Source organism: Rhinolophus sinicus, linkage group LG16 (assembly GCF_036562045.2).
Source record: "Rhinolophus sinicus isolate RSC01 linkage group LG16, ASM3656204v1, whole genome shotgun sequence".
Taxonomy (NCBI): Eukaryota; Metazoa; Chordata; class Mammalia; order Chiroptera; family Rhinolophidae; genus Rhinolophus; species Rhinolophus sinicus.
In genome coordinates, this window is record NC_133765.1 from 17,116,037 (window position 1) to 17,236,335 (window position 120,299).

At 50.5% G+C, this 120,299-nt stretch overlaps 5 protein-coding genes and 2 long non-coding RNA genes across 22 annotated transcripts; 4 read left to right on the top strand and 3 right to left on the bottom strand.

Annotated features, from left to right (window-relative positions):
- The first annotated feature begins 1,363 nt into the window (after positions 1 to 1,363).
- Positions 1,364 to 11,826, top strand: MMP11 (matrix metallopeptidase 11). Of its 2 annotated transcripts, none has more exons than XM_074321422.1 (8): positions 1,364 to 1,509; positions 6,843 to 7,072; positions 8,010 to 8,153; positions 8,234 to 8,367; positions 8,513 to 8,754; positions 8,879 to 9,095; positions 9,744 to 10,001; positions 10,950 to 11,826. In XM_074321422.1, the coding sequence occupies exons 1-8, from the start codon at positions 1,399 to 1,401 to the stop codon at positions 11,081 to 11,083; spliced, it is 1,470 nt and encodes a 489-aa protein (XP_074177523.1). In that variant the 5' UTR covers positions 1,364 to 1,398; the 3' UTR covers positions 11,084 to 11,826. The 2 variants fall into 2 exon arrangements, with proteins under 2 accessions (XP_074177523.1, XP_074177524.1); XM_074321423.1 differs by having other exon boundaries at positions 6,843 to 7,024.
- A 1,103-nt stretch (positions 11,827 to 12,929) lies between these two features.
- Positions 12,930 to 42,758, top strand: SMARCB1 (SWI/SNF related BAF chromatin remodeling complex subunit B1). Of its 2 annotated transcripts, none has more exons than XM_019757721.2 (9): positions 12,930 to 13,231; positions 16,546 to 16,657; positions 18,358 to 18,487; positions 21,802 to 21,939; positions 23,550 to 23,677; positions 30,350 to 30,516; positions 34,390 to 34,580; positions 41,819 to 41,950; positions 42,426 to 42,758. In XM_019757721.2, the coding sequence occupies exons 1-9, from the start codon at positions 13,139 to 13,141 to the stop codon at positions 42,463 to 42,465; spliced, it is 1,131 nt and encodes a 376-aa protein (XP_019613280.1). In that variant the 5' UTR covers positions 12,930 to 13,138; the 3' UTR covers positions 42,466 to 42,758. The 2 variants fall into 2 exon arrangements, with proteins under 2 accessions (XP_019613280.1, XP_019613279.1); XM_019757720.2 differs by having other exon boundaries at positions 12,938 to 13,231; positions 16,546 to 16,684.
- Positions 24,036 to 30,141, bottom strand: LOC141569232 (uncharacterized). Its single transcript, XR_012492719.1, has 3 exons — positions 29,701 to 30,141; positions 29,402 to 29,572; positions 24,036 to 24,160 (listed from the first exon to the last, which is right to left on the bottom strand). It is a non-coding gene; the product is annotated as an uncharacterized LOC141569232 (long non-coding RNA).
- A 2,220-nt stretch (positions 42,759 to 44,978) lies between the features above and the next one.
- On the bottom strand, positions 44,979 to 47,355 carry DERL3 (derlin 3). 2 transcript variants are annotated; one of them, XM_019710129.2, is made up of 7 exons: positions 47,216 to 47,355; positions 47,042 to 47,107; positions 46,894 to 46,967; positions 46,686 to 46,779; positions 45,989 to 46,184; positions 45,333 to 45,423; positions 44,979 to 45,227 (listed from the first exon to the last, which is right to left on the bottom strand). In XM_019710129.2, the coding sequence occupies exons 1-7, from the start codon at positions 47,306 to 47,308 to the stop codon at positions 45,146 to 45,148; spliced, it is 696 nt and encodes a 231-aa protein (XP_019565688.1). In that variant the 5' UTR covers positions 47,309 to 47,355; the 3' UTR covers positions 44,979 to 45,145. The 2 variants fall into 2 exon arrangements, with proteins under 2 accessions (XP_019565688.1, XP_074177713.1); XM_074321612.1 differs by having other exon boundaries at positions 45,989 to 46,218.
- Positions 47,356 to 47,775: 420 nt separating this feature from the next.
- Positions 47,776 to 74,598, top strand: SLC2A11 (solute carrier family 2 member 11). Of its 13 annotated transcripts, none has more exons than XM_074321603.1 (14): positions 47,776 to 48,009; positions 57,075 to 57,152; positions 58,099 to 58,294; positions 61,706 to 61,804; positions 64,331 to 64,491; positions 66,313 to 66,449; positions 68,387 to 68,516; positions 69,087 to 69,235; positions 71,945 to 72,132; positions 72,253 to 72,363; positions 72,729 to 72,830; positions 72,908 to 72,983; positions 73,217 to 73,344; positions 73,562 to 73,897. In XM_074321603.1, exons 3-14 carry the CDS (start codon positions 58,274 to 58,276, stop codon positions 73,760 to 73,762), a joined length of 1,503 nt encoding a protein of 500 aa, XP_074177704.1. In that variant the 5' UTR covers positions 47,776 to 48,009; positions 57,075 to 57,152; positions 58,099 to 58,273; the 3' UTR covers positions 73,763 to 73,897. The 13 variants fall into 13 exon arrangements, with proteins under 13 accessions (XP_074177704.1, XP_074177708.1, XP_019613272.2 ...); XM_019757713.2 differs by having other exon boundaries at positions 47,778 to 48,009; positions 66,313 to 66,437; XM_074321607.1 differs by lacking the exon at positions 66,313 to 66,449.
- Positions 57,814 to 58,390, bottom strand: LOC141569231 (uncharacterized). The gene is made up of 2 exons (XR_012492718.1): positions 58,253 to 58,390; positions 57,814 to 58,111 (listed from the first exon to the last, which is right to left on the bottom strand). It is a non-coding gene; the product is annotated as an uncharacterized LOC141569231 (long non-coding RNA).
- A 12,657-nt stretch (positions 74,599 to 87,255) lies between the features above and the next one.
- MIF (macrophage migration inhibitory factor) lies at positions 87,256 to 88,061 on the top strand. Its single transcript, XM_019719905.2, has 3 exons — positions 87,256 to 87,481; positions 87,642 to 87,814; positions 87,897 to 88,061. Exons 1-3 carry the CDS (start codon positions 87,374 to 87,376, stop codon positions 87,961 to 87,963), a joined length of 348 nt encoding a protein of 115 aa, XP_019575464.1. The 5' UTR covers positions 87,256 to 87,373; the 3' UTR covers positions 87,964 to 88,061.
- The last annotated feature ends 32,238 nt before the right edge of the window (positions 88,062 to 120,299 follow it).

The window sequence follows — 120,299 nt, forward strand, 5'->3', positions numbered from 1 at the left end:
CCACATGGGATGGTGGGCTGTGCCCCCTGCAACTAAGACTGAAAATGAGGACTGGACTTGGAGCTGAGCTGCGCCCTCCACAACTACTAGATTGAAGGACAATGACTTGGAGCTGATGGGCCCTGAAAAACACAGTTCCCTAATATTCCCCAATAAAAAAGAAAAAAAGTGAGTCACTGTAAAGAAAAAGATTGCTAACAGTCTGATAATAATAAAAAAAAATCACTGCTTGTCTGCCCTCTATTGGCCCTCTAGGAGTCTCTGCGGAGCCTTCCAGAAGCAGCGAAGGCTCCCTGGGCTGGGATCTGGAGGGAGGGTTGAATCAGCCCGATTGTCCTCTCCTCCCTCCCTTCCTCCTTCCCCAGGTCCAGGCTGGGTGCCCACAGCCTCACCTTGCAGCAGCTCCGGACCCTACCAATCAGGACAGGAACCACTGCCTGCTGTTTGGCTCAGCAGCGTTGCCCAAGATGGAGCAGATTGCCTGGTGAGGTGGTGAGGCCTCTGGTCATTGCAGTTCATGAGACTGGAGGACCCTTTCCAGCATGGAAAGGGAGAACCACCCATTCCTTTGGTTCTCACCTTCTTTTCCTCAGGTCTCAGGAGGCTGGCCCTGAGGGGCCCTGAGGAGCCTGATGAAGGGATAGCCTGTGCCCCCAGTGTCCCATTCAAATACTGTCGCCCGCGGCCTCTAACAACACCCTCTCTCCAACTGACCAGCTAGAGGGCTTCCTGATCCCTCCATTACTTGCTGTTATGGAAAAGCCTGATCTGGTCTCTCCGTCTTGGGGCCTTAGTTTCTTCGTCTATAAATTATCTATGGTTCTGTTCCAAGCCGGGAGGCTGGCCAGCCTCCGCCATACACCTCAGTTTCCCCTGGGACAAATTTTAATATCCCTTTTCTCACAGGGGATATAATGCCATCTTCCAGATGGATCAGCGAGGCTCTGAGGAGTGTGGGAACTTGCCCATGGGTACCACCACCTGTCATAGGCTAACAGGAGGTCAGAGGTCAGGCCACCTGGGAGACCAGCTGGGGATGCGCCATCCAAAGGTAGGGGTAGGGACCAGAAGTGAAACCATACTCCTCTTATACTCCCCACAGCACATTGGGGAAACTGAGACCCAGAGCAGCACCAGCTGGCTAGGGTCACCCAGCATCAGACCTCAGACCACAGACTCGGCCCATCCCCAGGAGGACGAAGTCTCCTGGCCCCCGGTCCCTGCCCTGCCAGCCGCTCCTGGTCCACCTCCCCCACCTTGGCCTCCACCACCGCGGCCGCGGGGAAAGTTTAGAACAAAAGGCGCGGGGGGCGGAGCCTGGGCGGCCGGGGGGCGGGGCGGAGGCTATAAGGGGCGGCGGCCCGGCGCGGCCCAGCAGGCCCAGCAGCCCCGGGGCGGATGGCTCGGGCCGCCCGGCTCCGCGGCGCCGCCCCGCGCGCCTTCCTGCTGTCGCTGCTGCTGCTGCTGCTCCTGCCGCCGCCGCTGCTGGCCCGGGCCCCGCGGCCGCCGGTGAGTGCCCGCCGCCGGCCTGCCGCTCCTCGCCCAGGGAGCGCCGGGCACGCGGGCTGGGCCCAGTGGCGGAGCTGGACCCACGGGGACGCCCGGGGTGGCCTGGAGCAGCCCGTTACCCAAAACGATTTCTGGGTCCCTTTGGGCGTGATAGATAGGGAGCTTCCCGTCTCTGGAGGTGTGCAAGTGGAGCCTGCGCGGGGATCGCTCAGGCTGGTGAGGAGGGGCTCCGCGCTAGACGCACGCCCCCTCCCAGCATGGGGACCTGCCCCTCGGTGCCCCAGGTGCAGACTTGGGTGTGTGCTGGTGAAGGTAGCAGAGGGAGTGGTTACAGGGCTCTCTATTCTCGGCAGGGACAAAGCGAAGCTGGTGTCAGCCTCCAGGTGTGTGGCCTCAGTGAACACACCTCCAGGTGTGCAGTCGGCTGGAGGATTAAGGAGGAGCTGGGGAGGGCAGCAGCTGCACTGTAGGAGGTGCTACCACCTCGGCACCTACAAGTGGCAAGTTTGGGAGGCTTGGAACCAGTACAGCATGAACATGAGAGCTACAGTGTGTGTGTGTCTGTGTGTCTGTGTGTCTGTGTGTCTGTGACTGTGAGAAAATGAGAAAGAATTGGGACCAAGGGTGGGCAGTTGAAATTCTCAGAGAGCAAGGGGATGGGAGAGCAAGGAAAGGGAGAAGACTGTATGATCCCAAGAGAAGAAGCGAGTCCATGGGAGAGAGCCGCAGAATGAGGAGAGGAGGGATGGTGATGGGGTGTGACAGCCTGCTTGTGCCCTGAAGGCTACATGTTCCCTTTGAGCTGGTGGAGCTTTGAGGGACCAATCACAGGGGCGGCCAGGCAGGGGCTGGGGTGAGAGCCTGAGCAGCTGCAGGCCCACAGGCCCCTGGGAACTCAGCTAAGGCATCCAGACAGCTCAGGTAGGGAGGAGACCCATTAGGAGGTATGATAGGTAGGAGTCGTGGGACTGGTCCGTTGAGGAGGAAGATCTGACCAGACTGGGTCCCTAGGTCCAGCCACCCCAGGTCTGCTCTGGCCAGCCTTGCCCTGGGCTGGCTATAGGAGCAGGAGGGGATAGGATGGGGTAGGGTGGGTGAAGGGCACCTCAGTCTGGAGGCCCTGCCTCTTCCCCAGCCCCTCCTGGACCCCTAGAACTTGGGGCAGAGTTGAGAACCATTGTGGGTAGCCGTTGAACCCACGGGTTCTGGAATTGGAGAGATCTGGATTTGAACAAAGTGATCCTAGGGGAGTCCTCTTGTACCTCAGAACCTCACCCTCAGTCTTGTCAGTAGTGGTAGGAGATAGGCATTGAGGGTTAAATGAGGTAATTTGAGGAGAGGCACAGCCATGCACGCTGGAGACATTCCGTCACCTGTAGCTGCCACTATGACGTTTGTACAGGGTTAGTTGGGGCCGGGTCTGAGCTAGGCTGTTGTCTGTCACTGCAGATATACAGAGAGCATTTGGGGTCGCCTCAGATGTGTTTATCCCCGGGCTGCTGTTGGCAGGGCCAGGAAAGCTCTGTAAATATTTATCCATCCCAGTTTGTAGCTTTCAGGGTTGATGAAAGCCCCACAGCCCTTGGGACAGGACGAGCCTGGAGAGGAATGGGAAGGGAAAGATTAGGCCACAGCGTGGCAGAAAGATGGACTTGCCTGCCAAATGGCTGTGTGACTTAGCCAGGTTGCTTGGCCTCTCTGATCCTCAGAGGGGCTTGATGCTGCATAGAATGGTGTGGTGATGCTCCTCTTCCTCACAGCCTAACAAAGTGTCCTCCTGTTAGGGTCACCTCCTACCAACAGCAGAAGACAACTATGATTAATTATCTCCCTTAGACCAACAGCAAACTGAGGCTCAGAGAGGGGCACAGTTAGCCTGTCCTTACCCAGCAGTTCCCTAGTCTAGGGTCCTCCTTTAGCGCCCCTCTACCAGGTGCCTCCCATTTTCTTGATTGGCAGTTGTCCCAGGGGCTGACTTTGAGCCTCTAGCTCAGCCAGGAGATCTAGTCCGCCGAGAAATTCCTCGAGGATGTTTGAGGCTGTGGTTTGGTGCCGGCCAGAAGAGGGCGGAGTGAGTGAACTGGACAACCACCATACTGGCTGAGGAGGAGGAGGGATTGCACCAGAAGAAATGCTTCTCAGCAATGTGGGTTTTGGAGATAGGCCGAGAGCTGACGGAGTGTGGGGAGAGCTCTTGGTAGGGAGGCATGAGTCCCAGATCTAGACCCAGCTCTTGCCTGACTTGCTATGTTACCCTGAGCAAAGTTCTTGACCTCTCTGAGCTCTGGGAAATGCCTGCTTCCAGACCCACAACCCCCTACCATCAGGGCTGTGGATAAGGCCAGGTGTGTCTGTGCGCACCATCCTCTGTCACTGAATCCCAGCAGCCCTGGGAAGACCAGTGCACCCATCTTAGGAATCAGCAGGCGGCCTTATGCCAGGCTTTGCAGCTAGGGCATCTGGCCCCAGGCCAGAAAGGACTCAGAAAGATGAAATGTGGGAGGTCAGTGGGGCAGGGAGCCTGTGTCCCATCCTAGTAATGGGGAAACTGAGGTCAAGAGCCATTAAATGATGGGTTCACCCCATTTTTGGATCCTACTGGCTGAAGGCCTCCATTCTAGTGCCTTCTACTCAATCTTTCTCCAAAACCAATGAATGTGACACAGATAGGGAGTAAGAGGCCTCTGACTTGCAAGGAAACCCTTTGCACAAGTTGCTCTGTTTGCAAGCTTCCTTCTGACTGCGACTCCTGTTTTATAGTTTAGTTTGGAGTCTTTTGGGGAGCTGGATGTCAGGTGGGTGGTGGGAGCTGTAGGAAATTTGGTGAGAGCAGATGCCCAGGTATGGGACGGGAGAGCCCACAGGGGCAAGGAGCCAGGCCAGGGAAGAGGCTCTGTGCCAGATGCTGTAGCAGGCATTACAGAAGGAGGGCATTTAGCCCTTTGCCATGGCACCATCCCCATTTGACAGATGGGGAAGTTGAGACTAAGAGAGGGCAGTGATTTGTATAGGGTCACTTCGTCCAGGGTCGCTATGGCTTAGAATTGAAACTTCTGAATCTCAGACCATGGCTCTTTCTACTGCACTAAGAGTGTCATGATCCAGGGTTCTGGGCATGGACTTGGAGCCTTGTGGGGGCAGGAGAGGAAGGGATGATGTGTGTGTCCATTACCCACCCTCTCTCCAAGGCTGGCTGCTCCAGGTCTCACTGAGGGGCAGGGGAGAGGAGAGATTTCTGCCTGTGGGCAAAAGTAGAGGAGAGGACGGATGGTCATGGGTGTGTCCCTGACAGGCTGGGCTCTGGGCAGTTTGGGACTTCAGGGGACAACACAGCCCTGCCCTTCCCAAGGAGGGTCCTGGTATCCCTGCCAGAGTTAAGGAAAGAATCTGTTTATCCTGGAAGTCAAGGGGGGCCTTGTGGGAGGGGAAAGAGCAGGTCCTCATGGCTGGTCACACAGAGATGGGGTCCACATCCTCATTGTGAGACCTTGCATATGTATCGTCCCCACCTTATGGGAGGAGGGGGTAGGTTCAGTGAAACCGCCGGCAAAGTGCCTGGGAAGCAGCAGGTGCTTAATAATGTCCTGTTCTTCTGTCGTCAAGGTGAGGCCAGCCTGTGTCCCTCCTTCAGGGGAAGGGTGACTCCAGTCCAAAGAGCAGAGCAGAGGTACAAGATAGGGTGGGCTAGGAGCACAGACAGCCTGCCACCTGCCAGCTGTTACCTGGGCAAGTTGTTTAACTTCTCTGGGCTCTGTTTCCCCATCTGAGAAATGGGCATAATGAAGGTGGAGCTGGTGAGAGGTCCCATCAGGGGCTAAGAGCATATCCGTAGAGCTATTGGCAGGGTCTAGCAAACAGCGACAGTGATAAGTACTTATTAGCAGTAAGCCCAGTATCGGCTGGGCTCTGTGAGCTAACCAACCATTCAATAAGCAAGCTCTGAAACTGAGGGAAAACTGGTCCAGGGTCCCACACCCCAAGTAACTCCATCACCGCTATTTGGGTTCAGAAGCTCCAGGGGTTCAGAAGACCCCTTCTTAGTGGAGCTTGAGTCTTGGGGCTTGAGTCTAGGTGGCTCTGGGAAATGGTTCTTGGTGGCTCCATAATACAGAGCTTGGGGATATTGGGACGCTGCTTGGAGCCCTACGGCGCCTGGGACCTGGGAGAGCTGCCAGAGGCTGAGGCTGAGGGTGGAGCCTGGGTGGCATGGCTCCTGCCCCAAATATGGCTGTGGGGAGGCCACAGCTGTCCAGGCCAGACAGACTCAGACCAGACAGGCCCTGAGTCTCTTAACAAACAGCTCCACTCCATGCCTCTCCTCCAGCTTTGCATGGTGTCCACAGCCAGGCCTTTGCCTCCGGTCTGGGTCATCAGAACCCTCACCTGGCCCCACCATGCCCTTCCTGGGTGACCTCACAGGGTCTTCCAACCTCTTTGAGCTTCTACTTTTTTCATGCACAAGACTGTGACTTCCACCCTGGGACTTGTAGAGGGTGGGGACTCCAAGTCAGAATCACCCTCTGTGGTGCTGGGGCTCTGTCTGGGCAGGGCTGGGTGGGGCTAGGTGGGGCTAGGTGGTAGGTAACTGCTCCTCACCACACACACACGGGCATGGAGGGGGTAGGCAGAACACATCTAGCCCTGCCGTGTGCCCAGCCCTGGTGGGGTTGCGCAAAGCCCCCTGGAAGTCAGACCTTAGTTCCAGGTGCCCTTACCAGGTGTGTGGCCTCAGGCTAAGTGCTTTACACGCATCGCCTTGGCTCATCTTCAGATCAACACTATGGGGAGATATCCCCATTCATGAGGTGAGCAAATCGAGGCAGGGCTGCAGCTACTCCACACCGGGGAGTGTCATAGGTGGGTGTCCCGGGCAGGAGTAGTTCACATGACGTGGCAGTTGTGGGGCGGGCCCAGGAAGGAGACGTGGGAAGAAAGGGGCAGTGGAAAGTGTTTGCTGGGGTTGGCAGTAGGGGGAGCAGGAGGAACAGCCTGACCTTTCCTCAGAAGGCTTTGTGGGGGTCCATTCTTGAGTGTGTGTGGAGAGTACAGTCTCTGAGCATTCCCCCCAGACTTCACCAGCCCAAATGGCTGGAGTAGGTGACAGGCAGCCTGGGGTCCCTCTAGGAGGCCTTGGAACATGTCATCAGGAAGCCAGTCATCTCGTGCCAAAGAGCCTGCGGGGCGACAGTGGGCATGCCTCCTCTAGCCCTCTGCTTGCCAGGTGACACAGTATGCTGGGGCTGAGCATGGGTGTGCTGAGAGCCCACACCTCTAACCATGCAACACAAGGACCCCAGGCCTGACCAGGCGTCTGCATCCTCTCTCCTGCTCAGGATGCCCACCGCTACCACCCTGTGAGGAGGGGGCTGAAACCCTGGCATGAAGCTCCTCCAAGCAGCCTGGCGCCTGCCCCTGCAGCCCAGAAGGTCCCCCAGCCTGCCGGAGGCCCCAGACCTCGCCGCTGTGGTGTACCTGACCCGCCCGATGGGCTGAGTGCCCGCAACCGACAAAAGCGGTTCGTGCTATCAGGCGGGCGCTGGGAAAAGACAGACCTTACCTACAGGTAGGGCCCGTGGCCATGAGCAGACTCATGAGTGTGTCCGTGTATGCGCCTGTCACCCACATACCTGCTTCTTGAGACACATGCCAGGTCTAGATCTCCATGGTTAATGCACCTGTGTGTCCACTGACCTCTGAGCCATCCATGGACCAACAACCGTGAGCCCCAACTTAGATGCACACACACACACACCCGTGCCTTCCCATGGCAGAGGGGCAGTGCCTCTGTCAGCAATGCCTGGTGATCCCGAATACATGCCAGGGCACAGCCTTCATCCCTCAGGCAGCTTCTATGGGGATCTATAAGGGCCAGGCCCTGGGACTCCATGGTGAAGACAGCCATGACCCATCCTCTTGGGAAGCTGGGCGTTAACCATGTCATTGTTTAGATCTAGCATCATAATTTGGGATCTGTACAGGTGGGAAATAGTGGTGAATAGGACAGGAAATAGCTCAAGTAAACTGAGGCCCCTGGGAGCGATGCAGAAGCTGTGACTTACACATCCTGCAGGTGGAGACTCAGCTTGGGAGAGAAGGCCCATGAAGACTGGTGTGGGGTCATCTGGCATTGGAGCTGAAACTGCTGGGGGCCTCAGAAATGTCCTGGGTGGGGAACTGGGAACAGAGGGGGCAGGTCAAGGGGTTAAGGACTCCCGACACCCCACAGTGAATGATACAGTCAGGTCTAGAAGGTGGGTCTTGGGGATCCTGGTCCTGTGTTCTTCCTTCTATGCAGACACCTATGCATACCAAAGAACCCCATCCCACACAAAGTTGTGCCCATGTGGCAAAAGGACCAGTGCACTACACCTGAGGTTCACCTGGCCTGTGACCCACGTGCATATACCCCTACTGAGCATCCAAGGGCAACCCCTGGCCCAACAGCCATCAGGGGCTGGCCCTGCCTTGAGTGAGGTCCAGGCCCTTCCTCCTCCCCGCAGGATCCTTCGGTTCCCATGGCAGCTGGTGCGGGAGCAAGTGCGACAGACAGTGGCAGAGGCCCTACAGGTATGGAGTGAAGTGACACCACTCACCTTCACTGAGGTGCACGAGGGCCATGCTGACATCACGATTGACTTCACCAGGTGAACCAGCAGCCTGGGACCCCTCTGGGAACAAGCCCCAGCTGTCAACAACCACTGACTCTGCCCCCACCCACCTGCAGGTACTGGCATGGGGACAACTTGCCATTTGATGGACCTGGGGGCATCCTGGCCCATGCCTTCTTTCCTAAGACCCACCGAGAAGGGGACGTCCACTTCGACTATGACGAGACCTGGACTATTGGGGACGACCATGGTATGGGCAGGGGACCACTTTTCCAGACGGGGCAACTAAACATCATAGAGAAGGGGGACTTGCCAAGGTCCTTGAGCTGGGGTCTGGAGCTTGGGTATTTTGCTGCAGGAGGCTCAGGGATTGCTGGGCTATCTCCCTTTTCCAGGTACAGACCTCCTGCAGGTGGCAGCCCATGAATTTGGCCATGCACTCGGGCTACAGCACACCACGGCTGCTAAGGCCCTTATGTCCCCTTTCTATACCTTCCGCTACCCACCAAGCCTCAGCCCAGATGACCGAAGGGGCATTCAGCATCTATATGGCCGGCCCCGGCCAGCCCCCTCTTCTAAGCCCCCAGCCCTGGAACCCCAGGCTGGAGTGGACACCAACGAGATTGCACCACTGGAGGTGAGGCGCAGGAGGGTGGGAAGACAGGAGGTGAGGCCCTCCCCCAGCCACCCCCACCTCACTGGCTTCTGTGGCTCCAATGTGGGCTCTTTCCCGGCCCTCTCCCCCACCTCCCCTGCCCCAGCCGGAAGCCCCACCAGATGCCTGCGAGATCTCCTTTGACGCAGTCTCCACCATCCGTGGGGAGCTCTTCTTCTTCAAGGCGGGCTTTGTGTGGCGGCTACGCGGGGGCCGGCTGCAGCCTGGCTACCCTGCGCTGGCCTCTCGCCACTGGCAGGGACTCCCCAGCCCCGTTGATGCAGCCTTCGAGGATGCCCAGGGCCACATCTGGTTCTTCAAGGGTGAGTGGGGGCAGGGGGTCATGCTCAGATTTCTAGGAGCCAGGAATGTCATGGCCAGGGGTAGGGACAGACAGACAAATATAGGCAGGTAGAGGGTGCCCTGAAAGCTTGGGGCCAAGGGAGAACGAGGCTCATTCCTCTGGGCACAGCTGGGAGACTTCTGAAGGCAATGGCTCTCAAGGTGGGAGGAGAATAGAAAGTACTGCACAGTGGGTCACACATTGGCCTCCAGCTCAGGTGGTGAAGTGACTCACCTGAGGGTATAGCTTGGAAAAGGCAGAGCGACTGTAAAGCCTGTGCTGTTCACTTACAACTGGTAGAGAGGAGAACCTGGAGCATTCCAGGTGGTGGCAGGGACTTCATAAACAAGGGTCCACCTAAGACCTGTGGTAGGGCCCAGGGCTGAGCCCCAGGGGGTGGTGAGCAGTCAAATGCCCGGGGAAGGAGTGGGAGCCCAGGTGCCTCTCTGCTGCTTAGAATTACCTTTCTACGTGGTACCTCCCAGAGCCTGTGCTGCCACAGCTTATCCCTGTTGGCTCCAACTTCCCCTGGGGTGGGGGTGCCAAGCAGGATAAGGAAACTGAGGCTGGGAAAGTCCTGGTGGTGGTGGCAGCTGGGCAGGGCCATTGCAGCCTCCCCTTTCCACAGGCGCTCAGTACTGGGTGTACGATGGTGAGAAGCCAGTCCTGGGGCCCGCCTCCCTCTCTGAGCTGGGCCTGCCAGGGTCCCCGGTCCACGCAGCCTTGGTCTGGGGCCCTGAGAAGAACAAGATCTACTTCTTCCGAGGCGGAGACTACTGGCGCTTCCACCCCAGCACCCGCCGTGTGGACAGCCCCGTGCCCCGCCGGGCCACCGATTGGCGCGGGGTACCCCCTGAGATTGACGCCGCCTTCCAGGATGCTGACGGTGCGTTGGTCACAGGGCAGCAGGTGGAAGTGGTGTAGCAGTTGCATCTTCCACCCTGTGGTGGCTGGATATCAGCTCTTCATCACAGGTCCTTTGTCCAGCCCCCTCCCCATCCAGCCACCTCCTTGTTCCAGTGCAGCGTTATACCTCCTATGTTGTAGACGAGGAGCTTGAGGCCCAGAGAGGTGCGAGGACTTGCCCAGGTCCCAGCCATGGCTGGTAAAATAATACCCACTGCACACAGGACTGACACTGCTCCAGGCACCTAAGCTCCCTACCTGTCTCATGCAGTTCTCGGACGTAGCACCTGTTAGGAACCCAGTTTGCAGAAGAGCAAACAGATTCAGGTGATGAAGTCCCTAGCCAGGGCCACCCAAGTGGATAGTGGGTAGCCAGGAACCCCCACCCAGGCAGTCCCTGCTGAGCCACCCAGCCTCCTATAATCTCCAAGGACTAGACTGGGGACTCATAGTCCAGTGCTCTCGCCTGTGCCCCCTTCCCCCTTGGCTTCTGTGCTTTCCCACACTGGGACCTGCTGGGAAAGCTGTCCTGTGGTGGTCTCAGGCTCTGGGGCTCCAGGTTGCCTCTGTCACCCTCCACAACTCAAGATACCCATCGGTATCTGGCTGGTGGGTGTGGGAATAGTGATGTAGAGGGAGGGGTGAAGAGGGAAACAGGACTTGCCTTCCTGAGATGTAGGAATTGGACGTCTGAGGCTCCCGGCAGCTGTCAGGCTGGGTCGTAGCCTAGTCCAGACTCTGGGCAGGACTCCCCCAAGGGAACGGAGGTTCTGGAAGGGCCGTCCTAAGGCCTGCAGCTTTCAAGGAACTCAGTGGTAGCCAAGCCTGCCCACCCGGACCTCCCCGTGCCCATCCCTGGGCATAGCCTGATGGGCAGGTGTGAGGCTCAGTGTCCACTCACCCAGGCCTGACCCTCTTCTCTCCTCAGGTTACGCCTACTTCCTGCGTGGCCTCCTCTACTGGAAGTTTGACCCAGTGAAGGTGAAGGCCCTGGAGGGCTTTCCCCGCCTCGTGGGCCCCGACTTCTTTGGCTGTACAGAGCCTGCCAACACTTTCCACTAACCACTGCTTGGATGCCCTCAGGGCCCCTCACCCGTCAGGCCACTGACATTGCCTAGAGACCCATGGCCATCTTTGCGGCTGTGAGCACCAGGCATAGGACAGAGCCTGTGACTCCTCAGGGGGGGCGGGGAGGGGGGGCTCCCACCATGACAAGTGCAGGAAGGGCCACGCAGGTCGTGGTCACCTGCCAGCAACTGTCTCAGACTGAACAGGGAGGCTTTGCCATCAAGGGTGAGGGTGGTCTTGGACCGGTTCCACCCTACCTGTGCAGGTCACAGGCAAACCCGGCTGCCTTCGCTCTCCATCTTTGTCCCTCAGGAAAGGACCTCAGCAGGGCTGAGGGAGCTGGAGCCCTTGCTCTGTCCCTGATGTGAGGTCCCTGCAGGGTGCTGGCACATGGATCCCGGGGCCACATAGCCTTCTGCCCTTCCCTGAGAAGTCAGTTCTGGGTAGGTGCTTGGAACTGGCTGCCTTCGGTTGGCGATCCTGGAGATCTGCTCCCCAAGATCCAGGCCAGAAGGTCTAGAGTCATCTGGGGACAGGGGTACTTCCTGCTGGAGACCCAGGGCCCTGGAGGCCCCAACATACCTCAATCCTGTCATGGGCCGAATCCTCTCCAGCCCTCATCCCAGCACTGAGACCCTCCAAAGCCATGTAAATGTGTGTACAGTGTGTACAAAGCCTTTTCTTCTTCTTTTTTTTTTTTTACGAAGAACTGTCATTAAACAGTCATTTTCTACCTACCTGCCTGGGTCTCTCTGTGATTGTGAGGCTAGGATGGGGAGCTGTACCAGGGAAGTGGGAGACCTGGCTTGGGACCTGTTCTGTCCTCGGAACCAGGGGGGCAGTCCACCCCACCCCCAAGTCTCTGGTCTTTGGGGCTGGGTACAATGTCTAGGGCCCCTCCTGCCCCATTCCTCCATCTTGTCTATCTAGATGTGTGTAGTGGCTTCGTAATTGGTTCCCTGCTTCCCCGGCTTGCCCCTCAGTTCATCCTCCACTAAGCAGTGGTCACTTTACCTGATCTTCCAGGCCCAGCCCTTATCCCATTGTTGTCAGGATACAGAACAAAACTCATGTTTACCACAGCTGACACTTCCTAACAAGTGTCTCCTTGCCTGCTACCCAGCCCTATGTGTATCTCCTTCACAGCTGCAATTTTTATTTGAAATTTATATGAAATTGTCAGCAGTGGGCTGGTTTTGACCTACTGCATTGTTCAATGGGATACGTGGAGCTTTGATGCTTTCATGAATGTCATTCCCCACTCCAAGCTGTAAGCACCACAGGGCAGGGCTCTCTAGTTGCACTGCAGGGCTCGGCTTGTTGTCCCTACAAAGTGCAGAGTTAAGGATGGAATGGAGAAGGTTCCTCCCTTCCAACACTCATCTGATGCACCAGCCAAACCAAATACCACCTAGATTGGAATCCTGCCAAGCGGTGTAGTCTTGGCCCATGCTAACACCACCCTGTGTTGTCATTCTGCCCATTCCCACAGCCGCAGGAACAGCTGTGGGCCGAGAATTGGGATATCTAGGAGTCCTCTTATCTGCTCAGCTGCACCGTTTTTTTTCCGGGTGGGGAAACTGAGGTACACGTACTACTGGCCTCCTCACACCCTGCAGAGCTCACTTTGTTCCTCTTCCACTGCGTTGAGTTCTAGTCCCAGTTGTAGGACTGGGAACGCCACCGCCTGAGTCAGGGCCTCGATTGCTATTTCCACCTGAGAAGTTTTCCTTGGTACCGAGACTTGGGAGGAAGAGAAACGGGTTTAGGCTCCTTTAAGGGACCCGCGGGAGCGCGCCCTGGCCTTTTGTTTGGGTGGCGGCAGCGCGCGCGTCGGCGTCAACGCCTGCGCATGCGCACAGAGGGCGGCCTGGTCGTCGTCGCTGCGGCTGCTGAGGAGCCCCGCGGCGGCGGCGGCGGCGCGAGTACTTGGCCCGGACCGCCCTTTGCTTCCCGGCTTCGGCTCCCTCGACTTGGCGCGCTCCGGCCCCGCCTCAGCCCTCCCGATCCCTCGCAGCCCGGCTTTGGCTGCCTGCCTCCACCGCCGCAATGATGATGATGGCGCTGAGCAAGACCTTCGGGCAGAAGCCCGTCAAGTTCCAGCTAGAGGACGACGGCGAATTCTACATGATCGGCTCTGAGGTAGCCCGCGGCGCGTCCTCGCCCTCCCGGGCCCCGGCCCCGCGGGAGCCTCAGGGCAGGTCTGCGCGTCGGGAACGCGCGTCTCCATTCATCGCGGCGAGGGGGTGCGCGCGCACGCGCGACGGGATGTGGCTTAGCAGGGCGTGGCCGGCAGGCCCCGCCCCGCGCACCTCTGCGCTTCTGGGTTTACTTAGCCCTGTTGTGGTGGGAACGTACCCTGTCGCCAGAACTAGGGCTCCCCGAGGGGCTCCTGGTTTCGTGCTGAGTTGGTACAACTCCAGACAGACGCAGACAAACTGGGTGTTACGGTTAGCCCCTGCGAAACACCCCGCTGGGGGTGATATGTTGGAAATCTCACGTGCACCCCTCCCCTATTGCTACATCTGGGGTCCTGAAATCGCAGGTTGTAAACATGGGCCTTAGTGAGGGCTCATCCTCATTGTGTTTGTTGCCTTTGAGGTGGGCAGGAGGTGTTTTGATCTTTGTTTACCAGGGAGGAAATAAGTTGGGAGGAGGATGTTTGCTTTTGGGTGGATAAGGCCATCATCCTATTTCATTTGGGTGGATAAGGCCCCAGGTCCTGAGCTGGCTCTATCAACAATTCAGAAGCAATTGACACTTTGGGTATCTTGGGCTAACTGAATTATTACAGGAGAAAGAGCCTAAAGATTTTTAATCCTGAACTAGAACTGATAGCACTTTGTTGAATCAGCTGGACCACTCACAGTAAGAAAACCTTTCAATGGTAGTTTGTACTAAGTATATTAAGTTTTTCCAGATTGCCTCAGACTAGCCCGTTTTGGTCTAAAGGCCATATACAGGTAGTGTCTACGCCTTTTTTTTTAAAAAAAATTATGGATATATAACTCAGATGTGCATTATACCAAGCAGTAAAGTCTCTCATGTAATGAGGTAAGTGCTAATCTTGGAAAACTAAATAAGTCACAAAATGCCGAGGGCTGCCTTTCCTTGTAGTACTTTTCAGTATCAGACACCAACATTTCATTCCTGTTTTTACAATTTTTGTTGTTTTTCTTCACAGTTGATCATAGCGTGAATGAATTAAGCCTCATGATGGTCACACTGAGGCAATGACCCTGTGATTCCTGGCTAGTTATATCAAATTATGAGGCCAGTGTTGTCAACATCAGAACTTTAGTGTTAACCATTTTTCACCAATTTTTATTAAACAAAAAGGGCAGGATGCAATAATTTTTTCACATAATCATGTAAATGCTGCTCTTCAAAGATAGCCATGCTGGGGAAATGGAGCCAGTGCCTGTCTATCTGCCATGGCTCAAAATGGTCCTCATCAGCCTAAGTGCAGGGTATAGAAGACAGTTGAGTTTTAGTATGTGATAATGGGCAGATTGTTTAAAGAAATCTTTACCTGATCTAATGGGCAAGAAAAGCAATCAATTTGGTTTCGATTCTGAGTATGTGGTACCTCTGTAAAGCAAGCTTTCATTTATTAGGTGGAGCAAATTGAGAAGAAGCATGCACCCAGGTGGGAAGAATGTCAGGAGGCCTGGTTCCAGTTCTGTTCTGCCTCCTTGTCACTTTTCTCATGTGTATAATGAGATGCTTAGACTAGATAACCTCTGAGATTTTCTCTGTAACACATTTTAGCTTCTAGAAAGTTAACTGCAGTCTTCTCTTTCAGCTCTGTTGAGTGAGACCATTGTCCTGAGACCCAGCCAGTAGAGACCTAGATGGGAGAAGGGAGAGGAGGTTTCCTTCTGGAGCCTGGCTTAACAATTGTCAGACCTTTGGAGGTCTGGGAAAGGTTCAAGATCAGAATGCTGTCTATTGATGTCCAGTAGTTCCTGTGACAGCATTGGGTGGATGGCCCCCAGGCCCCTTCCCTTTGGGAAACAGGCTACTCAGAGAGGTGGGCCAGCCATAGCGTCACACCCAGTGCCATGGAGTGGCTTTGGGAAGACATCCACAGTTGCAGTAAGTGTGTGTCACTGTTCTCCCGCCATCTGCAGGTAGCTGTATTCACCAAGCCAGAGTCATAGACCTGAGAGGACCTAGGATATCCCCAAGTCCACACATTCATTTCAGGCAAAAACTGGTTCAGGGAAAACCCAGGAAGGCAAACCCTGGTCTCCTCTATTCTGAAGGGGCCTTGGGAAGGGTCTAGGAGTCCCGGAGCTCTGCAGGACCTTCAAGGTAGTAGTGGGGGATGCTATTGTTAATGTCTTTTCAAAACCTAGTGGAAACTATACGTTTACCCTTGGATGGTAATGACACTCAAGCCAAATAACCGACAGGGGTCTGTGCCTCCTGTGTGGAGCACGAGTGACTGGCTATGGTCACCTCTCACGCTGTTCAGCAGCTCTGGTTGTCAATCATGGAAATCTTTGATTCATGAAAAATGGAGAAATATTTTTATTAAATTATACTATGCTGCGTAGGTAAATGGGACAATAATAGAAGTGGTCCTTTGTGTGGTCAACTTCAAAGTTGCTGTGCATTTGACAGATGAGTAAGGAGACGCAGACTGGGGAAGTGATTCCTGGTCACAGGTGGAGCCATCATCTGGCACCCAGTCAACTGGCTGTCTCCTGCCCTGTGATTCACATGGTGATTTTGGAAAAGTCAGTGAGACAATGAGGTTTCTTTATAAAAACTTTAGGATGAGCTTTTTTTTTTCTTTCCATTAAGGAAGTCATACTTTGAGTATTTGGTTCAAGCAAACTGAAGCTATTGTTTGGAGAAGTAATGATTTATATAGCAATCTGGTGATTGCTGATAAGTGCTTTTTAAACTCTCCGGAAAATTCCTTTGGTATCCCTGGTTTGAGTTTTGTTACTAAACAAAGCAACAAGGTCACGGGGAGGGGAAATTATCCTGCATCTGTCTAAAATTAAAAGACCTTTTTGGTGTTTATTACATCGTAAAAATATCAAAGTCTAGTTTTTAAGATGAAAGAAAGTCAAAGAGGCCTTACATTTCTGGAAAGTGCCAGATATCCTTAGTCCAACATCAAAATCACCACAAGCTTCTCAGTGAACTCCGGGAGCTTCTTGGTGAGCTCTGAAGGCCTGCCTCACGAGCCTTGGTCCTGTCATCAGGATGCGGATATTACTGCCCCTGCCTCGAGGAGCAGATGCAGGCCACATGTGCACTGCTGTTGAACCCTTGATGTCAGCAGAATGTGTTTGGATCGCTGCTGAAAGCCTGGTGCCCAATGGCCAACTCAATGCCTGTTTATCCATCACCTGATCCAGCAGGGCCTGTGCGCCAGGATCCTTCCCTTTCACCTGGAGATACGACCCTCATAATGAGCCTTCTTGCTTTACCCATAGGTGGGAAACTACCTCCGTATGTTCCGAGGTTCTCTGTACAAGAGATATCCCTCACTCTGGAGGCGACTAGCCACTGTGGAAGAGAGGAAGAAAATAGTTGCATCGTCACATGGTAAAAAAACAAAACCTAACACTAAGGGTGCGTCTTCACGAGGGTTTGTAAACCTGTTTCAAAACCACTCGCTTATGTCATGAAGATAAAACGTTTTCACTCCAGAGTGTCTTCACTGCAGCCCTGACCTTCGTGTGGCAGGGAGCATCCTAGGGACGGGGTACACGTGCAGCTCAGGCATGCAAGTGGCTCCAGGTAGCCAGTGGTGGTCCTTTGGCAGGGATTTTCAGCAGGGCCAGGGGTGTGCGGTGGGGAGGGGCCGGGACAAGAGCAGGTGCTGTGAAGACATGTTGGTCTCAAAACGTTTTAGGAATGCTGTGATGCTCTGCCATCTGCCGTGGGCATATCGCCATAGTCACCCTCCATACAGCCCGAGTGGCGGGTGGTGGCCCCAGCGCCCACTCCCCTCTGGGGCTTTCACCGCTTTGCTTCCCAGAGCACATCCATCCCATAGCACTTCATTCTGGAGCTCATGTGCATGTCCCTGCTCGTTGTGCCTGAGTGTGCCTGGGGCTTGCGAGATGAGCCATCTGACACTAGTGACAGTAGAGCCACTAGCATGCTTCAGCGGTGGCAGCTCTGTGCAGGGCGAAGGGATGCTCTCGATACTCTCGGGGCTCCATCAGGAAAGGCTCAGGCTTCATTTGGGTTTGGACACAGCACCATGTTTGGCAGCTGGCGAAACTGCTTCCCACTTGGCAAGGGTGCCTCGTAGAGAGCTGCCTGGGGCCTGGGTGAAGACCCGCCCTGAAGCCCTGTGTGCTTGTGTGTGAGTGTGCGCTTTGCAGTCCTGTCCTGTCTGCTTGTGTCTATAAGTGCTGCTGTGGTCTTGTCTACTGTGGGCAAAGTAGTCGTTCTTTTAATGCAGGAGCCAGAGCTGCTTTTTTGTCTGCTGCTGTAACATTTCCACTCACTTACTTTAAAAAGTCTCCTTTTTGTCCTCCTTCCACCCCCCGCCCCCTCAGTGGAGTACCAGTCATTAACGCATTGAGTCCCCAGCTTTGCTTTCCCCTCTGCAAGCCTCAAATGAAGTCTTGGTGACTCTTTTGCCTTGTGCTTTGGAGACACCTCCCCCATAACTGATTTGTTTCTCCAGGAGAAGCCAGGCTGGACCTGCAGACAGGTAGCCAGCTCTTGACTAAGGTTCCCTAGAAGTTATGGATTGAGTTGTCTAGAATCTGTCCCGTTTCCCAGATAGCGCGTGTTGACTGGCTCAGGGCCAGGAGTTCGTGTTCAGTGTGAAGCAGCTCTTTCCAACTCGCTGGGCTCTTGTTTTAAAAGAATAGTTTTCATCTTTCATTCCATCTTTCCACTTTGCTTCGTGTCGTGGATTGCAGTGGTGTCAGACCTCTTCCCACTGGTGGTACTACTCTGGAGCCTTCCTTTTCTCCTGAGAGCCCCCGTTGGCTGTGCTGCGCTGTAGCTGTGGCCGCTGCACTTTGCACTTCCTCTGTGCCCGGAACCAGTGCCTGGGACACATTAGTCTACGGAAATCCTCAGGGAGTGTTGACCCAGTAGGCCCTTTAAATAAAACGCTCAGTCCAGATTGCCCTTTTGGAAGAGGCCAGCATCCAGCAGTAGTAAGGAGGACACCTGCTTTTCCCACCTCCTGCATGTGAGGACTGATGCGCTTCATCTACTGGCTGCTGCCGCTCACTGCTTCTCCAGCAGGCTGACCGCAGCGGCGTCTCTGCTTACAGATCATGGCTACACGACCCTGGCAACCAGCGTGACTCTGTTAAAAGCTTCAGAGGTGGAAGAGATTCTGGATGGCAACGATGAAAAGTACAAGGCCGTGTCCATCAGCACGGAGCCCCCCACCTACCTCAGGTATTGCACCCCGGGCCGGGATGAAGCTCTTGGGACAGCCATGGGTATTTTTCTCAGACTCCAGATTTGGTTGGGGTGAAGTCGAGCAGATATACTTTTCAACACCCTACCCACAGTGCTTCCAAATCATCTTAGCCAAGTTTTCTAAGTTTCTTCTGTATCATTGGAATTTCTAAGAAACATAAGCCAAGTCTTAGATTGTGGAGAATGGTTAGGAATGCTTTGAAAGTGTGACTAATCTGTCAGAAAAACTAGTGGCTCACATAAAGTTGCAAGAGAAACAAACAATAGATTTGAATGTATAAATTTAGAACCTTTAAGAGTGTTTACAGTAACAAACAGGCAAGTAATTGGAAAGTTATGTTGTAGAAAGAGTATGCATTCAGATTTATAAGAAAAGCTTAGGTACTCCAATAGATAACTAGGTAAAGGGTGGTCCACACCAGAAGTACCAGGAGTAAACAAACACAGGGAATGATGTTTGTCCTCGTGTGTAATTTAAAAAATTCAAAGTTAAATAAATAAAGAGCAACATAAAGAATTGAGGAAAGTGTGACAAAGGTGCGCTTACGAATGCTACAGTGGCCTGTATGTGGGCGTGATCTTTTTGTAAAGCATTTTGACATCAAACGTTTGTTTGTTCTCTGGTCCATTAATTTCACCCCTGGGGATTTGTCCCAGAGAAATAATTTAAAAGAACACTACCACCACCAAAACCCATTATATATGTTACAGAGATGCCCCTGGGAGCACTGAATAGTAATGAAAAGTATGGAGCCACTTGAGTGTCCAGCTTTAGGGAGAGGCTGAGTGAGTGAAGGTGTACCAACCGGAATGGACCAGGTTATAACCCTGTATGTCATAGGAGACTCTGCAGCAACTGAAAACAGGGTTCATGTGAGTGGGACATGCAGAGTACCTATCTGACGCTTTCAGTTCTCAAGAACACATGCATTTGTGTGCACAAAACCCCGGGAGCACTAAGGGGGTTGAGGAGGGTTATTTCTAGTGATGTGGTTATGAATAATCAGTTCTTTTCAGATTTTCTCTCAACTTTACTATTGGATTGTTTATATAATCTACCCTCCACCCCGACTGAAAAAGGTGGCACAGATCCAACCTGGCCAGTGTTACAGATGTGTGCTCTACAGATTTCTTTTTTCCGAGGGATGTGGTAAAAACATAAGGATGGCTAGACTTTCCCAGGGAAGTGGCAGAAGGAAATTAGGTACATATGGATAGGACTTTCAAGTCTGCACATGTCAGCTGGGAAACGTTTGTGGGGTGATAAACACTTTCTTAATGATGGTGTCATATGAGGAACAGCTGAGGGAGGAGTAGAGTCTTATTACCCAGGAGGCCAGAACTACAAGAGGGGGATGGGGGGATAAAAGTTTGAGGGAAGCCGTTTCCATGGGCTTTATGCTCAGGAAGTGCCTTCCCACTACCCAGTCAGCCTCACGGGAAGACTGGCACCTCCCCTCCCCCTCACTGGCCAGGTACAGCAGAGGCTGGCTGCCCCCTCCTTGGGCAGATGTCCTGGCAGTGGAAGAGGATTGAATTACGTGACTCAGATTTTCGGATTCTGTGTATGACCTGTACCTGTGACATAACTTGCATTGTCCACTTGAGACAGCTACCAGACAGGAGGAGGGGTTGGTAGGGCAGCCCAGACCTGGAATTAAACCGGATTGCTACTGAGTTAGGGCAGGATTTGTGGGGAGGGGGAGCCTCAGAGCTCTAGGAGGCTCAGAAAAGAGGTGGTGGGCTTGACCTGTGGTTCCCAAGTATAGGCCCAGCGCTCTGGCACCACCCATGGAAGTTGTAAAGAATCCATACTCCCAAGCGCTCCCCCAAGACAGCAGTCACTTGATCTGGGTGGGGCTCAGGAATGTACCACTTAAAATGTTGTGCTCTGAGTCTGTGTAGCCAGGATTAGAAACTGCTGGCCCAGGGACCCCGGTCTTGCTGCCCGAGCTCTAAGCCCTGCCCAGATTCGTTCCATGTTCTGTTTTCCCAGGTCTCTGATATAAGGTGAAGGCCAGTCATAAGATTCAAGCAAGACCTGGGTACAGGAGACTTGATGAAGTCCTGGCCAAATTTGGTGCTGTGAATCTTCCCTGACCAGCCCTCAATCAAGGGGTACTCCCGGACCTCAGCCTCTGAGGTGCGAGTGTCCCCAGCTTTAGCAAAGAAAAGAGGTAAAGGGCTCGGGCCTGGGCAGGTCATGGCCTCTGCCTCCGCCACCATGAGAAAGGAAGGGCTGCCAGCTGCACCTCCTGGCCCACTGGGCACTGTCGAAGCAGCAGGAAATGCAGCCGTTGTCACATTCTCTGAGCTATAGCAAACCGTTACTGAAGAAGACATGGTGTAGGTGTTTATTGGTGAATTACACACCGTCGATCCCCTCACTTTGCTCAGTCTCACTGAGAAGGCAGCCCCGAGGATAAAAGAACATGCAGACTGTAGTGGGAACCTGAGCCTTCTCGTCTGGCAAATCTAGCACTGGAACCTCAGTTTAAAATATAAAATAGCTTTTGGTATTTTCCTAGTAGGAAAAGCAAGCTGTAATTCGAAGAGAAGAGTGAACCTTTTATGAGATACGGAATACTGAAATTACTTTGAGCGTCACTTTCTTGAACGTATTTACCAACACCTCATCTGCTGGTCTGGAAGCCTGGAGGCCAGCAGCGTTGCTTAGGCCATCTCAGGCTGGCCTGCGTGCATGTCTAAAATAATAGTCTGGTCATGTCTCTCCCTACTTCAAACCCCTGGGGACTCCTGGCTGAATGCAGTCCATTTCTCACGGAGCACACCAGCCCCTAAATTGGGACCTCTCTCTGTGTCCCACATCTCTAGCCCCAACCAAACCCGCACCTGCTGTTGTCTGTGCTCCTCCTGAAATGCACTTCCCCTTCCAGTCCTCCACCCCAGTGAACCCGAACTCAGTGTTTAAGGCTTCACTCTTCTGGAAAGCTGCCTGCCTGTGCCCCTTCCCCACAGAAGCATGGTGTTTCCGTGAAGCCATGCCCAGCACACAGTGTGTTACATCGTGGCTCGTGCACTGGGCTGGGGGCTTCTCTGCCATGTCTGGGGCCCCTTTGCAGCCTTCCTCTAGCTTGGGCTCCTCCATGCAGGTGCTGGTGCGAGCCTAGGAAATAGACTCCTGCAGAGTCTGGGGTGCACAGAGGTCCCCACTGGGGCCTGGAGCCCAGCAAGGGCACAGAGGGCGTCCACTAACCACGACTTGATGCCTGATGGGCGGTATTGGGCTTGTAGAATGAGTGGTGGAGGGATTTCCCATGTCTTCCCAGGGAACAGAAAGCCAAGAGGAACAGCCAGTGGGTGCCTACCCTGCCCAACAGCTCCCACCATCTGGATGCTGTGCCGTGCTCCACGACCATCAACAGGAACCGCATGGGCCGGGACAAGAAGAGAACCTTCCCTCTCTGGTGAGTGCGCCTTGCCCTCTCCACTGGTTCCGCCTCAGTCCATATCCTCCCCAGAAAAAGGCTCCGCTTTGACCGTGTGTTCCCCAAAATCTAGCCTGCTCCTCCATGAAATTGTTTTCCCTTGGCTTCCCGGACACCAGTCTCTGGCTTTCTCCGGCTCTGCCTTCGTTTCGTTGCTCTCTCCTCATTTCCTTAGTACCTGGAGTAGAGTTCCTGGGGGTGCAATCCTTGGACCTTTTCTCATGGTTTCAGATGCCATCCACATGACTCCTGCTGTGTTAGTTTGGCTGCTGGAACAAATTGCAACAAACTGGATGGTTTAGCACAACACAAATTTATTCTCTCACAGTTTTGGAGGCCAGGAGTTTCACTGAGCCAAAATGAAGGTGTTGGCCGGGCCATCCTCCATCTGGATGCGCTGGGGGAGAATCTGTGCCTGCCTCTTCCGGCTCCTGGTGGCTGCTGGCATTCTTTGACTTGTGGCCACGTCATCAGTCTCTGTGGTCACACGGCCTTCTCTGTGTATTTGAAATCTCCCCTATCCCTCTCTTACAAGGGTACTCATGATGTAATGTAGGGCCCACGCAGATAATCTCTCGAGATCCTTAACTTAGTCACATCTGCAGAGTACCCTCATGTAAGGATACCTTTATTGCCATGCAAGCTAATGGTCACAAGTTCTGAGGATTAGGACATAGCTCTTTTGGGGGGGGGGCATTTTTCAAGCTCCCACCCCCACATTCATCTCTGCAGCCCAGCCTTGTTCACACTAGTATCTATATGGCTCCCTCCTCTATCTCCCTTTCCTTCCCTCTTCTTTCCTCCCTCCTTTTTTTCCTCCCCATCTCTGTCAGAATGTCACTTTCTCACGGCTGCCTTCCCCCTTTAGAATGGCCACTCCTGCCCCTTGCCTTGTTTGTGTTTCCCAGAGCATTCATGTCTGGCATGCAGTGTGCTTACATTTGCTTGTTTGTTATCCATGCCTCAAGCTATGAGAGCAATTCTCAGCCCTCTCTGTATTCCTCAGATGTCCTTAGGTTTGCCCTGCTTTCCAAAATCCCCCCGTCTCTTCCTTGTCTCCCTAAAATCCAGACATGACTATGTAAAGCCCTTGCTCAGAGTCCTCTTGGGGCTCCCTCAGAGCAGAGACTAGATTCCGCAGCCTGAGCTGGAGAATTGTTGGCACCTTGGCCCTGTAGCTTCTGAGCATCCCCCACACCATCCCCATCTGATCTGCATCCCACCTTCAGTGCTCTGACTGCTGCTGCCCCAGGAGCGCTTCCTTTCACCCTGCCCCTCAGCCTTTGCTTAAGTATTTCCTCTTCTGGAAATGCCTTCCCCACAGCTTTCTGTGGAAGTCCTGCCTGCTTTAGGACTTACATCTCCCTCCCTTCGGAGTGCCCACATCAGCGGCTTCCTCTCCTCTTCCGTGTGTCCATGAAGTGTGCAGCACTGCCCCTGTGGCTCGCGACTCCTGCTGACTCAGTCCTTAGTTGTCAAGTCCCCGTAAGAAGTGGGCTTTCCCCCCCGACCAGGTTTACAGTGACCAGTGGTACAGAGAGGGAGGTCCTGGGCACTCTTTGATGACTTTGCTGCCACTTCACTTCCAGCTTTGATGACCATGACCCAGCAGTGATCCATGAGAATGCCTCCCAGCCTGAGGTGCTGGTCCCCATCCGGCTGGACATGGAGATCGATGGGCAGAAGCTGAGGGATGCCTTTACCTGGAACATGAATGGTACGTGGGGCTCTGCACAGCCCAGACCGTCCGCTGTGTGAGTATTCCCCTTTCCTGCCTGCTGCCCATCAGGTGGGTTCTGGATTTTGAACACAACATTCAGAGCATTGTGACATAGCTTAGGAAGACGTGGACTCTGGGTTCAAATCCTGCTTCTGCCACTGTTGTGGGCTGGGCAGATGAGCTTTGGGTTCCTTCTCCACCATGAGCATGGGGAGTTCAAGGGCCTGGCATGCAGGCTACCAGTCCACAGGGCTCATGGTGACCTTGATGCTGCTGCAGGTCCTCCACGCGTCTCCTCTGCAGCCGTGTCCACCCTGCCTTTTCAGACGCTGCGCGTGCATGCTCATGCCTCTGTCATCCACCTGGCTGGGAGGCCTGCTCTCACCCTCTGTTCTTCTCTCCATCCTCACTCTTTAAGTCCTGGGTCAGAACCCTACTCTTCCTGTTCTTTGCTGGCTCCCAAAGTCCAAATGTAACTTTCTGTGCAAACGTAGAACAGAAGAGAGGTTAGGAGGAGATGTCCGTTAGAGCATTTAGAGTCCTTACCACATCTGGGAAGGAGGATTACACATCTGTTTTTTTTTCTTCTTTATTTTTTATTTTTTTGACTCTTTCAGACTTTTTACAACAGACATATTATTTATATTCAGACTGAAAAAGTGAATATTTAAATGAATAAAAGTTTAAAGTCACCAGGATCTCACCACCCTAATAGTTTGTTTTAGATTTTTCCTTCCAGTCACTTGCATATGCAAGCATACTTAAGACATAGTTGTAATATAGTGCCAAGAATAACTTTATTTTTCTTTACTTATCTGGTAAGTATCTTCCTGGTTTCTTAGGTCTTCCTAATTGGTGCAAAATTTTCTGTTGGGATGCCTTAGATTGCTAAAACTCCCCCTGCTATTAGATGTTTCCATGATAACATATTAGCTTACAACATTTTTCTCCCAGAGGGGATTTCCTCAGGGAGGAACATGTGTGGTTGTTGATACTCGATGGCCTTGAGATTTCTGGAAGGATTAGGCTACTTCCTTTGGTCATCCCCTGGCAATAGGCATGCCGGGCTGGAGTCCAAGGTGCCTCTGCCTAGCCCTGGGAACAAGGCCTGAGAGCTGAGATGCCTGTTTTCCAGGGCCCACAGGCTAGCTGGCGAGAGAGAGAATGTTGGCAAAGGGATGATGTGGCCAGGGGGAGATGTGGGTGAGGGGAGAAATCAGTGAGGAGTTCCAGGAGGTTGTAATGAGTGTAGATGGAGGCAGGTGCGGTGTACTGGTGCTGCCCCAGCACGGGGACGGGGTAGCTCACAGGTGACAGGCCACCACCAGTGCTGAGCTTCATCTGTCATACCATTCCCTGCTTATTCAGCTGGCCTGTGTTACACTTATTTGTTAATTCATCTCTCTCCCCCTCTATTTCAACCCATTGAGGTCAGGGACTTTGTTTTTTATTGGTGTTTTTCTTATAGCATTTAACATAGAACCTGGCCAAACGTAGGATCTTTGTTCATATTGAAACAATGCATGTATTGTCTTGTTACTTTTCTTTCAACAACACATAGAAAGCTCCTGCTATTTCTTTATACCTTCACCCTGTTTCAGAAGGGATGTAAGGCAGTGTATATAAGGATGCTTGGTGTAAAAGAACAAAACAAATGAAAAAGGAGTGGTTAGGGAAAACTGGATAAAGGGGGAAATGAAACTAGGAGGTATACAATGAAGCCAACGCTCTGGTTCATACTTAACATTCAGTAGGATCCATTGCTAGAAGATGGGCATGACTCTCGGCCTTTTAGAACCAGGCAGGGCAAGACATGGTGATTGGTTCTGCAGTTCTCAGTGTGGTCAAGATTAGCAGCAGCCAGTGGCTCAGAAGAAGCAGAACCACACATAATACTTAAATCCGAGAGAACCTCTTCCCACAGCCCTCATGAAGAGGACACAGGATAATGTAATGAAGACCAGCATCTGTCCGTGAACTCCATCATGGGTTTCTCCAGACTGTTCCTCATAGTTCTCATGTAACATACCATATCCCACTGAATGTAATTTAGTACAAACACTTGGAGGACTAAAATAGTGTTGTTCTGTGAACTCCTCTTTAGCCCAAAGTGGTATTTAGTGTGTCTACGGCTATGATTCTTAACTGTTAGGAGACCACACCCCTGGCATGGTAGTTGAAAGACCATGTTCAGAATTACTGTTGATTTTGCTGTTGTTTTTTTTAAGTCACATTCAACTTACTGATTTAAATTTCAAATAACCTTAAAGGTGGACATGAGGGTATTTGTCACAAAGGGATGAAAAATGTGAAGCATGAGGGAAACATATCATTCAGGCCATCCTTTCTAACCAGGATTTGTCTCTGACAAGCCCTTGGTAGACGTCAGTTAGCAATGAGCTTGAGGTTATCCTCTCTGAGAAGGACTTGAAAGGGAGCTTATCTGAGTTACTGGTGAAATATGGCATCATCTACCTCAACATTCAGCCTTCTAGGGGAGTGTTAAAGTCCTCCAGAAAGGATGAGCAGCTGAAAGAGCACATGCCTGCATAGATGCCACCTTTGCCCCAAAGGGGGATGAGGGAATCCTAGGGCAGGGCCATGAGCTGCCTCAGGGAAAGGTATAGAACCTGTTCTTGCACACAGGCCAAGGGTCATCAGGGTTCTGAGGGTCTGCACCACAGGGTATGGCTATAGAAAGCAGTTTGTAGAGATTTGTTTCCATGTGATCACCTTGGATGCTTAAAAAAAAATCCCAAATGACAGATTCAAGAAGCTGAGCGAACCTCAACAGGATAAACCCAAAATACATGCCAAGGTACATCATAATTAAACTTCTGAAGACTAAACACAAAGGAAAAAGTCTTGAGAACAGACAGAGAAAAATGACATCTTATCTACAGGGAAAGATTTAGAATAGCAGCAGATTTCTCATCATAAACCATTGAGGCAAGAGGAAATGGCACAGTGTTTTTCAAGCAGTGGAAGAAAACAACTGCCAATTCAGAATCCTACACCCAGTGAAAATATCCTGTAGGAATGAAGGGGGAATCCTCAGATGAAGGAAAGCTATCGCCTACAGATCTAACCTAAAAGAATGGCTGAAAGAAGGGAAATGACAAAAGAAGAAACTTTGGAATATCAGGAAGAACATGATAAGCAAAAATACGGTATATCCAATAGGCTTCCCTTCTCTTTAGTTTTCTAAATTATGTTTGACAGTTGAAGCAAAAAGTATAACACTGTCTGATGTGGTTCTATATGTGTGTAAAGGAAATAATTTAAAGCAATTACATTATAAATGGGGGAGGGTAAAGGGACATAAAGAGAAGTAAGGTTACTTCACTTGAATTTGTAAAATGAAGAAACCAGTAGACTAAGTTATATACGTGGTAATGTAATAAATACATAGAGGACCACTTAGAAATGCTATACAAAGAGATATACTCAAAACAGTATAGATAAATCAAAATGTAATCCTAAAAAATGTTCAAGTAACCCACAGGAAGGCACGAAAAAGAAAACAGAAAACAAAAATAAAATGGCAGACTTAAGCCCTAGTAATATGTCAGTAATTACTGATTAACGAACAGATTGGCAGAGTGGTTTTAAAAAATGACCCAACGATGTGAGCTACAAGAAACTCATTCAAATATAATGATACAGGTAGGTAGGTTGAAAGTAAAAAGGTAGAAAAAGATGCATCTTGCAAACAAAGGGAAGCAGGAGTTGCTATATTAGTATCAGATAAAGCAGACTTAAGAGCAAAACAACTACGAGAGTTAGAGAAACGCATTAAATAATGATAAAAGGGTCAATCCACCAAGAAGACATAGCATTTCTAAATGTGTATGCACTAAACAAGAGCTGGAAACTGATGTGAAGCAAAAATTGATAGAATTAAAAAGAGAAATAGATAAATCCACAATTACATTGGAGACTTCAGCTTTTCTCTTTCAATAACTGGTAGAATAAATAGACAGATAATCAGCAAGATGATAGAAGGACCCAACAGCACTATCAACCACCAAAGTCTAATTGGCATTTGTAGAACACTCCACCCAACACAGCAGAATAAACATTAATTTTAAGTCTCTGGAACATATACCACGTAAACCATACCATGGGTCATAAACCTTAATTCAGTTAAAAAATATACATGGACCTGAATAAAAATACAGCATCTAAATTTGTAAGATACAGCTAATATAGTGCGGACATGGTAATTTATAGCACCATTGCACATGTTAGAAAAGAAGAAAAGTCTTAATAATATAAGCTCCCACTTGAAGAACCAAGAAAATGAAGAGCAAAATGAAATCAAAGCAAGCAGAAGGCAAGATATAATAAAGAGAAGAACAGAAATCAGTGAAATTAAAAACAGAAAACAATAGAGAAAATTACTGAAACACAGCTGGTACTTTGAAAAGATGAGTAAAACTGACAAACCTCTAGCAAGACTGACCACAGAAGAGAGAAATACAAATTACCAAATTTAGGAATGAAATGGGCTATCACTACAGACCCTGCAGCTATCAAAAGGAAAGGAGTGCTGCAAATAATACTACACATAAAACTGTAAGTAAGGAGCACCTACACTAAATCCTGTAGCTGACATTATGATTAATAGTGAAAGGTTGATCACTTTCTCCCTAAGATCAGGGACAAGGCAAAGATGTCTACTTTTACCACTTTGGTAAACATAGTGCTCAAAGTACTAGCCAGTTCAATAAAGCAAAATGAAATAAAAGACATGTGGATCAGAAAGGAAGAAATAAAACTGTCCTTATTTATAGAAGACATGATTGTCTACATAGAAAATCCCAAGCAATCTACCAAAAAAAAAAAAAAGCTAGAAGAACTGAATTGCAAGGTCGTAAGATACAAGATAAACATGGAAAAATCAGTTGTATTTCTGTATATTGTCAGTGAACATGTGGACACTCAAAAATACATTACCATTTATAATCACCCAACATACAAAGGAATACTTAGGTGTGTCTAACAAACATGTGTGGGACTTGAATGCCGAAAACTACAGAACACTGAGGAAGATAAAGACCTAAATAAGTGGACACACAGCCATGTTCATGGACTAGAAGATTCAAGATGTCAATTCTCCCGAAATTGATATACAAGTTTAATGAAATTCCTATGCAAATCCTAGCAAGAATTTTTGTAGATACAGATAAAACTATTCTAAAACTTACATGGAAACACACGGGACTTAAAGTAGCTAAAGCAATTTTGAAAAAAGAAGAAGAAAGTGGGAGGAATCAGTCTCCCTAGTCTCAAGCCTTACTATATAGCTGCAGTAATCAAGACTGCATAGGCATCTACAATGACCACAAACTAAAAAGGTTAATTTTGAAAAATGCTGGGGACAATGTCCTCATAGGGTGCTTGGCCCCCACACTTCAGCTTCCTGCTGCGATCTTCAGAATAAGCTACAGTTGCTTGTTACATGAGCTACTGAAGCTAGCCTGGCTGAGTGTCCAGGGTCTGTTAGGACAGCTGCTCTCTAGCCCTTCTGGGCTAGTGAGGTTGGTTGTCTGTTAAGCAGACCTGGTTCTTGATCATGGAATCATGTTGTGTGCTCATGAGGGAATTCATTCTTGGCTTTCTCTTGTCTGTGGCTCAGCCCAGAGTGGTGCATGGTCATTACAGCTTGGGTTACAGGAACAGGGCAGAACTGAGAGAAAACATTGGATCACACAGTACCTTGCTGTAGTCTGGCCAGTCATAGAGGGTTCCCGTGAGCTCACGCCTGGTGTGGTTACGTATCCAGATTCCGTACATTCCTCCATGTTTGTCACTTTGTTGAGTGTATGTGCTGTCTACAGTGAGAAACTGAGGGAAGGTCTGTAAACAGCCACAAGCAGCCTAATATTTCTGAAAGAAGGGAAATGACAAAAGAAACTTTGGAGCATCAGGAAGGAAGAACATGATTAAGCCAAAATATGGATAAATCCTATAGGCTGAGATTTTTCTACTGGTGAGGAAGTGGTGGACAGACATACCTCTGCTCATTTCTCCAATGGGACACTGGCCTCAAAGTGGTTAATCTGGAAGGAACCTGTGTTAGTCTGCTAGGGCTGCCATAACAAAGTTCCACACACTGGGAGCTTAAACAACAGAAATTTACTTCCTCTCAGTTCTGGAGGCTGGAAGTCCAAGATCAAGGTGTTGGCAGCATTGGTTTCCTCTGAGGCCTCTCTGTGTGGCAGGTGGATGGCCGTCTTCTCCCTGCGTCTTCGCGTGGGCTGCCCTGGTTGCCTAGGTCAAAGAGGAGAGGAGAGTGGATGCGCACAGCAGCTGAAGTGCCTTGGCTTCCCCTCCCCCAAACATCTCCTTGGTTAGAACTGGTTGAGCGGTGCGGTTCTATTCCCCGGGAGCTGGGAGAACCTGGTATAGGGGGACACTGAGGGCCTTGACCACCCCTAGGGGTGTGGAGGAGGAGGTGTGTGTGGAATGGTGGCCGGAAGGGGGATGTTCATCCTTTGTTTCCTCTCCCTGTCACGTCCGGGAGGGCCACCCTCAGTTCCCTGTCATCCTCATCTTCCTTCAGTAGGTTTGGCAGAGGAGGAAGGTGGGGGAGGTCAGGGCCAAGCACAGTGAGAGTAGGCCCTGTAATCAGTCAGCAGTCCCTCCCCTCTCTCCTGATTTCAGAGAAGCTCATGACCCCGGAGATGTTTTCGGAAATCCTCTGTGACGACCTGGATTTGAACCCACTGACATTCGTGCCAGCCATCGCCTCTGCCATCAGACAGCAGATCGAGTCCTATCCCACAGACAGCATCCTGGAGGACCAGTCAGACCAACGTGTCATTATTAAGGTAGGTAGCTCCTCTGTGCTGGGGCCTTCCTTGTCCTGGGGGGTCATGGGGTGCTGAGGGTACATGGAGTCCTTGATGGAAGCCTGTCTTCGGGGTCCATGCTGTGGGACAGGTCTCCTGGAAAGCTGTCTTCCAGACAGCATGGGGCTCTGCTTACTGCCCCAGGAAGGGTGGGGCTGATTGCTCTGAGTAACATTGTGGGAGCATTCAAAGGACATGAAGCCAACTGATGGGCAGAGCGGGAAGCCCCCAGTAAGATGCTGCCATAGTCTTCCCATAGACTGGCCAGGCCAAACACACCCCGTACTGTCTCAGTAATTCGCTGCAGTCTTGGTCTTGCTGCCTTACCTGTCGTGTTACAGATGAAGAGGTGGGCATGTAGGAGGGTGAGGCCACCTGCTCCCAACTGCCCAGCTAAGAAATGGTAGAGCTGGGATTTGGGCCCAGGCCAGCCTGCTACAGAGCCTGCTTGGTGTGAAATGGTATCTCATTTGGTTTGGATTTGCATTTCCCTGTTGATTAGTAATAGTTGAATATCTCTTCGTGTGCTTATTGGCCATTTGTCTGTCTTCTTTAGAGAAATGTCTATACAAGTCCTTTGCCCATTTTTGAATCAGGAGTTTGTTCTTTTGTTGTTGGAATATCAGTCTATAGTTTTCCTTTCTTGTAGTGTCTGGCCTTTGTATTAGGGCACTGAATTATGAAGTGTTGCCTCCTCTTCAGTTTTTTGGCTGAATTTGAGGGTTGGTGTTAGTTTTTACTTAAATGTTTGGTACATTCACAAGTGAATCCATTAGGTCCAGGCCTTTGTCAGGAGGTTTTTGATGACTGATTCAGGCGCCTTGCTTAGTTAATTTCTTTTGAGAGAAATATGAATTTGTTTTTCTTAGCCTGTTTCAGTTTCACATTATGGCCAACGATCAGAAAAAGGGCATGATTGAGAAAGAAGGGGGGCGTCCTGGGAGAGAAATGGGGGAGTGTTGGGTACAGCCCTGGGAGCTTCCCCATGTGCAGCCTGGCACCCCTGGAGCATGGCCGTGAGGACACCACTCTGGGCTGCATCTTTGTCCTGTAACCTTGCTGAAGACACGGCCTTCTGGGCTTGGCCACACACAACCACAGAGTTCCAAGTGGCCAGGTCAGCCCCACACAGGGTCCTCCCAAGTGTGAGCAGCTGGCGTCCCTGACTATTTCTCAGAACTCAGCGCCATGTGCTTTACTATTATTTTTTGTTATCCCGACAAAAGGGCATACAGAAAGCCGTCACGCAGTTCACACTCTACCTGGGACTGCCCCCAGCTCCCTGACCAGAGGCTTTCTTGATAACTGCACAGCTGTCAGCCGTGGGACCTATCCAGGTCCTCTGACCCACCTATAATCCCTACCCGTAAATGACATCGGCTGCTAGGCTGCTGGGAGGCTGTCCCCAGCTTGTGTTTCCTGCCTGGCTCAGTGGCATGAGGGCTTGCCGCCCTGGGGTCAGACACAGCTGCCGGGAAGCCCGGCTGCAGTGGGACAGTGCTGTGTTTATCAGGCCAGAGGCCTATGGGCACTGTGTCGGGGACAGTATCCTGTCTGGTAGGTGAGGAAACAGAAGGTCACACCCAAGGTTTCCCATGTGTAACTGGGATTTCAAAAGTGCTGGGTGCTTCTATGAGGACGTTCTTCATCTGCCTCCTGGGACATTTGGTGGGAGATGGGAATCTTTGGAGCAGTGGCACCTGAGGCGCGTCTCCTCACAGAGCAGCGCCTTAGCTCGGAGCGGCCACGTACAGCCGTTCTCAGTGACGCTGGGACATAAGCCTAGGCCTGGCCTCCTGAACCAGGGCACCTGGCCTGCGTCAGCAGTGCTCGGTGCTGGGGCCTGGGGGCTCAGTGCTTCTGAGAGTCAAACCGCCAGACTTTGCGGGCTTGGCTTGGCCCTTTCTGGGGAGTGAAAAGATACATAAGGTGATATAGGTGGAGGCTGGGGAGACAGGTGAGAACCTGGCAGCAGTGCTGTGTGCTTGTTCGGGGGTCCTGGCTCTGCCTTGTCTAGGAGCCCACCCGGAGGCCAGCCGTGCCACCACCAGCCGGCTCCCTCCAGCGGACGTCTCAGTGGCAGCCAGTGTCTGCTCCGCAAGCTCCCCAGATCCCTCTGGAAGCCGGAGCCCTTATGACAGCCTCAGGTCCTCTCTGCTGGGTTTCCTTTCCCCCTGGGAGCCACAGGCCTGCTGTCTTGGTTCATTTAGTTCTTCCTAAAATGGAAGATGTCAGGCAGTTCAAACTCTGGGAGGCTTTCCAGGGCCTCCTGGCTAACGTGGCCGACCCTACACCTTCTACCCCTCCCCTCTTTTTCCCCCTTAGCATTTTGCACCATCTGATAGACATTCATGTATTTGACTTAGGTCTGTCTCTCTCCCCCCGCCCCCAGATGTCAACCCATGAAGCGAACTTTTTGTTTGTTTTACCCACCATTGCTTCTCCGGTGCCTCTCCTTGGTTGGCACACAATCGATATCATTTAATAAATGGCCAGTTAGTGGGGTATAGGCAACCCAGTCTGCATGGCACCGCCTGGTGGCCCAGAGGCCTAATGTCACACCCAGGGCAGGGCTTGCCGGGTATGCACTGGTGCGCTGGCTGGTCCTGTTTGATTCTGTTTGGTCCTGTCAGGTCCTGTTTGATGTGTTTCTGTGGGCTGCCTGCCACTTCACGTTCTTTCCAGTACTAATGCTGACACGGTTCACTGGGCTTTCAGGTCCTGGTAGGAGAAGGGGCAGCTCTTCTGATTTCATTCTGCAAACCTGAGGTGGCTGCCCGGTGTGGGCGTAGCATGGAGACAGGACAGGACTAGGGGTTCGGCTGCAGTGAGTGGAATGTGGCTCACAGGGCCCAGAGGTACAGGGCTTTGTGAACAGATTCAGGATGGGGTGGAGCCCCATGTTTCTCGAAGGCAGGGAGAAGTCTCTGTGCGTGCTGGGCGCTGAGCACCCGAGGACAGTCGGGTGAGTGGGCAGATGCATGTGGCCTGCTCACGTGGCACAGTACACTGGGCAGCAGTGAGGGACGCAGCCATGGAGGAAGTCTCGTGGGCATGACGCCCAGTGAACACAGCTGGACCCTGAAGAATGCTTCCTGTGTGATTTGGTGATGTCCAGTTTCAGAGTAGGCACAGTTGTGTGTGGGGTGCTGGTCCCTGGGGGCAGGCATAGGTACAGGCTCTGTCTTAGTCTGGGTGCTGCAAACACAGGGCCTGGACCCTTTCCTGGCTGTAGGTTGCAAGTCAGCAGCGTGCTGCTGGGAGCCTGGTGGAAGAGCCGGCCATGGGCCTCTGCTCCTCTCCCAGGCTTTGCTGCACCTTACGGGCTGGTAACAGTGGGGTGTGCATCTGTGAGCACACTTAAGATGATTTCTGAGCAGTGCACGCTGTATAAAGGGACGGAGTAAGGGGTTAGCTGGTAGCTCAGAGGGCTCAGGGACCGTGTCTGATGAGTAACAGTTGAGCTGAGCCCTTCCTGACCAGTGTAGTTACGTCAAGATCAAGACCAGCAGGAATGAAGAGCAGAAAAGGCACTGACCAGGTCGGGGAGCAAGGGGACAGGAGTAGGGGTGAGGTGGGACTTGGGTGTCCTGGGGCCACTTCAGGGTCTTCCCTTGAGGCTGACTTTGCTAGGCCATGAGCCAGAATCCCTTGTGGCCACCCTAGTTTGTGGGGTCAGCCCCGTTTTGCAGATGGTGATCTGCAGCTAGGACGAGGGCCAGCCCTGGTTCTCAGTGCGTAAGTTGCGGGCAGTGTCCATCCCAGCCTGGTGGCTCCGGAGCAGGCTGGCCCACCTCCTCCGGCCCCAGGGCTCTGACTGCTCTAACTTGAGTTATTTGGTTCTGGCCCCAGCTGAACATTCATGTGGGGAACATCTCCCTGGTGGACCAGTTCGAGTGGGACATGTCGGAGAAGGAGAACTCACCAGAGAAGTTCGCCCTGAAGCTGTGCTCGGAGCTGGGGCTGGGTGGGGAGTTTGTCACTACCATCGCCTACAGCATTCGGGGACAGCTGAGCTGGCATCAGAAGACCTATGCCTTCAGGTAGGATCATGGATGGGTCCCTCCCTCATTCCTCTGCAAACCTGTTTCAGGGAGAAGGCTTCTCCCTGTGCGTGGTGATGTCTCTGGCACTTCCTGGAGCCTTGCAGTATGGTCTGGCCACGGGCAGCCTCACTGCTCCTGCCTCGTGTGGCCCCACAGCAGGGTTCCCCGCCTCCCGTCCCAGTGGGGCTGGATCTGAGGAGATGGTATATCTGCCCCCTGAGTCCTCCAGCCACCTTGCACTCCCCTGGGCCGCCCTGTGCCGCCAGCAGCCCCCCGCAGCCCTCTTCCCTCCTCTCTGCATTCTTGCTCAGACTGTGCCTCTGTCAGGGTGGCCCACCCCAGGGTTCTTCATCTGATGGACTTGGGTTCTGTCTCAAACGAGGACTGCTGCATACAGCCCTCTCTGGCTCGTGGCTGTCCGGAAGTCCAGCAACTGCATTTTACTGTCATATCATCTGCCATTGTTCAATCAAAGACCAGTTGGTGAGCTCCCATGGCCAGACCCCATACTGGGTGCCGTGGAAGACAAAGAGCTAAATTCAGGCTGCCTGCAAAGGTGGAATCGTAAACAGAACATCCTGGTCCCAAGTCCTGTGTGAAGGGGTGGGGGCTGGACCGGGGGCCAGGGGCTGTTTGATAGACAGATGTGGCCTTCCTGTTGCTGGGGGCCCCACAGTGCGAAGCACGGACCTCACAGGAGGTAGACCTCAGCAAGTGTTAACTGAGCAGTGGCGCTCGGCCGCCTCAGGATTGTTCTGTCATATCCACCCTACCCCGAGCTCCTCTTCCATGTTTGGATGTTGTGTGTGTGTGGGTGGGGGAGGTGCTAAGTATCCCTGCATCAAAACAGGATGTTAGGATTTATTCTGCTCATGAAACTGTCATCGTCCACATGTGGTGGTCATTACTTAGGGACTGAAGCTTAAAATGGTGCATGAGGAGCAAGTATGAAGGTCTTTTTGCAAAGGCAAACAATTAATGGGGCTCATGAGTGTTTGTGTCTCAGCTAGTTCTCCCAGAATTCCCAAGAGACAGCTTTCTAATGGCTTGCTGTAAATCTGAGCAAGAGAGAAGGAATGACCATACACCCGCAGGGCTGGAGGTTCCAGGCCTGGAAAACCACTGAGCCCCTTGGGGGTCTGGCTCCCGGCATCCAGGCTGAGATGGCACATCTGTCACCGCCTGTACCCCTCCAGCAGTCCTGCTGTCCAGGTGGTCTTGCTTCACAGATGACCCCAGGCTGCCCAGAGAGGGGAGGGAAGGTGGTATGTGGCCCACGTCTCCCACTTCCTGTGGAGGTCCTGCGCGAGCTGTGTCAGTATGTGTCTGCACACTGCACTGGACCTAAGGCTGATGGCCCTGAAACCAGTCCGGGATGGCCGTGCTTCCTGGGGCCGACCCTGAGGTCCTGTGAGGCGGTCCCGTGTGCAGTTCTTGGGAGTGATATGGACACCAGGCCCCTCATCTCCCAGATGCCGACTGAGTCAGAACCCATGTCTGTCTGGCAGATGTAGGGGTCAGGGTGTCGAGCTGCTCTTCGCAGCAGGACCCTGAGGGTGTCGACACATGTGGCACCATCCCTCCTGCTCTGACCTCTAGGTGACCCAAGCTGTCTGCCCAAAGCCTTTGTCAAGCCAAGGGACATCTGCAATGTGCTGAGTAGCTCCAGAGCAGGCCCCCATTGGGAGCCCCTGGTGGTGGCAGGTCAGGACTTATGGATGGATGCCCCCCTTACCTCAGCAGCCAGTTAATGAATTCCAGTTGTGTGGAAAGGGAGTGTCACAGACCTCTGTCCTGCCGCGGTCTCTAGTGCTGAGTGTGTTGATTTCACATCCTTGGGATTGGAGGCAGGGCCACCCCACTGGGGACGAAGGGGAGTACACATCCCCTCTGCAGCAGCCCGGGCCAGCTAGGCAGGAGGGGTACAGCCTGTTTGGGGACCTGGGAGGCATCCCAAGAGCCTCTTTTGGCATCAGGATGACTGCTTGTGTTTTCTCAGCTGACCCGGCCTCGTGAGCTCTTCACGCTGGCCTGGCCTGTTGTGCAGTCTGTCTGGTCTGGGTAGGCAGATGCTCTGGGGAGAGCTGGCAAGGACAGGAAGGGGAACCTTGGGTCAGGGCTGGCTTGTCGCCCAGGGGACAGACTGTTAGTGGGCCAGAGGAGTCCTGTCCTCCCCCCATGCCAACCAGTGTCTGGCTGTGGTGCCCTTCTCAGCGATGGCATTGAGTCATGTCCGTGATCGAGCAGGGCAAGCTGCTGGTCACAAGACGTGTGAGCAGGGGCAAAATGCCCACAGTTGGGAACCAGGGCAAAGAGCAGGCTGCTTCCCTTCAGCAAGTGGGATGGGCAGGCCTGACGTGGGTGAGCATGGGGCATAGACATGTGGCAGACGGGTTGGGGGCCCTAAACTTCTAGAGCACAGAGCTGAACCTGAGTGACATGTAGATGTCCTAGAGCCCGTGGAATGGGGACAAAGACAGTGAGTGACAGGAGAGGGAGAGGGCTCCACTGGGGCGTGGGGGGTGGGAGCTGGGCTGAGCAGAGCATGTGACGGTATCAGACATTCACCAAGACATGTGAGCTGCTACCTATGAGGAGAGTTGCATCCAGCAGACTTACTGGCACCTCCTCCAGGCGAGCCCTGTGTCCCAGGTTGGGGACACTGGAGAAACAGTGCCCTAACAGAGGAGACTGGTACGTGTGGTCACCAAAGGCACCAGAGGCTGCAGGCACAGGGAGGGAGGGAGCAGGTGGGAAGTGTGGAACCTGACGTAAAGTGGCCAGGGGTGGGTGCTGGCCAGGAGGAAGCTGGGACAGGCAGAGTCAAGGGACCTGGCACCTGGGCCTGATGGGGGACAGAGAGGCAGTGTTAGTTGCACAACGTCAGGGTTGGGAGACACCAGGGTCCCTTAGGACTGGTTGACCAAGAGCCACTGAGGTTACTCCTGGAGCTCTGCCCACCTGCCCTGACAGCAAGGTTTGCTTGCTTATTTGTCTTATAATAGGTTTATTGAGGAATAATTCACATACCATACGATTCATCCATCTAGTGTGTAAGATTCTGTTGTGTTTAGTATATTTGCAGAGTGTACAGCCATCATGGTCAGTTTTAGAACATTGTCATCACCCCAAAAGGAAGCCCCATACCCTTCAGCAGTCACCCTCTCATCCCTCTCTCCCCACGTCTCCTGGCCTTGGGCAGCCACTAGTCTACTTTCTGTCTATACATTTGCCCATTCTGGACACTTAATATAAATAGAGTTATGCAGTATATAGTCCCCTCTTATTCACAGGCAATACGTTCCCCAGTAGCTGCCTGAAGCCACAGATAGTAACAAACCCTGTCTATACTATGTTTTTCCCTGTACATACTCCTACATGCCTTTTCACTTAAAGGAAGCATTTAGGGCTTCTCTTTGGCGTATCCGAACTGCCAGCCAGCATCACTGTTGTTTTGAGACCACTGTTAAGTAAAATAAGGGTGATGTGAACACAAGCACTGGGATAACTGCGGCAGTTCATCTCATCAGTAGGGTGACCACTAAGTGACAACGTGCTGGTAGCACATACAGCGTGGAGACGCTGGACGAGGATGAGTCACAGCCCGGACAGGACGGTGAGGGATAGCGCAAGATTTCTTCACGCCACTCAGAATGCTATGCAGTTGAAAACTTCTGAATTGTTATTTCTGGAATTTTCCATTTAATATTTTCAGACCATGGAATTTTCCGTTTAATATTTTCAGCCATGTTTGAAACTATGGAAAGCAAAACTGCATCAGGGGGAAACGACCGTGCGGTCTTGTGTGGCTGGCGCCTGAGCATGTGTAAAGGTTCATCTGTGTGGTAGCCTGTACCAGAACTTCGTTCCTTTTTGTGGCTGTGTAATAGTCCATCGTCTCAATAGACCACATTTTATTTATCCAGTCATCTGTGATGGACATTTGGGTTGTTTCCACTTTTTGGCTAAGAATAGTGCTGCTATGGATCATTCATGTACAAGTTTTTGTTTGAACACCTATTTTCCTTTCTCTTGGGTGTGTACTACCGTGTTCCCCTGAAAATAAGACCGGGTCTTATATTCATTTTTGCTCCAAAAGACGCATTAGGACTTATGTTCAGGGGATGTCATCCTGAAAAATCATGCTAGGGCTTGTTTTCCGGTTAGGTCTTATTTTCAGGGAAACAAGGTAGGAGTGGAATTGCTGGGTCATGTGGTAACTGTGTAGCATTTTGAGGAACTGCCAGGCTGCTTTCCAAAGTAGTTGCAGCATTTTATTTTCCCACCAGCAGTGGAAAGTTTCCATTTTTTCCACTGCCTCACCAGCATTTATTTATCTGACTTTGATTCTAGCCATCCTAGTGGGGATGAAGTGGCATCTCGCTGTGGTTATTTGTGTTGCCCTAATGACTAATGGTGTTGAGCATCTTTTCATGTGCTATTGGCCATCTATATCTTTGGAAAATGGCTAGTAATTAAATCCTTTGTCTGTTGTTTGATTACACACAAACATACACACGTTTGAAGAGTTCTTTATAAGAGTTCTTTATATATTCTAGATACAAGTCCCTTACCAGATACATGATTTGCAAATATCTTTTTCTCATTTTGTGATTTGTCTGTTCACTTTTGTGACAGTGCCCTTTGAAGGACAAAATTTTTAAATTTCAATGAAATCCAATTTATCTGTTTTTCTTTGTATTGCTTATGTTTTTGTGTCTTACCTAACAGACCATTGCCTAAGCCAAGGTCTTCTTGTCCCAGCACCATTTGTTGGAAAGACTGCTCTTTCCTCATTGAACGGACTTGGCACCGTTGTCAAAAGTCAGTTGATCTTGAATAGGTCGGTGATGTCAAGTGTTGCCGGCTCCTCCTCCCAGTTGAGTGGCTGTGGGCAGGTTGTTTTCCTCAGTCTCTGTTCTCTCGTTTAGACAGTGGTGATGGTAGTGCTGCTCAGATGGTCTGTTGTATCATGTGAGGTCATTCAAAGTGAGATCACACTGACGAGAAACCCAGGATGCTCCAGAAGCTTCTGCCCCAGTTCCTCTGTCCCCTCAGACACTGCCCTCCCCTCCTGGACACTGGGGGTGGGAGGCGCCTTGAGGCCTGTGAATCAGAATCCCCTTGAAGGGGTGGGGCGTAGGGTAGCACCCCCCAAACCGGAGTCAGCCTGCTGGCTCCAGGCCCATTCTTGGTTAGAGCCGTTCTTATTTTAGAACAGACCCACTGGAGTGGAATCTTCCCAGAGCCAGGGGGAGGTAAACAAAGGGGCCTCCAGGACCCACTCACCAGCTCTTGTTTAAATTAAAAGGAAAACATGTTTTCTTCCCCTCGGCGTGGGCTTGGCGCCTTTCATGTCTGCCCTCCTAAAGAAGGCGGTTGGGAGCCCTTGAGGTGAAGAATGATGTTTGGGTCTGTGGCTGGGTGGTTCCTGGATTGTCAAACCACTGCACTGGCTGGAGAACAGCTGTCAAGTTGCTTAGGAGGGGTCGGCCCCAGGGTACCACAGGGTGGGGGACTGCGCTGCTCAGTCACTGGCTTCTGAGTCACCAGCATGAGCTCAGGCTTCTGGGCCTTGTTTGCGTGGACCCCATGGGCCAAGCTTCAGCAACAAGAGGTGAGCCCCGTGTCTGCAGGGGAGCCAGGGACAGCTGTGGGCTGTGTCCTGTGTGTTCATGGTGGCTGAGTCCCCAGGCCAGGAGAGCAGTACAGGGAGGCCAGAACCAACCCTTGGCTGCCCCACACAATGTGGTGTCATGAGGAAATGGGGGCTCTGTAGTCAGGCTTGGGTGGATGCTCCGCTCTAGCCAACCACTCAAGTGACCATGGGTACAGGTGTCAGGGAAGCTGTGTGAGGAGACCCCTGGCCTCTGGGAAGCTCCCTTGATAGATACGTGCTGGCTGCTTTAGTAATAGTAATCCTCTGAAAATCCCTCAGGACGATAACATTGTTCCTATTTTCCAGATGAGGTGTCAAAACCAAGGCCCCCATCCTCTTAGATTCCATCAACGTCCGCAAGGTGCCGGCCTGGGCCCTGCCTGCCCTCACTCCTCTCAGAGCTGATGGTGCTTTGCAGGGCTCCAGATTGCAGTGGGCCAGCTGTAAGAAAGCAGGGCAGGCCTTCCGTGGGGCTGAGCCTCGGGAGAGAGGTGCAGCTGCCCAGCTGGAGGGGAGAGAAAAGGGCCTGGACAAGCTAGAGTGGTGACACTGGGAAGGCGTGGGAGAGGATCACAGTTAGGGCCACGCTCTAAGGCTTGTCTGCCCTGAAGGTGAGAGGCACACAGGCCCTCCTGGCATTTGTGGCCTCGGTGCCTCTTCCGGCTCCTGTGCCACAGACTTGGGAACCAAGGCCCGGAGAGCTGTCAGCTCAGCCTCCCACTCCCTCCCCCGCTGCTCCTGCCCGCTCCCCACCTCCACCCCCACCCCTGTGACTTCATAACCTTTGCCCAGGCTGACCCCTCCCCTCCACACTGTATCCTCTTGTCAAGAGGATGGGCAGGTGGCCCTTGGGGTGAGGGACTCCATGGTAGAGCGGTCAGGAGACGTGTTCGGGTCTCAGCTCTCTGCCCTAAACAAATAGTGCAGCCTCTCTGGGGCTTATTTCAGCCCTGGTGAAGTGGGCAGAGCGCAAGTGTGTGGAACATTCAGGAGCAGGCCGGCCCAGCCTCCTGCAATGAGGGAGTGTCCAGGACTCTTGGGTGGCCCCCTCCTTTGCTCTCCTTTTACACTCTGTCTCCTCAATCAGGGGGTCCTGGCTCTGGACACTGAGTGGGGCAGACAGCCCTCCCCTTCCTCCCAGCCTCAGCGATAATGGCTGGGCCAGCCACTGCTCTGTCATGGGAACCACCTCCACAGCGAACGTCCCTCTTCAGTCTCACAGACCCAGAGACGCTGAGGTGGCAGCAAAGGGCTTGTTGCTTTGAAGAGCAGTTCAGGGTAATGGGGGGCAGCCCTTCTGTAGCCAGAGGAGGTCGCAGTGTCTCCAGGCATCTCTGCCTTGAGGCTCAGGTGACAGTAGCATCTCCTGCTACCTGTCAGGAGTGTTGCTCTGAGGAGCTGGGCATGGAAATGGGCTCCGTGGGGAGGAGCTGGAGAAGGAAACAGCAAAGGCCCAGGCTTTCCCGCCGTGCAGGGCTCCAGCGTTCCCTTTGCTGGCGGGCAAGGGGCAGACTGATTTCTGGGGCCTTTCCAGCTGCTGCTCTGAACTAGCACTTTCTCCTCTTCCCCACCCCAGTGAGAACCCCCTGCCCACGGTGGAGATTGCCATCCGGAACACAGGCGATGCTGACCAGTGGTGCCCACTGCTGGAGACCCTGACAGATGCTGAGATGGAAAAGAAGATCCGTGACCAGGACAGGAACACAAGGTACCCCACCCCCACCCCACCACCTCACTGGTCCCTGCAGCTGGTTCCCCCACTGGCCCTGTCCCCCAGGAATGTACGGAACCATCGCCTTAACCCAGTGACCCGGTTTTCGGGATGGGACCTAGGCGGCCAGAGGCAGGCCCGAGGGTGATGAGCCCCAATCTGGCTCTCACGGTGCAGGTTTCAAACCCTGCAGGGAGCAAAAGTAAATCCTCATGTTGGGTCTGACTACAGCCCAGATTCAGGTTTCAGGACCCCTGGAGAGGTGGGCAGGGCCTGAGCAGACAGGTGAGAGGGCAGCTTCAGGGCCCCAAACAGCACACAGGTCGAGGTTGGGGGAAGAGAAGGGTTGGGGATCCCACCTGCTGTCCTTTCTCTGTCTCCACTCCCCTGGCTGCCCTGGAGAGCCCCAAGGGATGGCAGCTGCCCAGTGCTGGGAGCTGGCCCTGGGTCACCACCCTCTCCCCTCCTGCAGGCGTATGAGGCGTCTCGCCAACACTGCCCCGGCCTGGTAACCAGCCCATCAACGCTTGGCTCCCACAGAGCGTTCAGAAGACCGGCCTGCCTCTCCTTCATCTTCTGGCAAGGAGGGAGGCAAGGGGGCAGCTCAGGGCCCTCCTGAGGAGCACGGGCAGGGAGGCCTTCCAGGTCGCCCTCCCCGGGCACACATTCCACTTGCTGAGCCCCAGGCAGCCCCCATCACCCCAGTGTCTGGTCAGGAAGAGGCCTTGTTTTGGATTGCGTTTTGTTTTTGTATAGGAGCCCCAGATAGGGCAAGCAACACTTTTTAAATAAAAGGCAAACAGGTCATGTTCCATTTCTTCAAAGCGGTAGCATAAAAATAAGAATGGAGGAGAGCAGGGAGTGGGGCCCGCTGGGGGTGGTGTGCGGCCAATGCTGGTGGGCCAGGCCTCACTCCGCTCTGCCTCAGATCCCCAGGTGAGCAAGTGGGTGTTGACTGGGCCCCAGGGTTCCCCCCTCAGCCACCGCGGCCCCTGCAAGGCCTGAGTCAGAGTGTAATCTTTGCTTTTCCTCAGGCCTTGCAGTTTCCCCACCACCACCCATGCTCAGATGTCCTTGCAGAGTGGGAGAAATGACAAGTGTGGTCATGAGGCTCAGAGGGCGGGGGCCCACTTGTCTTTTATGGCAGCCCCACCCTGCCCCCTTTGCTTGGCCTTGTGAAGCAGCCAAAGGCTCCCCCGCTCCAGAGTCCCTTGCAAATGCCCCATCCAGTGCAGACACTGCAGAGTGTCATCAGCCTGGTGACCAGCCAGTCCAGCGCACGCCATAGGTAGACTGGAGTCCATCTCCACCCCTGGCTGGTGCCATGGCCCGGGCCACCACCTCCCTTCCGTGCTGGCTGTGAGGGGAGCAGCGTGCCTGGCCCTGTGCTGGCTTGGCGTGGGGTTATGTGTAGAGGAGGCGGCACAGCCTGGGGCGTCTCCCCAGCTCTGCCTCTGATGAGCATGTTATACCCTCGGCATCCTCACCTCATCTGTTAATGTGGAAGTGTCCCCACTCTACAGAAGGGACATGGGATCCATAAGTGTAAGCACTGCTTGGTGAACTGGCACACAGCCACGCTTACTGATGATAATGGGCCCTGGGCTGGTGCCACCTTCCGGTTCTGGCAGACACTTCCCCAGCTATGGCAGAGGCTGAGGATCGGGATTGCTCTGCTCCCTGGGAACATGGCTGGGGCCCTGTGGCACCTGGCTTCCTAGCCCGAGTAGGGATTAGGGTTCTCAGTTGCCAGGATGTAGGGTGAGATGGACCTTGCCATCCGGGCTCCTGTAAGCACATCATGGGACAGCTCCCAGGGGTTTTGTACTCAGGCTCCTACCTTTCATCCAGGAGTGGAACTTGCTGGAGCAAGAGGCCAGCTGGGCTTCACCTGTAGGCTCTGACAAAGAAGATTCTAGGCCCAGGCCCTGCTGGCCTTGGAAACAAGTGGGCTCTGTTAACAAGGTGTTTTCTTGGTCTGTGGGGTAAGACACAGCCCTGGGCCTCCACACCAGGGATGGAACGAACCCTGCGTGCCCCAACCCTGCTGAGCAGGCCAACCCACCTAGCTGGGCGAGGCCTGGGGCAGGGCTGGTGCTCCAGGCCCGGGGCTGGGCCCTTACCGCTAGCCCACACTCTGCAGGGCCAGGGGCTGCTCCACAGGTTTCGCTGCAAAATGAAGGTCAACTCTGACAATTATTTTGTCATCCATGAACATGACAACCCCTGTGCTATTGATCATCTAGGGATAAACCAGACTGGTCTAGAGCAACAAGGAAAGCTGGCCAGGTTGTCTGATGCCCACTTTACAGAAGAGAAACGTGAGCTGCAGGGTCGGATAAGGCTCCCATGGTCCTCAGCTAAAGAAGGTAGGGACAGGATTTCCCAGAGGTGTCAGCCTCAGCCAGTGCAGGACTCTGCTAAGGTGAAAACTTCTCAAGAATTTGGGGTCACAGAAAGGGCAGAGGACCAAGTCCTAGCTCTCCTCTGCACCTGACCCCATGGGGCCTTGGTCTGTTAGTTTGCTCAGCTGGAAAATGGGGCAGAGGTCTACTTGTTGGTTGCTGGTGAGGCACAGGAGGGGCTGAGTGGGGCATCAGCCTGAGGGCACCACAGGCAGGGGCCCCCCCAGTCCAGACTCAGCACAACAGGGACAGCCTGCTGCTAACCCCCTCCCTGACTGGCAGGGAGCAGAGGCCCAACACAGGTGATGTATTTCCCTAAGGCTCCATTGAGGCATTCGAAGGGCTGGGTCAAGAACCCGTGTCTGCCATTTATGAGCTCAGAGCTCTGCTGGGCAACTGGGCAGGTTCTTGACCCTCTCCGGGCCTCCCATCCTACCAACTTACTAGTGGTCTGACAGGGCAGTCCAGGCTTGCTGGGAGTAGAGCTGCACCCTGGGCCAGCCCCACCCGCATGGCAGAGGGTGGATAGGGTGGCCCAGGCTTGGTGGCTCTAGTTCAAGGCCAGCAGCACCTGCCCAGCATGGAAGGCTGTGGCCGGACGAGGCAGGGGGAGCCAATGCTGTGGGCAAAGAGGCTGCGAGTCATTTATTTATTCAGGTGGGCCCTGGGCACGGGCCCAGCCTCCAGGACAGGTTGCTTTGCTGCAAGCAGGCGTTAGGGGTGGGATGGAGGCTTGCCAGATGCCAGGGAAACACGCTTCTGGAGCTGGCGCTGGCCTTGGATGGGGTCACTGCTGCAGGGGTCCTGGCTGTTCCTCAGGAAGGGGCAGGTAATTGGTGTCCTCTTCTGGGGCATCCAGTAGCAGCTTCCTATGGGGAGGGACCCATGCTGAGCGGAAGCCAGCATGGTTCCCCCAGGCAGTTGGGAGCCATCTGAGGGCAAATGGGGACAGGGTTGTTATCTCCAGCACTCACAGGAAGTTAGGGGTCAGCAGCAGCCTCTTGCCTCCAGGCTGGTTGGGAAAGACATCCTCCAGGAAGTAGTAGATGTGGCCCACAGCGATCCCTGTGGGAGAGCTGCAGACTGCTGAGGCCACCCTCCCGCCACAGCCCAGGGCCACTACGGCCTGTTCCAGGCCCCCACGCACAACCCTGGAGGCCCAGCCAGGCCCAGAGAAACCTCAGGTCTCAGAGCATGAGTGCCCAGTGACTGCCAGCCCAGGAAAGGGCTGGGGTTGGCCCTGAAGGACAGTCTCATAGGACCCAGAAGTGGGCAGGACCTGTCAAGGGGAGGGCCTGAGAACATCGGAGGAGTGGGAGCCATGGCTGGAACACTGACCCACTCATCCCCTCCCTGGTCAGCACCCACACAAGCATCAGCAAGTGAGACATGAAGATGTGAAACTTGTAGGCCAGCTGGCTTTGTACAAGGGGCTGTAAGAACAGATGCTGGGAGGGCAGGAAGAGGGATTGGGCAGGGGGCTGTGGGGGGGGGAGTAGATGAGCTGTTCAGTGCAGGTGGGAGGGAGGGAGGAAAGGCTCGGGTAAAGCAGCCAGCCTGGGGTGGCCTTCCCACAGACCAAGTACCAGACAGCCTACGTAGAGCAGGCTGGATGGACAGGCAGGCTCACCCAGCAGGTCCACAAGGATCGAGTTGCCCAGCAGCATTGAGAAGCCCATGAGTGCCCAGGGCAGGAATGGCGCCTGGAAGGTGAGGAGGCCAAAGAAGTTCACCCTCATCTGAGGGCTGCGGCGGCTCCATATGTACACCAGCATGGCTGTGAGGGCCTGGCCCAGGAAGAACAGGCTGCCCAGGAGCCCCAGCAGCTGGGCCAGAGTCAAGGTGCTGGGAGGCCCTCCCCTGGTGCAGGCTTCAGCCCCAGGCTCCTCTGACCTAAACTTACCCTGCAGTCCCCTCACTGGTTTCTCTTCCTGTGTCCTTCCCCCATCAAGGTGTGCCCTTCCAAATCTAAGGCCACGATGTGGCCTTCAGGCCCACGTGAAGACTCTGCCCTGCCTCTCCACCTCACCTGGCCTCCCAGCACTGCCCGCCCTTGCCCCCATTTCTCCCGCTGCTGGCATTAAGGGCTCAGCCCCCAGGCACCCCAGCTGGCTCTCCTGTGCATCATCCTGTGGTACTTTTTGTACAGCCCTGAAGATCTAGACCTGGCGCCTGGAGCTGAGCACATAATGAATGCTCAATACGTCCTAAGCTTCAGTGAACGACCCCGTCCCTCCCAGGCCTGGGCGCCCATGTGGGGCCTAGGGCCAACAGGTGCTGGACCAACAGGCGCTGCGGCCTGAAGTTCTTAAGTCCGGGAAGGATACGGTCATAAGGATGCCCCCGAAGAGAAACATGAAAACAAAGTCCGCCGTGCGGCCGCGGAAGGAGCCCTCCTCTAGCATGCGGCAATAGCGGAACCTGAGACATCAGTATAGGAAGTGCCACTGGGCGGGGCCTCAGTTTACCAGCACCCGGCCGCCTCAGCCCGCGGGGCCGCCCCATCCCCGCCTGGGTCCACGGGGCGCAGGATACACGAAGAGCATGTTGAAGAAGAAGCTGAATCCCAGGGGCCCGAAGAAGAGGAAGTTGGTGACGAGCCTCCAGACCTGTGAGGGAAGGGCAGTCAGGCGTGCGGGCGGGCGGGGCAGGGACGTCAGGTGCAAGGGTGGGGCGGCCTCACCTGCAACTTCCGGAACACGAGGTGCGGGTTGAAGTAGAGCTGGAAGGGGCTGAGGAGCTCCAGTTGCTGCGGAACCAGGGACACATCAGGGGCTGCCCCCATCCAACCGTAACCATGGCGACCCTCCCTCCGGCCTGTAACTATGGTGACGCCCCACCCGCCCGGTCGACTCACCACAGCAGCGGTGGTGAGGACGCAGGCCGCGGTGTAAGCCCGCGTCACCACCGGCACCTGCAGAAACTCGGCCGCTACCCCCTGCCACGCCATTGAACCTTCTCAGGCACGCGTGTCCGAAACTCCTGCGCGCTTTTTAACGCACCTCCAAGCCCCGCCTTCAGCCAATCCACGTCGGAGATGAAGTGAGCCCAGGCTCAGGGGCGGGGCCTTGGTCCAGGTAACCAGTACGAAGTAGAAGCGGGAAGCCGGGGGTGGGTCGGAGACGTGGGCGGGTCGAGACTCGGGGCCAATGAGCAGCCCCCACGGTTGAGCACGTGGCGGTTGTTGTGATGGCTGTAGTGGCGGCGCGGGAGACTGTGCAGCCAATGAACTGGTCGCTTCGCGACAAGGTACAGAGGACCAACGGCGAGTACCCACGGGGCCACTACAGGGGCAGGGCTAAGATTAGTGGTGAGTGTAGAAAAGACAAGATCCAGGCACAGCGAGACGAAGGGGAGGGGCATGAGACGTGAGCGGGGCGGAACTCAGAGGGCCGGGGCGGGGCCGTGCTTTTCTGTGGGTCCACATAGAGCTGGCCTGCGATCTGGGCCCGTCCTTCTCCCTTCTGAGAACCAGAGACAGTGCCACCTCACCTACAACAGAGGAGGCGCTCAGCAGCATGTCCAAATCCCCCTGCACGTCCAAGGCCCCACTGGAACATGTCAGCTCCTGTGGGGAGTCTTCCTGGTGGCCCACTGGAGGAGGGGCTGGGCTGACGACTTGCAGACCCCGTGGGACACAAGGGTGCTGAGGTGGGCCAGAGCAAGTGGATGGGCTGGAGAGGGCCTCATTACTTTGGTGGGAAAAAGAAACTCCTTTAATTCATTCTAATGAAGAAACTCAGCCGTTTATTGAGTACTGACTGTGTGCTGGGTACTGTTCAGGATGCTGTGTATTCAGCACTCAATAAAAGACACTCCCCTTTGGTGTAGCCGAGGAGACAGGCAGTCATAGGTCTGTGCTAATATGAGAGCTAGTGTTCACGGAACAGTGCGCTGACAGAAATAACACCTAAGTGGGGGGATGGAGGGTCAGGTAATGGGCTCCATGCTAGGATGGGGTGATCTGGAAAGGATCCTTGAAGCGGTGATACTACTTGGTTGTCAATTCTAAAAGATCCCTGTGGGTGCTGTGAGGACAGTAGACTGCCAGAGGAATCAGTGAGCAGGGGTAGGCTGCAAGGGACATTGGTGGCTTGGGCAGAGTGGATTCTGAAGGGCAAAGAGGTGTGGGAGGTGGCTTTGCTGGCAGACTGGACAGAGCTGTTGGAGAGGCATCAAGGGGACTTGGAGGTCTGAAACACAGGATTGATGGAAGGCAGTGGCCTTTTCTGAGATGGAGAATGCTTGGGGAAAAGGCAGGCAGGTGGAGAGTCCTGTTGTGGTCTCATTAAGTTTGGGGTATCTGCAACATCCTCCTGGAAAAATCCAGGTGTGGTTTTGCAGGGAGAGGTCAGGCAAGTGATCTAAATGTGGGTGTCAGTCATTGATCAATGTCATTTGGCCTTGGACCTTTGTGAGATATCCAAGGGGCAAGGCTAGACTTAAAAGAGGCCAGGCCTGGGGAGCTCAACCTTATTAATCAAGAGAGAAGGCAGACCCAGCCAGGGGAGGCTGGAAGTGGGCAGGAGCTGAGCCAGGAGAGGGCTTCAGGAGCAAGGCAGTGAAAAGTCCCAGTAGACATGGCCTGGGAAGGGACTGTGGGATGCAACCATGCCAGGGTTCCTGGTGGCCAGGATAATAGCAGACATGAGGTAGAGGAAGGTGCCCAGGTGGACGTGTCTTCACCAGTATGGGAGCTCAGCCATGGATGTACGTGTGAAAGATGGGGGGAGGGGTGCTCAGGACAGGGTCCTGAGGTCCCCCGGGAGACTGGAATGGGGAGAACCAGCCGAGAAAGTTACCTGAGGTAGATCCCAATAGAATGAGGGACCCAGAGGGGAGAGGAAGTAGAGTCTGGGAGCACTGAGGGGGATGGGCATTGGGTTCAGGAGTGAGGAGACCTGGTTATAGCAGGCGGTGGACCAAGGTGCTGAGAGGTTGGGTGGTGGGAGCAGGCGGAGGGAGCCCCCCTCAGACAGTCTTGGTTTTCCAGTGAAGCAGGCCAAGGTCATGTTCAAGATGGATTGAGCAGAGTAGATGCCATCCAGGTGGAGGCTTGGCAGCAGGGCGGGGATCCAGGGCCTCAGACGCCAGGGCGGGCGCCTGACTGTCATGAAGGAGCCAGGGAGGGAGGTTGGATTTCTTGTCTTCTGGGGCAGGGGAGGTATTCCTGCCTCCAGGCGCTTGCCGTCCCTCCACTCAGGGTCAGGCCAGGGCTAATGGGAGGGGCTGTCATGGTGACAGGGGAGTCTGTCTCCCCTTCTGCTGGGCCGATAAGGCAGGCGCCCCATTTGGGGGTGGAGAAGCACATTCCTGGGAGGCTGGGAGCCCAGGGTGGGGGCAGCCAGGAAAGCAAAGTCTAGGTTCTACTGCAGATTCTCAGAGCCCTGGGGTAGCCTCTGATGGGGACACTGAGGCCCAGTAGGGAGGCAGAGCAGGGTCTGAGGTCCAGTCCAGGCTTTACTTGTCCAGTCTCAGGCCCAGGAGAAGCCACGATAGACATCAGGTCCATTTCTCTTTTGACCCCCAGGCACCTCCAGACATTTATGGAGAGAAGAAGCCCTGGCACCACACATTCCCAGGGGCCTAGAGACGCTGGCAGGCAGCGTGCTGGTTGCTAACATCTCTTTAGCAGTCTGTCCTAAACTCTGCTGGCTGGGTCCACCTTCCCTCTCCTGTGCTGAGGGCTATAGCAGAAAGAGGGCCTGTGTTCCCTTGCAAGGTGACAATAGACTCTGCTCCCAAGCCACCTCTCTGGCCTTGTGACCCTGCCTGCTGCTGCAGAGCAAGGAGCCCTAGGATCTCCAAGTCTGGAGACACCCAGAGGCACCCCAAATCCCCTGTCCAGGTTCTCTCAGTGCCTACAGGCAGGACAGCACCCCCTGAGTGCCCATCAAGCCTGCATTCCTCATTGGCCTCACACTAAGAGAGACCCTCACCAGCCTGTGATAACCCAGAAACCTGGGGTCACCCTTGCTCCCCTCTCCTCAGCCCCACATCGAAGCTGATGTTCCCACAGAACTCTCCAGTCCTTTCCCTCCCCTCCAACATACCTCACAACGCCTGCCACCTATTATTCAGGCCTCAGCCTCTCACTTCTGGGACCGCTCAGGATCTCATTCATTCATTTCCTTTCCTACCAGCCTAGATGTTCTGTTAAAAGTGAAGAGGAAGGGAGGGTGGTGGAAATGCCGCCTACTTCAGGAAGCCCTCCCTGAAGGGACCAGAGCTTATTTATCTTCTGTTAGGGTCCCACGCACTTAATTTTTAAATGTATTTTATTCCAAAAGCAACACATACCTACGTAACAAATCAGAAGAATCAGAAACAAGGTGTTTTTGTGTGCATGCCGGAGGCAGCTGCAGTTTCCTTTTGACAACACATGATGCCCCTTGTTGGCCCTCAGCATCCTCAGTTGGGAGCCTTTCCTCAGGGGCTATAAGCTCAGTGCCCACCCCCTTCCAGTACATGGACCCCCCCCCCAAACCGCAGTGGGTGGGCCTCCACTGCAGCTCCAGCCATCTCCTCCCAGGAGCAGCTGTGTCCCTGTTGGCCCTTCCTGTCTGGGTCATGGGGTATTTTTAGCACCGAATCCGGAACCCACTCTGCAGCAGCTGCTCATGGCCGGAGTGCAAGAATAACAAACCGTCCAGGTGGGCTGTGTCAGGCCTGGGCAGCAGAGGAAGCAACCTGGGCCTGGCCCTCTGAGCCTGGTAGCACAATCTGGACTTGCTAGGAATTAGCGGATCTCTGGGTGAAGTGGGTAGGGAGGAGGCAATGCAGGGCAGAGGTTAAGTAGACATTAGCCAGACACCACAGGGAAATAGCCTGTGCAAAGGTCCTGAGGTGGCATGGAGAGACAGAGGGAAGGCAGGGCCAAGGAGGAGTTGCTGCATGGGATGTGAGGCTGGAGAGGGCTGGGGCCAGCCCAGTCAGGGCCACATTGGCTGTGGTCTGTGTCCCAAAGGCAGCAGGAAGCCACAGGATGGTGGTGAGGTTAGGATTAAATGGCAGCTCTTTGGAAGAAGAAAGGGACAAGAGTCTAAGCAATGGTCAGAGCGGAGGAGGATGGCAGTGACCTGCAGTGGCAGGCATGTGACAGGGAGTGAATGGGTCAAGATGGAAGCCACAGACCTTAGTGAGCACTTGGCAGAGGACTGAGACATGGGAAATGGCCAGATTTGGGAGGCAGACCACCCATTTGCTTGGGACAGGCCGAGTTTAGAGTGCTATGAGGACATGACCACCCCAGGGAAGCCCTCCCTGGCTACCCCAGCCTAGTCCTCCCAGCTCCTTGCCCTCTGTGGCTCTGGTCACTCCCACAGCAGCTCTACAACATGCTCTCTCTATTCCTGGTGTTTGCTGCAGTGCCGAGCAAGGGCAGGCCTCACACCTGGACTCCAGGGCTGGATCTGCAGCCTTAGGCTGGCAATGGGGCCTGGCCACTCCGTGCCCCACTCCTTCCTGGCCTCAGTGTCCCTGTCTGTGAAATGGACTGGTTGGAAGAGTCCATCTGTAGAGTTTCCTCCAGCTCCAAGGCTGTCTATGGTGGGGACGTCTGAGATGTCTGGGTAGGTGCCCCGTCCTGTGACAGTCATGGCTGGCCTCCCCGTCCAACGCCAGTCCCTGGTGTGAATGAGTGAATGCCGAAGGAAGGACTCTCTGTCCCAGCCTGTGTCCTTGCCTGCTTCCTAATCCTGAGTTCTCACGTGCCTGTGGTCAGGAACATCCATGGAAGCCTGAAGGGCATGGGAAGGAGTCAGTGGGGCCCCCATCCCACAGGAGTTCTCCCTCTGGCTAGGGAGACTCGGACTCACTCTAAGCAGAGGGAGCTTGACTGGTAAGCGGCCCAAGGACAAAGAGCCACAGGTCCTCTGAGGGGCTGCGAGGCAGGACGGCTCTTGACAAAGACTGTAGTAGAAAGAGAGAGCATGCTATGCAGGGAGAAAGGCTTGAGCAAAGGTGCAGAGGCAGGAATGAACTCGTTTCATGGGTGAGGAAGGGCCACTGTGGAGTAGGGCTGCTCGGAGCCCAGGTTGGAGCCAGTCCCTATGGTGATGAAAGTTGCTCAGTGACCTCTCAGCAGACTCTGCACCATGAGTTTTACTAACCTCTTAAGCCTCACCACCACCTTACAAAGTAGGTCACTATTACAAATGATGGCTCAGAGAGGTTAAGTAACATACTTGAGGACACACAGCTAAAGAGGTACCAAGACACAAGAGTGCCAGTCCTGGCTTTGCCCCCGTTATGGGTGATGGAAGGGGGAGGTGGTGAGCTGCCTCCATCCTACTGTTGGGGCACAGAGGAGATTCACAGGGAGTGAGGGGCATCAACCTCCTGAGCCCATGGAGGGTGTCACCAGCAAGGCAGCACTGTGCAGCCTCAGACCATTCTCCAGTCATGGTTTGGAGGCAAAACTTCTCTGCCACCTCTGGGCTCCTGGAGTGTCTCTGACACGAGACTCTGCTCCTTTGATGCTTCTCTGTTTTATAGCTTGGACATGTGGCTCCCTGACTGGGCTGCAGTTTCAGTGTCTCTTACCTTCGATGGCTGAACGAGATGGTTCCTTCCTAGCCCCAGCTGCCAGTCCAGCCTGAGCCTATGCCTGGCTCTCATGACCCTCAGCAAATGCCCCTAATTCCCACTTCCTGCTGTGGCCTCTGCTGGAATGTCAAAGCCACCTTGGAATGTCAAGGCCACTTTGGCCTACCCCCCAGAGCCCCAGAGTGTCTGGCAAGCCTCCCCCTTCCCCACCACAACTATTTTTGGGCTCAGCACTGCAGGCTGTGTTTTGGGAGAAGCAGCTTATCTGCTTGGCAGACTCAGCCAAATGGCAGGGCCAGAATGAGAGTTCACAGAGACAGGAGAACTGCGAGACACAATGAAAAGACTGTCTGCACACCTGGGAGGCTGCAACTGGGCTCTGGGCTGTGTGGCCCTGGGGTGCATGTGTAGAACCTGAGGCCACATTGTCCTGTAATCTTCCTCCTCATCACCTGCTGGCCAGATCATCAGGCAGTTCTGTTCTGTGGCCTGGCAGGGACCTGGAATGACAGGGCCCACCACTCTGGGAGTCCCTGCCCAGGACGAGTGACTCAGAGCTCTGGGCAGGTGGATGGAGAGGCTGGGAAAGGCCCAGGGTTCACTCACCTCCCACCTGGCATACACAACTGACATCCCCGCCAAGCAGCCCAGGCCCTGTTCACACACATCCGGGCGGGTGCTGCCCACGCCAGGTGCTTGCCCAGCCACTGTGGCAGGAAGCTCATGCGAGTGGACTAGGACAATAACCCAAGCATTGTCCTCCCCTGGTGAGTGCCCGAATTCCTGCCTCCATATTTTGTTCAAGACATTTTCCAAGTCCTCATATGCCCTTCACTTTTGTGAGGTATTGGGAGCATCTTTAAGAAAACAAATGCAAAGTTATAAATGCAAGATGAGGTACAAAAATGAATGGTAATACAAACAAAACAAACAAGTTTATAAAAGCTGATAAATACGACCCCAAATCATAAAATCCAGAAAAAAATTCTCTCCCTGGTCAGCAGCCTGTGGCTGGATGCCCGCTGTGCCCAGGTCAGGCAAGGGTTGATAAAAGAACCAGCATGCATTAACCAGGTCCTTGTGTGTCCCTTCTGTACAACTGAGGAAACTGAGGCTGGGGTGTGGGGAGGGCTCGGGGAAGGAGTGAGGACGGACCCAGAAATGGATCAGCTGCCTGTTCAACTCCATCCCAAAGCTGCACCAGGTGGCCCAGCCAAAGGGGACTGGACGCTTGTCTTCCCCTCTCCCCTTCTATGGGCCCTGCTGAGAGGGGCCTCCTCCCACCGTGGAATGCAGGCATGAGGGCTTCAGACTCTGGCCTAACAGTCACCTCCCCACACCTCCCACCCTTCCCCTCCAGATGTGGGCACAGCTGTATTTTTAGAACAGCCAACCATGAGGACATTCTTTCCTTCTAATTAAGATGGCTTCAAGTCTCCTATCCGCAATCAGTCCCATTGTTCCGTCCTCAAATATCAAAGGGCAGTCAGGAGGGGCCGCCTCAGCTGGTTGTAGGTTGGGATTTTTTTCTTTCTTTTGAATCATTAAGTTGGAAATTTGACCCAGAACTGGAGTGAATGCCAGCTCTGAGGATGGGGAGCAAAGTAGGATTTTGGGTGGAGCCTGCAGGAGCTGCCCCAGGGCCTTACCTCTGTACCCCTGTCTGGGCTGGGGATATCCAGCTAGGCTGCAGCCCCCATGTTCATCCACCTAAGAGTAGGGTCTGTCTGGGAATCAAGAGAGGACCGGCGTCTTCCCTCAGGGTGTCTAGTGCAGGGAGTGTCAGTAGACACACACAGGGGCCTGAGGGCACAGCACCTGCATCGGGTACAGGTCAGCTGTTATGATGTCCCCATTTTACAGGTGAGCAAATGGAGACTTGGAGAGAGTACATAACTGGTAGAACTGCAGGAGCCCCTTTGGCATATGGTCTCACTGCCCACCCTGGCAGCCTGGTGCTTAAAGTGGGTAGGCCTCCTGACCTCCATCCACTCAGATGCCCCTTCATAAAGATCCTGGTGTGGGGCAGAGATGCTAGTCCAAATGGGAGGAACACGCCGTAAGGAGGAGGGGCCTTTGAGTGGCCATGCCGCACATAGGGAGCAGCTGGCTGCTCCCAGTCTGCAGTGCTTGCTCCAAACCACAGCTGACATATGAGGAAACTGAGGGGCAGAGAGGTGGGCCCAGAGTGGCTCAGCCTACTTGTTGTCAGGGGCTAGGTACCTCAATCTGCTGTAGGGGCCCACACACCACTCACCCCAGTGATGGATGGACCTGCTGCTGGGCTGAGCCTGGAGGAGAGGCCAGGGTCCTTGGGGTCCTGTCCGAGCCTTGGCTCCAGGGGGAAGGCACCTACCCAGACCCCTGTCCTACCCCTCCTGGAGAAGACTGGGAGGCACACAGTGTGGCAGAGGCTTGGTGGGTTTGGGCACCAGGCCTCCAAGCTCCTGCCCAATCCCTCCCACCTGGCCCCTAACAGGCCTGCTGCGCTAGACAGAGGAAGTGAAATCACCCCGGGGCGAGTGGAGCAGGGGCACCTGGGCCCGGGGACACGGGTCAGTACTCGGGTGTTCAGAGTCTGTGGGGGCAGCCCTCCCATGAAGTCCCACTGCACCTGGGGCAGCACTGGCGCAGGCCTCTTTGTTCCCCTGCCACAGGCCACAGCGGAGCCCTCCCGAGGCGGCAGCGCTCGGAGGTACAGAATCCTTCATAGCCCGGGCTATGTCGCCCCCTCGCGACCGGAACCGATTACGGCGGCGTCTGGCTAATTCCGGGAGAGCCGCGGTGGCAGTGCCTGGGGCCCCCCGACGGGCTGACTGGGACCCGTGAGGATCTGGAGGCCGAATCCCCGGGACGCCCCTCGCGCCGGCCCGGGTCCCCTGGCTCGAGTAACGGCAGAAGCATTTTCTGGGACAGGCCCGGGTCGGAGAGACGGCTCCGCCGCCTCTGCGAGGATAGTGAGAAGAGTTGGTCGGCCCAGGGTGGGGTTGGGGGAGCAGCGCCAGCCGCTTTGCTATATTATTTTTTAGTGTGAGCCGCGCTCTTCCCTGCTTCCTGCTAAGTGCCAGGGGCAGCTCCCCGCTGCTCTGGACCTCAGTTTCCCCATCTGCCCTAGTGTGTAGGCGGCCCTAGTGTGTAGGAAAGAGCAAGGGGGCATGGGGTCCCATAGCAAGGGAGGGATATTACCACTCAGGACTGGCCACAGACACTGCAGTCCCTGAGCAGCTGGTCGCTGTGAGCAGGTCGCCCCTCCTCTCTAGCCGGCCACCTCTGCCTTCTCATCCACCAAACCGAGACTAGATGAGAATCAAAGGAGGGAAGCCCAGGGCTGGGAGTCAGGGAGTGTTCTTTCAATACTTCAGCTCATGTGTGGTTCTGGTGACGCTGTTGGGACTAGGCAGACATAGGCCTCCATCCCACAGGGTCTGTGGGCTGCACTTGGAGATCTGATAAAGACCAGCTCCGCTTCCAGCAGGGTTGTTGCTGGCGGGGTGACCCGGGCACATACTTACATATGGAGTCTCAGGGACTCCTTTGGAAAGGACGCTGAAGCCATCCATGTGTAGACTGAGAGGATTAGTAACCAGCACTGGGCCCACAAATACAACCATGATTTTCACATACCCAAGTTTAAACTCCCAGTTAATGTTTGCCAAGGAGAAATCTCAAGCTTTCTGGCTTAAGAATAATAATGAATGGTTGGGGAATTTACGCACGGGGGGTGGGGGGTGGGGGGTGGAGGATGGGGGGTACAGGTGGGTAGGCAGACCCAGCGGTGTCCAGGTGGCATTTCAGGGAGACTCAACGGGGGCAACAGGTATAATCATAGCTGTGGTCCTGGCCACGGTGCATCCTGGTGGGTTCCTGGACTCAGAATGTTAAACCCAGTTCTGAATTTTGTATTTATCATCCCATGCACACACTCAAGGATTTACTACATATGTACATATTCCTACCCAATGTAAGACAGAAGGTGTGGTTTTGTATATTCTTGAACATGGGATTAAGAATTTCTCTAAGCAAACCCAGGAATTGCTGGGTTGTGAGGTATTTGCAATGTCAACTTACTAGATATGCCCAAATTGTTCTCGAGTCACTGCACCAATTTCAATTTTCATCAAACATATGTGAGCAGTGCAACTGATTCTTAACACCTTTGGTATTGCCAGAATTAACCTGCCAGCCTGTTGAGTGTGAAACAATACACTGTTGTGGATTCAATTTGCATTTCCTGATTATTAATACAGGTAAGCATCTTTTCATTAATTTTGTTTGTTTGGCCACGTTAGTTTCCTCTTCTGTAAATTTGCAGTTCATAGACTTTGCCCACTTTCTTTTCTTTATTAATATGTAGGAATTCTTTATATATTCTGAATACTAATACTTTGTTGGTCATATGCTTGTGGACACCTCCTAGTTGATAGCTTGTAGCTACCGACATATTTTAAATTTTAATGATAAATCCTCATAAGAAACCTGTGTGGTTTATCCTTATTTATCTTGAGATTATAAAAGTGTTCTTTACTTTCTTCTAAAATATTTAAAGTTTACTTTTTGGAATAGGTTTGTATGTACCAGGAATGATTTTTATGTATGAGGTAGGTAGAGATCCATTTTCATTTTTCCCCCATATAGATAATAAACTGTCCCACCACCATTTATTAGCCCATTGTTTTTCCACTAATTTTTTACGGAGAAAAAAACACAATAGTTCTTTTGAAAAAAAAAAAAAAATCTACCTAAATAAACTATTAGCAAGTGAAACCAATAATGTGTTAATAGCAACAATTACAACATTATAAGTTGTGTGTACCCCAAGAATTCAAGCATGGTTTACCAATGGAAACTCTATTGATGTAATTGAACTCATAAACAGAGTAAAGTAGAAACCCACATGAAAATCTCAACAAGTGTAGGAAAAGCATGCAATTAGCAACTGCTAATATTTTATTTATTGTATTTTTCCTTGAAACTATTTTTAGAAATTTTTAAAAGTTCAAAGCAAAAATCAAACAAAAACGAATCATGAGCAATAGAATATTGTAGTATCCACTCTAGTGTGTGTGTATTACAGACGTTGCTCAGATGACTTGCTAAGGTCATTTTCAGGTCTCAGTTTTTATGACCACAAATAGCATTTTTGGCAAGTCTGGTTTCAGTCTCACCGTTATCCAACTCCTGGATTCCATGCAGGGTCTGTGAAGTCCTGCGAAATAAAAGATTAATCCAGTCCAGTGGACCCTGTGGCTCCTCACGGCTGAGCGAGTCAGGACCGAAGACCCAGCCAGCCTCACGCAATGTATCGCATGGCGGCAACCGGAGACCAGATCTCCGCATTCAAACTTACCTGCTCTGCCACAACGGACCGATGAGAAGGCTCCAGAGACTGGTGGGTCTGCATTTCGGTCCGTCCTAGGTCTGCCCCTCCTCTGAGGAAAAGGTGGGGACACCCACCTGAACTGGGGAAGGGTGGGGGTGTCTGTGCAGAATCAAGGGCTCGGCCCTCAGCGAGTGCCCGGGGACGGACCGCCCAGGCCCTGGTGGCAGGTAGAGGCGTCAAATGGGGGTAAAAGGAGGCCAGGCGGAGGGGCTGGAAGGGGCAACGAAAGCGGTTTGAGGGAGAGCGAGGTAGGGACCCGCAGAGATTCACTCCGGAGGCGGCAGGAGGGGAGGGTACGAGGGGCCAGGGCTGGAATTTCAGGTGAGTCTGGAGTGCGGTGATCGGAGCCATCAGCTGCGACCTGCGGAGGCGAATGCGTGGTGTTGGCCCGGGTGACCTCAGACTAGAGCTTCCTTCCGGTCTACGGAGCTGAGCCTCAGGCTTGGAGTGAGTGACTTTTCCGCCTCAGCTGCGGAAAGAGAGGAATGGAGGATGAACAGGAGCCGCCCTTACAGCCTCGCACCCAGGTGACCTGTTCGCTGCACCCCCACCCCCTTGACACTTTGTGCGCCTGCGCGTGTGCCTTGGCTGCGCGCTGTGGCCACGGGTACGCCTTGCACGAACCTTATGCTCAGACCATTTCAATACCCGCTATACTTGTGCGTCCGTTTCGGCCTCCAGATTAGTTTGCACTGCTCAGAGGCCCACGACGCGTGCGCCTCCCCCTCTGTGCTCAATTGTGCTTTTTTTGCGTCTTATTGAAAAGACCGAACATCCTCCTCTCAGAGCGCATGCACTTCCCTGAACCTGCGCGGCGACCGCCGTCGCTGTATCGGTGGGGCAAAGCCGGACAGTGCGGACCCCTCATCCCCAGAATGCTGGAGAAATGTATACGTGGTCGGTGGGCTCCTGCGATCTGGAAAGGTCTGAATTTTGAAACCCGCCTGGCCTTGGCGTTTCTGATGAGGGATTGCGGCCCGGCGTGAACTGCACAGGCTCAGCACTCCTGGAAGGCTTAACGAAGGAATCAGATAATATAACAATATCTGGTAATTGTTTGTACAGTGGAGTTAGGTGCTGGGCCCAGCAGAGCATAGGCAAGTGTTCACGCACAGGGATGGCCTGGGGGCCAGTGCAGGGTTGCATGGAGTCAGAGGCAGCTTTCCAGCCTAGCATCCCTGAAGATGCCCGCGTGGTCCTCCGGTCCTCCTTCAGGCCGGACAAGCCTCGATCCTGGCTGCCTCACCCCTGCCGGTGACTATTTCCCACCTTCATCTCTCCCTAACCTTCATTTCCTCCTTCATGCTCCTAAGCTCTGTCCTGATGTCCTGCTTTATTAAGGCAGTGGGGCAGCCCACACTGCCCACCGCATTTCTGAGTCCCCCCACCCCCCAACTGGCACTGATTTCCGTCAGTTATCTGCATGGCGCTTTCCCTCATCTCCTTCAAGTCTTTGTGCAGATGTCACCTCAGGGCATATCCCAGACCATCCTCTCCAAACAGCCCCTCTCACCCTTCCCTGTTTTCTGTCACACTAGTTGACATATATTTTCCTTTTTCATTTTGTTATTGCCTGTCTTCCCCCGCCAAAAGGAAAGCTCTTTGAGGTCATGGGTTTTGTCTCGTTCACTGCTATTTCCCCTGAACCTAGAACAGCATGTTTATTGCTCATAGTAGGGAGGCAAGCAGTATTTGTTCACGGAATCAATAATCACCATCATAGCTAGTGTTTGAATGCTTTTCGTGACCAGTTATGGGACTAGGCAATCTCCACTCAGGATCTCAGTGAATTCAATAATTTCCTGCTGCCTTGGAGACATGCCAGCATTCCCTGCCACATGGGCTCGCTTGTATTCAGGCATTGTGTCTCTTGCTGGTTACTGCAGATGTGCTATCTTATTGGAACTCTCACCTCCATGCAGCCCACATGGGTCTTTGATGTGACCCCAGTGAAACCAAACCCCGAGTTCTCACCTGGCTTCCTCCTATGGCTTCCGGCCTAAGAGGAAGTTATGTAGGCCTCATAGGAATTGTGGGCAGACAGTGTTCCTGTCATGGACCTATCTCCAGACCTGTGGCAAGACCTTTGGCAGAATTCTGCCCTCTGGAGCTTCTTCTTCCTCCTTCCCACCCCTAGCATAGTAGCTCACCAAATGGTGAATGCACTTCTGTCTTTTTCCTGGCTGTATCTGTCCCCAGCACAGTTCTTAGCTGGGACAGGCACTTGGTATTTGATGAATGAATAAAGAGTCCTCAGGTTCTGGAAATTCTTCAGAAAATCGTTAGCCAAATACCCTTCTGCCATGAAACCTGTATTTAAGTATAAAAAAGATCCTAAATTTGACTTTCAGCACTTTAAATTAGCAGGCCGATTTGCCAGAACAAGGAAGGCAGTATGATTTACTGGGAAAAGATCAACTATTTGATTTTTATATAGTTGACTACTTTGTGAATGCCTAGGAAAATACCTGGGAGAAGCACTTCACAGTTGTGCCTTTGGGGAAGTGAAGGTCTTCCATCAGATACCAAATTTTCAAAAATGTTAATGAGCATGTTATTTTATAATTAAACATTATAAAAGGAAACATATAAACAAGACTTAATTCCTAAAAAAATACCAACTAAATGGGGCCGGGCATCAGGGCATTGAGCCCTCATGGTTGGGTGCCTTGGGGAGTTCTCCCTCCATCTCTAAGTATGTTGCACTAGGATGAAATGTGCACATGCGCACGTTACTGTACCAAGTATGCGTGCTGCATGTGTACCTTGGCCGTTCCCCACCCTGGAAGCAGGCACTATCGTCTCCAGGTCCAGGTGAGGAAGCGACTCAGAGAGGACATGGGAGTAAATGCAGAGCTGGCATTGGGACCCAGGCACTGCCCCCAGCTGCTGCTGCTCTCTGCTACTCCATATGCCCACCAAGTCCCCATACATGTAGGCCCATGTGGTCCCTTCTGTTAGCCTCACTGCAGAACAGGCTGGGAGGTCAGAGAAGGAGGCCCAGCCACTCTGTTGGAGAATGATTCGCTGGGGCAGTTGTTGGGGCTTAGGGGCTCCTGTCCTACCCGGGACAGAGCTCTACTCTACTGGGTCCACAGCTCAGGGCATTGTCCTCCCGAAATACAGCAGGCATGCCCAGGAACAGCCTGGCAAGGAAGGCCAGGAACTGCTGTCCATCTCAGGAAAATACTGGTGGGGGCCAGGGTGGGGAAGCAGCAGTGTCCCAGACTCAGAGCAGAAGGCTGGGGTTCCTCTGCTACCTGCCAGCCATGTGACCTAGGTAACTCCTCTCCTCTGTGCCGCAGTTTCCTCTCATTGCCTGGTTCAAATAAATGGCAGTGCTGTGATTGGTAGGTTCTGGTCCTGGGAGGCAGGTGGAGGCAGTTATCAATCACTCTGTGTGCTCCCTTCTCTCCTTAGATTCAGCACAGGGTCCTGTTCCTGACTGTCTGTGCAGCTGGCATTGGTGGGACTTTTCAATTTGGCTACAACCTCTCCATCATCAACGCCCCGACCTTGGTAGGTACCCTCTGTGCCCACTGTCACCAGCTGAGTGGGTGCTGGGTGAGGACTGTCAGCTGCCTGCTGTGGGGCTTCAGGCCAGCATCCACTTGGTGGAATTCTCCCACGCGTCCACCTCCATAGGGATGTCCTACAGATCCTGTGGGTTCCAATGCAGCTCTGCATCCTCTCCTGAACCTGCACTCCTCCTGAGTCCTCAATGTCAGCAGATGACTCCATCCTCCACCCAGTGACTGGGGTGAACCTTGACTCTGCCCTCCCTCTCTCAGACATCAAATTCTCCCTAACTACCTCTATCATGCAGCCATTTCTCCCTGTGTCTCTGCCATGACAGCAGGTCAGGCCTCATCTCCCCTGTCTATTGTTGGTCCAGCCTCCTCACTGGCCTCCCTGCCTTTAGCCTCTCCCCGTCGATTGATAGATCCTCTCAAGTTTGATCAAGCCACTTCCCTCCCCAGAAACATTCTGTGGCTTCCCACTAGCTACAGGAATAAGGACAGACTCATCCACCTGAAGTCCAAGACCTCCTGGGGTCAGCCTGTCTCCCACCTTCATACCCCTAACCGCACTACCAAAGCAGGTTGTGCAGTTCCCTGAATGCACCCAACCCTTCCTCAAACCCTCTTTCCACTGGGAAGCCCTATCACCCCACCTGCAGAATCTCCTTAAGAACCACCCAAATGCCATCACCTTCCTGAAGACTTCCTTCAACACCCCCCAGCTGAAAGTCACCCCTCCTTCCCCAGCCCTTGGTGTGGGCCGTCACCACTTGGATTGTGTATTGGTTGTTTTCGGTCCATCTCATCTTCCTGGTGTTTTGCTGTCAGTGTTGAGTCACCTGTGAATCCCTAGCAACGGATGCTGGCCTGGCCCCTGTCAATGTTCAGTGAGGGCCTATGGAAAAAATGAATCTTTGAGCCCCCTCTAAGATAGAAGCCACCTCTAACTTAGCTTATGTAAGAAGGGCAAGTGTCTTGTCCGATAGCTGGGAAGGATGTGGGGCTGTGCACCTTATTGGGGGATGAGCTGCAGAAACCAAGTCCCAGGATGGAACCGGGGCTCTCCTGTCCCTGCCTGGCCTTATCCTCCACCCAGTGACAAGAGAGCAGCTGCCACTTCCTGCCAGCTGGGACTCCCCAATCAAAAGTCCTACCCTCTGGTAGCTACCTTAGAAAGGCCTAGGAAGAGTCACATGCCCACCCCTAGACCAATCATATGGTCAGGAGGTTAGAGCACTCCTATTGGCCAGGTCTGGGTCAGGTGATCACCTTTATAATTGACAATAGGAGAGAACGTCTCCAAAGGAAGGTGTGTTAATGGATAGCAGAAGCTTTGGGTGGGAGCACATTCTGGGCAGAAACAATTATAGCAGCCCTGCTCCTTGAAGAAAGGATGAAATGAAGGGTTTAGAAATGGAGGTCTAAGCTAGCTGCATTTGCATATTTATTTGTTCATTCAACTAGGATGTGAGTGCCCACTTTAGTGCAAACTTAATGACTGGAGAGGGATCCATCCACAGCAGGGAACTCTCAGGTCTTATCTCCTGTGGGCCATCACTAACCCCTCAAAATGGGTCTTGGTCTCAGAGACTCCCCTACCCCTCTGGTCACGCTTGAGGAGTTCCGGCCAAGGTCAGCTCCTCTGGACATGTCTTTCTGCAAGAGGGACCTAGCAGGCACCAGGCTGGCAGCCATTTAATTACCCTGAGCTGGCCTGGGCAGGAGAGAGTTGGCCCAACACTTAAACCCAATGGCCTCCTAACATCCTCCCTCGCATCTGGTGAAGAGGCCTGAGAACAGCCAGACACAGACATTTCATTTCTAACTAAGGGAGGGTGAGTGTCTGGGTCTTTCTTTCCCATGAGCAGTCATTCCTAACCACGTGGCCTCTGGTAACTTTCCTGAGTGGCAGCTCTGGGGGCTGGGGATCCAGAGGGTCTGAACAACCTGGCAGCGGCCCTGACCTATGGCTGAGGCAGTGGGCAACTCATTTCACCTCTTTGGGCCCAATTCCCAATCTAAACAATGAGTCATTACCACCCCTATCCCTGAAGGGACAAGTGGCGGGCCATGTGGCATAGGCCCCCTTGAGAGGAATAGTGACGTTTGGTTGAGTGTTGCAGCCAGCTTCAGGTGACCCCCAGGAAGGGAGCCCTGGGAACAAATATCCTTCGTGCTTCCCTCTGATGTCCTCTCCTCCGTCTTCTGATGCCCTGCTCACCAATGGTCATTTCTAACAAAGCCAGTCAGCAAGGGAGCCCACGGATGTGGGCCATGCAGGTGGCTTTCCGGGCCAAAAGCAGGGAGGACAGGGTGATAGTGACACAGAGGGGTCACTGTCTAGCACTGGGCTCTAGGAGATACTGTGGGTGAAAGAGACCAGTACATGGTAGGTGCTCAGGCAAGTTTGTGCTGCCCATGGCAGAGGGATAGTAATACTTAGGAGACTTCTGCTCTGCAGAGGCAGAGCCCTGTGGGGGAACAGGCTTCTCCTGTGGAGGCTGACTGGCATCTCTGTCCACAGCACATTCAGGAATTCACCAATGAGACGTGGTGGGCACGTACTGGCTGGCCACTGCCTGACCACCTGGTTCTGCTCGTGTGGTCCCTTATCGTGTCTCTGTACCCCCTGGGGGGCCTCTTTGGAGCGCTGCTTGCAGGGCCCTTTGCCATCAAGCTGGGAAGGTAAGTGCTTCCTGTGTACCCCTGAATGCCCTTCAAGAGAGGCACCCCAATCTGTAGGCTGAAGAATGTGGGAGGAGGAAGATGCTTGGTAGGCCCCAGCCTAGGTCAGCTCCTCACCCAGCCTCCTACTCTGCCTGTAGTTTCATCATGAGAGTCAGGGTTCCAAGTGGATTTGGTGGAGGGGAGAGTCCTGTGCTATGAAGGAGGGAGGACTTTAGTTTTCAGTTCCATGTCATGTTATTTGACTATAAGCAAATGTTTTCTCTCTGGGCCTCATTTCCCCTCTTTACATCTAATTGATGCAGTTCTTGGGTTGTAAACAAGACAGATTCTGACTTAATTGAAAATTGTAAGAACTGGAAAGATGCTGGAGCAACTCACAAAACGAAAGGAAGTGCTCAAAAGCCAGGCCTTGAGAAGGGCAGAACCCAAGGTGGTGCTGAGGAACTCGATAGCCAGACCTTGGAACTTTCCTCCTGGGAAAGATGACTTCACGCATTAGCTCCATCCACATTCTATCTCCAATGTCTTCATTCAAGATTCAGAATCCAGGACGATGGGTTGTTGTTGACCCACCTTGTGTCCCCTGTGAAGGAGGGGAGAGAAACAATGGCAGGCAAAAAAATAAAAAATAAATGGCTAGCACAGTCCACCCCTTTGCTGACCATCCAGCATACATAGACACTTTTCTTCCATATAGCCAACTCCAAACGTGCCCCTCCTAGCATTACTCAGCCATCCCATCATATACAACCAGCATATGTATCTGCCTTTCTGAGTGAGACTCCTCAGAGCATTGTCTTGTCACAGCCACGAGGGCTGATATAAAGAGGGTATTCTTGTTGAGTGCAGGATTTGCATGCGATGATCATTCTGACAGCCCTGCAGTCAACCTCTTGATATTCAGCAATCTACACACTTAACGGTAAATCCAGCTGTCATCAAGACATCCCCTAGGGGGAGGAAAGAAGAAGAAAGAGTAGGGGAAAACTAATGAAAGAAAAGAAAAGTAGTGGGTGAATTTATTTTAAAGTATATGACACAGAAAGCCTGGAAACACAGGTAGAGGTTCTACTCATTGGTTTTGGATCTGGTCACGGGCTGTCGCCTGCATTGGTTACTTCCATCCTCCAGTTTTCCATTCTTGCTTTGGGCCAGTAGTTCCACAAGGTTGAGGCTTTTTGCTCATTGGGGTGACCCAAATCTTCATTCTTGAGTGGGCTTGGTGGGCCTGATGGGGCGGGCTCTTCGGCAGGTTATTACACTCTGAGGTCATCTGTTTCTGGATGATGAGATTCCTAATGCTGTAATGAGTTCCATTGGCACCCACCTTCCTCTTTCACTGATGCAAGTTCCTTTGTTGGATGCAAAAATTGCATGGGTGTCATGTTGTGTATTTAATAGGTGTATCTGTTAGGATGTCTTCAACTGCAGATAACAGAAAACCAGGATTCAGGTGGTCAAAACAATAGGAGGTCCTTTATCTCACACAAGAAGTCTGTAGGTGGGTGACTTCATGGCTACGTCAGCACCCAAGATCTGTTCCTCTGAGATTCCCTTGGCTGCCAGTTCCACTGTGGGCACATGGGAGAGTGACTTGGGGTATGTTGGGAGAGGGGAGTGGGAGTATGTCCCTCAGGGCATTCCTTGAGTGAACCCATGTACAATGGCTAGTGGTCATGGCCATTCATGTCACTTAGACTCCTTGACACAGTTCACGCACACAGGGCTGATCAGGGCTGGCTGGAGTTGCAAAGAGGGGTCCCCAGGGATAGTCCATCTTACTGAACTGAGCCCTCTTGCTTGTCCCACTTCCCCAAGGAAGAAGTCCCTCCTGGTGAACAACATCTTTGTGGTGGCTGCAGCAACCCTGTTTGGCTTCAGCCGCAGAGCAGGCTCCTTCGAGATGATCATGCTGGGACGGCTGCTCATGGGCATCAGTGCGGGTATCAGTGCGGGTATCAGTGCGGGGGCAGGATGTCTCACTCATTCACTTCTTCCCTTTGTTCCCTTCATTCATTCTCTTTATCCATTGATTTACTTTTTACTCATGCCTACTTTTTTTTGGCAAAATGATTAAATATGGTTTATCTTAAAAGACTCGTATAACAAGACATTTAAAGTGGATGCAGAAAAATGCAATAGTTGTACAGGGATGTGAGGACAAACATCCCCAAACCTGCACAACCACAACAGAGGTCCAGTGTTTGAGCCACACTCTAAGCCATGAACTTCCTGGCAGCCAAGGTGTAAAGGCATCTAGGATGAGTTCTCTGATGTTCCCTACAGTCAGAATAGCCTTAAGGACTCCGCAGTTTCTGGGGCTTGTCATGTGAGAGAGCAGAACTTTGAGCAACTCCATCTGAGCTTTTAGGGGCTCACATCAACAAACTTCCTCTTGACTCCCTGGCTGTTTATACAGCCAGGCATCGATGTCTATATTATCTATTCCTGTGAAACAAAGTATGCAAAAACTTAGTAGCTTAAAACCACCAACATTTATTATTTCACAGTTTCGGTGGGTCAGGACCTGGCAGTGTCTTAGCTGGGAGGTTCTGGCTCGGGGTCTCTCATGGGGCTGTGATCAAACTGTCAGGCAGAGGCAGGAGGAACTGCTTCCAAGATGGCGCTTCATGTGCTGTTAGCAGGAGGCCTCAGTTCCTCAGCCTGTGGGTCTCTTTCATGACATGCCGGCTGGTTTCCTCCAGAGTAAGTGATTAGAGAGACAGAAAGAGCACAGGTGTGTGTGCACAAGGAGGAAGTCCCATGCTTTTTATGTCCTAATCTCAGAAGTCATGCACCATTGTTTGCCAGTCTACTTGTAAGAAGTGAGTCACTAAGAACAGCTCACACTCCAGGGATAAGAACCAGGTCAGACTTTGTCTTTGTGCCCCGAGGACCCAGCACAGAAAGATGCTTCCCTACATGTTTATTATACGTGTTTCCCCGAAAATAAGACCTAGCCGGACCATCAGCTCTAATGTGTCTTTTGGAGCAAAAATTAATATAAAACCCGGTATTATATTATATTATATTATATTATATTATATTATATTATATTATATTATATTATATTATATTATATAGACCTGGTCTTATATTATATTAAAATAAGACCAGGTCCTATATTAATTTTTGCTCCAAAAGACGCATTAGAGCTGAAGGTCCAGCTAGGTCTTATTTTCGGGGAAACACGGTCGGAAGAGCAGGGGTACCTCTGAGACTTTTTGGCAATCAGTGCTTCCCACCTTCCTTCACCTAGTGCTTAGAGAGGCAGGACTTTGATAAGAGCTGTTTCCTGATCCCAGGTCAGGTAGGGGGTGGAGTAGCACTCCCTGTGGTATTCCCAGGTAGGTGATGCCCAAATACTGTGGCCACCTGGCTTTTGCCAGCTGTCACCATCTGGGGTGGGCAGTGGGGATGCTGTCCAGTTCTGTCTTCCCACTGGGTGCCTCCCTGGGGAAGTCGGGATGAAGGGAGAACCTACAGCAGTAGTGGTCAATGAAAGCATTGATGTGAGAGCTGGGACAGCTGGTGGGCATCCAGATGCCGTCTTGCCCTTCTCTCACTGCCCATTCATTTCCTCAGAGCCCTTCACACTCATCCCAGTGACAAGGTCTAGAAAGATTTGATGACCACGGTGGGACTGTGGTGAGGGAACAGGATAGGAGCTAATCTGAGAAAGACTTCTGTCTCAGAAGTCCTGGGGGTGGGCCTGGAGTCCTGCTGGCCCTATAGCAGGTGGGGAGGGACCCCTCCACGCACATGGTGTGAAGGAGCAGCACTGAGTGCCAGGATCCATTAGATGTGGTGCCAAGGAGGCAGGGGTGGCAGGCCTGGGCATTGCAGGGAGTCCAGCCTGAGGGCTGACTGTTTCTGCTGTGCGCACATCCAGGTGTCAGCATGAACATCCAGCCCATGTACCTGGGGGAGAGCGCACCCAAGGAGCAACGAGGGGCTGTGGCCATGTCCTCAGCCATCTTCACCGCCCTGGGGATTGTGATGGGTCAGGTGGTCGGACTCAGGTAATCACCCCCCCATGTGCACTGAGTGACTTGAGGGGTACAGTAAAAACTCTTTTTTGCTTACATTTCTCCCCTACCCATCAAGTAGATTAAGGCATTACTTATTTATATTAAGGCATTGAAACCTGCCCCTTCCATCCTGTCAATACACAAAACTGGTATCAGTCAGTCACACTTCATCTTCTCCAAAACAGGGAGCAGAACGCAGGTCTTCACAGAAAAGAGGGTGAAGGTCTGGGCTTTTAAAGGGGAGCATGTCCTGGTCACCCAGAAAGGAGAGGAGAGAGCAGAGCCTGGAGCCCTGGGAAGAGGACTTGCTAGGGATGAGGTGGGGCTACAGCCCTGCCCTATCTTGGGTCCCTACCTGGTGGGAGGGATCTTGGTGTCCAGACCCAGAGCTGGTTAGGAAGAGGCACAGAGCAGTGCCCTCACAGACCCTCTGCCCTCAGGACAGCAGTCAGGCAAAAGGCAGGGGTTATGGGTAGGGGATAAGGGGCAGGGGGGTGGGGGCCAGGAGGATAGGGGGCAGACAAGGAGGCTTCTGGCCCAATCTCTCCTCTGCCTCCCCAGGGAGCTCCTGGGTGGCCCACAGGCCTGGCCTCTGCTGCTGGCCAGCTGCCTGGTGCCCGGGGTACTCCAGCTCGCTTCCCTGCCCCTGCTCCCCGAGAGCCCACGCTACCTCCTCATTGACCGTGGAGACAGTGTGACCTGCCTGGCAGGTGAGTCTCTGACCTCAGGTCCCTAGACCATCCTTGACCAAAGGGCATATCTGCCCAGAGCATGTGGGTTCTCATTTCTCACGTTTTACTTATTGGAAAAGTTCTCCCTCTCTTTGTGCCATCCATAGATCCCTTCAAGGGGCTGTCCTGAGTGCCAGGGCAGTGGGATGGGGCAGACCTGGTCCCTGCCATCCAGGAACCCCCAGCGTGGCACAGAGAAAGAGCCCCCCACGCACATGCAGGATGAAACACTGTGTAAGAAGAGCTCACAGGCCAGTGCCAACTGGGTGCTGAGCCATTAGCTATGACCACAGTAATGATACCCAAGGAACAATCCCAAGATGTCTGGCTTAAAACAGCAATCATTTACTGCATCTTCTACTCATTTACTTGGTGGGCTGGCTGTGTGACTGCTGGTTTTAGCTGGGCTGATTCATGGTGTCAGGGTCAGCTGGGGGATGGCCAGTCCAGGCTGGTCTGAGCTGGAGCAGTTGAGCTCTGCTGCACATGCCTCTGCTCTCACTCTTGGTACCAAGAAACTAGCCCAGGAATGTTCTTATTACAGTGATGACAGAAGCACAAGAAAGCAAATCCAATTGTATAAGAACATTTCAAACCTCTGGTCCCTCATGTCTCTTAATATCCCATTGACCCAAGAGAGTCGTGTTACTGGACCCAAAGTTACAGGATGGGAAAATCGATGGCATATCCTCTCACATGGCAAGGGACGTAGATTTAGGGAGGGTGAAGACAGGGCCCACTAATGTACTCTTCTCAGAGTGCCATCATGACCACAATTATTATTCATGTCCCTCCCCTGGCTGTGTAAATCATGCTCAGTGCCATTTGGGACCCCCTCCCCCAAAGTTTCATCCGATCATGGCACCATGCTTGAAGTCCAGGATCTTAAGATCACGTCAAGTCTATATGTGCCTGCTTTTGATCTGGACACCTAGGAGCTAAAAACAAGTCATCTGCCCTTCCCATACTCAATGGTAAAAGTAGGGCAGCGTAACCAAAACTTACCCTCATTTCAAAGAAGAGGAAGCAAGGAAGCCGAAAGCAGTCACTGGTCTATAGCAATGCTGAAATACCCCTAGGAAAACACTGCCAGATTCCCCTGCCTTGGGGGTGGGGAATGTTCCTTGATGAAGCCCTGGAACGTTCCTTGTCTCCCTGGGAAGGAGGGGGGGCTCCCCAGGTTCTTGCTTCTGACCTCTAAGATGTCCTTCCTTTTCCATTGGCTTGCTTGACATCTTCTGAATTGCGTATTGGAAATGTACCTATAGAAAGTTGGGGCACAGGAGTCTTTACATTTCAAACTGTCTCCTTTCATCCAGGCTGGGAGAACTTTTGTCAATACAGTTTTCTCAAAAATGGTGTGAATTTTCTATGTATGTGATTTATACGGCAAAAAGCCACATCCACAGTTCTTTTTGAGATACGCTTCTCTTCTGAGACCTAATTACTGGGATTTGGGGGCATGTCAGGCTGCTGTGGACCAACACCCTTAAGTTCTTATAATGCCTGTTTTTCCAGCCATGAGGGTCTATGAGGCACTACCTTAAGCCACACGCTGATTTGTTATTTACCCTGAGTCTACAGTTCCCTGGTAGGCTCTGGGTTTAATCTTTGTTCTCAGACTGTAACTTAATTTGGGACTCTGCTATCTGGAGAGGCTAAAGATGAGAAACAGGTTTTTTGTGTGTTTTTTTTTAAATTAAACTAACCTAGCAAGTTTGGAAAAAGTTAAATTTAATTAAATTTTGTTCCCTCTGAAGGTCTTTTTCATGTCCTTTTTATAGTAAACTTAGAATACTCAGCTAAAAGCAGCCAGTTCATGTTTCAACACTCGGAGATCTCTGCCCAAGTCCAGAAGTTCATGATCTGTTTTCTTTCTTCCACGCCACTGCCCTACATACACGGCCTGTCATTTTTCCAGCCTCCTCACCGCTGTCTGCCTGGGTTTGGAAAAAATGCTGTGGATGTTAGGTCTCAGTGACAGTAGCCCCCACTCCTGGTACCAGTTTATTGATCAGTTTTCTATCGCTGCCTAACAATCACAGCATCTCAATGGCCAACAAAAGAAGCAACTGCTTAGCTCAAGCCTCCGTGAATTCTCTGGGGTTGGCTGATGTAGGCTGGTGGCTCTGCTCCTCTTGGTCACTCATGCAAGTCCGTTGGGCATTGGCAGATCTAGGATGGTACCAGCTGGGTCATCTCTGCTCCTCCTGGGACCAGTGGGCTAGCCCAGTAAGTTTTAATGATGATGGCAGAAGAGCAAACATAAATGAGCAAGGACAAATAAGGTCTGTGCTGGAATGGGTGGCCTGCCCTCCCTACAGACTCATCTTATTGGTCCGAGCAAGTCACGTGGGAGAACTCCACACCAAGGGATGTATACTTGCCCCTTCAGTGGAAGCAACTTGGAAATCACATAGCAAAGGGCATGGATACAGGCAGGGGTGAAGAATTGGGGAGGAGGATGACAATTTACCACACTTGCTGTGTCCTGTCGGATGGTCCGCATAACCCCGAGTTTCTAAAGCCCTTTCTGGTCCATGATGCTGTGAAATGACAGGGCCAGGAAGATCACCCGTCTGACCATGGAGGCCCAGAAAGACAAGAGAGTTGGGGTGGGAAGCTCACTGTGGGGAACCAAAGAGGAGCTGTGGGAAGGAGAGTTCAGCACTTCCTCTTCTGCTCCAGCCCTGCAGCGGCTGCGGGGCACCACAGAGGTGATGGTGGAACTAGCCGAGCTGGAGGAGGAGCGCGCCGCCTGCCAGGGCGGGCGCGCGCGGCGCCCATGGGAGCTGTTCCAGGATGGCGCCCTGCGGAGGCAGGTGATTAGCCTCGTGGTGCTGAGCAGTGCCATGGAGCTCTGCGGGAACGACTCGGTAAGGGCCCTGCCCCTCCTCACGCCCTGGGTGTGGGGGCTGTGTGCTGCAGGCCCCTGGGAGCCACCTGAGGTTGCAGGAATCAGTGCCCCAGCACTGACCCTGCGCCCACCTTCCCAGATATACGCCTACGCCTCCTCCGTGTTCCGGGAGGCAGGAGTTCCCCAGGAGAAGGTCCAGTACGCCATCGTCGGGACTGGCTGCTGTGAGCTGCTCACAGCATTCATCAGTGTGAGTCTGGCGGCTCCTCCCCCAGCCCAGGAGGGGGGCGTGGGGTGCTGACACCTGAGGACTTTGGTCCCCTGCCTTAAGCCATTTCCCACTCCAGGTCACTCTGTTAAAATGCGGCAAATAGTGAGCATTTATTGAGCACCTACTGTTTGCTGGGCACTCAACCACTATTTTGAGGTGAGGAAACTGAAGTTGAGTGACCTCTGAGAAATTATGCATCTTATTTTAATCTCCTGAAGCGATAAACTGTTCCCTGCCCCACGACCAGCTTTCTCATGAGGCCCCTCCCCACTGCCCACCCCCAAACCAAAGGGACCATGGCCTAGGTGCCCAGGCCAGTCACTGAGGGCCCCTTTCCCTTGCAGTGTGTGGTCATTGAGAGAGTGGGTCGGCGGGTGCTGCTCATGGGGGGGTATTGCCTGATGACCTGCTGGGGGAGTGTCTTCACAGTGGCCCTGTGCCTGCAGGTACGTAGCTGGGCAGGGTGAGGGGTGGGTGGCTGGCTGCTCGCTGATCTCCCCCTCACTCCCACCTTTTGCTGCAGAGCTCCTTCCCCTGGATGCCCTACCTGGCTATGTCCTGCATCTTTGCCTTCATCCTCAGCTTTGGCATTGGCCCTGGTGAGTGGCCCCAGGGGGCTCTGGGCTTTGGGACTTGCTGAAGGAACATGGACATCTGGGGAAAGGATGGGTAGATGTGAATGCAATGTCACCTGCGTGCCCCCACCCCCACCTGTACTAGGGCTTCTGGAAGAACACCAAGGGGCCCCCACTCCCACATCTGGGGCAAGGTGGGGGAAGGGCAGCGCAGGGGGCCCTCGCTGGCAGTCCCTTGTCCCTTCCCCTCCTTCCAGCCGGAGTGACAGGGATCCTGGCCACGGAGCTGTTTGACCAGAAGGCCCGGCCTGCTGCCTACATGGTCTGCGGGGCAATCATGTGGACCATGCTCTTCCTGGTCGGGCTGGGGTTCCCCTTCCTCATGGTAGGCCTGCCCTCCCCCTGGGGGGGCTGCCTTAGGTTTTGTCCCTGTCAGCATGAAAAGTCCAGTGGGAGGCCTCCATCCAAGGAGACTGAGACTGAAGGGGGTGGGGCTTATTTAAGCAAAGAGGGACAAGTCCCTCATCATGACCTATTTTGGGGCCTTATGTCTGGGGGCTGAATGGGACTACACCAGGTCTCAGGGTATCTTTCATCCTCAGGAGGGATTGTCCCACTTCCTCTATGTGCCTTTCCTCGGCGTCTGTGTCTGTGGGGCCATCTACACTGGTTTCTTCCTCCCTGAGACCAAAGGCAAGACCTTCCTGGAGATCTCTGAGGAATTGCACAGACTCAATTTCCCCGGGCAGAGCCAGAGCCCCACGTGGAGGGGCCCAGAGGTCATCAGGTCCACAGAGCTGTAGTTCCACAGGTGTGGCTGGGGCCCAGATCCAGCTGCTGCTCTTCTCTTTGCTTCCTCTCCATTCGCTAGCTCCTGTATTTTTTTGTTTAATGAGTAAGTACTTATTAAATGAGCACCTGCTGTATGTAGACATGGTGCCAGGTGCTTAGCCATCGTGGTGAGCCAGACAGAGGGGATACGGGACCTCCTGGTTCTCCCCATCTAGAGGCAGTCAACTAACAGGAAACCAATAAAAACATAGCTACAAACTTGGGGAAATGCAGTGGAAGAAAAATTAGGTCGTGAAGAGTGTATATGGTGGGGGGAAGGGGGCTGACCTATTTTGAGATGGGCATGATCAGAAAAGGATTTTCTGAGGAACTGATTTTTTAAAGATCAACTTTATTGAGGTATAATTTACATACAGTAAATATATCCATATTAAGTATACATTTGATGACTTTTGACAGATTTATCCACCCATGAAACCACCAAATCACCACAAACAGGTAGAACATTCATTCAGATCACCCCAAAATCTCCCTCATGCCCCTTGGCAATCAATAACCCACTCCACCCCCAACCCCAAGCGACCCCAACCTGCTTTCTGTCACTTAGGTCAGATTTGCCTTCTTTAGAATTTGACATAATTCCATACTATATGTATGCATTTGTGTCTGGCTTTGCTCCAGACACATTTTTTGAGATTCATATTGGTATATATTCCTTTGTGTTGCCAAATAGTATTTCATTGTATAGATATACCATAATTTGTTTATCCACTTACCTGTTGGACATTTGGGCTATTTCTCATTCTTAGCCATCATGAATAAAACTGCTGTGAACATTGCTACACAGGTTGTGGTGTAGACATATGTTTTTATTTCTTCTGGGTAAATGAATTGCTGAGTTTAATAATGAAAGTATGTTTAGCTGTAGAAGAAACTGTTTTCTATAGTGATTGCACTGTTTGACATTCCCACTAGCAATATTTGAGAATTCCAGATGCTCTAAGTCCTCATCAGCACTGGTGGTCCTGTCAGTCTTTTTAATTCAGTCCTAGTGAGCGCATAAGGGTGTCTCATGGTGGTTTAATTGTGGTTATTTCCCTGATGACTCACTCATCTTTTCATCTGCTCAGTATGGCTATTCGTCTATCTTCTTTTGTGAAAAATCTGTTCAAATATTTTGTCTACTATTTATTTTTACTTTTTAAAAAGATTTCATTTTATTAGAAAGTTTTAGGTTCACAGCAAAATTGAAAGGAAGGTACCAAGGTTTCCCATATCCTCCCTGCCCCCACATGTACAGCCTCCCCCATTATCAATGTCTCCCACCATAGTGGGACATTTGTTGCAATCAATGAACCTACAGTGACATGTCATTGTCACTCAAAGTCCACAGGTTACATCATGGTTCACTCTTAGTTCACTCTCATTCTATGGGTTTGGACACATGTATAATGATGTCAGGCATCACTATAGGTATCATACAGAGTAGTTTCACTGCCCTAAAAGTCCTCTGATCTCTGCCTGGGGTCGAGAGATTAGAAGGAGGATGCCAGCTTCAGAGCCTGGTTAGCTCAAGACACGGTTTGGCTGGGTCTAGGCCCTTGGGGAAACAGTGCTGCCACTGTGAGAGAGAAGCTCCCTGCCCCACTTGGCCCTATTTTGCCACCTGGGCAGACATGCTGACCCAGAGCTGGCTAGGAAGAGGCATAGAGCAATGCAGAGCCCCTGCCTTCAGGGGGACAGGGAGGCAGGGGCAGGGCTCTGGCAAGGAGCTTCTAACCCATTCTCTCCTCTGCCTCCTCAGGGCCTGGCCCCTGCTGTTGGCTAGCTGACTGATGCCTCGGGTGCTCTAGCTCACTTCCCTGTCCCTGCTCCCCCAGAGCCAGCACTCCCTCCTCATTGACCATGGGGACCCCCAGGCTTGCCTGGCGGGTGAATCCCTGACCTTGGGTCCCCAGGCCACTCTTAATGGAGGGGTTCCCACCAGCCTGGGCCGCCCAGCCAAACCCTGCATGTCCTTGCCTGCTGGTCTCTATCAGGCCCCAAACCCCCCTGAAGTGTTCTCCCCCATCCCCAAATGCTCCCCAGCTCAGCCCACCTATGCAGACCCAAGACCCAGTGTGGACTCTCCCCACCGCCCAGAGCACCCGGTCAGCTCCCTCTACTGGCCAGCATTCCTCCCTGCCTTGCTTGCTGGTTACCTGGGCTGTGAGTCTCAGCTTCCCAGGGTCTGCCACCAGGGGTCCTGTCTCTCCTGCAGTGCCAGCAAACACTGGTGGAGTGGGCAGGGTGTGAAGTGGCTGCCTGGCTGCTGGACTCCACGCTGTGCTCCTGAGGGTCCGGTTGTTGATATAAAAACATCCAGCCTAGGAGAAAGTTTGTAAGAATTTATTTGAGCCAAACTGACAATTGCCGGGCAGCAAAGTCTCAACAGATTGAGAAAATGCTTCTGAAAATGGCCATTTTGCAACTTATTTTATGTATTAGAATCAAAGGAGGAAGGTTACATGAAATCCATTGGTTGTAGATTAAGGGGGTAGGAGAAAGCAAAGTGGGGAAACCTCTGGGATTGGATAAAAAGAAAAATGAAAAGACACACACTTCTTTTACATTGATGGGGACAGGGTAGTTAATAGCATTTTACAGCAGGTAGAGATGGTATTTGGGGAACAAGGTAACAATGAGGGATTTTGTAACTTCCTGCTCTGGTGTGGTGCGTTGTACGCCCTGGGGAGCCCGGGAAAAAGGGATTGTCTGACATCCCAAGAGTATGTTATCTTAGATGCACACAACAGATAGTCTCGCTTAAGGTAAAGATTGACCTTTGTCAAGGAAGCTACTACAGGCCAAGGATGTGACTTCCCACCATGGCCCACCTTAGTTAGGAATTTTGTTGTTGTTTTTGTGTGTGTGTTTTTAAATTAGTTTCAGGTGTACAAAGCAACGTAATAGTTAGACATTTAAACCCCTCAGAAAGTGATAACCCACCCCCCAAGCTACTACCCCTCAGACATCTACCTTATACAGCTGTTACAATACCATCGACTATCTTTCCTATGTTGTACTCCACATCCCATAACTATATATACCTATATATTTAGTTATTGTTGACATTCAATGTTATTCTACTTCAGCTCTTCAGGTGTATAGCTCATTGGTCAGGCATCTACACAGTCTATGATGTGATCCCCCTGATAAGTGCAGTGCCCATCTGGCACCTTACATGATCTTTACAACACTGTTGACTATATTCCCCATACTGTATTAACTATCAAGTTGTATTTCTTTCTTTTATTTTTAAATAATGTTTTTATTCCATTCTTTTTTTTAATTGGGGAATATTGGGGAACAGTGTATTTCTCCAGGGCCCATCAGCTCCAAGTCATTTTCCTTCAATCTAGTTATGGAGGGAGTAGCTCACTGGCCCATGTGGGAATCAAACCGGCAACCCTGTTGTTCAGAGCTCGTGCTCTAACCAACTAGGCCATCCGGCCACCCCCCAGTTGTATTTCTTAATGCCTTCACCTTTTTCACCCTGCCCCTCACCCCATTCCCATCTATCACCCTGATAGATCTAGTACCCATTTGGCACCATACCTAGTTATTACAATATTATTGACTATATTCCTTATGCTATACCCTACATCCCCATGACTACTGTGTAGCAACCAATTTGTACTTCTTAATCCCTTCCCCTTTCACCCATCCTTAACCCCCTTTCCATCTTAAAGAAGTCCCTCTAAGATTCCTTGTAATACTGGTTTGGTGGTGATGAATTCCTTCAGCTTTTTCTTGTCTGGGAAGCTCCTTATCTGTTCTTCAATTCTAAATGACAGCCTTGCAGGGTTGAGCAATCTTGGTTGTCCGTCATTGCTTTTCATCACTTGGCATATTTCCTGCCACTCTCTTCTTGCCTGCAAAGTTTCTGTTGAGAAATCAGCTGACAGTCTTATGGGGACTCCCTTGTAGCTAACTAACTGCTTTTCTTTTGCTGCTTTTAAGATTCTCTCTTTGGGGGCGGCCAGTTGGCTCAGTTGGTTAGAGCACAGTGCTCATAATACCAATGTTGCCAGTTCGATTCCCACATGGGTCAGTGAGCTGCGCCCTCCACAACTAGATTGAAAACAATGACTTGACTTGGAGCTGATGGGTCCTGGAAAAACACACTGTTCCCCAATATTCCCCGCTAAAAATTAAAAAAAAAAGATTCTCTCTTTGTATGTAATCTTTGGCATTTTAATTATGATGTGTCTTAGTGTTGGCCTCTTTGGGTTTATTTGGTTTGGGACTCTCTGTGCTTCCTGGGCTTGTATGTCCATTTCTTTCACGAGGTTAGGGAAGTTTTCTGTCATTATTTCTTCAAGTAGGTTTTCAATTCCTTGCTCTCTTTCTTCTCCTTCCGGTATCCCTATAATGCAAATGTTGTTACGCTTGATATTTTCCCAGAGGCCCCTTAAATTCTCCTCTATTTTTTGGATTCCTTTTGCTGTTCTGGTTGGATGTTTTCTGCTACCTTAGCTTCTACATCGCTGGTTGGGTCCTCTGCTTCATCTAATCTACTGTTGATTCCCTGTAATATATTCTTCATTTCCGTTATTGTATCCTTTATTTCTGACTGGTTCTTTTTTATGGTTTCCATCTCCATTTTTATGCTTCCTAGCTCTCTGTTGAAGTTCTCCCTGAGATCACTGAGCAACCTTATAACCAGTGTTTGGAACTCTGCATCTGACAGATTGCTTATCTCCATTTTGCTTAGTTCTTTCTCTGGAGCTTTGTTCTGTTCTTTTATTTGGAACATATTTCTTTGTCTCCCCATTTTAGCTGCCTCCCTGTGTTTGTTTCTATGTATTAGGTGGGGCTGCTATGTCTTCTAGTCTTAGTACGGTGGCCTTATGTAGTAGCTGTGCTGTGGGGTTCAGTGGCACGGTCTTTCTGGTCACCTGAGCCACACACTCCAGGTGTGTCCATTGTGTGGGTTGTGTGTACCCTCCTCTTGTAGTTGAGCCTTGGTTGATAATTGCACATGAATGTGAGGGACTGACCCTTGGGCTCACTGGTTGTGAGGACTGGCCTTGACTACAGTGGAAAAGTTGTTGTGCAGGGACTGGTCCTACAGAGCAGAATCTGCTTCAGCAGGACTCTGGTGCCTGCCCAATCTGTCCCATGGGTGTGTTGTACTTGGAGGCAGCTGGGTGATGCTCTGGCTCATTTTTAAAGCTGGTCACTGGGGGCACCAGCTCCAGGACCACCTTGGAGGGGATCCACTGTAGGTCTACTTCAGCCACAGCCAGTGCCCCACCCGGGACCACCAAGTCAGAAAGAAATTCCATAGATGTCTGCTGCTCATGCTGTGCTTGGAAGCACCTTGAGAGGCCAAGCCATGAACCAAGGCTGGCTGCCGCTAGTGCTGGCTTAGGGCTGCTCAGCCAGAGGTACGTACGGGACACGCTCAAGCCAGATGCTGCTTGTCTGGGTTCCGCAAACCTTTGAGAGACCCTAGGAAAGTCTGCAGCTTGAGCCAAGGCAGGTGGTCTGCACAAAAAAGCCACTGAAAGCAGCCTGGGTGTGCCCGAAAGTTGGATGGGGCCAGGTCTCAAATCGCCATGGTGGGGTGACCGAACAGCAGAGACTCAGAAATGGCAGCCGCCTGTGTTCGCGTGCCTGGAAAGAAGAGGGCTCAACACAGAAACAATGTCCTCTGCCAGCTCCCCCATCCAGGAGAAAGCTGCCTCTCCAGCCCCTGTCCAATGCAGACAACTCAATTCCCCACCATGTGTCCCTGCTGCTTTTCCAGCTGCTGCCCCAGGGCTGGAGCTCAGAGCAAGTGATTCCACTGGTGGGTAAGTCTGCGCACAGTCCCTTTAAGAGGAGCTGCTGTGAGTGCAGCTGCCCTCAGTCTCAGCCACAATCTCTGCTGGTTTTCACAACCAGAAATTATGGGGATTTCTCTCCCTGGCACTGGAACCCTGGGCTGGGGTGAGGCTGGGATCTCTCACTCCTTTAGGGGATGGGGGACCCCCACAGCTGAAATAGCCCTTCTGATCTTCAATGGTCACATGTGGGTGTGGGACCAGCCCGTTCCACGTCTCTCACCTTCCTACCAGTCTGGAGGTGGCTTCTTCTGAAAGTCCTTAGTTGAAAGGCTTCAGATCAGCTTGATTTTAGGCAATTGTCAATAATGGTTGTTTTGTAGATTAGTTGTCATTTTGACGAGGTTGTGAGAGAAGGTAAACACAATGTTTACCTACTGTGCCATCTTGGTTGTCTCTTAGTTAGGAATTTTTATGTTCAAGCCATCCTATGTGGTTATTTTCAGTCCCCTGAGCTTGTCAAGTTTAACATGTAGCCCCTTTTTTGTCCACAGCTTCCAAGGGCTGCAATCAGTTCTCCCGCATTTGCTCTCATCCCCTCCTCTCTCGGACCCTTGAGACTCTGGTTTCTCCTTGTTGGGACACAGGTCACTCTCCATGCCTCAGCTGAATCATTCATTGACCCTTCGGTTTACATATCTTTTCTCAGGGCCCACTGTGTCCTGAGGCGGCCACCCCAGTCCCTGTCCTCCGCTGTGCCCAGGGTTGTGAGGAGGCAGTGACCCTCAGCTCACAGAAAATGAAACAGTGTCTCCACAATACCATTCAGGGCTGACGTCTGTGGAGGGTTTTCTGCCTGTCAGGATGGTTCTGAGGGCTTAACAAGTGTTGTTCCCTTTAATCCTAACAAGGGTCCCATGAAATAAGAACTTTTATTATTCCATTTTACACAGGAGACGCAGAGGCACATGAAGGCAGTGGCTTGTCCAAGGTCACATCACTAGATGACAGGGCCTGGTGGTCTTGACCACTGCCCCACACTGCCTGCTCTGCCCTGGATATTCTGCTATCTGATCCCCATTCTGTCTGGGGGGTCCAGAGGTCACCCTGAGAGGTCCAAGGTGGCACTGTGGGTTGGTGGTGGAATTGGGGCTTGAGCCAGCGCTGTCTGATGCTAGGGCCATAATAGAGGCATGATGGACACAGCTCAGGCTCAGCAGAGGCAGGCGGGGAGCCTACAGGTGACCCTCACCACACAGCCTGCAGGAGGTGAAGTTGTGTCCCACTGGTTTCCTGGTTCCATTCTGCAGGCAGCAGGGAATCAGTGAAGGTTAGAGAGAACCAGACACCCAGAAAGAGACAAAGGCACTAAGGGGGAGCCTACGTCTTATCCCCAGGGCCCTGGCAAGTGAAGCGGCATTCCAGGGGCAGATGCCAACTTTTTGCCTACTTAGCCCTCTCTGGCTTGAGGTAGCCAGTGAAGGAGACTGAGAGCCAGGACAGGGTGGACACAGAGGGGAAGGAAACAGGGCTCCAGGCCCTGGTGTGTACACACACACACACACACACACACACACACACATTCACTCACACGCATGGACACACTTTCTTTGGAGGCAGACCTTGAAAATGCATCCACGCAGGTCCCAGGGTGAGAAGGCCTGGAGATGGGTGGGTTTCCAGCTGGGAAAGCTTCCTGGGTGCTATTAATGGGGATGGGAAAGGCCTGGGATGGGGGAGGTGCAAAAGGGGAAGGCCAGCATTCACCTGGAATCCATGGGGGGAGGGGTTCTAGATGGGGGTTGGGAGACTGAAGGCCAGGCTGGAGAATTTATTCTGTAGTCATGGGAGCCAGACCCTCCAATGGCCTCTTCCCACGTCACTACAATGACCAGTGTCCCCACACTCTCTGAGCCCCTGTACCCCCAAGGTGCCTGCTTACACCTCCTCCATGTTCCAGGAAATGAGGGTTTCCAAGAAGCTCAGTACACAACCTTTGGGACAGGTTGCTATGGGCTGCTGATGGCTCTTGTCCATGAGTCTGAGCTGGGCTGCACCACTGTCACCTCCTGTGCAGCAGGTGGAGCAGGCCCATTTCCTGGGGACTCCCGAGCAGACTGGCCTCAACTTTGGTGTGACCGGTCAAAGAGAGGAGTGGGTAGGGACAGGACCTGGCCACCAGGGAAGGAAAGCACAGTTGCCCGCTCTGTCGGGATGCCCACCATTTTATTAGGGTGCAGTCCTGTTAGCCCATTTCCCACTCCAGGACACTTCATTATAATGCAGTAAGATCAGGTAGCATTTACTGAGCACCTATTATATGCCAGGAACTCTGAGCTTGTCTCATTTAATCTTCACACAAGTCTATGGAAAAGAAATTGCCAGCTCCATTTTGAGATGATGAAAATGGGGCTCAGTGGGGTTGAGTGACTCAGCCCAGATCACTCTGCTGGCCGTGACCCCTGGGCCTCCCTCTGCAGTGTGGGGTCCGTTGCCTTACAGCTGCCAAACCGTCTGTTCCCCGCGCCTTCCCCATGACATCACAAGGGAGTGTCTCGGAAGCTGAGACCCGATGGAATGATGTCTGTAAAGCTTCCATGCAGGAGTGTCCCAGAAAGCTGGGAACCGATGGAATAATATTGGTCAGGCTCTCTAATCTGATGGTTTCAGTACAGTGATTCCATCCCCTGGGGTTATACGTGTGTGTGAAGGCACAGTACGTGTTGGAGCACGATGGGGGCTTTCGGGAAGAACAGCAGTCAGGCACGTAACTCGTGGACCATGGAAAAAATGAAACGTTACTTCCTTGTATGATTACTAATAAAAGCCATGCGTTGGTCCAATTCGGGGCTCAGTCCTTGAGACTTGAGTCCCTTGGCCCCGCTTGCACTCTACTCTTGGCTACCGTCTTTCTTAACCCTGCGCCGCCCTTCTCGCTTCCCACAGCTCTTGTCATGCAGGACACGACAGTGGTCTCCTGGCAGACACCCATCTTTGCAGTCCTGTACCTTTATGTATGGCTGGGTATGGGTCATCAGTGGTCTTCTTCCCCCCACTATGACTATAGAGGGATAGGGTGTCTTTGGTTGTCTTTGCTGCAACTTTTACCACATTGAGTGAAAAAGGGCAAGGAGACTGGCGAATGGGGGATGGTCAGGGGCTAGGGCTGCCTGGGTTGTTGGGGCAGGAGGGAGTGAAGAACCATGTAAGGCTGGGGTGGGATGCTGAGGGACATGAGGCTGGTGAGGGGGCAGTGGGAGTGGTGGGAAGGTGGGCCATCCACAGACATGGAGCGATAACCAGGTCCATGTCAGGGAAAGGCAGCGAGGGGATGAGTGGGTAGCACTCAACGGGAGCTGCAGGCCCTCCCTTACCTCGGCCTTCCTCCCTCCAGCACAGGTAACTCAGGTAACTCAGGTCCTGCCCTCGGAGCTGTTCAACCCAGAGCTGGCTGCCCACTTCCAGGGGCTGCCAGGTGCTCAGTGTGGGCTACAGTCCTCCTCACCCACGTGACATCTCCCTACCTCGTGAGGTTTTCTTCCCACCCCCTTCCCTGTCCAACAGCCCTCACACAGGATGTGACACTCCAGCTGTCCTCTGCAACAGCCAGGAACTGCACTGGGGTTGAAACTCTGACAAGCTGTGCTTTGAGCAGAGAAGGGTTTATTTCTCTTCTTTAACCAAATGGCATCTGAAGGGGCTGGGCAGAGCTGTCAGAGCCCCGGGCTCCCTTGGTTTACCACTCGCTCTCCTTTGCCTGTGTTTTTTCAGCTCTGGTTGCTCAACAGATGCCGCACAACCAGGGGGTTATATCCAAATTGCAGGCGGGAGCAAGAGGAAGGGGGTAGAGTGGCACCTCCATCAGCAAAGCAGCTGCTTCCCCATAAACCCCATACATCACGTGAGCCACAGCTGCCTCGAACCGCCACACCTGGTTGCCAGGGGCTCTCGAGCAGCGAATGTTCTAAGCAAAGAGAACTGGGATTCTGTCAGTGAGGAGGAAAGAGGAGGATCTCAGGCAGGGCAGCAGCCACATCTGCTAAAACGCCACCTGGTGCCTGTTGCTCAGCAGATAATTATCGAACCCTATTGATGCCAGGTGTATTACTTTTCTATTGCTCCTAGAACAAATCACCATAAATTTAGCAGTTTAAAACAACACACATTTATTATCTCATAGTTTCTGTGGGTCAGATGTCCAGTACGGCGTGATTGGGTCTTCTGCTTAAGGTCTCACACAGCTGAAGTCAAGGTGTCTCAGGTCAACTGGGAAGAGCCCACTTCCATGTTCATTCAGGTTGTTGGCAGAATTCAGTTCCGTGCAGTTGTACGGCTGAGGTCCCTCCCCTTCATCCTCAGTCAGTAACGGCACATGGAGTCCTTTTGCTTCGAGTCTCTGACGTCCCCTTCTGCTGCATCTCTCTGACTAGCTGGAGAAAAGTCTCTACATTGGACCCACCCAGATAATCCATGATAATCTCCCTAATTATATCCCATAACCCTAATTAACATCTGTGAAGTGACTTTTGCCATGTAACGTAACATATTCACAGGTTCTGGGGATTGGAGTGTGGACATATTTGAGGTTCTCTGGCTACCACTGAGGTACCAGGTCAGAAGGTACACAGACAGCAATGGCCAAAAAGAGAGAGTCTCCATTCTCATGGATTTACCGCCTAAAAAGGATGGTTAACTCACAGATAGAAATGTGGTGATGGCCTCGAAGGACAGGGCAGATGCTGGGCACATTATAGGACCTGACAGAGCCAGGAGCTCTGAGGACTTTCCCAAGGAACTGAGTCCAAGTCAGATGAAGGAAAGTGTGGGCAAAGCTAATTTCAGGACCAATGCCTGAGCCAGGAGCCAGGAGCAGGAGCCAGCAGCATGGCACTGAAGGGCAGTGCACAAGACCAGAGAACAAGAGTGTGGTGCAAGATGTGGGCAGGGAGGTCACCCAGGGCATTGTGACAGTACCACTTCTATCAGAGGAGACTGTCACCAGTATATAGGCCACTTGGTCCTCACAACGCCCCTCTGTAAGGTGGGCACTGCTGTCATCCCCAAATTACAGGTGGGGAAATTGAGGCTTAGAGAGGTTAGCCAAATGTCCACACTAATAAGAGGGGGAGGTGGGAATCAAAGCACCTCCACAGAAAATTGGTGTTCACTATTGGAAACAGGTTGGGGGAGAGTAAGAGCTGATGGCAAATGGCTCAGAGGCTGTTCTGATCAGGGGTGTCCCCCCTGTGCTACTATAACCTGAAAATGGCAGTGGCTCAATAACAGGAGCATTATGGGTGTTTGCTGGCCAGGCTCCACCTTATCACCCACTCTCACTATCTCAGACAGCAGCAAACCAGGTTGTCATGCAGGGTGTCATGTGGGGTCTCTGGTCCCGCTCCCCACATAAGAATGCAGGACATGGTGAGGCCAAAAAGGAACACCCACGGAGCCATAGATGGGGGAGTCATATCACTATATTCTCGCTGGCGGCATCCGCCTCTCTGCAATCCGCTCTTGCTAGCTCAGCCACCATCTTCTTGCTAGCCCCCATTTCCTGCTAGCATAGTCACGGCAGTTATATTAGTGGCCAGTGGCTCACTGGTTACAGCTGACGGCCAACTAGCCATAGCTGATGGCTATCTAATCACAGTTGTTGGCCATTTACTACCTGAGCCAGCACCTTTCCACGTGAGGCCGAGAGCCTGAAAACTGCACTCCTGGCTCTGTCCCCACACAGGTGCTGGCTCTTGAATCTTCTGTCTGGAGTCACTCATGTCACTTCTATTCACATGTCACTGGGCAAGGGAAATGACATGGCCAGATCTGCTGCCAGGGTCAGGGAAATGGGCTTCTCTCCAGAGTCCAAGCCAGGCCAAAGGTGATGCCAGCTAGCTTAGACTAAGGTGGTGGTAACGAGGTGGGTGGAGAGAAGTGAGGATAAAGAGGGACAGTGGAGGGAGGTACATTTCACTGGCAGGCAATCAGGTGTGGGAGGAAAAGTAATGCGCTTGAATTTGGACATAAAAGCAGGAAGTGCTGAGTTGGCTGTTAGGACTCAGAAGAGCCCTCTGAGCAGGAGACACAGTGTGGGGACAAAGTCCCAGAGAGCAATTTCCAGGCTCTTGGCCTCATATGAAGAGATGCTGGCTCAGTTATTGGCTGGCCATCAGCTGTGATCAGATGGCCATCCGCTGTGGCTATGTAGCCATTCAGCTGTTGCCGTTTAACAATTGGCCACTGATATAACTGCCATGGCTGTGCTGGGGGTGGTGGTGGGTTGGTTGGTTGGCAGAGAAGTGGACGGCAGATTGTGGATGGTGTGGCTCCTGCTTCCTGGGTCTCCAACCCAGCCGCCAGCAAGTATATAGTAGTATGATTCTCCTATCTATGGCTCTGTTGGTGTTCCTTTTTGGCCTCACCATATCCTGCGTTCTTGGGTGGGGAGCAGGAGTTGAGTCCCTGCATGACACACGGCATGGAGTACATCAGTGGCCATCATCAAGGCCAGTTTGTACCATGCCACCTTAATCGATTGCCCCTACCAGAGACCAAGGACAGGACCTTCCTAGAGAGCTCTGAGGACTTGGCCAAACACAACATGCCTCCTCCAGCACCTGAGAGAGATCCATTCCCCAGTGTGGCACCTTGACCGGGCACTCCTCAGAGATGGAATGGGGGTGGCCACTTAGCCATAGGCCCTTCTAACCAGTGATGACAGGGCCTGCAGCCTGCAGGTTCATCCCTGGCCTTTGGTGTGGCCAGGGTCCAATCCAGTTGCTGCCCTGTCCTCTTCCTGCTGTGTCATGGCTGTCTTCATTCACCCATTCATTCATTCAGCCAGTATTTAGTCGTGTGTGCTTGGTATCCACTAGATGTCCACTGAGCTGACAGTTAGTGAAGAGACAAAGAATTCACCAGGGGATCTCTCAGAGGGCACCCTAGAGGGCCTGACTAGGGTGGGGACTCCCTGAAGAGCTGAAGTTTCCAGCCCTGCAGAGAAGTTGCCCAGGGCACCTCAAGTTTGGGGGTATCGGCTCTGAGGCTGTTGCTGCCTTTGGCCCATGGAGCTCTGTCTGGACCTCAACTCCTACTCTCTGCCCCTCCCCTTGGAGCCTCCCAGCATCCTCACTCACCCTGAAAGGGAGAGGGGAGTGGAGGGAAGGCAGCTGGATGTTGACTCCCTTGTGGCATCTTTCTTCCCACCTACAGCAATCTCTCTCTCTCTCTCACATACATACATACATACATACATACATACACACACACACACACACACACACACACACACACACACACACACACACAGAGGACTGTACTTCTTGGGGATATGTTGCCCTGGAGACTCAGTGAGTGTGAGATGGAATGAGCTGAGACCTCAGCTACTGGGCCAGCTCTGAGCCCCTGGAGGGTCAGGGACCATCTGTCCTATTAATTGTAGTCCCAGCTCCAGGCACATACAGGTCACTGCGTAAATATCAGTAACTAAATGAAAGGACTGATGAAAAAACGAGGGACAGGCGGATTTCAGGCCGCCAAGTGGAGAAAGGCTTTGAAGTGTCGGGCGGGGCTACGGGCCTTCGCTGGAGGACAGGCAGGCCCACCCTTCCGGAGTCCTGCCCGCCGCGACGTCACCAATCAGGAGGGAGGCGCGGCCTCACGGGGGCGGGGCCTCCGCCGGCGGTTGCGTCACGGGAGGCGGGACCGCAGCTGCCCTGAAGTTGCAGTGGGCGTCGGTCACGTAGCTCAGGTTCTCCCGCTGCGGTCCCGCGCATTTCCGTTCCTGTGCCGTATTCCTGCCATCCCTCCATCATGCCGATGTTCGTGGTGAATACCAACGTGCCCCGCGCCTCCGTGCCGGACGGGCTCCTCTCCGAGCTCACCCAGCAGTTGGCGCAGGCCACTGGCAAGCCGGCCCAGGTCAGCCGGGAGGGAACAGGAAGAGGGGGTGTCCGTCGGCCGAGGTGGTCCCGGGCTGGGGCGAAGGGAGGCGACTCCAGGCGGGGAAGGGACGTGGGGCGCCCCGGGCCCGGCGAGGTCGCTCGGATCCTCTGACCGCGCCCTCTCCCTCTCCCCACAGTACATCGCGGTGCACGTGGTCCCGGACCAGCTCATGGCCTTCGGCGGCTCCACTGAGCCTTGTGCACTCTGCAGCCTGCACAGCATCGGCAAGATCGGCGGCACGCAAAACCGCACCTACAGCAAGCTGCTGTGTGGCGTGCTGGCCGAGCGCCTGCGCATCAGCCCGGACAGGTGCGGTAGGGGGCGCCGGGGGGCAGGGGGCGCACGGCCCGCGTCCGCACGGCCAGCTCAGCTCGACTTCTGTCCCTTGCAGGGTCTACATCAACTACTACGACATGAACGCGGCCAACGTGGGCTGGAACAGTTCCACCTTCGCCTGAGGGCTGCCCGGGACCCGCCTGCACCAGGCCCTGCCGCCTGCAGTATTTGCCCGCCCTGCTCCCACCTCCCGGTCGAGAGAAATAAACGGTTTAGAGACTGCGGCTGCCTCGGACTTCCTTGGCTTATGGAGGAATCTGTACGGGGCGGGGACAGTGACTGGAGAACCAAGGTCGGGAGAGGTGCCCCCTCAGAATCTGCTGCCGTGTTGCTTTTTGCTCAATCTTTCCCTCCTGCGCCCCCAGCAGAAGGCCCAGTCTTGGTTGGCATCCTGTCCTGGCCACAGACCCAGGAATGAAACTAAAATGGGAGCCTCCCACGGCAGGTTTATGACAGCTGGGAAGGAACCCAGAGTTGAGTCTCCCCCCAGAGTTGAGTCTCCCATCCGCAGGGGCAGGGCCACCACGTGGGCTAGGTCTGGCAGGGAAGGTGGGGGGAAGGGAGGGGTTGGGCTCCAAATCTGATTAGCCTGAGAGGTTGGAGGATCAGCTGGTCCTGGACCTTTCTCTCTGCCCCGTTTTCCCTCCATCTTCCAGTTGGGCGAAGGGTACCCTGAGGGGAGAGAGCCTGCCTGGCTCCGTCCCAGGTCACTCTGCTAGCACCAGTTTCTTGATCTGGAAAATCCCATTGTTTGGGTCTGGAGTCCTCTGGCTGAGGATCCCTCCAGTCAAGTGTGGGGGCTCCTTTGTGGGGATAGTAATAGGATGGTGGGCAATTTCAGTGCCAACACCTGGACCCCAGGGCCCTCGGCTGCCCTGTTGCCCATCCTACTGGCTGGGAAGTGCTCCTTGCCCAGGCCAGTTGGCTTGGGCTGGAATGCCTCACCACCCAATGATGTGAGATTCTTGATGTGCCCAGGCAGATGGCCAAGCAAGGGCCAGCCACTGGCATTGGGGATTCACCTTCTTGGAACTGGCACTAGTCAGCTAGGGTCAGCACCTGTGTCACCCAAAGTGAAGGACCAGATTGGCCCTTCCTGCACTGCCTGCTCTGTGGGAGAAGTCAAGTTTATTTCAGCTGCTTGCACAGAGGGGGCTCCTTGGGCTGTGTGAACACTGTTCCTTGGGGCTTGGTAAAGGTGGGGCCTCACCTCTGGACTCCTGTTAGCCCGGAGCTGTTGATAGCCCTTGTTCTTCCTCAGCTTCTATCTGGCCAAGGACATCCTACTTGGAAGGTGATTTTTAAAATTCCATGGCATTTAAGTGAATTTGGTTTTGGAAACTAGGGATAAGGGTTGCTTCCTGGGCCAAGCCTTTGAAGCCTGTTACTTTTGATGTTGGCAGTGACGAGCAGGCCTGCCTGAGCCACAGGCAGTGACTCCTAGGGAAGTGACTCCTTCCTTAGGATGGCTGCCAGTGGCCCTGCCCTTGCGCCTGGGTCAACTATGTGGTGTCACTGTGAATACCCAGCAGGCATGGGCAGAAAGCTCTGGGTGCACAGCCCAGGCTTGATTATGGCAACTTTAGAACAACCAGGCCCAGGGCTGCTGAGCTCAGTTGGTGCTTTCCACAGGGATCCACACCCTCCCTCGCTCTCTTCCATCACAGCATTCGTGGCAGTCTGTCCTCGGGGGCAGCCTACCTTTGCCAGCTTGCTCATCAAGATGCCTGAGGATTACTTCTTCTCAGTGCAAGCTGAATTCTTATTTCTACCCACACAAAAATTAGTTCTCCATGAATTTAAAGCCAAAAAGAAAAGATCATAAAGATCTTAAAAGGTTGTATAAGAGAATACCATCTTAAGTATTTCTTAAATGAGATACAAAAAGCATGTATGACTCAGGAAAAGATGGACACATTTGACCTTGTATTAGTATGACACCATAAAAAGGGTGAAGAGACATGCTGAAGTGTTTGCAACTCATATTATTGACCAAGGGCTCATAACTAGAACATATATAAAAAAAACTCCTACAAATAGGTAATGGACAACCCAGTAGAAAAAATTAGCAAAGGACTTTAGAAACCACTTCACAAAAGGGTATATTTAAATGGGAAAGGTGTTCAATCTCGATAAAAATCAGGGAAATGCAATGAAAGTCACCATAAGATAACACTACCACCTATAGTATTGGCTATGATTAACACACCCATAAAAAACCACTCCTAGGAATGTATCCCAAAGAAACTCATATCTGGAAACAACCAAATGTCCAATGGATAAACAAATTGTGGTATATTCATGTCATAGAATTCTACACAGCAATGAAATGAGCAAGCTACAGGTACAATATCACCATGGATGAATCTCACAAGCCATACAGATAATACAATTTATTTAAAGTTCAAAAATAGGGAACTCCAAACTGCATTGTTCAGAGGTCCAGGCCTAGGTGGTAAAACTGATGAAAGCCAGGAAACGATTTTCATCACAGTCAGGATAGTGATCCTACTGGGAGGAGGGAGGAGGGAGGAGTGAGGGGGTGGAGGGAGGGGGAGGACACATGGGAGTTGACAGGGTGCTGCTGTGATATTTTTTTCCTCTGTTCTTACAAGTGCCTGTGTTATATTTGTTAAACTGCTATGCATTTTTCTGTGTGTGTTATACTTCACGATACAAATGATTGCACGCACACAGGACAGAGGGAAGACCATACCATATGACGGTGCTGCCTGACTCCCCCATCCCTCTAAGCACTTGTCCCACCTTAGCCCATGCCCAGGGTTGACCCCACATTGCTGCCCTCTCCCCAGCCCACCCCCACCCTCCCTGACTTTCCTGCCACTGGTGTTCCTGGTGGGGTTGGGGGGCCCTTTCCCGTCATCTCCTCATGTTTCCCCATGAGGTATTTCCATCCCTGGAGGAGTTCTCCCAGCCCCCTTCTGCACCCTGAACTGCCTGGCTTGGCCCGCTGGGCCTGCTCTGCTGTGTGCTGCCGCCTGCCCTCTGGCACATGTGCCACAACTATGGCAGGGACCCTGAGATTGGAACTGGAAGAAAACTGTTCTACTCAGGCCCTCTCAAATTCACATCTTCTTGTGCAATGGCTTCGAGCTTTGAGTCCACAGCAGTAACCCCTGTGAAGCTTTGGGGAGGCCTGGTGTGTGTGCAGGGGCTTCCTGGGAACGTTTGTGCTCCCCCACAGTGCCTTGGTGCTGTGAGCTGATGCTATGGTTGTATGGTTGGCTTTGAACTCATGGCCCTGATGACGGGCTCTACCCTGCTGCGTTAGCAGGGTCCGTTTGGGGGTTTGATCTTAGCAGCTCAGGGCAGGGCTTTCGGGGTGGTCACAAGCTCACAGTTGTGTTCTTTCTTTAAGAGGTGAGGCCTTAGGAAGCCCCAGCTGCTGGGGTTTGGGGAGCAGTGGGAGGCCTCCAGGGGGCTTGACCTGTGAGGGGACAGGGTGGTGAAGGCAGCTCCAGAGGGCTGCGTCTTCTGAGGCAGGACAGGGATGGGGGGTTCTCAGCAAGGTCCAATGTAGGCACTTTCAACTGCAAAGGCAGTGAGGGGGTGGCGTGCACCTGCGTGGGAATCTTGGGCCATCATAGGAAGTGGTGACTGGTGAGTTCCTGCGAGAGCAGGGGCTGTGGAGGGTCCCTCCTGCACCCTGGAAGTAATCCTAAGCTCTCGAGAGTTAGTTCCCTGAGTTGGGAGACTGAAGCCTGCTTGCACACGGAAAGGTGATAATTAGTTAATGGACAATAGCATTCCAAGGAATTGGGACCCTTCAGAGAATATGCCATTTTCTTGGGTTGAGATAGAAAAACAGCTCAATGAAACCACACCCAACAGCTAGCAAGGCCGGTCAAAGGCCTGTGCTAGGAGCCATCTGTCCCAGGGGAGTCAGGTTACCTCGGGAGATCCTGAAGGAACTGGAATGATTTGAAAAACATGCTACAGTTTTTTTTTTTTTTTTGTTTTTTTTTAAGATTTTATTGGGGAAGGGGAACAGGATTTTTATTGGGGAACAATGGTCAAATTGTTGTCCTTTCAATCTTAGTTGTGGAGGGTTCTGTTCAGCTTCAAGTTGTTGTTCTTGCAGTCTTAGTTGTGGAGGGCACAGCTCAGCTCCAGGTCCAGTTGCCGTTGCTAGTTGCAGGGGGCACAGCCCACCATCCCTTGCTCAGCTCAAGGTGCCGTGTTCAATCTTAGTTGCAGGGGCACAGCCCACCATCCCTTGCAGGACTCGAGGAGTTGAACTGGCAACCTTGTGGTTGAGAGGACATGCTCCAACCAACTGAGCCATCCAGGAGGCAGCTCAGCTCAAGGTGCCGTGTTCAATCTTAGTTGCAGGGGGCAGAGCCCACCATCCCTTGCGGGACTCGAGGAGTTGAACTGGCAACCTTGTGGTTGAGACCCCACTGGCCCATGTGGGGATCAAACCGGCAGCCTTCGGAGTTAGGAGCACGGAGCTCTAACCGCCTGAGCCACCGGGCCGGCCCAAACATGCTACAGTTTTACTCTCAGAACAGAAGCAATAGAAAATGACAGAGAAAGGTCAACTGTAACTGAAAAATCATAAAACAGTAAAACCACTATCATCAAAAAGGAAAAAAGAAAAGAGAGAGAGAAAGCAAGAGCAGCTAGAGAGAGAAATGTCCTTAAGAGAAACCTGTGAGGTGTCAGGAGACACCCTGGGCGGAGATGAAGATGTTGATGACACCTGGAGAGGACCAGGCCCACAGACCATCTCAGGGGACAGGCAAGCTCCTGCTGGGAGAGGAGGGCAGAGGTTAAGGCAAGGCCGCTCCCCAGGAAGCCAGGTGACTCAGAACACTCTTGAGGGGTTGGCCATTCAATGTTGCCAGAAACTGTAAGAACCAGAGCCTGGCAGCTCTCAGAGGCTGGCTGTAGAAGATATGGGCAAATTCAAAAACAGAAGTTCAGCATCAAATACTGAGAAAATTTTAGGGTGTGTTTTAGGACAGCACAGTTACTGTGGGTGGGGTCCCGGGACTGCTTGTGCCCTAAGGGAGTATGGTTAGGTCTCAAGTAGGCTCAGCTGAGCCCGACCAGTGGCGAGTAGGGCCAGGCTGGCCACAGGTTCTGGAGCCATGGGACTGTTTCAACAATGGATGCTTGTGATGAAACTGGAATTAACTGTTTTTTCTTTCTCTGGCCATGGGAGGCCCCAAGAGACAAAATCTAGAGGAATTGATCAGAAAAAGTAAATGTTTGGGCCAGAAAGCAAAGAGAAAGGAAAAAAAAGGAAGGGTGTTGGAATCCCATAAAAATGGGTACCCTCTGTGTAGTGAAGAAAAAGGATGAAACCCGTGTCAGGAGCCATATAGCACCACCGCTAAGGTCTCAGCTGAGCCAACTTGAAGCCACGTGTGAGCCAACAGCATTGTAAGCAGACAGACCCTTCCTGCACTGGGAACTATGTTGCAGAAACAAATACCACTCAAGGCTGGGAGCACCCCCAATGGAGGACAGCCAGTGTCCTAAGAACCAACATGGCACAGCTGCTGCTCCCTGTCCCTCCATGGGAGAACCTGCTCCAGGCGGGATGTGCTGACAAGGGTGGGGAGCCGTAGGACAGGAGGGAACTGCCCACTGGGCAGAGCCCAGACTTAGTCGCCCTGTCACTAGGCAGAGCGCAGCACTATACACACACAGAGGGAAATGGAAATTATAAGGTTTTAAACGTCCTGGAAATTATCCTAAATGAGACCCAGTGACTGGGCTGCCCCCAGGACAGGTGACGCACGTTTGTGAGAAGGCAGGACTGACACACGTGCTCAGAGAGGAGGAGGAATGCAGACGTTGCTTCCTGGCCCACCCAACATGCTCAAACAGGTTCAAAGCTGACCCTCCATCGGCTCAGACTCCCAATGTGTGGGGTCTGGGCTATTACTCTTCCTGTCCACTTTCCTTCCATCAGCTGCCAGAGGTTTTCTGCTGGGGTCTGCAGGCAGCAGGAAGAGGGTCTACATGGAGTTGAGCATTGGGTTTTAGGAAAACCCAGCAGCCTGCAGGCTGCCCCAGGGATTTTCTTGTGGTAAGCAGGCCTATGAGGCAGTCGCCATCTACCTCATCCGAGTAACTCTGGATCTTTTAAAAAAGCACATGACAGGTTACTTAAAATGCTGAGATGTGGGGAAGGACCCCATTTCAGGAGCGACCCAGCCCTTCCATGCCCACTGGGTGGATTTGGTGGGCACGGAGCCTTGGACAGGAAGTTAACACCACTGGGCTCTCTGTGAATGCTTTGGGTTTTAATCTTTGACCTTTCAGTTTTTATTTCTTCAAACTTTAACCTAAAAGGACAGGGAATTTAATTTTTTATTTGAGTTTCACTCTAGGAAATTCATAATAACATTCCTTTGTTGACTTTTTTATTATCTTTGTCATTTTATCTCTTTGTAGAACCTCTGAGCCAAATTTGGACTTTGAGTTTGGACCTCATTTAGGATGGGAGTAGAGAGAGAATTCTTAGTTTGGGGTCCAATGTGCCCTTGGAGTTCAATAACACTGGGTCCTGACCCTTCCCAAGGCCTAGGTGGGGAATGTAAACTGCCTACACAGCCCCGAAGGGAGTGGATAGAATAGTAAAGGCCTCCCCTTCCCCAGGAGGCCCTTTCACTCCCCACCCTGTCCCACCCGCCACTCTGCTCAGCAAGCAACAGCAATATCACTGACCCATGAGTTTGGGAAACGAAAGTGGTCAGGTTTAGTTCAACTCCTTTGGGTCCTCTCTTGGAAATGGCCAACCTTGCCATGTGTGTGCCCAGCAGTGCCCTCTCTAATATTGGGGGTGAAGCAGAGCAAGCCGCCCAGCTTGTGAAGGTCTCTCTCCATCACCCCAGACCCCCAACCGTCTGCTAAGGAGCAGCTCTCCCAGTCAGTCCCACGTGTTCCCACCCCGCACCCCCCCAATTCCCACCCCCGTTACCTTCTCCCCAAACCCAGCTTTGGCTTCACTCCCCTGACCTTAGCTGGCCTGTCCCCAGAACCCAACACTCATTTTCTCTGCTGGAAGCAAACCCCCAACTATCAGGTAAGCTTTTTTGTTTTTTAAAGCGTTGGAGAGACAGAATATGATGAGAAAGTGGAGGCGATGGGGAACAGGAGGAGGAGAGGAAGAGCCAGCATCAGGTATCATTGGGAGGAAAATCACCAGGGAAGCAAGCAGGCCCGCACGCTCTGGCCGGCTGTTTGCCCTGCAGCTGGGACCTCCGGAGCTGGTGGTGCCCTGATCCTGGGCCCAGACACTGGGGTAAACCTACAATGTGTAGCCCCTGCTCAGTTGGACCCCTTGCTCCTTGCTACCTGGGCCACCCTGTCACCACCTCTGTTGACTGGCCTCCCATATGCACTTTCCTCCCCTGGGGGGGCCTTTATCCTGGTCCCCTGACTCCCCTGGTCCTCTTCCTTACAGCCCCCTAGAGGGGAGGATGGGCTACTCCAGGCAGCCGAGGTTTGCTGGACCAGAACAGCAAATCTTCCATTTTCCAGGCTTCTCCAAAGGGCCAGGCCCTGGGGCACCCACCAACAGAGCTCAGAGTCTCTCTGTGATGGCTTCCACCTGCCCCAGGGTAAGGGAGGCTGTTGTGAGCAGGGCTATTCTGCCTGAGGCAGGGTCAGCTTTGAGTCAAGGCCCGGGTGATTTCCCCAAACAGGCAAGGCCCAGGCCGGGGTCAAGGCCTCTGGGTCTACTTTCCCCCTTTGGCCAAAAGGAATAGGAGGGGATCCTCTGTAAGTGACCCTTCCCAACTTCCCAAGCAATTTCCCCAGACATTACCCCATGTCATCCTCACAATAACCCTGTGAGGTAGGTATTGGAAACCTTAGTTTAAAGGGGAAACTGAGGCTTAGAGAGATAAAGTAGGAGGCCTCTCCCACAGTCACACAGCAAATTAAATGCAGTATCAACCTCAGGCACAGCAGCAGGAAGACAGTCGCCCCCACCCCAATGCCCTCCCTTCCAAGCTGTGGCCTTTTCTCTTTTCTTCCAATTCTTCTGCTCTTTTTCTCTCCCATTTCCCCTCCCCTTCTGACATGTTATTTTTCATATTTGTGGATGAGTTTTCAACAGTTCTATTACAGAACAGGCAGGGCAAAGGGGAGCTGGCACAGGGTTCTGAAGGGTCTGTCTGGGACCTGAATCCATTTTTCTGGCTCCCACTCCTTGCCCTGTTAAAAGTTGCGCCTGTGGTTCAAAGGTCAGCTTGACCAGCTGTGGTATGCGACAGAGGGCATGGTGGGCTCAGCAGGGACAACTCTGCTCAGGGCCAAGGACCTTCTTCTTGTCCAGAAGAGGGGTTTTGGGGGTAGGCACAAATCTCAGGAACCTCCCTGCTGTGTATATTGAGGGGAAGGGGGAGAGATGGGTGGGGGAGCTTGTGTGTGAACACAAAATTAGCCAAAATTAAGAGTAAGCTAGCCCCTCTGGATTGTTCAAAAGCTTATGCTATCTTCTGTTGAACTTTCCAGGGGCTAACCTTGAGCCCTGCATGGCTGCAATTATTTAGAGGTGGATTTACAGTAAAGGTAATGGAGCTTAAGCATTAGGCCTCTGTTTGTCCTGGGAGGGGCCCTAGCAATGCTTTCAATTCTTAGGTGCTTTTGGAAAATTCACCGAAGATATTTTTCCAAGTCGGTTGAGGCCCACTCTTTCTATTGCAAATTTCCTCTGTCACACATCTCCTGTGGGAGTAGCAGTGGGCATTTTGGATATGGCTACAGCGGAAGGTAAAATTGGGGGATCATTATTGTATGGGTTGAGTGGGATATATTTATGTGCTTTGAAATCACTCCTGTGTCTACTTAGATTATTATAGCTATTTTGGTGCATAAATGGCTTGTGGGGACATGCTTACTGCTAAAGGAAAGATGACAGAATTATCTATTCTCTCCACAGGAAATATTACAAAATCATGGTCCCATAAAAAGGTAGGTAGTCAAGGAGTCTGCAGTCAAAAAACATGGAGGGAGGACTATTTTAAAGGTGAAGGTGTGTCTAGCAGTTAAATAAAAAAAAAATTCTTTTTAAGGAAAAAAAAAGTCAGGGTGTTTTTTTTGAGTTTGTGTGTTTGTAAAATTCATAATTTCTTTTCTCAAGCTAAATAATCGCTTTATAAAAAAAAGAATTCCGTATAATTTTGAGTGTGTTGACAATGCCTGGTTTTCTGTTCAGCCTCTTTTTCCAACTATTCATTCAAGACAATGTCATCTGGTTCTTATGGGTCAGACTCTAATCACAGCTCTTAATAGGGTCGCTAATATTCTCTGTGGTTTTGTTCTCATGCCAAGCCAGGTGCGGCTCTCTAGAACTGAATCCCCACTTAATGCATTTAAACGTAATGTGACCCAATAGCTTCCTTCTCCCAAGCTTACTGATTCCTACAGAAATCATCATCCCCAAGTCACACAGGAGGAAACTGAGGCCAAGGCTAATGCTGAGGCTGAAGATGGTGACAGTGTTAAAGATGACAGTGTAACATAAGGGACGAGGACAAGGCAATTGATGAGGTCAAGACAACTTCAGTCCTTTGTCCCAAGGCCATTCAAGTTAGTGACAAAATAACTGTCTCTAACAGATTCCCAGCCAGGGCTCTTTTCCCACAGCAGCAGCCTCCTTCTGGAGCCAGAAATGCCTTAGTTTATATGGTTTCATTCACAGGCCATCTTAGTTCTACTTAAGCCTCCGGAGAACTGAAATGACTTGCCCAAGATCACTCAGCTAGTAAGTGACAGATCCAGGTTTCAAATTCAGGTCTCTGGACTCAGCCAGGAAGAACGAGAGCAAACAGTTCTGCTGACGAGACTGGTAGCCAGTTAAGCTGACCTGGCCCTCCTGGCAAGTGGGAGAACATGGCAACAGCAGGTTGTGGTCTGAACAAGTTGGCTCCATCCCTTTCTTTCCCCAATGGTTCCCCAAGCCATGTGGATTGGGTTTTCTTGTAACACATCCTTACATTTGAGGGCCCTATACCCTTGAAAAGCACTTTGTGTCTCAAAAGGTCTTAGAAGGAGGGAGAGCGGTGATTATTTTACAGATGACAAAACAGCCTCAGACAACTTTTGGAGCTTAACAATCTCCCCATCCGTGTGATCAGCAGTAATGTTCCCTAAAGGCACAGGGGCCATTCGCCTTATGTCATAGGGAGAAGAACACACCACCCTCCCTGAGGGTTGTCGGTTGAGACCCCAAGGCGCTCTGGCAAAGGATGAACAAAACATGAGCTAGATGGGGGGGGTCAAACCCAAGAAGTGGGTCCCACATGAAGTCTCCCTATTGACAAGGATTACAGAAAGGGGTCTTTTCCAGACCCCCTAATCTTGCACTAGGTCCACCACACCTGGAAGCCCTGAAATCGGATTGGGGTATTTATGACAGACTTCTCCAACGTGGAGTTCTCAGCAGGCTGGTGTTCTCTCCCTCACCTCCCACTGACATTCCTTCCTTGCATTGCCACTATCTATCTGATCCTTCCTCTTTCCCCTCCTTAACCCCAGAGGTAAAGAAAGGTAAGTCTTAGCGTAGTTAAGAGGGAGCTTTAGGCACCAGAAAGAGCTATGGTCAGACTTCCAACTACATGTGAAAACAACCTCTGAGGTCCCTTCTGGGCTCCAGAACTGGGCTCTTAATTCAAGTTAAAAGAGCTTTTGTTCTTTTCTTTCTATATGCCCCATCTCCCCATTTCCCCTGACCATTCTTTCCCTACACTATCTTGTATGTAAAAAAAAATATTGACCTGCTAAAAATTAGTAAAGTTGTACTCAATGATTTGGTTTATAAGGCTGGGGAATGATGCCATAGGGTCAGCTTTGCCCGGAGGCCTCCAGACTTTGTTTCTTGCATCTCCATTCCCCCCGCCCTCTACTTTTTCTTTGCTCTTTCCTGTCCTCCCTTCTCCTCTGGGACCCTGCATAGTTCCTTCCACTGGACATGGCCTAAGACTCTGGCACAGGGGCCACTCTGATCATCAGAGCTTAACGGACCAGCGCGCGCAGAGCTACCGTTGCCCTCGTTGCCAAGGTAACCTGCCCACTAACCCCCACCTCCTTGCAGCAGGCTCCTGAAACAGGGCTCAGGCTGAGGCCGGAGCTGGCGATGTGAAAGAGTCCACCCAGCCCCAGCACGCAGGAGGCGGGGACTGGGCGGTGTGGTCAGCGATCCCAGCATCCCCAGACACGTTTATTAGCCGCGCCTGCTCTGAGGGCAAAGTGAGGGCTAATAAAATGTTGTGCAAAATCCCTGGCATAGGGAACACGTCCAGGACGAAGGTTATCTGGCTTAATTTTTATTTTTGCAATGATCTTTTTGTTAGTATGGTGGTTTTCATTTGTTGTAAAGAATAATGTACAAATATTTGTGAATTTCTCACCTGAGTCAGGCTGAAATACAGCCACTAGGAGCTTCCGCCTCAGCCTCCACAGAGGAAACCACCCTTTGGAATCTGGTGTTTACAGTTGTGAATGTGTTTATAATTGAAGGAGTTTAGAACACACCACCCCAAAATAGACTGCTCTGCAATATTGACTATTTTGAGTTAAAGACACTAGAAAACAGCAAATGCAAGAAAAACATTTTGACTTGACTTCTTTTTTTTAATAGCAAGAAATTAAATTACCATGTGAAAGATGTCCTCCCAATACCAGAAGAAAAGTAACATTTTTATCATCAAGGAGGAAATGTTCTGAGACCAAGAGAATTCTGTACAGACTGTGTTAAACTAATTATCTTCCTGTATCCTCCCTGTCTTGGCATTGAATTAACCCCTGGTTGTTGACAAAATGTAAAAGAATATATGAGACTCCACAAGAGTAAGAAAAGGTTTATTGAAAGTCAAAAAGAGAGAGAGTTCTGTAAAAGGGAGTTTTGCCAGGACAGAACCCAATAGGGACAGCTGTTCTGATGAGAAGGAGTGCTCAGGTTTTATATTTTTCCATGCAGGATGTAGGGTGCTTGTCAGCTTGCAGGTGCAGTGCTAGCCAGGGGATTCAGAGCCAAGCAATTAATGTTTAGCTCGTTCCTGTTAGCCCACAAGCCTGCTCCTGTTAACTTTTTTTTTTTTTTTTTTAAGTGTGTTTTTCCCGACTCATCACCTCCAAGTCGAGTAGTTGTTTCAATCTCATTGTAGAGGGTGCAGCCCACAGTGGCCCATGTCGGGATCAAACCGCAACCTTGTTGTTAAGAGCACCACGGCTCTAACCAACTGAGCTACCCCAGCTGCCCCACCTGTTAACTCTGTACTTGTCTCATCACTCCCCACATAGTTTATTTTTTCACAATTGCCTCCGTTCAAGGTTCATAAATAGCCAAAGTAAAACCAATGAATCATTGTAGTAGTAATTAGTAAAAATGTATAGTGCACACACCAAAAAGACTATTTGCAAGCCAGGAGTACTCAAACCAAATCCTGGATTGAGGCTCAAAGAAGTGGCAAGAGCAGGCAGCTTTAATACTTTAAAACAAACAAACAAACAAACAAACAATTATTTGTGAAGAATGAACAAAGGGGTTTGGGCTTGGGGTAGCAAATTACTGAATAAGTGACAAAGTTTATTTATTGGCCCTGAATTACCTATGTCTGGTGATAAGGATGCCTCTTTGGTATACGGAAGGTACCTGTCATGGGAAATTTGCTTGGGGGTGGAGGGCAAAGGAGAAATGTCCTTCTTGCACTGGTTGTTTCTTAAGTAACTAATTAAATATAATGTGCAAAAGTAGCATACTTTGGGGTGGCCTGTCCTGAATCCCACCATTAGTCTTGTAAAATAAGCTAAATTAAGCCTCGTTTGTATGACTAAATTGGTTTCGTCTGCTCAGAGAATTTTTAAGGCTGGTCCCCCTTTGTACTTGATTTTAACACCTCTCTTTGTTCAACCGTATATAAAAGAACATAGGTTTTTGCCATTTCTTAGGGTCTTCATTCCTTATGAAGGCTCTACATAAATCTTGTGTTAAATATGTTTCTATGCTTTTCTCCTGTTCTTCTTTTCTTTCTGTAAAAAGCTTTATTGTTTCAATTTGGTCCACCACATAGGTGGGGGCTCCAGGGTGGTTAGAAGGCTGCATAGTGGTTGCAGGGGAAGGCACAGGCAGAAGCCCAGACACCAGGGGGATGCAAAGTGACCCCTCAAAGGCCTCTGGACTCCAAAGGCTTCTAGTCGTGTTTCAGAGTGAGCCTTTTGAAGAGATACTAGCCCAGCCTAGCCTAGGGCCATCCAGCCTGCAGAAGTTAGTCAGGTGATAGCCCATTTCTTGATGAGTTTCACTTCTTCATCTAGGAAGTGGCTCTCCAGGAAGTGACAGAGATGGGGGTCTGTGTGGGCGGAACTCAGGGCATGCAGAACCAAAGGGCCTGGTTTAGGTTCTTTTCTATGACCATAGTGGTTTCCATGGCATCCTGAGTTTTACCCCCCTCATCTTGAGAAGGCCTCTGCAGGTCCTGGAAAACGGTGCGTCCGCCATGCTGGTTTTGCATCTTCAAGAGACGCTTGGTGCCCTCACGCTTCTCCTCTGCCAACTCGCAGAAGTGGCCCATGCCCTCCAGACCCACATCGTCACTGTTTAAATAGAAGCCCAGAGAGAGGTAGGTGTAGGAGGCCCGCAATTGAAGGTTGACCAAGCGGTTGACAGAGGCCTCCACATCAGTGGGTTGATTCTGATGAATTTAGGAGCTGATGGTTGCTCAGCAATATGGAGTTAAACTCAAAAAATGGTGTTCGTTGGTCTCAGGCTGAGGACGACTGAGATGGTTCTGAATGTTGTGACTGGAAAAGAGGTTGGAGGGTGGTTGGCGGCTGGAAGTAGGGGTGTCCCTGGGTCTGTTCTGTCCAAACACTGTTGAAGCAAGAGACAGATCTGGGGGACTGCTGAGGGCACTGCCTCTTGACCTGTCTTATGTCAATTTAATTCTTAAAAACATTTTTTTTTTTTAAATTGGGGAATATATGGGAACAGTGTGTTTTTCCAGGACCCATCACCTCCGTGTCAAGTCACTGTTTTCAATCTAGTTGTGGAGGGCACAGCTTACTAGTCCATGTGGGAATCGAACCGGTGACCTTGGTTCGATGAGCACTGCGCTCTAACCACTGAGCAAACCAGCCACCCCAATTTAATTCTTAGTCCCAGACAAAAGAAATCCTAAGAACATGTAATATAAATCTTGACAGTTTTTTTTTTCCTTTTTGTAATGCAAGTGCGTGACAAGCTTTGACTGCCAAGGTATGCACTTCAAAGATGGCTATCTTGAATAAACACATTGCCAGCCACATGACTAAATAAAGAGCTATGCCCCCCTCCCCACACTGAAGCTCCCTGGTTTTAGAGGTCTTGGTTGGTTTTGATAACTAATCATTCAGCTACTTGTTTTTTTTCTTCCCATGCTTTAAATTCCTGCTCTAATGTTTTAAAGTAATAAAGAGTGACTCCATGAAGCTCTAGCCCTTTACCCCAATAAAAGCAGAACCCCAGGCCCCATGCTCTTTCTCTCTCTACCCACGATTTTGCTATATCTAGCCCAGGTGTGCTATGTAATTTCCAGGCCCTGTAAGTACTAAGCCTTTATTTTTTCAAAGTTTCCTGCCAGTTACTGCTGAAGAGCATCTTGCAATTATAATAAGAACCACAAGGGCTGGTCCCACCACAACATTGGTTATTGATAGGCTGAGACCAGTACAAAACAAAGGGTAAAGATAAAATGTTTACTCCCCTACATCATGCTTATAGCTAGTTTCATGGTTTGGGTTTCCTTCCAGCACTTTGCCCCACAGCTGTCTGAGATTCTCCCACTCAGATGCGTGGGCTTAATTCACTAATTTTCACTCTGCACCATGTTCCATTCTCTTGCTAATGGGCATTTAGAATGTTTCCAATTTTTTGCTATTACAAGATTGTAATAGCATATTAAACAGTATGTTGAACATATTTTAAACATACCAATCTGATGAGTGTGGAATGGTATTAAGCATTCATTATAACCTAATTTTCATCTCCCTACTTTTAATAAGTTTGTGCTTTTTTCTAATTAAAATTTATTGGGGTGACAATTGTTAGTAAAGTTACATAGGTTTCAGGTGTACAATTCTGTAATACATTATCTATATATCACATTGTGTGTTCACCACCTAGAGTCAGTTCTCCTTCCATCACCATATATTTGATCCCTTTTACCCTCATCTACCATCATGTCATCTACCACCCTTTCCCCCCTTACCCGCTGGTAACCACTAAACTATCTTCTGTGTCTATGAGTTGTTTCTTCATTTGTTTGTCTTGTTTCTTTGTTGTTTTCTGTTTTACATCCCACATATCAGTGAAATCATATGGTTCTCAACTTTTCTGCCTAACTTATTTCGCTTAGCATAATGATCTCAAGAGCCATCCATGTTGTCGCAAATGGCATTGTTTCATCTTTTCTTATGGCAGAATAGTATTCCATTGTGTATATATACCACATCTTCTTTATCCAATCATCTATCGAAGGACATTTTGGTTGTTTCCAAATCTTGGCCACTGTAAATAAAGCTGCAATGAACATTGGAGCACATATATCTTTATGGATAAATTTTTTCAGATATTTTTGGGTAGATACTCAGGAGAGGGATTGCTGGGTCATACGGTAATTCTATTCTTATTTTTTTGAGGAACCTCCATACTGCCTTCCATAGCAGCTGCACCAATCTGCATTCCCTCCAACAGTGTATGAGGGTTCCTTTTTCTCCTCAGCTTCTCCGACACTTGCTATTATTTGTCTTGTTAATGATAGCCATTCTAACTGGTATGAGGTGATATCTCATTGTGGTTTTTATTTACATTTCTCTGATAATTAGTGATGTTGATCATTTTATCACATGTCTATTGGCCATTTGTATCTCCTCTTTGGAGAAATGTCTATTCAGGTCCTCTGCCCATTTTTTAATTGGATTTTTGTTGTTGTTGTTGAGTTGTATGAGTTCCTTATATATTTCGGAGATTAACCCCTTATCAGAGGTGTTGTTCGCAAAACTCTTCTCCCATTCAATGGTTGCCTCTTTATTTTGTTGATGGTTTCTTTTGTTATGCAGAAGCTTTTTAGTTTGATATAGTCCCATTCATTTATTTTAGCTTTTACTTCCCTTGCCTTTAAAGTTAAATTCATAAAATCCTCTTTGAACCCAAGGTCCATAAGTTTAGTACCTGTTTTCTTCTAGCCAGTTTATTGTGTCAGGTCTTATATTTAGATCTTTGATCCATTTTGAGTGAATTTTGGTACATGGTACAGATAGCAGTGTAGTTTCATTCTTTTGCACGTGGCTTTCCAATTCTCCCAGCACCATTTATTGAAGGGGCTGTCTTTTCTCCATTGTATGTTTTTGGCTTCTTTGTCAAAATTATCTGTCCATATTTATGTGGGTTTATTTCTGGGTTCTCAATTCTATTCCATTGGTGTGTGTGTGTCTGTTTTTCTGCCAATACCATACTGTTTTGATTATTGTTGCTTTGTAGTACAAGCTGAAGTCAGGAAGTGTGATACCTCCAGCATTGTTCTTTTTTCTTAGGATTGCTTTGTCTATTGGGGGTCTTTTGTGGTTCCATACAAATCTGATGATTTTTTGTTCTATTTCTTTGAAAAATGCCATTGGGATTTTAATGGGAATTGCATTAAATCTGTATATTGCTTTGGGTAATATGGCCATTTTAACTATGTTGATTCTTCCAATCCATGAACATGGAATGTCTTTCCATTTCTTTGTGTCTTCTTCAATTTCTTTCAAAATTGTCTTATAGTTTTCAGTATATAGGTCTTTCACATCCTTGGTGAAGTTTATTCCTAGGTATTTTATTCTTTTTGTTGCAATTGCAAAAGGATTGCTTTGTTTTGTATTTCTTTTTCTGAGATTTCATTGTTAGTATATAGAAATGCAATGGAGTTTTGTACGTTGATTTTGTACTGTATTCGTTTATTGTTTCTAATAGCTTTCTGGTGGAGTCTTTAGGGTTTTCTATTTATAGCATCATGTCATCTGCAAAAAGTGACAATTTAACTTCTTCATTCCCAATTTGGATGCCTTTTATTTCTTTCTCATGCCTGATTGCTCTGGCTAGTACTTCTAATACTATGTTGAAAAGCAGAAGTGATAGGGGACAGCCCTGTCATGTCCCTGAACGTAGAGTGAAGGGATTGAGTTTTCACCGTTAATTATGAGATAGCTGAGGGTTTGTCATATATGACCTTTGTTATGTTAAGGTATTTTCCTTCTATACCCATTTTATTAAGTGTTTTAATCATAAATGGATGTTGTATCTTGTCAAATGCCTTTTTTGCATCTCTTGATATAATCATATGATTTTTGTCCTCTATTTTGTTTATGTGATGTATCACATTGATGGATTTGCATATGTTGAACCATCCTTGTGCCCTTGGGATAAACCCCACTTGGTCATGATGAATAATCTTTTTAATGCATTGTTGCATTCGATTTGCTAGAATTTTGTTTAGGATTTTTGCATCTATATTCATCAGAGATATTGGTCTGTAATTTTTGTGTGTGTGTGTGATCCTTACCAAGTTTTGATATCAGGGTAATGTTGGCCTCATAAAATGAGATAGGGAGTATTGTCTCTTCTTCAATTTTTTGGAAGAGTTTGAGTAGGACAGGTATTAGATCCTCTTTGAAGGTTTGGAGGAATTCACTAGGGAAGCCATCTGGTCCTGGACTTTTGCTTTCGGGAAGGTTTCGGGTGACTGATTCAATTTCCTTACTGGTGATTGGTCTATTTAAATTTTCCAGTTCTTCGTGATTCAGTCTAGGAAAGCTATGTGTTTCTAAGAACATGTCCATTTTTTTATTGGTTATTGAATTTGGTGGCATATAGTCCTTCATAGTATTCTTGGATGATCCTTTGTATTTTTGTGGCATCCGTGGTAACTTCCCATTTCATTTCTGATTTTGTTTATTTGTGTCGTTTTTTATCGTAGTGAGTCTAGCCAAGGGTTTGTCAATTTTATTAATCTTTTCAAAAAACCAGCTCTTTGTTGTATTAATTTTTTCTATTGTCTTTTTGTCCTCTATTTCATTTAGTTCTCTAATTTTCATTATTTCCTTTCTTCTGCTGACTTTGGGTTTCATTTTTTCTTCTTTTTCTAGTCCTTTAAGTTGTAATGGGAGGTTGTTTATCTGGGATTTTTCTTCTTTTTGAGATAGGCCTGTAAGGATATAAATTTCCCTCTTAAAACTGCTTTTGCTGCATTCCAAAAATTTTGGTAGGATGTGTTTTCATTTTCATTTGTTTCTATATATCTTTTGCTCTCTCCTCTTATCTCTCCTTCGACTCAGTCATTCTTTAAAAGTATGTTGTTTAATCTCCACATATTTGTGTTTTTTTCTCCTTTCTTTTTGCAGTTGATATCCAGTTTCAAAGGCTTGTGCTCAGAGAGTATGCTTGGTATGACTTCAATCTTCTTACATTTGTTGAGGCTAGTTTTATGTCCCAATATATGACCTATTCTTGAGAATGTTCCATGTACACTAGAAAAAAATGTATAGTCTGACGTTCTAGGATGAAGTGCTCTATAAATGTCAGTTATGTCCATTTCATCTAATGTGTCATTTAGGGCTGATATTTCTTTATTTATTTTCTGTTTGGATGATCTATCCATAGCTGTCAATGATGTATTTAGGTCCCCTACTATAATTGTGTTTTGGTCAATTTTTCCCTTTAGTTCTGTTAGTAGTTGCTTTGTGTATTTTGGTGCTCCCTGATTGGGGACATAAATATTGATGACTGTCATGTCTTCTTGTTGTATAGTCCCCTTTATCATTATGAAATGTCCATCTTTGTCTCTTGTTACCATTTTAACCTGATATCAGTAATGTCTACACCCGCTTTTTTCTGAATATCATTTGCTTGGAATGTCAATTTCCACCCTTTCACTTTGAGTCTATATTTGTCCTTGTAGCTGAGATGTGTCTCTTGGAGGCAGCATATGGTTGGGATAAGTTTCTCGATCCAATCTGCTATTCTGTGCCTTTTTATTGGTGAGTTCAGTCCATTTACATTTAGGGTGACTATTGATATATGAGGATTTCCTATCATTCTATCTTTGTTTTTCTTGTAGGACGGTGTCTCCATTGTTTCTTTGCCTTTTTGTTGCTGTCTGTTATTTTAGTGTGGTGGTATTCTATGATTTTTCCCTCTGTTTCTTCTTTTTTTGTTATATATTTAAGTTCTGGAATTTTTTTGAGTGGTTACCATTAAGTTTATGTAAAAGAAAGTTTCATATTTAGAGTATTCCATTTTCTTCAGCATGCTTCCTTTTTCCATTCCCTTTTGCTGGTTTAGACCTTTACTCTCTCCCCTTTTATGTTTTTGTTGTCACAAATTATCCCTATTTATGCTATGAGTTTATTTCTGTGCTGCAGGGGCAAGTTGTCTTTTCCTCTTTTTTTTTTAAGTGTTTTTTTCTTCTTTACCGTTTATATTATGTATAAGTGTATATTGTCCTATTTAGCATATGCCATTTCCTGCTTCTGTCTCTCTGTTCATAATACTGCCCATGGTTTTGTATTCTTTTGCTCTTTTGTTTTAGGTCGAATAGCCTCCTTTAGTATTTATTATAGTGCAGGTCATGTGTTAGAAAATTCCCTCAGCTTCTGTATGTCTGGAAAGGTCTTTATTCCTCCTTCATGTCTAAAGGATATCTTTGCTGGATATGTTATTCTTGGTTCATAATTTCTCTCTTTCAATAGTTTAAATATTTTATTCCACTCCCTCCTGGCTTGCAGAGTTTCTGCTGAAAAATCTGATGATGATCTAACGGGCTTTCCTTTGTAGGTTACCGTCTTCTTTTCCCTGGCTGCCTTGAGGATTCTTTCTTTGTCGTTGATTTTAGACAGCTTCAATACAATGTGCCTTGGAGAAGGCCTGTTGGGATTGAGGTAATTAGGTGTTTTGTTTGCTTCTTGAATTCGAGGATCCAGTTCTTTTCACAAGTTTGGGAAGTTCTTGTCAAGTATATGTTTGAATATACTCTCTGTTCCCTTCTCTCTTTATTCTCCTTCTGGTATGCCCATTATTCTTGCATAGCTCTTTCTGATGGAGTCAGAAAAGTTCTTGTAGCGTTCTTTCATTTCTTTTAACTCTCAAGTCGCTCTCTTCTTCCATCTGTGTCATTTCCAGGTTTCTATCTTCAATGTCACTGATTCTTTCCTTCATCTGGTCAACTCTATTACCTAAGCTGGTTATTTCATTCTTCATTTATTGAGTTCTTAATCTGCAGAAATTCTATTTGGTTCTTTTATAAAATTTCAATCTCTTTGGTAAAATGTTCATTGTGTTCTTTGATTGTGTTTCTGAGTTCATTAAACTGCCTGTCTGTCTTTTCTTGCATCTCGTTGAGTTTTTTAAGAACTGCAATCTTGAATTTTCTGTCATTTAAGTCACATATTTCCATGTCTTTAAGTTGATTTTTCTGGAGACTTTTCATTTTCTTTCTGAGCTGCCTTGTTACATTGGTTATTCATGGCAACCAATGAGTTATTATTTCTCTTCCAATTTTAGTATATGTGCTGCCGAAGCGAGCACTATTGCTCTTCCTAGGCATCTACAGGAGTGGGTTCTGCAATAGGTTGAAAGGAAGAGGTCTTTCTTTTGCTTCCCAGTAGGTGTTGGTGGAATGTTTTATTTTCTCTCCCACTGCAGCCTTTTATTCTCTCTCACGCTGTAGTGTTATATTTTGTCTGCACTGTTCTGGCTTCTCACACAGTGTTGGGGGAGGGGGAAAGGTGGGTTCCCTGGAAGTTGGGCTTCTCCTCTGTGAGCAGGTTGCCTGGGTCACAGGGCACCACCCGGTGGCGGTGGCGGGATGTGGAGAGTTTGTGAAGTTCCAAAGCTCTTCCTGCACCAGTTTCAGAGCCCTTGTGTTTCAGCAGTTCTGTTTACTCCTGCAGGGATCTGCCCAGATAGGTGGGGACAGGGGCGGGGTGGGTTGTAAGAGGTGGCTCTGAGCAATGGCAGCGACCACCAGCACAGCCGGTCCTGCACCCAAGGCTCCCTCCCCTTCGCCGGAACTAGTTGGGTCCAGAGAGAGTCCGTGGCTGTGAGGTTGCAGTTCTCAGAACTGCAAATATTCTGTTCTTTTGATGTGACACTGTTACCATTCTGTTTCTAGCACTGGGAGGGTGGGGTGAGGTAGACCAAGCTCTGTGCCCATGCCTTCTGTCCTCTGCTTGGCAGTAAGGGCTTAAACCACCTTTTTCATCCTTCTTCCCTCAGTCTTTGCTCCGAGGTCTCTGCCATGAGTGTTGGGTTCAGCTGTGTTATATGCTGATCCCTCACGCAGAACAGTGGGCCATGAGGAGAGCGCTAGCCATCGAATTCTTTCCCCTCTTGCAGCTAAGTTTGAGCTTCTTTTTTTTGTTTGTTTGTTTTACAGATTTTATTGGGGAAGGGGAACAGGACTTTATTGGGGAACAGTGTGTACTTCCAGGACTTTTTTCCAAGTCAAGTTGTCCTTTCAATCTTAGTTGTGGAGGGTGCCGTTCAGCTTCAAGTTGTTGTCCTTTCACTCTTAGTTGTGGAGGGCGCAGCTCAGCTCCAGGTCCAGTTGACGTTTCTAGTTGCAGGGGGCACAGCCCACCATCCCTTGCGGGAGTCGAACCGGCAACCTTGTGGTTGAGAGGACGTGCTCCAACCAACTGAGCCATCCAGGAGGCAGCTCAGCTCAAGGTGCCGTGTTCAATCTTAGTTGCAGGGGGCAGAGCCCACCATCCCTTGTGGGACTCAAGGAATTGAACTGGCAACCTTGTAGTTGAGAGCCCACTGGCCCATGTGGGAATCAAACCGGCAGCCTTCGGAGTTAGGAGCACGGAGCTCTAACCGCCTGAGCCTCCGGGCCGGCCCTGAGCTTCTTTTTATGTCATTTTGGCTACTCATTTTTCATGTTCTGTTAATTGCTTGTTCATATCTTTACCCGTTTTTCCATTGCACTGAGGCAAGATAGGTAGCCTAGGAAATTGACAACCCTCTCAATTGTCAGCAAATGACTGTACCCAACACCTGCAGCTGGATTAAAACAAGAACAAGTTTCATCCAAAGGCTAATTCCTATGACTAGGAGCTAACCTTTAGCTAATTTTAATATCATTATAATGTCATTTGCATTGCGGTTACCACAACTTCCATCCTGTGTCTGATGCCATGACAGTTCCTGAGGAACCAAATAAGGAAGAAAACCTGGAAACAGGGTCCCGCCCAGGGTGAGGAGATGAATGAACCTTGACAATGGGATGTTACCAACCACCTCCCTACCCAGGGATAAAAACCCCTGATTGTGATTTCCTCTGAAAGTTTGCCTGATCTTTCTTCTCAAGTATGTACTTTTGTTTTCAATAAACTGCTTTTGCTTTCCGGCATCTGTCTCTTGAATTCTTTCTTGCACAGAGACAAAAACCCGGTCACGGCTGCTCCAGGTTGTGCCCTGTCTCGGACATACCGTGAGCCTCCTGTGACAGCGTTGTGCTTTTTTTCTTATTAATTGGTAGAAGTTTTGTATACTTTTATGAATATGAATCTTTTGCCAGTCCTGAATGCAAATGAATGCAGATACAGAAATATTTGCATTCATTGCAAATATTTTCTCCTACTCTGTCACTTGCTTTTCCCCCTCCTGCAGTGTCTTTGAAAGCACAGGTTTTAAATTGTAATATAGATGACTATCAAACCTTTTCCTTTATAATTAGGCATTTTGTGTCTTGCTGAAGATCTCAGTTCCTTCCCCCTAGGTCACAAATGTATTCATTTGTATTTTCTACTGAGAATTTTTTCCACATTTAGGTCTTTAATCTGCCTGCATTAATTTTTATGTGTGATATGAGATAGTGAGCCAATTTTATCTGCAGTGTATGTGGGTAGACTATTCCAGCATCATTTATTTAATAGTCCACTCTTTCCCCACTATTCTATCATATATCAAATGTGTACTCTGCTGTTCTGTTGGTACATCTGTTTAGTGCTGAATCAATACTCCATAGTTTTCAATGGTGTAGACTCATGTAAATCTTGATACCTTTGTCAATAAGTCTCTCCACCTTAATCTTTGTCTTCAGAAGTGCCTTGGTTACTCTGGACTGTTCTATTCTGTAAATTTAGACTTAGCTGACCAAGTTTCTCACCGGAAAATCGTGTAGAGATTTTGATTGGGATTTCATTTGATTTATAGATTAATTTTGGAAAAAGCTGGCATCTTTAAGGTATGTGCATCTTATCACAACATAGCACATATCTCCACTTATTTAGGTCAATTTTAATGGCTTTCTAAAAGGTTTTATAACTTTCTCCATAAAAGTAATGCATATCTTAGCTCAGACTTATTCCTTGGTGTGTGTGTTATATTTATATATTTGTAATATATACAGAGGGTGCCAAAAATTGTATACACATTTTAAGAAAGGAAAAAACTGTATTAAACTTGTAATACTCAATATATACTGATAACAAAAGATGAATACAAGTCATGTTTGACTTCTGCAATTACAAGAGGTGCTCAAAGTGGTTACTACCATCAGTGTAATTTTAATAGTTTTTTCTTTTCTTAAAAATGTGTATACATTTTTTTGGCACCCTCTGTATAATTGTAATGACATCTGTTTTTTTTCCTTGTATTTTACATTAAGTAAAGGCAGTACCTCATTCATAAGGCTATAAACTTGAGTTAATGTTGTTGCCACTGCTCAAAATACGTTTTAGAATCATGCTTAATCTAATAACCTTTGCAGTGGGTGGTGTGTTGTTTTGAATATCCTCAGCTACAGGAAATCTTCACCCTTTGATCACATTCTTGAGTTTTGAGAAAAATCACTGGACCTCAGACCTTAAGTATAAGGTCATATTTCTTTATACCTGAAGTACATCTTTTCGGAGTTCTCCAGTCAGGGTCCATGGGTAGTAAGCTTAGTTGTTTCTCTGAAAATGCCTATCTTTATTTTGCTGTCATTTTAAAGAGATTTTGCTAGATATACAATTCAAGGTTGACAATTGCTTTCTCACATCATTTTAAAGAAAGTGTCTCATGGTCTTCTGGATTCCTGTGGTGATTTTGAGAAGTTTATGCTCAATCATTTTTCCTTTTCTTGCTGTTTTTGTTTTTTAAGATAATTTAAACATTTTTATTGGGGAATATTGGGGAACCAGGGCCCACAGTGTTTTTCCAGGGCCCATCAGCTCCAAGTTATTGTCCTTCAATCTAGCTGTGGAGGGCGCAGCTCAGTTCCAAGTCCAGTTGCCATTTTCAATCTTTATTTGGGGGTTGGCGCAGCCCACCATCTCATGCAGGAATTGAACCTGCAACCTTGTTGTTAAGAACTCCCGCTCTAACCAACTGACCCATCTGGCCGCCCTTGGTGTGTTTGTTTTTCTTTTTGTTTTTAACTCCCAAATCTTCTCTTTGTCTTTAGTATGCCACATTTGTACTATAATGTGTCTAGATAGGGATTTATTCATTTTTATCCTGCTTGAGATTTGTTGTGTGTTATGGGTTGAACTGTGTCCCCCCAAAAAGATATGGTACAGTCCTAACTCCCAGTATCTTAGAATGTACCCTTATTTGGAAATAGAGTTGTTGTATATGTAATTAGTTAAGATGAGGTCCTACTGGAGTAGGGTGGGCTCTAACCCAATAAATACGACTAGTGTCCTTATAAGAAAAGGTGAAGAGGGGAAAAGGATGAGGTGAAGATACACAGGGAGGACACCGGGTGATGACGGAAGCAGAGATTGGAGTAATGGAACTACAACCAAGGAACGCCAAGGAATACCAGCAACACCAGAAGTTAGGAGAAATACATGGAACAGATTCTCCCCAAGATCCCTGCAGAAAGAGCACGGCTCTGCTGACACCTTGATCTCTAACTTCTAACCTCTAGAACTGTGAGAGAATAAATGTCTGTCATTTAATCCAGACAGTTTGTTGTACTTTGTTATAGAAGCCCTAAGAATCCAATACATTGCGTTTCCTGAATATGAGGGTTCATGTATTTCATTAATTTTCAAAATTCTCAGCCTCCGTATCTTCAGTATCACCTCTCCCCATGTCTTCTCTCTCCTTCTGAAACTTCAATTAGAAGTTTCATAGATGAAGTTAGACCTCATCTATGCACCAGTCCCTTAACTTTCATAATGTTAATTTTTTTTCTCTGTGTTCTACGTTCTGGGCAACCTCTTCAGATCTATCTTCTAGTTCATGAATTCTCTTTTCAGCTATTTTTATATTCTATTATGGTTTTTATTTCTAGAAGTTCTGTTTTATTGTTTTTCAAGTCTTCTATATCATTTTGATAGTCTTTTGTTTCTTGCTCATGTTTTAAACTCTGTATTTTATTTTAGCAAATATTTTAGAACACTTATTATGTATTCTTAATTTTATAATTCCAATATCTGAAGTCATTGGGGGGGTGTCTATTTCTGCCTTTTGTCTTAGCATTGACTCTTAGTCATGCTGGCTAGTTTCTCCATGACTTGGTAATGAGGTTTATAAGCATCTGGATTTTATAGGTAAAAATCCTGTAAGCCCTGATTGGGGTGGGGAGGTCCTTTCAAAAATGATTTATGTTGGCTTCTGAAAATGCCTTGAAAGTGTGGTCAACTTGGGACCACAGAGAGTTAACTTAGGGTTTTCTGGATTGTTCAAGTTGTAACTAAACCCAAACCCATAGGGCAGGCTTTGGTTAAAAGTTCATAGGAGTTATTTGTTGGTTCCCACAAAAAGTCTAGGCCAGGACAAATAGCGTCCTCGTCATCGGCTTCTGCCACTGGGCATGTTCCTGAGTCCCGGGCTCTGTGTAGGGTCTCAGTCCCATACCCCCACATAGTACATGCCTTAACGGTCAAGGTCAGAGAGCAGGACAGGTACCCCTAAGGCAGTTGCAGCTTCAGCCTCTCCCCCTCCATGCAGACCAAATTGATTTTCATCCCCCTCTTTATTTTCATCCCTGGAGGGTTTACTTATTTTGTATGAGCTCAGCTATGCCTTTTAAAAATGCTTGTTCTGTTACATCCAGCATATCCAGGTAATTTATAACAGCAGGACATTTAAGTTTCCCCACGTCCGTATGTACTGCTGTGCATTTTTAAAGACTGTATTTTCTCCTACTTTCCTGACCAGCTCTAAAATTATAAAATTCTTGGTCAGAATGACCTTCCAATGCTGCTGTCTCCCAGGGCCCTGGCCCCAGTCAGCCCTCTGGGCTTCTTCTGACACATCTCCTCAGACTGCTGGGGGATGAACAACCCTTCCTGGGCAGAGATGAGAATTTTCAAAGAGGACCGTGGAAAGGGCATGGCATAAATTACCAAACAGTGAGCAGGAACTGCCTTCGTCACGGAAACTGCCCTCAACTCAGAGTGTTATAGGGCATCCAGAAAGATATCAGTAAATATTTGGGGACTTTAGCTCAGCCCTGAAGAGTGACCCTCTCTTACATATACACAATGGAATATTACTTGACCATTAAAAAGAATGAAATCTTGCCATTTGTGACAACATGGATGGACTTAGAGTGTATTCTAAGTGAAAATAAGTCAGACAGAGAAAGAGAAATACCATATGATTTTACTTATACTTGTATATGGAACTTAAAAAAACAAAACAAAACAAAATAAATGAACAAACAAAACAGAAACAAACTAAATTCATAAATACAGAGAATAAATTGGTGGTTGCCAGATGGGAGGGGTATTGAGGGGTTGGGTAAAAAAGATGAAGGGATTAAGAGGTATAAATTGCCAGTTATAAAAATAGTCATGGGGACGTGACGTACAACATAAAAAATATAGTCAGTGATTGTAATAACTATGTATGGTGTCACATGGGTACTAGACTTATCAGGGTGATGACTTTGTAAGTTATATAAATGTCTAATCACTATACTGTACACCTAAACCTAATATAATATTGTATGTCAACTGTAACTGAAAAATTAAAAACAAATAGAATGACCCTCTCTGTGGGGAATTTCAGACACTTGTGGTCAGGCAAGTTAGAGGAAAGAGCCACAGTCACACAGCCACACACGAAAAATTAGCACACAATTGCTCTTACACACTCAAGCACACACTGTCACATATATACAGATATTAGCCAATATGGATACATATATCCACTCTTACATACCCATTCACACACATACACATGTTCACATGCATATACACACACGTACACTCTCACGCATTCACATATATATACACACATACACACACATATTGTTTTAAAGTGTACCTGGGGTTTATTTTAATTGGGGATGGTAAAACACACAGACATGGAAATGACTGTCCTGAGGGAAGACATTTTTTCCTCACAGTTTCCCAGAAGCAGGAGGCGAAGTGGGATTTGCAAGAACCATCCTGACTCGTTGAAATAGGATAGAATCATTTGTTTGAGAAAAGGAAGGATGAAGGGACAGGGTACACTTTTGGTGCTTGGGTGGCTATGGGGTCATACCTGGTGTGGAGCAGCCTCTAAGCTGCTGTCTGTTGTGAGAGGTCAATATTACCCGCGGAATTTGAAAATGATAGGAAATGAAAAAGAGAGAGGGCTTGTGGCATCTGCGGCTTTGGGCTGCCCTGGATAGAGAAGAGGGGGAAAGTGTAGCTCAGGTGATGCCTTTGCTTTTTGTTCTCTTTTCTAGGTGGGAGGAGAAAGGGCCCCCAAACTCCTCAAAGATGAGCTTTGGATAGGCCAAAAATGTTAAAAGCTTATATTGCACACTCCTTCAAGTAAGAGGGGTAGGTAATTAGTTCACAGGGCTGGTACAAAATTTTAGATAAGCTAGAGGGGGAGAAAGGGAGAAAAAACACTCCAACCATCTTCAGCCAAGTTTCAGTCCCCCTTCCGCCCTCACATTTCAGCCTGGAACCTGTCATGTTAACCCAGTAAATGCTGGATTTACTGCTAGAAGTTTGAACATATTTGTAATGAGAACAAAAGGGGGGAATTTTTTATTTTATTTTTTACAATGGCTTTTTTTTTTTTTTAAGATTTTATTGGGGAAGAGGAACAGGACTTTATTGGGGAACAGTGTGTACTTCCAGGACTTTTTTCCAAGTCAAGTTGTTGTCCTTTCAGTCTTAGTTGTGGAGGGTGCATCTCAGCTCCAGGTCCAGTTGCCATTGCTAGTTGCAGGGGGCGCAGCCCACCATCCCTTGCGGGAGTCGAACCAGCAACCTTGTGGTTGAGAGGATGCGTTCCAACCAACTGACCCATTCGGGGCGCAGCTCAGCTCAAGGTGCCATGTTCAATCTTAGTTGCAGGGGGCAGAGCCCACCATCCCTTGCGGGACTCAAGGAATTGAACTGGCAACCTTGTGGTTGAGAGCCCACTGGCCCATGTGGGAATCGAACAGGCAGCATTTGGAGTTGGGAGCACGGAGCTTTAACCACCTGAGCCACCAGGCCGGCCCGGCCCCCTGCAATGGCTTTTTATTTTGTGGCTATTACATGTAGACCTCTGGCAAAATTGATGTAAATTGTTATGTACTTTAATTTCACAAATGCTTTAAGGATCATCCCAATCGGGGAAAGCTGCAAAGTACTGGTGGGATATACCTGCTTTGCTTTTGGGCTGTTTCAAATTTAAATTCTTTGAATATTGAAAACAGAACAAGTCCCTATAATTGATGATTTTTGCCTATTGGAGCCTCTGGAAAAAGGAAGCTGATTGGAAAAGAGAGGTGATCTCTAAATGGAGAAACGCTTTCAGAGTTTAAAGCAGCAATGTTGGTTTGTCCAAGATCTCTTATGATTCAGATGTCTTTGAGGCTAGTACTTTTCAGGCTGATTGGCCTATTTATGAAGGGGTCAATTTGGACCGTAAGTTGGACAAAGTGGAAAGGACTCAACAAAACCTTGCTTGAACCTAGAACCCAGCAGTCTGGCACTGTGGCATCTTAAAGAAAAGCCATTGGCTTTTTTAGAATCCTGAATTCATAGCTCTGATCTTAACTGGCAGAACTTGGCTGAGATCCAATACTGTCGGCCGTGGGCAGATTCAGCCTCAGCATATGCATTAGCTATGCCTAGTTGAAAGCAGGCAGGCCAGATGGCTCTGCTCAAGGAACAGATCACAGACTCTGGGGTGTTGTAGATTTAGGACACCCCTTGGTGGGGCCCTAAACTGTGAAGACATCCTGGATGCTGGCTGGACTGACTGGGTCACACATACAAGTGCCCACACAAAAGGGCTTATTCTCTGCTGGGACCATTTGCTGACTGGCTGTGTATTTCAGATACAGAGACTTGACTATATTCCTACCTTGCAAATCCCCAAAAAGCCGTAGGTGGAAACATATGGCAAGGGCTGTGACCCCTCTGCCCAGAAAGGACTCCTAACCCCATCTGAGGGATGTCTCACTGCTTTTGATTTATGGCTTTCAGATGAGTTGCTCTTTGCAGCAGTGGACTGATAGCCTGGCTCTAGGTTTCTCACCTTTGCCTGGTACACACGCCTCAGGAAGGCAGTTTGTGAAATGCAGCTGTTCTCAGAGAAAGATTGAGCTCTTGTAGACTGCTTATGGTTAAATAAGCAGGACAAAAGGGGTGGGAGGTTATGCAAACCCATTTGAAAATTGTTGAAAATTCAGGATTTTGTCCTGATTGTTTCTTGAACATGATGTATCTTTCTGGTCAAGTTGTACAGCAATGTTTTTCTGTGAAAATGCTTTAGTCCTTCTTTCATACAGCCTTTCCAGACAAAGGTCTGGATGAGACCAGGGGATGTAAAGTTTTGATTACTAAATGGGACACCCGATTTTTATAATGAGGGAAAAAAAACCCAAAATGCAGTCACCTGAGGCGGTGAGGGGTAGGAGCTGAGGGGGTGGGGGTAGAGAGAGGAAAGGGGAGGAGAACAAAGAGGGATCTTTATTCCTGGAAGATTTTCCTTCTTCCAGCAGGAAAACTTTCCAAGACTGTCAGCTGAGGATCACACCTGACAAGTGATGACTCTGAAAGATCAGGGGGTGGCCCCAACTCCTGCACTTTCCATGCAAAACATCCAGGTGTCATCTGTTCTGGTGTAGAAATAATCCCTGGTCTGTCGCAGAAGGTGAAAGAATTCACAAGACTCAGAAAAATAGGAAAGTAAAGGAAATTTTATTGAAGGTTGGGAAGAGAGACAATGTCCATGGCAGTGTCTAAAGAAGATGGCTGCTGTGGGTAGTGAGAGAAACACTGGTGAGGCTGGTTGCTTGGGGCAGAGTCTTAGAGTGGACAGCTGCCCCCAACTTCAGGTTAGCTTTTACTTATATAGGAGAGGAGGAGTTAGTCAGGCAGGACTGAAGGCTGACATCGGCTTCTGGGGTCTGGTCTGTCTTAAGATAATGTTATATCCAGATTCCGGACTCAGACTCGGCCACCAAGGCCTGATGCTTTATGCATACCAGTGAAAACTGCAAAGAGGTTGCAAATTGGTCTGGTGTCTGGGTGCCTAAGGATGAAGAAATTGCCCTTTCCAGGTTAGGATTCTGTTAATTAAATTAAGGATTAATGAGGTATGAGTAGCCTTGAGAAATGGAACAGAACAGAGTTCTTAGGTTAATCAGTGAGGGGAGAAACTAAGAGGAAACAGCTGAATATCAGGGTAGATCTAACTGTAAACTAAGTCTAATTAGAGGTGGCTAGATAGCGAGTGATGTGGTGAGTCAAACTGCAAAGTAGCTAAGTCTAATTACATTATTGGTTTACCGAGTTTCACCCTTACGTCACCCACTCTCCTGACGTGGATGAACTGGTATCACAGTCAAACAAAACTGTTGGGAACTAGCCTCAAGCATAGTGTGGGGACAGTCCCAGAGAGCAGTTTCCAGGCTCTCGGCCTCACGTGGAAAGGTGCTGGCTTGGGTAGTAGATGGCCATCAGCTGTGACTAGTTGCCCATCAGCTGTAACCAGTTAGCCATTAGTCACTGATATAACTGCTGTGGCTATGCTGGTGGGTTGGTTGGCAGAGAAGCGAACGGCGGATTGTGGATCATGTGGCTCCTGCTCCGTGTGTCTCCAACCCAGCCGCCAGCGAGAATAGAGTGGTAAGGTCCCCTGTCCATGGCTCCGTTGCTGTTCCTTTTTGGCCTCACATGTCCTGCGTTCTTATGCACGTAGTGGTTGCTGAGACCCCGCATGACACCCATTGATGTAATTCATTCATCTGCTTCCCTGGTGAAACCCTCTGTCGTGCGGGAGACCCTGCTCGCTGCGCCATTTGTCGTGCGAGGAGGCCTTCTCGCCACGCCATCTTTCAGGCGGGGCGGCCTGCGGGGTCTCTGCTCCTGCTCCCCACACAAGAACACAGGACATGGTAAGGCCGAAAAGGAACACCCACGGAGCCATAGGTAGGGGAGTCATACCACTATGGTCTCACTGGAGGCTGGGCCCACCAGACGCGTGACCTGCCGTCCGCCTTTCCGCCAACCGACCGACGACTCTCCTCCACTCTCTCCTCTGTTCCTCTCTCTCGGCTCTCTTCTTCCGCTCTCCTCGGCCCTCCTCTTCCGCTCTCTTCGGCTCTGCTCGGCTCTGCTCGGCTCCTCGGCAATCCTCGGCAGTCCTCCGTAGTCGCAGCAGTTATACCAGCGGCCAATTGGCTAACCGGCCACAGCCCACGGCCAATCAGCCACAGCCGACGGCCATTCACCACCTGAGCCAGCACCCCTTCACGTGAGGCCGAGAGCCTGTAAACTACTCTCTGGGGCTCTGTCCCCACACCCTCCATTTCCCACTCTTCTTTATTTGGTTTCCGGAACTGTCATGGCATCAGATGCACGATGGGTATCATAGTAAGCACAATACAAATGACATTAAAATGACATTAATTAGCAAAAGGTCAGGACCCAGTCATAGATAGAGATCAGCCTTCCTGGATGAAACCGGTTCTCATTTTTCTCAGCCGCAGGCGTTGATAAAGTCACTTTTTAATTTGTTCAACCAGTGAGGCACCTCACCTTGTACCTGGAGGGGATTCTCAATGTCTTACTGGTTGCCTGAAAGTGCTTCAGAGGAATTTCCCCAAAACCTCATCCAGGGGCTGGGGAGAGGGCTAGCTGGCCCGCGGGGGGAACTGGCCATAGAAACTGCTTCTCTCCACAGCTCTCCTTTACTGTGAGTGAGCTTCTCTCAGGACAGACTGCTGAATGTATTCAGGAATTGTAACCAGCGGAGGCCCCAGGTCTCGTTGCGCGCATTTAATTCCCCAAAAAGACCCCCTGTTTCCTGGATTCCAAGTTCAGAAATCCCAGGACAACATTCTGATTTGTCAGCTTCTGTCACCTGCAAGAGTGATGGACTATTCTGAAAGATTCAGCTATTGCGGGGCGCCCAGCCCTGAATCATCACTGTCGCCCCTGGGAAGATAGACTGGGGAGAGTGAGAGGAAGGAAGGAGAGCAAAGGAGGTTCTGGCCCAGACAGTGTTTCCCTGACC

Excerpts from the sequence above, each read along its gene's own strand:
- MMP11 (XM_074321422.1), top strand. The coding sequence starts at position 1,399 with ATGGCTCGGGCCGCCCGGCTCCGCGGCGCCGCCCCGCGCGCCTTCCTG. Across the intron at positions 1,510-6,842 it reads CCCGGGCCCCGCGGCCGCCG|GATGCCCACCGCTACCACCC; the intron begins GTGAGTGCCCGC and ends TCTCCTGCTCAG. Across the intron at positions 8,154-8,233 it reads ATCACGATTGACTTCACCAG|GTACTGGCATGGGGACAACT; the intron begins GTGAACCAGCAG and ends ACCCACCTGCAG.
- SMARCB1 (XM_019757720.2), top strand. The coding sequence starts at position 13,139 with ATGATGATGATGGCGCTGAGCAAGACCTTCGGGCAGAAGCCCGTCAAG. Across the intron at positions 16,685-18,357 it reads AACAAAACCTAACACTAAGG|ATCATGGCTACACGACCCTG; the intron begins GTGCGTCTTCAC and ends CTCTGCTTACAG. Across the intron at positions 23,678-30,349 it reads CTTTACCTGGAACATGAATG|AGAAGCTCATGACCCCGGAG; the intron begins GTACGTGGGGCT and ends TCCTGATTTCAG.
- DERL3 (XM_019710129.2), bottom strand. The coding sequence starts at position 47,308 with ATGGCGTGGCAGGGGGTAGCGGCCGAGTTTCTGCAGGTGCCGGTGGTG. Across the intron at positions 46,185-46,685 it reads TCGGGGGCATCCTTATGACC|CTGCTGGGGCTCCTGGGCAG; the intron begins GTATCCTTCCCG and ends ACTCTGGCCCAG. Across the intron at positions 45,424-45,988 it reads GATCCTTGTGGACCTGCTGG|GGATCGCTGTGGGCCACATC; the intron begins GTGAGCCTGCCT and ends GCTCTCCCACAG.
- SLC2A11 (XM_074321602.1), top strand. The coding sequence starts at position 58,771 with ATGGAGGATGAACAGGAGCCGCCCTTACAGCCTCGCACCCAG. Across the intron at positions 58,813-61,705 it reads CCTTACAGCCTCGCACCCAG|ATTCAGCACAGGGTCCTGTT; the intron begins GTGACCTGTTCG and ends TTCTCTCCTTAG. Across the intron at positions 73,345-73,561 it reads TGGGGTTCCCCTTCCTCATG|GAGGGATTGTCCCACTTCCT; the intron begins GTAGGCCTGCCC and ends TTTCATCCTCAG.
- MIF (XM_019719905.2), top strand. The coding sequence starts at position 87,374 with ATGCCGATGTTCGTGGTGAATACCAACGTGCCCCGCGCCTCCGTGCCG. Across the intron at positions 87,482-87,641 it reads CCACTGGCAAGCCGGCCCAG|TACATCGCGGTGCACGTGGT; the intron begins GTCAGCCGGGAG and ends CTCTCCCCACAG. Across the intron at positions 87,815-87,896 it reads CTGCGCATCAGCCCGGACAG|GGTCTACATCAACTACTACG; the intron begins GTGCGGTAGGGG and ends TGTCCCTTGCAG.